Below are 121,896 nucleotides of genomic sequence, written 5' to 3'. Positions count from 1 at the left end.
CTTCATTGTCTTGTCTTCATCCTGCCGAAACACTACAGAGTACTTGAGTCCCACAGTTATGAACCCAGCACTCAAACTCTTATACCTACATCCCCTTGTGCATTATGTTTTGAACTTTGTTACTGTGTCAATTTGAATGACGTTGCCCTCAAAGACTTCTTTTGCTGTGGTTTAAATGAGTCTCTTCCCTGATGACTGGGGCAAAATTCCTTGGACTCTGGAACAATACATCAACTATGCCCTTTGCCTCAGTGGTTTGCTATTTACTGTGGAAGTGGCTAAAAATAAATCAACCCTTCTGCAGTGGCCGAAATCTCAGAGCCAGCACCCACGCCTGTCACAGTCAATGAGCCAATGACAGAAGCTTTCTCCATCCCAGCGCCTGAAGCCTTGTCCGTCCCAGTCCCAGTGCCTGATGCCTCGTCCGTCCCAGAGCCAGCGTCTGAAGCCTCGTCCGTCCCAGAGCCAGCGTCTGAAGCCTCGTCCGTCCCAGAGCCAGCGTCTGAGGCCTCGTCCATCTCAGAGTCAGCGCCTGAGAGTACAAGGTGCCTGGTTTTTAAGAGTCTTTGCAGAGGGGAAGAGGGCTGAAACATATCCTCTTATTACAGTTTTTCTCAATCGCTTTGGGTCAATTGTGAACACTACCAAACCCACTCAAAGCAATATTTATCCCATTTAAAAGCACCAACAATATATGAAACCTTAGAAAATAATTATATTTAAAGAACTGAATTAAATGTAAATCAGTCACTCAAATGATCATTTGGAATGTATATTTTGAAAAATCAAAGGAAACCACTTATGCCCATGCAGTGCATCAAATTTTAGACTTTTTAATGCCAAGACCTTAATTTTTGCTAAATCAATTTAATGTCTATTAAGATATATTAATGGCCTGTTATAATATTTAAAGCATTTTTCAGAAAGATGTTTTTAGTCTCATACCCTGTCGTTGTCCACAACACTTTGGTGCCAGGATTTTGAAATAGCAAACAGAGAAAACAAAATGCATTATTTTCACCGCATCCAGCTAGCCAATTCCGTTTGCCATAACAAGAGCTTGAGAAACCCAGGGTGTAAGCTCGTCCTTGAGAACTTGACTGCTGCTGAATTTGTAAATTGGGTCGATCGAGTCCAAGGTCCTCTATACTTTTTTTTCTTCAGGTGTATGCATTGTGAAAGGGTACGCTACCAAAAAAAGTTGTAGTGTCCGGGGTACAGAGAGCTGCGTCCTGTGGAAACTCTGATCCAACAATAGAGAGTCGCCTGCTTGCCAAAAGTTTTAGGACCTACAAACACACTCATTTGTCCAGTGCCCTTCATACAGGAACTATAGCCTATGTACTCACACAGAAATAAACCAAATAAATTTTTTTTAATACATTTTTTAATAAATGCTAACATGACTACCAGGCGCAAAGTACGACTACATACTGTAATTGTAATTCATAATTATTTTGCTATATACTGTATAATGAACTTTTGCTTAACATGTTTAGTAGCCTTCTTTTCTGGAGAAATTGAAGGGGGCGGCATTCCAGCTCCCCTATTGACCATCTGCCACTTTTCAAATCTCTGAACAATTAGTTTATTGTTTGCACAATAACTAAATGCACATGGCTTGCTGTTTAAAACTGATGAGTTGATTCTCAGTGAAATTGTCATACTCTTCAAATCTTCTAAACATTCTTTCATCGTGTGAGCCATCACAAGCAAAATTATCCATTCAGTTATCAAAATCTGTCAGACATACATGTATATTCCACCAAGAAGATGGGAACTTGTAGTGCTGTGAAGAGGTACAATTTATTGTTTTTTACAGAACTACCGCAGGTTTTTTTTTTGCATGGAAGCCATTTTGTGGCAATTTTCTTTTCACTATATATGACTTTACATGTAAGAAATGTGTAAAAATGCACATGCAAATGTGAATTTTCTGTTTACATGTAACACATTGCAACAAAAATACAAAATGTGCATATCATTTTTCTTTGTACTACAGTATTGTACAGTATTGATTTTTTCCAGTAAACTTTTACCTTCTGTTGAAATCAGTATTTAAAAAGCTCAGTGTGATACACAATAGCATTCAGCAAGACAAACCTGACATTCTTGTATTGTACAGTAAGCCGTCAGTGTAAACTAAAAAGTAGAACAAAAATGTAATTAACAAACATTTCCAGGCATGACTGTCATGGTGAAAAAACATTTAAACATTCTGAACAGTACAGCTCACACAATGACAAAACAAAAATTATTTTTGGTAGCATTGGCCAATTTACTGACACACAAACTTGGTTTTGATGCATGAATTATATGTTTTGGGTGAGTTACCCAACATGTAAGACAATACATGTAATATAACAGTAAAATATTGTTAAATAAAAAGTTATAGTTGTAAATGCACCTTATTATTAATGGTAAAAATTTATATTATGTCTAACAAGATATTACATGTACTTTTACTGTAAACTTTGTTAAAACCATGGTGAAAAACAATAACTGGGCTGTAAAGGGATTAATAAAAAGGAGGCGACAACCGGCTTGACGATATAAATAATATTTTTAATAAAGAACTAAAACCAAAGGACACAAACACACACATATGACGGACAGCTGCCTGCAAACGCTCTCTCTCTGTCGCACCACTGTCAACCTTTATCCCTCTCGGAGGCTTGATTAGCGTTATAAGTGACCGGGTGTGTGGAATCATGACCCGGCCCCGCCCTCCGCCCTTTCACATTCCTCCCTCGTTCTATCAGGCCGGGGAGCCCCCGGCATGACATACACCCACCCCCCCCTTCCCTAAAATTTAAAAGAGGGAAAAGGCCAATGCGGAGCAGCAGTGGGAGAGAGAGAGGTGAGAGAGAGAAAAAAAAAAAAACTTACTCGCCAGTTCTCTGATACGCTCTAGATTGGTCCTTCCATCTTGATGCCGTACACATGTCAAAATGTGTTTTTGTGTGAGCATCTTGATTGGGAGTTTGAGAACTCGAAGGTCCAAGATTGGTCTCAACTTTTTTTGAGTACGATGAAATAAGGGCTGTTGAAACCCTTCTCCATCTCGGCTGGAGGGACAGGCTCTATCGCATACTTTTGCAAAAGGGAAGCGATTTCCGTGTGCAGGGTGCTGGCTTTTTCGCCATGCACCGAAGTGGGGCCGATGCCGCTGAAATGGGGCGGACGCCTTGCGAACTGAATTGCATAGCCGAGTCGGATGGTCCTGGCCAGGCAGCGTGATGGGTGGAAAAGTGTATGCCACGCGTCCAAGCTCTTACTCTGAGAGCGGTGCAAAGTTGTGTCCTGAGGCATATGTGCTGAGAAAAAACTCAAAGCACTTACCTTGCTCTGCGTACCCGGTAGGGGGCGGGTTAGTGACTGAGGAGGAGGTCCTAGTGAGGCATCCTCTAGACTCGTGTGACCGGGGTTGTGAAGGTTGCACAGACGTGGATGTGGAGGTGAAGTTTGATGCCGGGGTGCCGTGAGAAAGACATTTTGCGGGTACCGGTTAGGTGACCTAGGGGATGAGGAAATCACTCTTATTGAAAAGTGGATAGCGCAACCTGAAGGGGTTGTGGCAAATGAAAATAAGGAAACCAAGGATTCTCCTCCCAGCCCTCCACCAGGGGAAGGAGTGGTCTGGCTACCAGCTCCTGCGCGAATGTCTCGTCCCCTGGGTGGTCCATCTCGGGAACGCTTGGGGGCCTTCCAGGTCCTTGAAGAGATTCGTGAAATGGGGGGTGTCTTCTTCCTGCGGGTAGCTTTACGCTGAGGCTGAGAGCTGGCCCCTGGTTGAGGCGGAGCTACTTGCTGGTTTCTTGCGGTCGCAGGGAAACGCCCTTGGCGAGCAGATGGGGCTCGGCTGGGTGTAGTCTGGCGCAGAGGTAAGATGTGTTGGATGGCCTCCATCTGCTTTTTCACCACTGAAAACTGCTGGACAAAGTCTTCAACCCTGTCGCCGAATAGACCGAGAAAGCGGAATGCTTTGATAAAGCGGGCTTTGTCAGTTTCCCACATCTCGACCAAGTTCAGCCATAGATGTCGTTCCTGGACCACAAGGGTGGCCATCGCCTGTCCGAGTGCCCGTGGTGTGATCTTTGTGGCCCGGAGGGTGAGGTCGGTCGCTGAGCGCAGTTCCTGCAGCACATCAGGACTACCTAAGTGCAGTTCTTTAAGTGCCTTTTCCTGGTGGGTTTGCAGGAGGGCCGTGGCATTCCAAGCTTAAGCAGCACTGTTGGCTTTGGACGCCAGGGACAACATTGTCCAACAGACCTTGGAGGGGAGTACTGGGCGATCCCGCCAGGTGGCCGCGTTTTGCGGGCATGCAGAGAAGGGAGAAAGCCACTGGTAATGTGCCGTAGGATCAAACAACAATACTCTTAGAGGTGAGTGGAACAGTAATGAGTGTGTCAGCTTGCTGATCACACAACCGCTTGGCTTCGAAGAAAGAATCTGATTGAACAGATGCACGATCCCCTCCTTTTGTACCCATATGTCCGAGGGCCCGACATGCAAATTCTGTTCGCCAATTTGGCATTGGTCTTTTTTCATATTCAGAGGTATCCGAGGCTCCCGAAAGAAGCCCTTGTGTCACTACAATCGACACAACGTCGAGTGAGTGACAGAAGGGGAACATAAATCACATATTATAAAAGGTGATAGATATCTACTTAAACTCTCCCAAAAAGGATGTATCTGATTACATTGATAAAATAATTGAAGCAAGGTTTCTTCTATCTTACAGAAGACACATAAATTAGAAATATCAGTAAAGATAGAAACCTGGCTGTGGCTCAGGTGGTAGTGTGAATGTGAGTGTGAATGTGAGTGTGAATGGGTGAATGAGACGCAGTGTAAAGCACTTTGAATACTGTTGAGGTTAAAAAAGCGCTATAAAAGTGCAGACCATTTACCATTGATGACAGAATTAAAAGTTCTTGCCGTCAGAGGAAAATTAAACAAAGTAATAAATTGTTCATATTCAAGTATACTGTCATTATTTTTAAATGAATTCAAAACAAAAACAATACCTCTATCAAACCATTTGTTTGTTTCGGATTTGTTTCAGATTACAATATTCAAGTTATTCCATAGAATTTCTTTGTGGGGAGAAAAGTTGTGCATGTAACATAATTTCCAAGCAAGCAGAGCTTTTTGGTGAAATTTAGAGAGAGACACGGGTAATTTAGATGGAGTAAAATTGCATTTTAAAAGAGGGAGAAAATACCACACTGAGTTGTAGTTGCTTAAGCATTTTTTTAACCAGTTAATTCTGAAGGAGCTAACTAGTTCACTGAAATCTAAGACTTCCAGCCCACCTTCAGAACATTTATAATATTTGTGTGTGATTTATTTTTCCAAATAAAATTAAATAATATTTTGTTAATGTCTGTCGCTGACAAATAAAGATATTAAAGGATAGACACAAAGAGATAAGCCTTCGAATTTAGAGTGAAGTAATCTGCCATAAATTGATAGGTCACACCAATAGTTAAGAATAGTTTTGGTTTGAAAAAAAAAGTTGTTGGCACATTAATCTATCTTTGGTGAGAAAGATCCCCAAGTAAGTGACACAATCTTTCACAGGTAAATGTTGTATAAATGATTACTGAGTATCATAAAGCCAAAATAGTTCACATTTTGATCAATTTAAATATAATCCTGAGGCTACCGAGAAGAACTTAATAATATCAATATACAGGGGAATTTGACTTTTGTCTCTAAGGAATAAGGTAGTATCATCGGCTAGTTCAGATAATTTAATTTCTTTACCAAATATAGGGACGCCTCTAATGTTGGGATTTTGTAAATTATCAACTGACAATAATTCCAAGGCTAAAATAAAAAGAAACAGGGAAACGGGGCAACCTTGGCGCGCACAATTGAAGCGTTTAGTAGTTGACAATCCAACCAAAACTGAACTATTAATGTCCTTATAAAGCATTTCCACCATGTTAATAAAAGGCCGCCCAAACCAAAAAAAACAAGAGATTTTATCAGGAACTGTTGCTCTAACGTGTCGAATACTTTAGAAAAAGAAAACATAATAGCGTCTGAATCAAAATATTCAGAATTGTCAATTAAGTCAACAACTTATCTTATATTGCAACTAATGTGTCTCTTTGACATAAATCCATTTAGTGTTTCGCCAATGATATTATCAAGTATTATCAAGTATTGAAGCAAGTAATTTATAATCTGTATTTAACAGTGTTATTGGTCTCCAATTCTCAATTAATTGTGGGTCTTTATCAGGTTTAGGAATCAAAGAGATAAGTCCCTGCTTCATTGTAGACATCATTTCTCCTTTTTTTTATACAATCTCTAAACAGCTAAAATAAACGATCCTTTAAAAGATCCCAAAAATGTAAATAAAATTCAACCGATATGCCATCAGTACCTTGGGATTTTCCTTTCTTCATAGCTGTTATGATTGCAGGATGAGGCAGACAAGGAGTTTGGATCTACGTGCGGGTTTTATTGAAGACAAAGTGAAAACAAGCAAGACTGGAACAAAGGAAATAACCACGATGGGTAAAACGAAACTAAAACATGAAACACTGGAACTGGGAATACACGGCTGGAATGAACACGGGAAGACAGGCATGGGAGCGAACATCAGAACACGGGAACATCAGCGACATCACAACAGTTGAGACAACGAACGACCAGGTAATGGAGGAACAGTCAGGGTTTAAATACACAGACACATGAGGATACAAACGAGAAACAGGTGCAAACAATGACACAATGATGGCAGTGATGAGGGCAGGGAACTATGGGAAATGTAGTGCATGACAGTGACATGCGAAACGCGGGGCAGACAACAGGGAATCGTAACAATAGCTTTTAATCCGTCCTTGAATTCTGTAATGGAGGTGTCAGAATCACATATTAACACATATCTTGTCATGAATGTGTGAGAAAAAAATCATCAAATTTTTCTTGAGAAAATTGAGAAGTATACAGTTTTTTTTTTTAAATAAAATGAGTATACAAAATTAGAGATCGTTTTTGGATCTGTACATAGATCCTCATTAATATTTAAGGCAGATAGAGAGTTTTTTTTTACAATTCCTTTTCTCCAGAGCAAAAAAGTAACTACTGTTTCTTTCACCATTTTCGATCCATTTTGCTCTAGAATGAATTAAAGTACCTTTAACGATCTCTGTATACATGCTTTCAATTTGCAATTGATAAACATTCAATTCTATCTCCTCTTCCATACTGAGAAAAACTTTTTGTTTTAACAAGCTTAAATTATAAATGAGTTCTAATTTTAATTTTTTTATTTGTTTACTTCTACTAATTGCAAGGTCTCTTACTTTAAATTTAAAGAATTCCCTATTATAATTAATATCCTTTTCATTATCACTGAACATTGTTTTAGTTAACTGAGTTACACTATCATTAAAAAGGGCTTCTTCCATCTTCCAATCATTACATTTCCAGTAACCCCTTGTACTATTTTTTTTTTTTTGTGTTGTCGAAGATCCAAAGAAATTAACATGTGATCAGTAAATGGGGCAAATTGATGATTTACAGTATTAATGTCTTTCAAAATAGCATGAGAAACAAGAAATAAATCAATTCTGGCTTTAAGAGAACCAGATTTGTTAGACCACGTGAAATCTCTACAGCCACTATTAAAGAAGCGCCAAGCATCTACAACTGATAGATTATCACATATCCATAGAATAATATTATCATGTAAATTAGAGGTAGTTCTTGTGGGAAATCTATCTTGAGTCTTGTCAGGAGATTCATTAAAGTCTCCAGCTATAATCAAATAAGCATCAGTGAGGCAATTTTGTATGTTAATTAGTGTAGCACATAATTGTTTAAACATGGAATTGTTCATTGGCCATAAGTTATGTCCATAAATATTATGTCCATACCACATTTTTAGTCTTACATACTAAAATTATCCATCTACCTTCGTCCGATGGAAAGGATTCTAACACGTTACCCTTACATTTATTTGAGAGCGATTAGTATTGTGACTCTTAAAAAGTGAAATTCCCCATTGACTTTTTCAAAATGTAACATCTGATTCTCTGACTCTGTTTGCAATACAAAAATTAAGCCATCCATTTTATATGATCTCTTAAACCCCTAACATTGAGAGAGACTAAACTAAAAGAGGAAAACTTAAGATACATAAGATACAACTTTAAATGCAGTGCAACAAAAACCAGCTAAATGGCTGGTGATCAAAAAGAAAATCCGACTTTGGCTTAAAGAAGTTGACTTCTCTACATCCAACAGGGTAGGTGGTGATTAATCAGAGTCTCCAACATAATATTATAAGAACACAAAACAGCTTTGTGTAGTCAAGATATTTTAGCAAAGTAAAGTATATTTACATAGAGTAATCTATCCATCCGAAAACTTCAGATTCGATTTCAATTAGCTTCAATTTTCTGTCCATCAATGAACACAAATGGCCCGGAGAAAGATGCATTCTTGCCTTCATCTCTTGTCTTCTTTACAATAGGTCATAATTTTGATTTCGCAGCGAAATCTGCAGGAATCAGGACTTCTGAAAGCGCATACGATTTTCTTTCAGGTAGGAGTTATCCTTAGCAGCCTTCCAGATAAGATAACGGTATGATCGTACGGATAACCGTATAATGATGTTTCGATTAGGATCAGGATCCGTTTCCCTATTTGGTGCAACATGTCATGTGCATCGTTGATTTTTGTGTTGGAGTTGGGTGACACATGTTCTAAAATGTTTAGAACAATCGAGAGTAGATATTCGTTCTTGAATTCAGGAACCCCATGCTGTTTTAAACACCAACGCCGACTGTAGCTTTCATGCTGCTCAATTCTCGTTCTGACAACCTCAATAATATCGCCTTCCATTTTGTACATCTTTACATCAGAAACTAGCTTCTGCACTATCACGGACAGGTTGTCAACAGCTTTCGAAGTAGCTTCGGTCGAGCTCTCAATAGCGATGGTGTTTTTGGAAGGTAGAGTCCTGCTTTGAGGACAACGCTTGAATAGCAATCAGAATATCAGAAAAAAATTACATTTGTTTCAGCCTGCTTTATAGATTTTTTTTCGAAGGAGGACTCTTTGCAGGAGTTTCTAGAAGTGGAGTTTCAAATCCAAGTTTGTGATCATAGTTTACATTAGATGACACAGACTGTCAGCAAGCACTGCAAATCTGTTGCCCGAGCATGTGTCAGAGGCTAACCCAACTTCGGCGCCAACCTCGACATCCATAATTTTCATCAAAATACGCCTCTTTCTTCCCTTTTACAAGAAACCGATAAAAAGATGTGATTTTTAGCATTGGGAGTCACTACGGTACACAAAAATGAGAGATAAGTTGTTGGCTGATTAATCACATTCCTACCATCATCGCCAGCGCAAAACTACATTAGCCATCTTGGCTCCGATCTGGCTGCTCAATGCGGATTTCAAGCGGTCTTTTGCGTCATTCTTAACGCGACACAACGACGACTTCAAAAAATGGTGACTGCAGCACGGAAAATCACAATAGTTACCAGTCTTCTCCTTTGCTGAGTTTTTCTTGTGCAATGGAGGAGTTCTGCACCGGGACTGGACAGGACGCTATTTTGGAGAGCGAGATGATGCACCTCCATTTTCCCTGCATCTGTTTTGAAAACATTGTCACATGGGTATGCCAACGTCGTTACCAAAGCAACCCATGCAGATAGGTTGGTTATGTCTGAACATATTTGATCACTTGCAATTAATAGTGCGGACAAAATCTGATTTGATCACTTGCAATTAATAGTGCGGACAGTCTGCCATAAACTACTCATACCTCTATAACTGATCGTCTAATGACAGGCCATATCACATCTTTGAGTGTCACGTGGGAGAGGATGGTTTGTCTTAAAACTGAGGCAGGAGTTCATTGGTTGCACCCACAAGTCAACTGTCCAGTGGTATTTTTTAACTTGATTGTCAAATGAAAAAAAAAATGAAAAATTAAAGCCATAGGTAAATAGATGAAGAAAAGCAACTGGAAAATGATTTAAGGAAAGCAATTGCCAAATGCTATTTACATTTTATATTTTTATTATGTATTTAAAATGACTTAGCAATGTGCTATTTTAATGTTATTTTTTATTCCATTTTAAAACAAGAATTAAAGAAATGCTTTATTAATGCACAATTTAATTGTTCAATATAATAACAATTTTAAACGAATTGAATAAACAAATTTAAATGTGTCTATTTATTTGTTAATTTATAAATTGGTTTATTTATTCATATTTCTATTTTCAAATTAGAAGATTGATAATTTATTCATTAATTATTTTTTAGTTGGCACTCAATACCACACTGCTAATGTAGTGCACTGGAAAAAGTCACACACGACTCAAAAATGTTTACAGTAAACCAATGTCTCCCCCTTGTGAATCTCGAGTGTCATTACAAATAAAATAAATAAAACTGTACATTTATCAAGTCAACTAAACTGCTACTACTGCAGCTATTAACACTGACCGGTTGTTATAAAACATGAGATATATGATTCTTGAAGCTATTGGCAGTATGTTTGACACATCTGTTGCAATTAAAAAATGTGAATCATATGCTGTGTGCTGGTAGATAAATATGAATGATAAGCATACTTTTGATGAAACCAGCTTCAGATATTGATGTGGTAAATTGACCCCTTAAGATGAACCAAACCTCATACAAACTATTCTTTATTCAATTTATAGGTAAATTAGCACAGATATGTACATCACAGAATGCTCTACAGTGAGGCTAACAATACAAACACTGGAATGATGCTGTTTTTGTCTCAGAACCAAACGATGAAGACAATGATTACTCTATCAACCAATCACATATATTGCATTTCCCTTTTTTATTTCCCACCCCAAACTCTCCCAATGATCATTGGCATAAAAATATAAGTTGAATAAATACAATTTCTCCAAACATGAAACATCATTCACAAATTATATTTCCATAACCATTCAAGGATAAATTCTGTATTTATGTATTTTTGAATATGACACACATCATATCAGTACTTACAGGGAGCTACATTTTGTGTTTTGTAAAGCTGTATTTGCTCAGTGCAATATTTCAGATTTATTCTCAGAACATTTCTCATGCTGTAAACTCACCAGATATCCATATTCATCAGGATTTAGACTAATTTGGCATAAACACTGAGTCCAGTCTGTAACAACTTCAATATCAAATATGCCAAATACCACCACCATAGCCATAACAATGATAACATTGTAACATTTAAATCTGAAATATCTTAACGAAAACACCTAAGTCCTGTGTAACACTTAGAATGGTTAAATAGATCATATCACTACAAATTCTGATAAAATTCACTGCAGAGCAACAAAGTAATACAATACACTTGGTGCAGAGAGGGTAAGGTATTTTTTGTCTTTAGGGAGGAAACTTTCACTTTAGTTCTTCTTTAAACAGACAGGGATTACATGTGGAGATCACCAGAGTTCCAACAAAGCATACATCAATTTGTTGCTGCTCACAGGGAAACAAACAAAAACAGGGATATCTGGGTTTTGCGATAAATGTTAACCATATTATCACTTCATGCTTGGTTATTTTTTTTTATGCTCTGAGTAAGTATTTGTGTCTCCACTTGCTTCATTTTGTTGATTGTGTTATTTCCTGCCCAGTCTGATTGACAGTTGTCATCAGTACATCAGACTTCATGGTGGGTGGTTGGGTCTGTCTGCAAACGTCCAGATCCACATGACTTCTCACAACACACTGAGGTCATTTACTCCAGACGCTGTGTAAAGTTTTCAGGAAACAGTCCTTTGTGAGCCGAGGCACCCAGCAGTAACCACTCACTCTCTTTGATGCCAGTGAGCCAACCAGCATCCTAAAGACATAATAAAGAGACCATTAAAATGGCTTTGAGTATCATAATACAGTTTTTTGGATGAATCAAGCACAGCATTAGTTCAGACATGTCACATTAGTCAAGCTTGCAATCAGACAACGCTTAGCTGATCATGATATCTAACAACCCAATTCAGACTTCAGTCAAAGCGGTCCATTTTTAGTCCTCCCTTCTTTCATTCTCTCTGCTGCCTCATGCTGTATTTAAAGGAAAAGTTTACCCAAAAATGAAAGATTCTCTCATCATTTACTCAACCATCCATTCAAGATGTATGACTGTCTTTCATCTGCTGAGCTCAAATGAAGATTATCAGAAGAATTTCTCAACCCTTTTTGTCCATACAAATCAAGCGAATGGGTGGCAAAATTTTGAAAAACGATTGGCCTGACTGAAGCTGATTTTTGGTAGTTATCAGCATATGCGTGTGCATATAAACGCTATTGATGTTTTCTTGGTGATAACTTTAAATTAGTACAATTTGCCTACAATGATGAATACACCACAGAAATCCAAATATTTAAGTTTATATGGCATAAAAACATGTAGCCTGCAGCAACAATTCTAAAGACTATAGCACTACAGAATGAATATTGGAATATCAAGACAAATCACACCTGATCTTCAGACAGCTCTGTAGGTACTACCAAAACAATGTCCCCTTTCTTCAGCTCCAGTTCATCCGGGTTTGCAGCATCAAAATCATGCATTGTTTCAACCTACAGGACAGGATTAGAGCAAGAAACTAGAATTAATCTACAAGCACACACAAGCTCTGTTCTTTTTCCATTTATTCTTTCTATTTGTCAATGTTCTGTTGTTGTATAATGACCTTGAAAAGGAAGCGAGGAGGCATTCCAGAGGAGTCTTTGGTTGTCTGGCATTCTGGTATCATGCCATTGTCACTGGTTGCTGATGGAGATATGATATCACAATCACGGTCATCGTCACCCTCGTTACTAGAAGCAGGCTCGATGACAACGGAAGGAATAGGCATCTTCTCCTGAGGGGAGGTAAAGAAATAACATCACTGACCTGTTGCATGGAACGTTGACATCTTGATTTTCCAACAATCTTAAAGAGAACATTTACAAGTATACTTTTGATGAATCACTTGACACAATTAGAAAATACACATAAAAAATACATACAGGTATATAATAATAATAATACACACTCAAGAGTATATGTGATTAACTGAAAACATAACTGATTAAAAGAATAATAATTTAGACATTGGGATATCACTTCAAGTTATAACAAATTCTCAACATAGAAGCTTTCTTTTTAAGCATTCCAATTGCAAATCTGAGTTCTCTGTAATGACCAAATTGGTTACACAATGAAACCTGGTAGGTGTCAATGGTCTGCATACCAAAGTGCAGAATAACAGAATATCTACCTCCTCTTTCACATTGTTTGATGCCCCCTCCTTACTGGTTTCATCCCCTGGTTGGGATTCAACATTATCAGGAACATCTCCTGGTATGGATTCAACATTATCTGGTTCATCTGATGGTTTGGGCTCAACAGCTCCTGGTATGGATTCAAAATTATCTGGTTCATCTCCTGGTTTGGGCTCAACATCTCCTGGTATGGATTCAAAATTTTCTGGTTCATCTCCTGGTTTGGGCTCAACATTATCTGGTTCATCTCCTGGCTTGAGCTCAACATTATCTGGTTCATCGCCTGGTTTGGGCTCAACATTGTTAAGATCTCCTGGTTTGGCTTCTGTTGAACTGGCCTCTTCCTCTGGTTTGGCATCTACAGTCTAGAAGAGGTGCCCAGGAGTGAGAGCCAGTGTTTGAATACTTAACACAGCCAACCATGTGGATGGATCAGTGCATAGCACCAAGGAGGGGAGCACTCCAAATGTCACAATGAGGGGTATAGGGATCAGTTTAACCACCATGGTTAAAACTGATGTGGAGGTGATGAAAAGTCAGTTCTCCAAACAAACTGATATGAGTTTCACCAGCAGTCAAGTGCTTTGACTATGGAAAGGTTCACCAGACAGTATGAAGGACTGGGGAATCATGATTCATAGTGGGTGACCACTGCCTACTGGATGAAGTAGTAATATGGGTGAACATTCCTCAGATCATAGTGATTGTATGATCTAGTTGACAGTACGTACTGTACATGAGACAAAATTACTGGAACTGCTCCCTTACTACTAGGGTAACTAAACAATATAGTTGTCAATCTAAACATCAACAGCTTTAAAAATGATTGCAAAATTAAACCCATTCTTGAAATAAAGTGCAAGCAATACATTTCAAAGCACTCCTTTCTTTCAAATCTATGCTTAATTCAGATTCAGATGTGTGCATAGATTATATTGACAAGCTAACAATGGGAACATATTACAAATTTGCCCAGAGGATGGAGTCTCCATGGAAACTGAAAATGGTCAATGGGAGGGTGAGAGGGGTAATAATAGTTATCAGCTAAAAAAAAAACTATTTGAAGGTTCAGTAAGCATGGGAGTTCTCATCAAATCTGTGCAATTGGGTATAGTGTATGCAACCTTACAGTATGTGTAATGTGGTTTTAAAATATTGTAACAGAAAAGACAACAGTGTCACTGTTAGACTAATTAAGTCTAGATCTAAAAACAAAGCTTTGTGTTTGGAATTAGAACATAGAATTATATGAGAGAAAAAGCTATTGCTGGAAGGTGTTTTTATGTGTTAGTTTACGGTCTGCAACTGCTTATTGTACCTTTAACAACTTAAAATAAAACAAACAAATACAAAAAGATGGGTCAGAGGTTTTGATAATTGTCAGTGCATGTCAGAAGTATCCATCCACCAACACATACTGTTAAACAATACTCTGCAAGACATGAGAATGAAAACAATAACGTGTGTGGCTACCATCCTGTTCTGTTTTTTTTTTTTCAGACATCAACTTAGTAACCACAACAAGTTCTGTTTCATATGAAGCCAAGGGACTCAAAAGACAATATTAAAAATCTGAATATCACTATAATATAAGGTATTCTATATAATTATGGAAATTGAAAACTTGCTAGTCTGGAAATATCAGATAAAATCAGTGCTTTAATTAAAATAAATAAATAAATAAATAAATAAATGTAGATATGGCTTCATGATGAGACAAAACAAATCTGTGTGTGTGTGTTGGGGGAGGGGTGTGGGGGGGGACATAACAGGAGTTTTCTTGTTTTAAGCATGACAATAAAAGTGTAATACATTGTTTGACAATTAGACTTAAATAGTTACCGGAGTCTCTTCAATGGGAGACTCTTTATCTTCTGCAGTAGCCTACACACAAAGAAACGTGGTTATCAGCATGATTACACATATATTTATTCAAATTAATAATGACACATACTGCACTGATGAGTCAACACATCTGTCTCTTGTCATGTCAGTGTTAAGCTTCCCTTCTTTTGAGTGGTATCTTGTTACTACTTACTGGATGCCTGTACAAACCTTTTATCTAACAAGTTACGTGATCATGGAAGAAGTAGTAAGGTGCAATTGTTATATTAAATTACTTTCTTTGGTGTCCCTAATGTATTCAGGTTGATTTAGTCATGTTAAATAATATTTTGCCACATGAAGCACATTTTTAGGCAACCTTACAAAATACTGTGGAATACCGATTTAATCATTGAAAGGAACTGTTTGCAGATATGAAATTACCAGAGTCGCCTCTGTAGGTGACTCCTCTGCTTCTAGAACTGGAGAAGATTCCTACATACAAATAAAAAAACTCACATTATTAATTAAATTTAATAAACATACAAATAAAATTAAACTCACATATTTCCATTTTCTGTCATCCATCCAAATAACACCACTGGTTTTCTATCAAATCTCAAATTACATGAATCATTCATTTGGTTGCTTTACAGCTGCTTAATGTTTCTGTTAATGCACAAAAGCTTTAAGATTCTGACTTGATGTTTTTCATAATAAAAAAAAAAAAAAGAAAAGAAGATTTTGCTAGATACAAAACCACGCTCATTTGCTGTGGCAATGCTGCATGTGGTTTCTCTTACAATATGCCATTTAAGTTATAATTACCGGTGCTTCTTGGTTGGGTTGCTCCTTTTCCATATCCTCAGTTGGGAGCTAAACAATGGTTGAGACCGTTTAATCACAATACAATTCTCAGGTTCAACCAAGTCTTTATGAAAATTGAGGTAATATTTTAAACAATAATGCTATTGTAATTTTAAGATCCACTCCATGATTCTCTTAATAGTCTGACAAAATAGCCTTTAAATATTGTATTCTTTTTTATCCAACACAACACACAAAAAAAGAAATATTTAAATCAGCTAAACAACATTTCTACAGTAAATGCGAGAAAAATAAAATATGTATATTAAAAAAAGTAACAGAAATAATAATATATGGAAAGCAAAACAATTATTGTTTAACAAAATGATTCTGTTACATAATAAAAATCAAAGGGATGATACTGGCACTATGGTATGTTATCAATCGTTTAAAGCACATATATTAGTCTCAGCACACACAGTAGACACCACAGGGCTTTTTATCAACAACACAGTACATAGGATAGTATCAATGGCTCCAGCTTTCATTTGATCATGTTAATATGAGCAAGTACATGTACTGTATATATCCATAACATAAATGAAAATTATACATTAAAACTGGTCACAATGAGCACATAATAAGTTATACTTTAGCACTGATTGAAGAAGATGAAGGTGATGATACTGATGATGTTGTGATGAAAATGATGAAAACAACAGATTTCACAAGCAAAAATGTTGATGATCACAATGACACTGATGATGATGTTGTGATGACAATGATAACAGAAACAAAAATGGTAGAGCATTGATGGAGCATTGATGATGACAACGATGTTGATGATGGTGACGATGGTGATATTTGTGATGATGTTGAAAGTATGACAATTTACAGTCACTCACATAGGCTGTCTCTGCAGGGGGGCTTGAGGTTGTGATCTCCTCTGTTTGGGTGTCTGTAGGGGGAGTAGTGACTGGGCTCTCAACACCCTCAGGTACTGAAGATGGGACTGCTTCACCTACTCCTTCAGTTACATCACCCTCTGGGGCCTGAGCCTCAGACTTCATACATTTACAAGAATAAAATAAGGAAGACCAACCAATGGCACTTTTCTCAGTGGACCAGTATCAAAGCCTATTAGTTTATAACACCACAGTAATCTTCAAACAAACAAGGACAGATGCACTTAGAACATAATGCAGCAGAATCAGGGAAAGCAAGGCAACAAAATTATTTCTTATCAAAAACACATATGAAATCTACGTATGAAAACTTTTTGGGTAACTGAAAACACAAAACAAAATAAAAAATAACAAAGAATGATATTTAACAGACTCATTTATGGAACACTGAATCCTGTTGAGTATGATGAGCAGTTGTTTTATTTAAGGGATGTTAAAAATTGTTAATCTCAAAATCTTTACAATCAAAAAGATTGTCAACTCACCATCTTATCAAATTCGACGGCAAATGTTGGGACTGTTGCATCCTAAAAAGATAAAATAGAGAATATAGGACAGAGGTCAGCAAATCATACTTGTATGAAATCTGAAGCACATAACCTGCTTTGTTAGACTGGATATTTTTGTATATCTAGTAATTCCTAAAATATTTGAATGATTTTTCAGGAATCTGGAATTAGTAGGGATTATCACAGAATTAAATATGAAACAGCATTAGGTGTATTAAAGCATGGCCACTATTCTTTTTTAAAGATCAGATTAATTTTCATAGTAAAATTTATGTCATCATTTGATCAAATTATCTTAATCATGATGCATGATGGAAAACAAATTGATATCCTTAAAAATAATAAAATAAAACTTTCCTTAAAATGGACCAGCTGCTTAAGATTTTGTTTAGAAAATGTTGATGTTTTTTTTTTTTTTATCCTAAATCTTAGGGTCTCTTTTTAAGAGACATTTTAATGCATTTTAAAACATCATTAAAAATTTACATAAAACTTGAAAATCAGATTATGTAAAAATCAAGAAGTTTTAAATCTCTTCTTCTTTTTCAGGACCTCTGAGAACTCAAAGCAAAGCTAAAAAAAAAGCTATTATGCTAACACAATCACAGCAATTCATAATATAATTATGAATTATCCATTAGTCTATTAAAGATCTTAAAGGAATATGCGGGGTTTAATACAAGTCAAGTTTAGTCACAGCATTTGTGGCATAATGTTGATTATTACAGAAATGTATATCTGCTTGTTCCTCCTTCTCTTTTAAAAAAAAAAAATCGCAAACCTGGCTTAGTGAGGCACTTACAATGAAAGTGGATGGGGCCAATCTGTTGACATTGAAATACACACTGTTTAAAAAGTATGGCCACAGGACATAAACAATATGTGTTAACATGATTTTAGTGTGATGCTAAATAACTTTTTCTCTGTAAAGGTATTTACAATTTTATAACTTTGTTGCCATAGCGATGTAGCCCTGTAAACCTTAAAATGACAATTTAAACAACTTTATAGCTCAAATAATACACCTGTTTAAACAGAAGAATTAATGTAAATGGTTTTATAAATTTATAAGCTTCACATTTCTGCCTATAAACCCTCCAGAAAATCTGCCCCATTTACTTCCATTGTGCCTCACTGTAACTTTTTAAAGAGAAGGACAGATGAGTCTAGAATGTTTTTTGTGCCAATCAAAACTATGCCACGAATGCTGTCAATTGAGGTTAACTTGAATTTAACCTGGAAAATTCCTTTAATAAAGCTTTCTAATTTCCTAGTTACCTTAGAAAATCCATTAAAAGTCTTGCTGGACACCTAAACCGAATTGAATAAGTAATTAGCATGTAAACACTCAAAGAACTGTATTTAAATTGTGGAACTCAGGAAGACTGGAAATACTACTTTAAATTAGTACCACTAACGAACAGTCAAAGCAAGCAAAGGAGAGAGAGGAGAAGAGGGCTCGGGGCTGTGGACTGTGGGAGGGGATCCAGGGTCCGAAGGGTTTTTGTAGCAGGAAAACGGTACTTCATCTGTGGGCAGGAAAAGAGGGGAATATTTTCACTGCAGTCTACTCTATAATAAGCCAAGCAGAGAGGCAGGAAGTCAGGTACCTCTTCCAGCTCTTTATTTATTTCTTGGTACAACTTTCCATATCTCCGGTTCGCAACTTCGTCTTCAGACAGGTCTGAGTTCTCAGGCTCTTTATGACAGACTTGGTCCTCTGCGATGGTACCTTTAGGAACAGATGTATTATTTTGCCCAGGGAATGAGGCAGAGTGGTCTTGAGGCTGACCAGCCTCACTAGGCCAGCCAGCTGTGAAGTTTCCCTGGCCATCAGAAGAGAAGAAGCCACTGCTGTCGCTCACCTCTTGCCAGGAGCCCTTACTGGAGTTCTCTCCAGTGGAATCAGCAGCTGGCGCAGGAAAGGCTGCCCACTGGGCAAACCCATTGGGATGTCCATTTTTGTCATCAACGACATTAGTATCCTTTCCTTCTCCACCCAACTCCTTTGACCCTGTGGATTCCCAAGTCCCTGCCCAGCCCTGGTTGTTCTTATTGGTAAATCGATCCCTGCTGCTTTCAATGGCAAAAAGATCAGATGTGTTACCATCAGCAAATGGGTCATGATTGCTCCCAGATGTAAAAGGGTCTGATGTAAATTCACTGGCAAATGGGTCGGCTGCCCATCCTCCTGTGCCTCCTTCATGGGTCTCTGCAAATGGATCTGAATCAAACCCACTTTTCTGACTCTCTGTTGTTACACTTTGTGTACAGAAAAGACCACTGCCTGTTGTTGCAAATGGGTCACTCCCAGAAAAGCCAGTGGAATCTTCCTCAGAAGGCTTAAATGAATCTGCTTCAGATTCTCCAAAAGGGTCTTTCTCTGAGTTGGCGAATGGATCGTTTCCAGTACCACATGGGTCGCTCCCTGTTGTGGCAAAAGGATCATTCCCTGTACCAAATGGGTCATTGCCTTCAGTGTCGAATGGGTCTGAACTCTGAGTAGGTTCAAGGACATCTTGTGATGTATTTTCCCTGCTCTGAGTGTCATCTAGGCTCTGGGCTGGATCAGCTGGGTCCAATAACGGCTTATCTGAGCTCTTTTGCTGAAGCTCTGAGTCACAAGGTGCTGCTGCTTCTTCAGGGTTCACAGGCATCTCTACAGGTTGATCCCAGTTGGTGGCAAATGCATCACCACCAAACCCAGAGTCAGTAGGGGTAGTTTCCTTTGGGACACTGCCAGCCATGCCACAGTCTGCAAAGCTCTCTTGGGCCATGGGCTTGCCTTGTTCTGGTGCTACACCTGGATTCTCATTCTCTGCAGATTCAATCTCATCATCAGCACTGGCCCACACCCCATTCTGTACCAGGACATCCCCCCACTCTTCAGCAGTATCATACTCTGTCCCTGATCCATCTAGCTCGACCTGAATAGACAGACCCCGTATGGAGCCTTCTACCCCATCATTACCATGATGAAGATCCTGCTCATGATGAAGTCCCTCTTTGACCTCCAGAATCTCCTGACCAAACTCATTGATGAATATGATCCCGGGCATGGGTTGCGAACCCTCTGTCTTCTCTGCCACTCTCTCCTCTGCCTTTTCTTCTGCCCACTCCACTTGATTTGTTGCCCCGTCTGTCTGCCCTTCCTCTACACCCTCCTGTCCCTGTCCTGGCTGCTGCTCGGCATCGCCACCCCCCACATTACAAGGATCACAGTCTGGGTTTGGCTCAGGATTGTTTTCCGTATCCCAGGCTCTAACCTCATCTGTGGCTGCCTCTCCCTGAGGCTGTGGTGCTGCCTCTATGGGCCAGCCCTCAGTGGGTGGCCAGCCCTGCCCGTCCACTGCTGGTTGGATATTTCCAGATTCCTCTGCACCCAAAGCCGATGGAGAGCCAAAGTCTGCTGCCCAATTTGCAGTGAAGCCAGCATCAGTAGCCTGATCAGGAAAAACAATTTGAGAGTGGTTACTGTCTCCAACAAGTCCCTCATCATGACCCCAGCTCAGAGTCTGACTGGGGGCCATCAGAGGAGGGGATGCAAAGAGAAGGCATATTTTTCACAGTCAGACACATTTCCATATAAATACAAAACACATTAAAACAAAACTAAAACAGAACAAATGTCATCAAGGTTTTATAATTATTATTATTATTGTCAAGCCATTATCACAGTTTTTCTGATCAAAGCATAGTTGAGCTAAACCCATCTATCACAGGACAGATCATAGTCTAAGAGACCCAATTTTGGTCACAATAAAATTTTGACAAAATGTCTAGTTGCGTATTCCCTTTGCAGGGCAGCAAAGATTAGAGACTAAACAGGAATATTTTAACTGAAAACTAGAGAACATGAATGTTTAAACTGGGAGGCAATGTCACACTGGAGGAATGGCTAACAAGTGTATTCATTTCATTTGTAGCATTTAGGGTTAAATAACCATTTAAAATTAAGATGAATGTGTTTTTTAAAAGGCTGCTTTAATTACATTTAAAAATGGTTTTCTACCCGGACACTCTTGACAGTCATTACTTACAGGCTGTGCAGGCTCTGCATTTCCCTAGAAATGAAAAGAGATATCAGAGATATTTCCTGTCAAATTCATACTTAGCTGGAGTGGAGCATAATTATGTAAGCTGTCATGAAAATATAGCAATACATTAATATTTCATGTCAGTGGAAATATATTGTTTCAACAGTGTACAAATGTAGGACATTGCTTTTGGCACCAGACAGGATTCTGCCAGTATGTTTTTAATACAGTAGCACCAATATTTTTCTCCTTTACATCAGTCCACATAGATGAAAGCACATATTCAAAAGAAGCTGACTCACCGCCCAAAGATCCCAAGGGAGTGTCTGTGAGAAGAAAAATAAAATGCAAAAAGTTGAGCTGCATTTCCTTATGTCAGGGTGGTTAAAAGATGCATAATCAATAACAATAGAAAGATTGTTATCCATAAACATTGGAAAATCCATTCATGTATAATTTGACTGATGACTGTCTATAAATAAAGCCTTTCATTGCATGTGTAAATCTAATGCAATAAAGCATAGTAGAGAGTGAAGAAGGACCTGTGATATGGGTGATTGGGTCTGCCCGATAGGTGTATTGGCATCAGGCTTAAACGGATCAAAATCCAAGTCCAGGAGAGATTCTCCAGGTTTTTCATTTGGCTAGAACAAGAACATAAAAATAAACCAGACTTACTATCAGATCTGTCATAATATTGTGTCAAATATTACGTAAAAACTTTTATTTACTCATATTGTTTATTTTAACTGTATATTTAACTGAAAAAGTAAGACTCCTGTGAATGTACACTAACCTGTGGTGAGGAAACACTGATTTCTGGAAAGCCTCCATCGAACAGGTCTATTATCTGCTCTTGTTGCAGCTCCCTGGTTGGAGTAGCTTTTGGAGGAGGAGGCTTTGGAGGTCCCATCTTGAACTGATGGTGTATGATAACAATTATGCATGTGAAATATTAAAGGACAGCTTGTTGAATAGCTACTACATATAACTACTTATGCAACACTTCATATTTTACTAATACAATTAACTAGGTGTCCTCTTCAGCTCCTTTTCATATAATTGCCTATCCTACTCAGATGTGAGTTCACAAACTAACTACTGACCAAGAAGGGAAATATCTTTTAGTGCTATACATAATCAATGAGCTACAAACTTGCTTACTATTTGTATTTTGATCCAGAATGGTATAGAAAACCAATAACATAATGTGTTGATAAGAAGGCAGCATATGGTCTACTGTCATTAGTGCAGTTCAGTTCACTTAATAAATATAAAAGAAGCATACAGACATTGTGCAATTGTCGTGATTAGGTGTAACACAAGAACAATCCTGACAACATTGTCTTGGATGTGTTTTGAGCCCTACCTGTGTAGGGGATTTGGGTCTAGGAGGGCCTGGTGAGATGGGCCTCAGTGTGTGGTTGGGGCTGGCAGCAGGGCTGCTGTCTGGGCTTTCATCATCAGGAGGGGTGGGGGTCCTGGCTAATCGCAGTGGTCCGGAGTCACTATCAACACATAAAATTACCACAAAGAACACATTTTTGAATATTGATCATGGTTTGATTTATTTTGAATATGTCATGTTTGCAAGATCAAAGCCCTCAGTGGGGATTTCTAAAAGAGTTTTAGAAACCCACAGGCACACCCTGTGCTATGTGACTTGTTTAAGTCATGTCCATCACAAACAGCTCAACACATTCACCAGCTTTCACTTTGAAGCTCATAATTGGCGCTAAATGTGCACTCTAAGGGAAAGCAAATGGGACAGTGTTGAATATTTAAAGTTTCAGAATTACTAAAATGTAAGCGTGTCAATCAATAATTTTTTTAATCAAATTAATTACATGATATGCCAATTTTTTATCAAATCAATTACCAACTGACAGCCCAACTAGGAAATCTGATATAAAGAAATCTGTGAATAACAATCTGTTTTTTTGTTTGTTGTTTTTTTACAAACAAGGGTGAAATACTTTTCAACAATTGCCACTAGATCTACAAACCACATCACAACTATAAACAATCATCATCTGCTTTAAGCACTGTGTTGATAAACTAAGGGCGAGTCCTCTGCACTATAAATCCTGTTTGTCTATGTGCACAGAACTTGTACTTCCCCAAAAGTGTTCTTCCACAGAAGCAATTGTTTTCCTTTTTCCCTAAAAACACTTTAGAGGAAGTAAAACTCCAATGTGCTTCGTCTACTAGTTGTTTATTCTACACTAACTTACCGTTTCACTTTGTAACTGGAAGAAAACAAACAGAGCCAAACCATTTAAATGTTTGATATTGTTCTAACAGCACTAAAATTATTATGATTCACAATAGTGTTGTCTTGTCATCTTTCAAGATGTAAAAAATTTGGAGTTCCACCTGGACTTTGAATACTTTTAAGAACTAGACACTGCTGGCAATTATTCCATCAACGAACAAGAGTGCATTCTGCATGGAGGTTATTGTCTAAGACATACCTGGGTGCTCCTTGAATCGTGAACATTTTGTCGGAGTGCTGCTCAGCGAGTTTATTCATCACTTCATACAGCTTGTGGCAGAGCTGGACCCAAAAAGATAAAACGTTAGAAACAGTGGTGAAAAACAACTTTTTTTTAATAGCTGTGGTGCAACTGAATAGGTTTTTGCTCCTGCTAAGAGTTCCATTATTGTCATATCATTTGACTGACACAAACTATAGTTAAAAGTTAACATTGCCATCAGTGTAGTTAAAGGTGACCTATTATGCCTATTTTTACAAGTTGTAATATAAGTCTCAGGTGTCCCCTGAATATGTCTGTGAAGTTTCAGCTCAAAATACCCCACAGATAATTTATTATACCATGTTGTAAATGCTTCTTTTTGGGTGGAATTAAAATCACGCTGTTTTTGTGTGTCTCTTTAAATGCAAATGAGATGCTGCTCCCCGCCTCGACATAGCTCTGGTCTCTGTGAATACAATCAGAGACAATGGTAACTTTAGCTGCATTAGCCGTGGAATCAGCTAACAAGCACATTCGGAAAGGCGATTTGCAAACATTCACAAAATATAAAGTGCGATACTTACATCTTCTGGATATAAAGCTGGAACACGAACAGTAGGTACTGATCCGTACTTGAGAATAAAATGTTTTGAAAATCCTGCTTTATATTGACACTCATTCACAAAGCAGTTTGGTTTAAAATGATTTGCACAAACATACACAAATGTGTGTATGCTTTGGGGCAAATTTCCCTCAAAAACAAAACTTGTCCATTTGTATGCATCAGTGGCTCTGATGCCGGGAGTACATGAAGATGCTTATGTTCACTTTTACAACCAACAACAGAACACTTATAATACGAAGCTGAGACATTATTCTTCTCACTGTATCTGATCCAGTGCAGAAAAAAATGGCGGACTGTGTGTAGATCACTAAGGGGAGGGTCTATGATAATAGGGTGGAGTCTGTCACCAGTCGTGGGCGAGGCCTGCTCTAACGTGACGTCACATTAGAACAGAAACGAAAACCACTCAATTTGACACACTGTTTTTGATTAATAGAAATATTAGAAAGAGGAGTGGGTGGACGTTTAACATTGTAGGGTGGTTGTGTAAACACACACTCCGACTCACATTTATGTACAAACACCATGTAAATGTGAATATTGCATAATAGGTCCCCTTTAAAATAAATAAAGTAAATCATAATAATTCTTAATCACCATTACAGACAAGTGATTCTCCAATGCTCAGATTTTATAAAGGTTTTCTGGATGTGAAACGATGACCAGGGAAACAAATCGGCCCTTTGCTTTGTCTTCATCTTGTGCTTCCATGGGTTCAAAAATTGTGATGTCCTAACCAAAAATCTCAACAGTTTTTTTTTACTGTTTTATCCCACTATAAGAAACATTCACACATCCCAGTCAACAGCAGAAAAGGAAGAAAGCAAAGAAGAGATCTGAAAAGTTTCTATTTGTTGCAACCTTTATTGTCAAGATGGAATTTTCCAAACAAACAGTCCTTCCTCTGAACATTGCAACATTTATTGCAAGATATATGTGCAATATTTGCAAAATGTTAATAATTATTTTTCTCCTAAAGGCAAACAGGGGAAAAAAAAGATATTTTCTCGACATACTGTAAGAACAATATCTGAAAAGGAAAATTATAACAGATGGTTATTTTAATGCAACAGTAGTCCAGCATAAGGCTTAAAAATATGAATATGGCTTCTTCTGCTTTTAAAAAAATAATTGGACCATATGCCCACAAAAGAGTGACGCATTTGACTGTATGTGCTGATCACACTAACATAAATAAAATAGACTTCTGCAGCGGCCTCTGTGTTGAACTGCACAGAATCATCCTTCTGGCTATAGAAGTCTTTACCATGCACTGATGCTCACTGATGGCCACATTCTGTGCCTAATAATAAACACAATGCACCATGCAGAGTTCCATGCTACAACATTACAACCATCTGTGTGGACAATGGACATAGAAGCTGTATGAGTAACAGATGAATTGTCCAATGATTATGTGGCTCAAACAGATTCAAACATCTTTAATACTACATATACTATAAAACTATAACTATAATACTACATATACTATAAAACTAGTGTACCAAAAGTAACTTGCCCAAAGTACACATTAATTAGGACAAAGTAAGCAATGCACCATGGAAGCTCAATATTCCACCCACACACATCTAAACGTGGGACCATTTAAAATATGTGACTTTAATGAAGGCTAGCCAGAGCTTTCAAAAACGTTGCTCTCCCACATTTGCACATTTTAATGAGATTTCCAGCAGATGCACTGCATTGGGAAGGAATTAAATCACCCCATTATTATCTCTCAATGGTTAATCAGTGTTTCTTCTGCGATTCAGACAGCACATGTCTGTCAAAGATGAACAAAAACAAAGATGTCTGTCTTTCATGAGTAATAGCTGCAGCAGAGCCGAGCAGCTTGACTAGAAAATTAGATTCAGACGAGGCATGAAAGCCAAAGCTTTTCAGACACTGGATCAGAAACAAAGTTTGACAAATGTTACTATGTAAAATGTGAAACTGATAAATCATCCTTGATAACACAGCAGTTTGCAACTGCCTCAAAAAACCTTCATGTTGCAGGCACTGTTCCCAGGATGCCAATCACTGGGTATTTGCTATGTGACAAGAAATAAGCACAACTCACAAGGAACATTTGCTTTGTGTTTGTGTTTCCTGAGCATTATGTGTGACATTTAGGAAAAGTGTCATGTTTAAGAGCTTGAAAAGCTTTAGAAGTTAAACTGACTCACAAAAGAGATCTCTCTGTGGAATCGGGCTTCCAGGCTGGAGACGTTCTTGAAGGTGCTCACATAGAACCCCACCCGCCTGCAGAGAGGAGAGGAGAAGAATTTTGATTAGGTTCTAGCCTCCAACAAGTGCGCAATATGTAAAAAAATCATCTGGGCATCTCCCAAGCAGAAAAGTCACTGATTGTGATGATTAAAAAACTGACCTTTCCTGTACACAAAAAGCATTTCAAACAATGGTGCATTACATTTTTGTTCCCATTCAAACAGAAAGATACCACGAATCTTCACTGTAAAAAGTGGATACGTGCATTTGGAACCTTAAAGCACTATTACTACCTGATCTGACCCCTAAAATACATTTGTTGGTGTAACCTTATTTATCCAGGTTGATTCAGTGATAATAATATTTTTGACTTAAAGACTTAAAGCCAGTAAAATGAAATGTTTCCACACGATGCACATTTTTAGGTTATCTGACAAAAAATTATGTTATGTTTGAAAAAAAAGATTAAGATATGTGATTTATATCATGTCATCTAAATATTTGTCAGAATGACCAAAAAAATACACTGGCAGCTAAAAGTTTGGAATAATGTACATATTTTGCTGTTTCAGAAGGAAATTGGTTCTTTAACAGACAAATGTGGCATTCAACTGATCACAAAGTGTTAAAAAAAAAAACAGCACTATCACTATTTTAAAAAAGTCATTTTAGATCAAATCTAGACAGGCCCCATTTCCAGCAGCCATCACTCCAATACCTTATCCTTGAGTAATCATGCTAAATTAACAATTTGGTACTAAAAAAATCACTTGCCATTATATCAAACACAGTTGAAAGCTCTTTGGTTCATTGAATGAAGCTTAACATTGCCTTTGTGTTTGATTTTGAATTGCCACAGTATGCAATAGACTGGCATGTCTGAAGGTCAATATTAGGTAAAAAATGTCAACAACAAAAAAAACATCATGGCGAATCTTGATGTTTTGAAGAATGAAGGCTATACAATGCTTAAAATTGCCAAAAAACTGAAGATTTCATACAAAGGTGTACACTACAGTCTTTAAAGACAAAGGACAAATGGCTTGACAGAAAGAGACATGGAAGGCCAGATGTGCAACTAAACAAGAGTATAAATACATCAGAGTCTAGTTTGAAAAAATTGACGCCTCACATGTCCTCAGCTGACAAGCTTCACTGAATTCTAAAGGCAAGTGTTCATGGCCTTGAATCTAGTCTCTCCTCCATATTATATGTTTAGTCCACCCATAGTCATGCTAGTATACAGTACCTATGTACCACCCTAACAGACCATATAGTACAAATCTAAACTGTATAACAATCAAATGTATTAGATCGAGCTGAAACAAGCATGGCTGGAGGGCCAGGCAGAGAGAGGAAGCTTCTGGTTGGCTAGATTATGTAACTAGGGTGCTGCTCCAGTGAGCAGACAGACTCAGCTTAATACAACATCCTGCTTACTAGAGCATATTTCCCAAAACATAAAGCTTAAGCTGATGCTATATTACTTGTGTCTACAACAACATTAAGCATACTATTGCACTGTGCAAATTGCTTTGCACCACAAAATTACAAATATTAACAAAAATGCAAATGAACACATATCTAGTTACAATGGAAAACAATTGGTTCTCTAAAAAAACTGATGACTAATTCAAGGCACCATCTAACAACATAGAGATATTTATGTGACACAGCAAATGCAGAGTCTTAACTTTGTTCCATCATACTGCACGTTACTGTAAACTCTAGCGACTTATGTCATCTACCAATCCCATTTATAATTTTAAACCTTTTATTATCATCAACATTTAATGTTGATTCCCACTTTCTACAGAATACATCTCTTTATCCCACATACCAATGGCCGTAGCCAGCTATGAGGTCACCGAGGTCTGGACCTCTGTCATTTTTCATATTCAAAAATACATTTTGATGCTATGTACAACTGAATAAGTGGTTGATAACTCCTTTGTCTGCATGCATGTATAATTTAGTTTAGACAGTTGGTTGGATTCTTTAGTGTCCACAAATACTACAAGAGTGGGATAAAATGGTGCTACCTGAAGCTGCGCTGTGCATTTTTCCGGGCAGATCAGAGTAAAAGCGGGCCAGTCTCACTAATCTGATGAACCTGCTCTGCGCATGTGGTGTGCTGTTCCGAGGTTAACACAGTGCGAGTTGCGTGCGATCCATTTGAATTTGATACAGCATTGTCTGTTATAAACCCATCTGATATGAGACACATAAAAGCTCTAGTTTAAACAAGATTAAACAGCCCGTCATATTAATCTACAGTGACGAGGTAAATAGGAAAACATTGTTCCATTCACAACAGTAATTACAGGCTTTTCACTCCACAAATCAGCACCCTTATGGAAATATACCTGACAGTTACTGTAGTGACATTAACTGTAGTAATAACAATGATATTTTGCTAGTAATAGTATATATATTTGCAAAAAACGTTAATATTATTAGCCTAGAAATATATGAAATATTGTATATTAGGGCAATAAAAGCTACTTTTATGGAGGTTGTTTTTATTATTTCTACAAGTGTTTAGGATATTGTTTTTCAGTGCAAATTACATAGATTATTATTATTATTATTTTTTTTTTATTAATTACATACAAAAATTACATCTAACCATTGTGATCTTTTTTTTTTTTTTTTTACCTGTGATTAACATGATCTTACTAATACCATACTTAAATTCTGGATTCTATGCACAAACAAAGGTAAATTGTCATAAAGGCAAATACAAAGCAGAATTTAATAATAATAAAAAAAGCTTTAAAGCCTGTACACTCATGAATTAAGTATGAAGTTATGACTTTTTCTCCTTTGTAAATATGTTTAGTTGTAATGAACTTTAATTGAAAAATGTGAATTAAAGGTAGCTACACTCAGAAACTCTTCGTTCATGTCATCTTGGACTTAAAGTGACACCTAGTGGTGTGGATGCAGCATCATTAAAAATCAGCAGTTTTCAGTTACATATGCCATTGTAGAAATTCACTATTCACAATCAGCCATAATTAATTTAATCCAGGAGTAAAAGTGTCCAATAACAAAACGGTCACTGAGATTAAGCGAGTAGTATTCAGCTGGCCATGTGATTCTAAAATGGCGGCCCTTGTCCCATGTAGAATAAAAAAGCATTAATAAGGTTACTGATATGACTACAGTCCTCATATCATGTGAGTGGTCATGATTTTATACCTAAGTTTCAAAATTAAAATTAATTTCTTCAGGAGTAAATACTATTTTAAAGGGGAAAAATAAATAAGAGTCTGGCAAAAGGAAAGCAATTGATTATTTGGATAATATTAATATGTAACAGAGTTAACATAGTCCCTGATAAATTAGTTGTTAAATAACTTTTGCTGTTTTTCTGTTGTTAATATGAGTAAATTTTGCTACCCAACTCAAAATAAATGCTTTATTTTAAAATGTGCATTTCTATGTGACAAAACTTCAGAATTAACATTGTTAACTGCATTTGCGATTAAAAAAATATTTCAGTATTATTATTATTGGTTTCTGTACTTAAAATTGTATATTTAATTTGAATGTATAGTATATGTTGCATTTGTAGGTGTAATTTTGGTAAAAGTCTTGACACCTCACCGTGGACCTCACTAATTTTCAAACCCTGGCTGCGGCCCTGCATGCACCACACATTCATATATCTAATTTAATGTCACTTAGTTCACTTTCCTTTCCTTTATACATCCAGATCAGCTCCAGCCAAACATTCTAGCATATTGCTCATCCGTGCATCCATAATAAGCATTACTGCAACAATACAAATAGTTTTTAGTCTACATGCATTCAATTTGACAACTTTACTTAAGTCTCTGGATCAATGCAATTCATTTGAAGGTGTTAACAAAATACCTTACCTTTTCTATGTAACAGCAGCAGTGGCATGAACGTTCACAGCTATCATGCAGTGCAACTAATGGATAAATCTGAAATACTGTGATGTAAATGTACATTCCGGAAAGTCCTTTGGTCAAATGAAATCAATATTATTGGCCAGAACATTGGCATAATACAGCAAGGCTAGTAAGCAACCAAAAGCAATTGACATCTAATTACTAATATAGTCTTGTAATAAATAATGCTGAACTCTAGAAAACATGAACAGAGGTTCAAAACATGACCAACAAAAATGTCTAACTAGACAATTCTCTCTATCTCTCTCTCTCTCTCTCTCTCTCTCTCTCTCTCTCTCTCTCTCTCTCTCTCTCTTCTTTGCTATAGACATCTGAAGGGTTTGATGGCCTCTCGCTGACACTTTGTACTGAGCATAATTCATTCTTGTGATTACTGTCGATTTACTGTCGATAATGAACAACCAAAAAATTTGAAACATCTTAAATGTTAACCGATTCTTTGAATGCTCTTCATTTAGTGAAAATGATCCACCCTTAAACACAGATTTCAGCAGTAGTCAATCATAATGTCTCACCTGTCCCAGAGCATGGGCAGCTCATCCTGTAGGCCAACATTAAGATCATCAAAAACCCTTTGTGCCTTTTTCAAGTCTTCATCTGCCTAGAGGCACAAACATATGCGCATAAGATCAAGCAACAGCTGAGATAACTGCCGTCCACATATACGGAGGTTTCAGCAGTTATAAATTCCTCTCAAAACCAAGGATGTAACCAAAAATTCAAGATTGAGGGACACCATAGGTACAATTTTAGGAATCGTCCACTTAAAAAGTCATATTGATTGACTGCTACTCTGAATATTAAAGGTAAGTGCATCCCCCTCAATCTCTTTGGTGGTTACGACCCTGTTCAGAACATTTCAATGTTAAATAAATGCAGTCACAACACATTCAAGTTGAAGAGACAACAGAAAAGAGCAATATACTTTTGCTATCTTTTTCTCATTCTTCATGGTTGAAGTCTGCAGGGTCTCAAAATGGTGCCTTGCACTGTCATAGTCAATTAACTTCCTGCTTCTCTTTGCTACACGCATCTGGAGGCAGGGAAAAATACTTGTGGTTACTATGGTTACACTTCAGTCAACCATTTTTTGCAGTCATTTACAACCCTTTGCTGACACATACATCAGCTTAAACAATATGGTTGATAAGAGGGGAACTATGAACAATCCATCCGTTCAAAACAATTAAATGGGAGTAAAATGTCACTGGCACCTTGAGATCTGGGAACTGTGTCAAATATGCTTCCAGTGTATCGATTGTGGAGTCAACCAGCTTCTGATGGAAGTCCTCCCACAGAGCATCACAGTTCTGAAGAGGAGACATGGCAGTCGTCTGTTAGATTAACTGAGTGCATTCGACAACCGTTAGAAAATAGTTAAACCAAAAATGTAACTTCTGTCATCATTCACTAACTCTCATATTGTTCCAAACCTGTATGACATTCTACCTTCTACAAGCAGAATGCTAACTTCAGTCACCATTTATTTTCATTGTATCTTTTTTCCATGCAATGAAAGTGAATGGAGTTAATGCATTTCCAAGTGAAACTGGATATTCAACAGGAAGAAAAATGTAGGACGGGACTTGATTTTATCTGTCGGGAATTGATTAGTTTATGAAAAGTGGGCCTTCAACACTAGAATGGAACCAGACCTGAATGCAAGTTTGATCAAAACAAATAACACAACTCAATAACTATTTGTCTGTTGGTTAACACTGTCCAATAGCCCACACAGACTAAATGATGTGAGCGGAAAAGGAAAGTCGCTTCAGAGGAAGAGCAATTTATTAAGTTTTAATTAAAGATTACAAATTTTTTTCTAAATTTAGAATGTGCACAGATGAATTGTTCACAATAATACCGGAAACTTACATTGAAATAGCAAAAAGGGACAAGTTTGATATCATGTTGACATTAACAGAACTGGATCATTATGGGAAGAAAAAGAGACAGTGCTAAAGAGTGAATCAACAACCCCCATTCAATGTTATTCTGTAGCTCTGCAGCTTCTCCTCCTGCAACACAAACAGATTACTTTAGGTGCTGGATTTGTGATCAGCAGCAGTGAAAATAAAATCTATTTAGGCTCATCCTCATTCACAGGGGATGCTTTGCAAATCAGATGGAGGAAGCTGAATTGATTTTGCTCCCCCTCAGAGAGGTGTGAGTAAACAGAGCACTCGTGAAATCATGAGAGTCTTGGTCAAAGCCCCACGTCCTTTTTAAAAATGGCATATGCCATTATCTACCATTAATAACTCCCTCCTTCAAACAATATCATCTTTGCGCAACTGATAGAAGGACAACTCTATTAAACATTAAACCCATTTGCTTTAATTCCATTAATACAGGATGTGATGCAGGCTATTTAATTCCCTGCATGAGAATTTGAACAGCCTGTGGATTAATAAAGCAAGTTGTCTATGACATACATGTGTATAAGCTTCATAAAAGAGTCATAATGGTTAAACGTGATTTAACCCCCTTTTCCCTAAAAGGTACAACATTTTAACCCCTGCCCATGTACTGAGTACAAATACATCAGCTGACTTGTGTGTGTGTGCACTGAAAAGATCACTTGCTTGTTCTTAAACACCAGAGCTCTTAATCTCTAGTTTGGGACAAGACTGTTCTAGTGTTGTCGAAAATGTTCTCAACATTTTTGTCTTCAAATTAACTTTATACTGTACTTAGGTTACCAGTCAAGACTTTTCATTTTTGCCCAGTTCCACAACTGTTCTTAAGCATATAGAACTACACAGGAGAATTCAACACCTTGCCTTGATCTTTTAGCAGCTCTTTAGATGCTGTATTACATATGAAATTACTCACAGGCAATTTGCATGGTGGATCTCTTCTAACTGTGTTACAAAAACAATAGTGTATTTTTAGAAGCTCAGACATAATCTTTTTCTGTAATTTGTCACAGTGCCCGGTTTTAAGCCATTTGTATAATGGACACTACCATTGCAGTGCTTTACTTACAAGCAATACAGAATTTTAAACACAGAACAGCTATAATTCTAGCTACCTTTCCAATGGTCATGACATCATCTTTTCCATGCCAGTCAGACTCATAGACTTCATGTAACGACTCTGTCAAATTCATAGAAGCCTGCTGCATTCCTGCAATTATTATAAAAAGAGAACTCAGTTCAGTTTTCAGAAACCATGTGCATGAACCTGTATGTGTGATTTGAATAGTTTACCTTTCACAGCTGCTATGTAAGCCTTCATCTCTCTCTGTAGCCTAGAGCCCTCAGACTATGGATCAGAACACAAAAGAAGAGATTCACTGCCATTTACCATTCATCACATAAGGTATTAAACCACACACACATGCAACAATGACAACATTATATTGACTTTAATTAATCATCATTCAACAGTGGGTTTTATTTTCAGCACATGTCAGAAATAACAAGATATCTATCACAGGTTAACCAATGAATTTCTGCAGAAAATGGCAGTAGTTTTACACAATTCAAATTAAATTAAAACAGTTTATGTATTTGTGTGCGTTTACAGTAAATTCCTGGCTACTAGTTGCATGACTTTCATAATATATTTGACAGTAGTAGTTCTACAATTAATTACAATTAAAGGCAACCGTATACTGTGACTTCACAATGAACAGGGTCGTGACATTTCTGTAATGTAGCAGTGCTGTATTGTAGAATCACAATTATCAAATTTACATTATATTTTTAACCTGCGATGTTTGTAAATTGTCACCATTATTAAGTTATGTATGCTGTGTGCTAATTTCTGTGCGTACCTGGTTGCCAACTCTACTAAAAGTTTATGTGCATTAACAGATCAATCAAATCACAGTCTGGCATTGCAAGCATCACTACCTCATTTTTTGATTACAACCATTTATCTTTTTCTTACAAATGCATCCTATAGTGTAGACTACACATCTTGATCAGACAAAAAGTCAATCTCTAAATTGAACAAATTTTCTCCATCACACAGTGCAAAGAATAATGTTCTTTATGAACAGTTGCACCAGCTAGAAGAACATTTATTTACTGTAAATAAGTCCAAGTTCCCATTCAAAGGGAACACTAAACACCATATTGGATACTTCAAACGAAACACAATTATCAATGCAGCGAGATTTCTTTTTTACAGTCATTTGTAGTGAAACACTGAAAGCAGTATTTTACTGTAAGAAATTACTGTTCAATCTTGTAAAATCCTGGTAATTTTTTACAGTGTAGACAGAGTGCCAAGAATGCAGAACATAGCAGAAGGCAGGTGTCTTGAGGTATGTTTTAAACAGTTGACATTTTTAACTAAAACAATTGTCCATCCTACACGAGAAGCTAAAAAAACCAGCTAGATGCAGAAAAAATGGTTAAAGACGTCTGTCTAGGTCATGTTTACATAGGAAAAGGAAATAGTGCGGACAGATGCAGAAACATGTTTGGTGCAAAACCGGCACATTAGAGAGCTGATATTTAGCATAGCACTATTTTTATCACTCCGCTTGTCTGTCTTCGCGGCATTCCAGACCACAGTATGTGAGTGGTGCAGAGAGGAAGCAGAATGGTAAGCAGAGAAAGGAAAACCTGGAGTGGTGCTGGAGTGGAGCGATTACATAAAGCTTTAGGGAAGGGAAACTGCTGTTGCTCCAGTCTACTCACAGACTCTGTTCCAGTATGTGTGTTGCTTGTCGACCCATAAAACTGGATTCTTTGCCTTCTTTTGGAACTATTTACATTGGTTTACAAAAAAACATGCAAAATGACTGGCAACATTTTGAATGAAATGGTCCTTACTCAATATTAACTTCTTCAGTTTAATTCAACTGCACTGTTGTATAAAAGCAATCAAGCCTGCAATCGTGCTGTTGTGCTTAATATCAGCAAGGCTGTGGTTTGGCTGTATAATTTAGTCATTAAATAAATAATATTTTTGTTTCTGAGCAGAGTTTTCATAGCTGAAGTGAATCTATAGACTCATTAAAAACCTGTACATAAGGTGTTGTCACTGAAAAACAACATCATAAAGATGTCCATGGTGCTTAAATCACTGCATTGCATTGAAACATACAAGCAGTCAAAAAAATAAATAATCACAATGGGTTCTCCAGTCAGTACTGCAGATGGAAGCCATTTCATTCTCTGCACTCTACATGAAGCCCAGCAATTCTGAGACAGCAAGGGGCTGTAAGGAGGCTTGAAATGAAATGAAAAGCCCACATGGCAACCTCTATCGACAATCTTTCTCTCCAGAATGTGGCTGAACAATGTACCTCTTCATGAAGCTGTCCGAAATATTTATTTTATGCAAATCAATTTATTTTCCATGAGAGATATCATGGAGAGTCTCTCACTTTACATTAGAGACAGTAAGACCATGTTGTTGTTGGAATAGTATGCTGGGGTTGACTTAATTTGTGGTATCTTGTGGCCAGGGGTGGACTGGGAAGAGAAATCAGTCCTGAATTTTACATTGAAACTTGCCCAAAAAGTTGTTGAGTGGTGGGGTCGCGGTCCTTTTCTGCATATCGTGAACCCATTCGGCATATTGCGGTTCCATTTTGCAGCCCTCTTCTGCCAGCCGAGGCCCGTTTAGCATAACACGGCAGCCCGTTTCAACTTATCGCCACCTGTTCAGCCCTGTTTTGTGGCCAGCCCACCGGGAAAAGCCCCGGTTCTCCCTATGTCAAGTCCACCCCTGATTGTAGCCTCTAGTCTTTAAGCTTGACTCGAGGAATGGGATGTGGTTGTTTAACATTCAGTGAGGTGAGCCATGTTGGCACAACCCAGAAGTACATTTTGTGGTCACTGCAATTAGTCAGTATCAGTTTGATGTATAATATTTCACAAACTCTGATGCAGGGAACTGATGTTTATGATATATTATTACTGTTGATGTGGCTCCATGGAGTGTTTTATAAAAGGTGGATGAGCCAGACTGTCTGCATATGGTGTGTGGGTTCAATTTTGGCTGTGTATCCTTCAGTCTAGCAGTGATTAACTCTGACTCAGCAAATGTGATATTGGACCAAATCTGTCTGCATGCACTTTACACCATTGTGCACAAATCAATCATGGCTACAGCCCAAAAGATTACCTAAACCAGTCTCAAGAGAGTAAAATGTATAGTTAACACAAATGTCAATTCTGTCATTTAAACCCATATGACTTCTTTCTTCCTTGTAACATAAAAGGAGATATATAGCAGAATGTCCAAGCTGTTCTTTTCTATGAAATGAAAGTGAAGGGTTACTAGGAACAGCCATAGTAGAAATTAATTTTCATTGTTGGAAAAGAACAGCTTGGACATTCTTCTAGATCACTCCTTTTGTGTTTCATGCATGAGTAAATGATGATAGAATTTTCATTTTAGGTTTAATTATCCCTTTAATAGCATGGGAAAAGTAAAAAAAGGGAGAAGTGAGAGGAGAAGTGGGGAGAGGAGAGTTTTTATGGAAGAACTGGCATGCTGGAGCATAAAGAAGTCTAATCAGGATTAGTGAGGACAGGTGGAAAGGGTGGGATTAGACTGCTGTTTTTTTTTTCAGCAAACACATGCTTCTTCAAGAACTACACATGTCTCTCTATCTACCTTCACAGCCACTTCAGTAAAATTGCAGTTTGATTAATACAATTTAAACTTTTCATATCATTAAACTATTCAAGTTATTTTAGACAAACTGCTCTTAATTATAGAACTTTTGATGGAATGCCAGGTACAACTGTGCAGTAATCAGGCCTGCATAACCATCCATTTGTTTATGCACATGCTACACCTGAAAAGTTAAGTTATTTACTTAAATAACTTTAAGTAAAAAGAGTTTACCACAATAGCCCATTGATTTCTTGAGTAAGAGAGAATGAAGAGCATCTAATCTATGCAGAACACACTGCCAGGGTCATTATAGCATTGTGGATTTGAAGCTTTGTAGTGACATCATTTATGAGAGTCATTAAGTTGATTTACACAGCAAAGAATCTTCAGACAAAAGAGAAAATGTGTGTGCACCTTCAAGGTCTTTATCCAATTTGTACATAGAAATCTTACAAGATAAAGATTGTGTGAATGTACATTTTCTCACTAATATTGACAGACAAAGCAGAATGAAACAAATGGAAACAAATGGAGTTTGGTGCTGGTGGAGCATAATGTGGATCTATTCTGCTGGTGGGAAAATCAATCCAGCATAGCAACCAGCCAAAGGGACATTACCCATTCAAAAACAGCAGAGTTCTGTGGATCAGATTTAACTTACCTCCTGTCTTTTGAAGTTCTGCACACACTGCTCAAACTGTTCATCTTTTGTCTCATCTGCCTTTCCCAACTTCTGCAAAACCTGTAAGAAAAGAGCACAAGTGGTCACAGAAAGAAAAACAATTGGAAGGCAATTGCAGTGTTTTTGTAACAAACTTATTAATTTATTTTATTTTTTATTAAATATAATAAAATGTGGTCATTAAAAAATGTAAAAACTATTGTAAAAATTTTAAAATGCCATTTTCCATGCCTGAAAAAGTAAAGAAAATTAATAATATCTTAATCACTTTTATGTAATATATATGTATATATATATATATATACTGTATATTTAAAAAAATCAATAGTGAATATAAATGTTTGAAGTTATGCTCTGCTCTAAAATATTGAGATGTACAACTATAGACATTGCTTATTGTAGCGTAAAAGTTGCACACAAGCAGGCCCAGATAGAATCTGCAAATGCAGAACTACATACAAAACATCCAGATTTATGCAGAATTCCATGCATTTCCCCTCCCTTGCTTGTTTGTTATTCACCAAATAATTTGGTGAATTTCATGATGCTTTTAACTACCAATAAGAGTGTAGTATACTCAAGTACATCTAATTGATTTTGCTATGTTTAAATCCCTTCCTCAGAATGCTGCAGATTTTGACAAAAGATCAGCACAGAAAATGCCAAAAAAAGTCAGCAGATTCCATATGGGCCTGCTCACAAGCTAAAGTAAAGACTGACCTTTGAGCAAATCACCCTTTAAGTCGGTTCTTTTCAATTAATCGGTCGAAATGTTTAACAAATTGGTTTGAATGTCACATTGGCAAATCCATCTGAATTTAAATGGTTTTGAATAACAAACAACTAAAAATTGGTCAAAAAAGTGTTAAAACCCTGTAAAAGGTTAAATCCCACGAAAGACATACTGTAATAGCCAACTGTAGAAATGTATCTGTGATTTATACAGTATCTGGATATCTTTCTACTTGTATATCCCTCTCAGTTTTTTATTTGCATTTCTCAGAGATAGTAAAGATGAACATTTAGAAGGATCAGCACTCTCATTGATTCAGATGAGCCATGACTGAATCCCAATGAGGAAATCCTCTAACGGTGTCTGATGACTGAGAAGAGAGAACACCCTCTGGATGGTATGACATGCACACAAAGAAGGGCCGAGGCGAGCGGGGGAGGAGGAACAGGCATACATTTTGCTTCCTAGTCTGTCAGGTTTCTCTGCCAAAAAGAGGACTTCTGCCACATGACAAATTCACTGCCTACCCATTATCCACAATGTCATCTGTTACTCAAATAACACATTTGTAGAGAACAAGAGAGGTGCCTGTTCCAATATGACTCACCTAGTATCCATACATTTTATGTAAGATTTTAAATGCTTGACATTAAAAAAAAAAAATAAAAAAAAAATTCTAAATCATTTAAAAAATGCAACTAATGTTTGATCCAATACACCAGGTGTACACACCTGGTAAACAATACTCAAGGTACTGTACATTGGACAAAATACAAGAGAATCCTTTGTAGCCTATTTCAAAGGCAATGGGTGGCAAGCTTTGGCAAACAAACCCATTGTGCTTCATCAACATCCTTCTGGATTTTTCAGTCTCCACACTCAAACAGATGGTAGTATGTAAGCCATAATATAGGCCTACTGTAACAATTATTTTGTGTCCTAAAACATGTTCTTCATATGGAAACATCTCAATTTATTATTATTTAAAATGACTGAACCAACATGTTTACATTAGATTAATTCAACTAAATCATTTTTTAGATCATTAACAGACCAGATAAAAAATCCTGTTTTAGAAATATGTTGTAGCAACTGTCAATTCCAATCATGAGTGAAAGTGGAAGTATGTTGCAATGGCCTCGGAGACGGCGCCCTGGGAATATGAATAAGGTCACATACAAAAGCTTCACAATGCTCCTGGGTGCTAATAACTTGCCATCTGGATGTTTCCTTTGTAACACTCTCACTCACACATGTTTACTGGAAGTGGCTTTGAAATAGATCAAATAGGTAGCATGTTATGACACCTGTCAACATCCAGTCATGCATACAAGGAAATTATACATCACAGTGTTTGATATATATTATCATCCATTTAAAATGATGTAATCCTCTGGTTATTTTATAATGACAAAAATATAGAGAGATGCATCAGAATATTGCTTGTTCTGCTGCGAACATTAAAGCATATCAAAGTTGAATTTAAGATATGTTTTCTCTGTTAAATAAATTATATAGCTATTTAAGAAAAGTGCAGAGTACTACCTGTATCTGAGCTTATCATTTCCTGAATGTTAATTTTGCCATTTTTTATTTTAAATATAGGACTAGGAGTACATTAAGATTGAGATTGCTTTAGCCATGCAGTGAGTGTTCCATTGCAAAGGAAAAAGACTGTTTATATGCATGTTTCGATATTTCTTTTCTCTCTCTCTCTCTCTCTCTCTCTCTCTCTCTCTCTCTCTCTCTCTCTCTCTCTCTCTCTCTCTCTCTCTCTCTCTCTCTCTCTCTCTCTCTCTCTCTCTCTCTCAAAGACACTAACCCTCACATTCAAAGGCAGAGAATCAACACTGGTCTGACATTGCCAAAGGCAAATGGGACTAACTCAAGATGCAATGCCCAGTCTGGAAACACTATACAACAGAAGCAGCCAACCTATGAAATATTTACACAACATTAGAAATCCCACCTTGTCTCATCCGTATACAGTAGGTGAGCGATGTACTCTGCCTTATTCAGATGGATTATCTTTCATTTTATAATGTTACAAAAATCAAGTTAGTTTGCAAAACAATGTGTAGAGGGAAATCTTCTCCATAGTGCATGGAATACTACATCCAGTTGTGATATTCTCTCAATTGCTGTTATAATCCATAATACTGCAATTCCACAATCTTCATAAGGCTAAAAGCAACAGAAGGAATATAAGGTATTTCATCCTCAGATTAAAGGATCTCTTACACCCTTTATCATGTTATCTGCCCCTGCCAAGTATCTCCTGTTCCAGAGGTAGTAAATTATGCACCTGCTCTTAAATGTACTTGTCTTAACCATCAAAACAGAATCAAGTTACATAGATAGAAATAGACTGCATTCTTAAATTGTGTGGCTCCATGATGATATATTGGATTTTTTTTTATGTATATACAGTATATATGTGTTTTTTCACAGGCTTCGTAATTGTATCATACAATTATGACAAGCATAAAATTAGGGACATATTGCACAATATTCGTAGAAGCCCAAAACTCTGGATTTTCATGATTACGATTTTATTCTAAGACCCTCACCAGGTGACAATCTTTGTTAAATGATAACTGAAACATGTTTATCTGGGGAATTTCACTTTCAATGTCTCATTACAGCTAGCCCTCAGTCTGTGAGTGAACTGTGGGTATTAAAAGAAAAACAATCCTCTTATTGCAGATCGGCAAGGGTTTGGGAGAACCACTACATGATCTCTATTTAGCAGGCCTTTTTAGTTCACGAGCTCATATACATTTCATGTTCAATTCGCTACGAATGGCAAAATATTAGGCATGCTGTCGAAACAAAACCCCAATAATGCGATCACCAAAACCCAATCTAAAACTAAAAAACAAGCCGTTGTCAGTCTCATGTCAAATCGTAAGCGACATCCACTTTCTCTGCTTTCTAGCCGACTTGTTTAAAATAGGGAGAGATTATAGCATGCCTCTTTACAAGCACATTAAGCATGCAGGCCTTCGCCGATCGCGTGGCCACTCGGAAATCTCCCACAGATAGTAATAATACCGCATAGACGAGGGCATCCCCCACCTCCCCTTCTTCTGACCTTGCAAAAGAATGACAGTTTTAACCATCTTCGGCAAGATATGGATTGCATCGTCAGAAATGCAAGAAATAATGTCAGAGAGAGAGAGAAAAAAAAACAATGATATGCATGTGATAACAGTAAGACAAACTGTAATACGTGTCAATATATCCGTGACACATTGTAATCTACTAGTTATACAGCGATTTGATCACTTCTATGGGATGTGTATTCAAACTGAGATTAATAATGTATCCCTATAGAAGGCGCATAATAGTTTAGACCAAAATATTATAACTGATCGCGATGTCTTCATATCCTCGCTTTTAAATGGCAGTGCTGGGTAAGATTGCAGTCTGACATTGCAACATGCGCCAATAACTGAACGCTGGTGTTTCCTTTATATGGCATTTACAGTGTGATACATTCTGAGAACGAACAAAATATAGCAAATCTTTCTATGATCTGAAATATTTAAGTTAAGACGCACACCTGAATCTCCTTCTACTGGACAGCTCTGCAAAAGCAAAATCCTGACTTTTGCTCCATAAAAGGTCCCCTATGCATTCAGTCTATTTTATCTGTAACAATTCAGACACTATTGCGATTCCTACCTTTTCTTGCGCCCGACTGAGCCTTTTCTGGACGTTTTTGGCAAATATGCCCGTCTTTATTTCGGCCATGGCTGTTTACTCTGAGACGAGAAAGGCGACGTTTCAGCACCTCCAGAGCACAGGAAAGCAGAGGGGGAGGAGCGGCCTTTAAAGCCACAGTACACACAACAGAGCAGCGTTACTAAGACACGACTGGTCGAATCAACCATTCATCTCAGTCATTCGGATGTTAGATGCCAAACACGTTTGTGAAATGTATAATTAATTACGCGCTACACATTGTAATATGAATCAGCACATGCATACACCGATGGTAATGAGACGTTGCAATTGCGCGCTCTACTGCAACTCTTGAGGTTGCAAGGGGCCGTTCACACCGAAAGCATACTTGCGCTACCAAAGCTATACGCTTTAGGTCAGGACACAGGTGTCTCGAGACGCGTTTGGAAAGTCGATATATATATATATATATATATATATATATCTATCTATATATATATATATATATATATATATATATATATATATATATATATATATATATATATACATATATATAACCATCAAGACAAGGCAACGGTCTGTAGCACAACGCAATAATAGTTTGGGTGTGAACGGCCCCTTACACTGAATTTGCGCTCATTTCACGCTCTAATCCCTCCCTGGCGCCTACTTGTTATGGCCCTCATAGGCAAAAGCAGGCGCAGTGAACTCACCAACACCACGTTTTTTTTATTTTATTTTTTTATTATTAATATCACATTTTATCGCTAATGTTTCAGTGTATCTTGTAAAAGAGCATCAGGAAAATAGTTAGGCTAAATAATACTAGAGAAATATAGCAAATACATTTATGATACGTGGAAGTTACTTTATTTAGGCTACTTACTTTTTATAACCATGTTATTCAAGTTTCAAATATGTCTTAATTTTAAAAATCTGGAACTGTGCAGCATAGGCTACTTAAAATAAGTGTTTTCATCTAGTTGATGGAAAAATTACAGAGGCAGCACAGCCCTGGTCTGCACTGTAGGTTGGACTATTTTAAAGTTTAAAATAATGGTAAACCTGCACTATAGCGCCTTTTTTAACCTTAGCAGTTCCCAAAGCGCTTTACACTGTGTCCCATTCACCCATTCACTCAAACTCAAACACCAATGACGGCAGAGCTGCCATGCAAGGCGCTAGCCTGCCATTGGGAGCAACTTAGGGTTCAGTGTCTTGCCCAAGGACACTTCAGCATGCGGAGTCATGTGGGCTGGGAATCTAACTGCTAACCCTGCGATTAGTGGCTGACCCGCTCTACCACCTGAGCTACAACCGGCAAAAAAAAAGGTGGATATAATGACACCCGGGAGAGAGAGATTTGGCGACCTTGGTGTGCATGTTAAGTTTGTATATAGAGATGATTTCACCTCTAAAGAACTAAATTGTGCCAAAAAAAAAAAAAAAAGAGAGAGACTAAAACAGCAATTGCAGGTGGGGTGGCCAATGGGATGGCCAGGCTTCGGTCCATGGTGGCCACGGCCACCCCCACCCCCTAAGTCCGCCACTGAATTTATTTAGTATAATCATGTTGAAGATTAGCAGAAAGGTGGTCCGTTTATAAAGTGATGAGCTGTTTCCCCACAAAAGCAGTATATCCAGCACACGGAAGCATCTCCTCCATAGAAATCCATAAAAAAAAAAAAAGAAAGAAAAAAAAAACGGCCTCTTGGTCTCCTCGCCAATGTATTACCACAAAAATTACTTTCGACTCGTCCCTCATTTTCCTTATAAAATGCAAAAACAGAGGTTGCAGTGACGTAGGCCAACTTATGGAAGTGAATGGAGCCAATTTTTGGAGGGTGTATAGGCAGAAATATGAAGCATATATTTTTATAAAAGCACTTACATTCAATTTTATATTAAATCTTGTGCATTATTTGACCTGTAAAGTTGTTTAAATCATTGTTTTTAACAGTTGTTTAATGTTTACAGTGTTACGTCGTGGTGGCAACAAAGATGTAAAATTGAACATACTGTATCTTTACACTGAAAAGGTTAGTAAGCGATTTAATCACACTAAAATCATAACACATATATTGCTTATATCTTGTGGCTGTTCTTTCAAAACAGTGAGGTTTTTAACATTTAGGAATTGCCCCCTTCCAAGTGCCTCACTGTAACCTAGATTCTCTCTCTCTATCTCTCTCTCTATATCTCACTCTCTCACTCTCACTCGCTCTCTCTTTTTTTTTTTTTTTTTTTAAAAAGGAAAGGTGAGTCAAAATGTATTTTTGTAGTAATCAACATTATGCCATAATTGCTGTTAAATGAACGTAACTTGTATTGTACCCAGAAGGTCCATTCAAATCTGCCATCAGACGTAGAAGCTGTCTGAAAACTACAATTCCCATAATGCCCCATTCACCGGAAGTATTGGTAAGCTATCTGGATGGAAAACTTCATACTTTGTAGTTCCTGTCTAGAAGGCCAGTAATCAGGTAATTTATATAAAAGCTCCTTCTTCAGTTTTGGCAGCTTAGTCTTGGTGTTGTTAATACATGAATAAATAAGTAGTTACAATTCGCTTCGTTGGCAATTTGAAACGATAAAGTCCTTGGATCTGTCTGACGCGGAAGTGTCTCTGCTTGTTTTCTATGTTCTCCTCGCATCATTTGTTTTCACTGAAGTGTTGTTCGTAAAAGTTAGTTAATTCGATCTTCACCTTTGATATTCAGCCTCTGTATTTTCCCTCCACATCAAGCATGCAGAGATGCAGATTGGATGTCCTCGCACATGTGCCATGAATCAGACTCGGGAACGAAGGATGTGCAAAATATCCAAACTGCTCAATTCAAAACCATGAATAAAAATGTGAACTCGAGTTGTGATTCTGGCCGTCAGAGTCAGCACAAAAAAGCTAAGAAGGATCACGGGTATGCCAGAACATCATCTTTTACTCTTTTAGTAAATATACGTTGAAAAGTTGAAGTTAATATACAAATTCTTTCAGTATGCTCGTAACACTACAGTGTGGGGGCCCTCTGACGGATCTGGGTCTCCAAGCAACTAGCTTAGTTTGCCTAGAGGGAGGACCGGTGTTGTATTGAATTGTGTTCCCTGTCAGAATCTGTTTCCCCATAGCCCCGATAGGGTATGGGTTTAGGGTAGGGTAGTGTAGTGTGGGTTAGGGTACGTAGGGTAGGGAAGGATTAGGCTTTGGTTTGTGCATGGGGGAATGCATTCTGACAACGGAAAATGATACCATCAGATACTGTTCCCCCCATACAGATCTACTGGGGGGACACAGATCCCGACGGGGAAACAGAGTTCATCACAACATCGGCACTGGTGTAGGTATATGTTTTTGTGTGTCAAACATAACTCGTCTCCTCTCTTAGATCGACACCAGCTACTCTTGGTCAAAAAGCAGATGTGAAAGACGGGGCACTTGAAAAAGATGCTTATTCTGTTGGACATGAGAGAAGCATTGAGGTCAACGTCGCTATGAAAAAACAAGCTAAGAAGGAGGCCAAATCCACTCATGTTGACAGTCATTCTTCGCAGCAACATCTGATTAGCACATCAGCTGCTGAAGATGAAAACAGGTATTCTTCCTTTCAATTCAACTGTTTCCAGTATGCAATTCATCTAATCAAATTTTTTACCAGGTGCTATTATTTCCTAGTGAGATGGACCTGTACAGGGGAGAAGAGGAAATAGAACAGGAACTAATAGAGAAGCACCTGTCAAAGTCAGGTAGATGGCTGTTTTGTGGGAAACATGTCATACAATACCATAATGTTAGGTCTGTATTGAAATGTTTACCCACCTTGATGTATCACTGAATTGCTTTGTCCGAGAGGTTATATTTGTCTCAGTAAAAGTTGTCTCTAGTCCCTCCAGTGGCTGTTGGTGAGAGCCAGAGCAGTGTGCTAGCTCCTGAGGATCTTCAGACCTACAGCAAGAGAGAGTGGAAAGGCAACACCACCAAAAGTCGCCTTATCCGAAAGGTTTGCTTTCTAGTGCTACAAAAAACTTCTCTAACATGTTAAGTGATTTGTTTAAAAGAGAATTGCTCAATTGTACTTTTGTTTTTAGGGATATGAAACAATTGCCAATATCTTCGATCTACGTAGAGTAAGAGGTGATAACTATTGTGCCCTGAGGGCGACGCTCTTCCAGGTGCTCAGCCAGTCAGAACAGCTTCCTGCCTGGTCACAAGATCCTGACATCATTAAAGTAATTACTGTGCATAGATATTATTACCTATTAGATCCTTTCTCATTTGGGATTTACAGAGATTGTGAGGTTACATGTCATGACTTGATCGTTCATATTTTGTGTAGTAATAGAGATACATAATGTTGTTATGAGTTACATAAATTTTGTGCATTGTGAATGTTTCCTTTCAACAGATCGAGTCTGATAAGGATTTGATTCAGGACTGGCAGTTTCCATTTGAAAGCAAGAGGAGCAAAGTGGAGCTGATGGAACAATGTCTGGAGCTCCTGAAGAAAAGGGTAACTCTTGTTTTCTCTGCATAGCTTTTTTATTTACATATGTATGTTATGTACAGGATGAAGTTGTTACACTTTTTTTACTCCAGTGTTTTTTTTTTGTGTGCTGCAATTACGTTTCTGTTTTTTCACATACCTTAAAGTTTTGACTACCAAAAATGTTGTCACTATATTGGGTAATTTGTCACAGTCGACTTTGCCAGTGCATCGGTGGTGTATGATTTATGTGATCATTCGGGTAGTTAGGACACCACCACCACCACCAAAGCAAAATCAGACAAATGGTTATCTCATTATTCGGCTCGATATATGATATGAGGTTCTCAATTTGATATGATAACACTTAAATGACAGAGTGTGGCAGAAAAGTTTTATTTTTTGAAAAATGTTTGTGCAAAATGCACATTATAATTTCTCATCAAAATAAAGTTCTTTAATCCAAAATATAAATGCTCAAAGTTGAAAAAATATGAGTTTTTCAGATACCGTTCACTATAAGAAAATATCACAAACAAATAAGCTTTCAAAAATATTGGGCTACATTCAGGCTGATCAGATGCAGAACAAACGATAGAACTGAACAGAACCTGTCATGAAAAGGTATGTGAAAGTGGATATTTATATTTTAAATAGTTTGTTTGTCTTGATTATTATAATCACACAACTTTTTTTTAAATATAAAAATTATACTTTCTATCAGTTAATATTATTTCTAGAATTTGTAGATATAATACTGATATGAGCTGTAAACGTTTAAAATAATGTGTACAATTTACAAGTAAAAACATTAAGCTTGTATTCATTTCAGCGCTATAATGGTGCTGTCACTTTAAGAGTTTAACAAGCATATCACAGACTTGCACAGGTGTTGTGGTTCATTCATTAAAGAGAAAGAAGTCACATTTTTTTTGTATCATGCTATTTGTGATTAAAATTCATATTTCTTTTTACTTTTTATCTTACTGCAAAGAACATAAATGGTATTAAAAGACACATATTTCAATAGTAAAAAATCAAGCAATGGAGAGATTATGAAGTTATATATCGAAATTCGTCCCTTCCTTAAGTTTAGTTGGCCCTTGCCTGAATGTGCAGTTGAATGGTTTTATTGTTTTCACTTGTTAATCCAACAGCTATTGTTTACAAAAATATTATGGTATTAAAATTTCAGTTTGGAGTAATGAATTAACAGAAGTATTAAAATGTTTTGAACTCTATGTTTGAACAAAACATGTTAAACCACTGCTAGAGAAAACACATTTGTATAATTAGACTTTTGACTCAAAACCTTTTAGTTAATGAGACATATATTTAACAGTATAGTCTGGCAGTGTTTTTATTGTTTTTCCCCCTCCAGTTGCAGGAGGCAGTCCAGTGTAAAAGTCCTATGGAGAGGGAGCTTATATGCCAGCAGGTGTTCGTAGGTCTTGATGAGGAGTATGAGCTTTTGGAAGCTCTGAAGTTCCTGATGTTGAGGAATGCCATTCAGCTACACTCAGATATGGTGAAAGGCTCTGATGTACCCGAGTTCTGCTGGCTCCTCTTTGCTCGTGACACCTCTAAATGCCCTCAGACCCTCCTCACCAACCACCTGAGACATGTAGGCTTCAGTGGTGGACTGGAACAGGTTAGCACACTGCTTAAAGCTTATGTTTATTAAAGATACGTTTATTAAAATTGACTTCAATTACTCACCCTCATGTTATTCCAGATGTGTATGACATTCTTCTGCTGAACACACACATTTTTTGAATAATATTTCAGCTCTGTAGGTCCTCACTATGCAAGTGAATGAGTACCAAAAATGTTGAAGCTCCAAAAAGCACATGAAGGCAGCATAAAATAATCCATAAGACTCCAGTGGTTTAATCCATGTCTTCTGAAGCTATATGATAGGTGTAGATGAGAAACAGATGAATTTTTAAGTCCTTTTTACTACAAATTCCCCTCCCCGCCATGAAATGCACTAAGAATGTGAATTGCCAAAAAACACTAGAATGACAATATGGAAGTGGAGATTTATATTAAAAACGGGATGAAAATATGTATCCGTCTCTCACACACACACTCATAATATTGCTTCTTAAAATATAGAGTTAACCACTGGAGTCTTATATATTTATTTTATGCTGCCTTTATGTGCTTTTGTAGCTTAAAATTTCTGGTACCCATTCACTTGCATTGTATTGTATGGACCTACACAGCTGAAATATTTTTCTAAAAATCTGTGTTCGTATTTTTTTTTTTTTTTTTTTCATTTTTGTGTGAATTGTTGCTTTAATGCTTGACCAACCAATTATGAATAATAACTATTGTTATATTTGTTATTTGTTGCATACCTGTACTGCTAATGAATTAGTTATATTGTTTAAAGTGTTGAAGTGATCATTTTCCATGCTCACCGAAGGAACATCTTTTGATAATGTCTTTTAGGTAGAGATGTGCCTCCTGGGTCATTCCCTTCAACAGACGATTCAGGTCTATCGGCTCTACAAGTCTGACACCGAAGAGTTCATCACATACTACCCCAGTCATCATAGGGAGGACTGGCCTTGCCTGTGCTTGCTCACAGAAGATGACAGACACTACAATGCACTTGTACCCAAAAGTCAAACGTCTACCAAATTTAATAAATATGGTAGACCAATGTGGAATCAGCCCTCAGGTGGACAATCATACATAACTACACGTCTTTAAAGAGTATATGACAATCACTCACGATCTGCAAAGCTCAGGAGTTACAATCCCTGTTTTTTTCCCCATGGCAGTTACTGGATTTGCATTTTGGGATGTTTTTGCTTTCAAGTTTTATGTAGTTTTAATGACTAGTTTATCCGTATTCTGCTACCTAAAGGTAGGCAATGTAAAATTTTAAACCAAATGTTACGGTAGGTCTTTTTAAAATTAAGGATGAAACGATACATTTTTATATTAATTGAGTGCAATGGTTTTCTGAGACACCAGCTGATTTTTTCAGTTTATAAGGTTAATTATTGATTTGCATATTGCAATAAAATCAAATTGTAGTTTTATACTTGTGTGGGTTTTTCTTTTCTAGATTGTTAGCTACTCAATTCAGTGAGCTATTAAATTTAGCGAGCTATTCTTGCCAGTGTCTGTTTACACTAAGCGCAAAAAGACAACCTTTTTGGCAAAGGCTATTTTTCACTAACTCTGCCCACCTTTGCTCAGACAATTTACCTTTTTAGTACAAATTGCATCATACTTTTATTTAGAACTTGCATGAATGGAACACATTACTAATTGCACTTTGTAAATAAGTTGTTATTGCTGTTTAATTAGCATCTACCTTTTTTTTTTTTTTTTTTAAACCCTTGTGTAAATAGTCACTTCCTTCTTTTAAAGCTCTTGTAGTCCTTTCACTGGTTTCAGAATCTCATTGTGATATCTTCGAGAGTTGACATCATCTTGGAGAGTCTCCAGAGAATTTGAAAAGTGTAGGCAGGAAAAAAAGAAACCACTACAGTTCAATAATTCATTTAGCATTTGATGACACATCCAGCATTACAACTAGTTGACTCATCTCTGATTAATTGTCCACTGAAACTTTCAACGACATGAATTGTGGTGACAAAGGAGTAATGTCAAAGTGCTACTCATTATAGTTAAAAATGCAATGAAACATGTCTTTATGAGAGGATACAGGCATGCAGGAATGCTGCAGTCATCAAATTGAAATAAGTGTGGTAAAGGTTAGAACTTACCTGATGTCCCATTTCTGGGTAGTGTTATCTAAGCCAGTTCATCACATATTTTTTTTTGTAGAAATTTACGTGCTACATCTCATATTTTAATTACACATTGTTATTCTTTTATTAATTCACTCTTCAGGGTGGTGATGTGAAAATCAAACGACATTTTCCAAAGACCAGAAGGACAGATTGGAAAGTGAATATTTAAATATAGGGATGTTTTAAAATGTATTTAAGCAAGCTAGTTATTTGTGGATATTATTTGACAGGGGGTTCTGAATACTTGGACCTGCCTACTACTTTGCTTCTGCCTTTAATTGACTGACAATCTCTCAAGATATATGCCTCCACATGCTGGATTTTTCCTGAGATGCCTGAATGTCACTAACATATTAGCCAATTGTGTAGTTTGTCTTTTTACATTTTTTATTGAACTATTATTAGAGGTGCCAATATTTTAGGCTATATTAACATATAGGCCTATATGGGTAAGGTGTTTAAACAGAGACAGGCATTCCATTGCTCTTTTCTGGTTTCAGAGCTCATTGGCAAGATCTGATATGAGAATTATCTTCTTTTTTTTTTTTTTTTTTTTTTTTTGTTTAAGGGAGATCTTTTTCTGCACACAGCCGGTGACGTTTAGAAGAGGAGTGGCCTTTATGCGCCGACCGTCCCCCATGTGTTGGTAAGGAGGGATGATGATTTAAGTACTGTTAACCGAGTGGCCATCTCTTCAGCAGAATAGCGGCAAGCCTCCGCGGCCTCCATGTCTGCGTTATATGGCATTACACTTGTGTTGCACTTAATCGCGGCGGGCGATTATATGCATTTATTTTCCTCTCCACAGAAGGCTGAACAATGGAGAAGCCGTCAGCAGAAATTTCTGGCGACCCTCCTATTTTTCCATGCACTCGATCATTGTTTATGATGCTGTTGTTGTGTAGGAGGGCAGGGATGGGCCTGATCTCGGCGAAATTCTGCTAGAAAACACTCAGAACTCAACGTGCTGTGAGCGGCCTCGCATCCTTCTAGATCCGAGCAGCTGATGTTGGCAGTGCTGCCGTCCTCCCGGTGAACATGGTCAAATTCCCAGCGCTCACGCACTACTGGCCCCTCATCCGATTCCTGGTGCCGTTGGCAATAACCAACATTGCCATCGACCTCGGCGAACAGGCAAGTGTGAATTCTTCATTTAATACAGCGCGGTTGATTTGACGTAGTAGCCTATTTGTTTTGCATCCTTCAATAGAGCCGTATGAGATGGACATCTGCAGCTATCCTTCCGACATCTTCCTTTTTTAAGATGTTTAACGGAAATGTCTCTCCGATGAACTTGGCTATTCAGATATTTTACTTGTTTCAAATTATGAATGGTTTATGGTTGCGATGCTGTGCGTTTGTTTAGATATCGGCACAATTGGGATTCCACGGTGGCCTTTGTAAACAGGGCATCACAACAACATGAGGCGATCAGCTGTGTGTTCGTCAACAGCTGGCCATACAGCGCATCCAGTAACGTGTCACACTGAACAATACAAAAGCAATCGGACAGAGATGAATGTGCACTTTTGGATGTGCTGATTGGTAATGGATTGTCACCTCTGCGTGAACTGGTTTTGTTTTTGTCAACCATTAACAAATAGTTTTATCACAGTCGTGACGTTTCTGAAATGCCTTTGACTGTAAAGCCACTATTCCATTACCTGATTAAATGTTTTATTAATGTAAGTAAAATCCTATTCTTCTCGAGATGTTGATGATACTACGTTTTCGTCTCTAAAACAGTTTTGCATAATGAAAATCGATTGGATTGTGCTATCAACTTTTGTTTTGATTTTATGTTCCTATTACAAAACTACTCAAGGTGCCACAGATAAAAAACCTGATACACATTTATTGACAAACAGCTGCACATTTTATTGTTCTATTAAACAAGTGAGGGTAATACTGTCTGTGGGGGAGTTGACCTTCGTGCCCCTCAAAAAAAAGGCATAATCACATTTTTACATCTATTAATATATAAAAAAAAAAAAAAAAAATCATAATAAAATTAATTCAGGTACAAGTAATATACTATGATTTTATGGTGTATGGAATAATAATATAACACTGCACATTTTTTCCCACAAAATTATATTTGCTTGTGTAATCTATTCAGATCTGACTCAGTGATACTAAATAATATTTTTGACTTCAAAACAAAGCAAATTTTAAGTGTTAAATCATGTAAATAAAAAAATAATAAAGCTGCCTACGGTAACGATTGCATTTTTTATATTGCAATTGAGATGAGGTATTTTACTAAAGACAGTGTGCCCACTTCTCACATGATTCCAGCATTATTACGTTTTAATGGTAAATTAAAAATAAATGAATGAATGAAAATAAAGAATGGATTGAACAGGCATTCACTAGATAATAATAATTATTATTGGTGTCTATAGCAGGAACTCTTAATAGCCAGACTGCCCACAGTAACAGACAATCATTATCTCTCTGCACATTGTTGTAAGGCGTTGGTGATGAATTGGCAGACAGAGAGAGTCAGAAGAAGACGGAAGATAAGAAGTAGCGTGCATTTTCACGTCCTTTTCATTTCCTCTAGTGTTCAGGTCTTGCTGCTTCCTATGAATTGTTTGACTTACTATTGTTGTATCATTCAAAATTACATCTCAAGATCTAATCATGTGCAATATTCTCTCTAAATTGCATTAATTTTCCAGCCTTTCTATTTCCTTTCTGTTTCACTATAGTTATTCAGATTTCTCATTGGTCAGGCTTTCCTCTAATGAGAAATGCCGGTTCAAAGTACAGACAAATCAAATAGAAATAACAGAAGCTGTTGTGGCAAGTTAAAAAAAATAATGATACCACCAGTTTAGAGTCAAGGACAGGGTATCAAAATATTTAGTAGTGAAGTAAATCTTTTCTTGTATGCATCTCAGCATTTTCCATCAGCTTTGACTCATAACACAATTTCAATTCACATATTGAAGTGTTTGATGGGGATATTTTCTGGCTTTCTTCAGAGAGGAATTTTACTGGTTTATTGTCACTATACAATTAGTCTCTGAGATACTTTGCAGTATAGGTACCACAGCTTTTTTTTAATTAAATTTTTTATATAGATTTGTGTCACATGGGAGTTTCCAATGATCCGATTGATCATAGTTTTCAAGGGGATCTTTAATAGAAAGTTCCATTAATCGATCTGAACTTATAATCATTCTTCTCCTTTACATGTAGTGCTTAACAATGTCACTTAATAGTGTTTTAACATACTCCAGAGATTTTCTACTGTGAAATTTAGCAGGGCAAGGTACACTGTAAAGCTGTAAAGTTTGTCATGGGCTGTATACTTACACTAATGCATCTTTAAGAGATAGAAACTCAGACTGAATTCCAGGCCAAATACAGATCCTTGGATTTTGATATTTAGATACAGTTGTAGTGTTGTATATCTTGGTAATAAACCCCTCTTTTTATGGGGAATCCCATGAGAAATTGTAGTTCTTCCTTTCGCCCTTTCAAAGCATCCTACTGCATCAGAAAACAGATAATGTGGCTAGATCTAGAACTCTTATCAAGGCAAACATACTTTGAATCACTCTTCTATACAGCCTGTTTTTGTATAATGGTGAATAAAGGAAATTGGTATAAATCTTTATAATTTCTATCTTCCTTTATAGGCTTTGAACAGGGGAATAGCAGCAGTCAAAGAGGATGCAGTAGAAATGCTGGCCAGTTATGGCTTGGCCTACTCCCTCATGAAGTTCTTTACAGGTCCTATGAGCGACTTCAAGAATGTAGGGCTGGTGTTTGTCAACAGCAAACGGGACAGAACCAAGGCAGTCCTCTGCATGGTCGCAGCAGGAATTGTGGCAATCATTTTCCACACACTCATTGGTCAGTATTCCAGTCTTTCCCTTCATTTCACTCGCTTCATCTGTCACACTATCTCTGGTCTTGCCTTTTTATTCCTTATTCTCTTTCCACTGGATAGCATATCTATGTTAATTATTTGAATTGTGCTGCACGTTTAGTTTTTACTAAGCATGGAGAGAACACCATTATATTTTGCACTTTTCCAAAGTATCATGTGTCTTTCTTAGTTAGAGGAGTTGTGACTGGAGAAGCACCTTCTCTCATCTCAAGCGGTCCTGAGTTATAATTGTCCTCTGGAAAAATGACTCCTCAAAGGAACATAATTGTTCCAAGCATGATTCCATCCACTGTGCTGACAGTGACTGATGGTTTTTTTTGTCAAGTTACTGCGTGCCTGTTCTGTAAACTCTCTTTGAATAGGTAGACCTCTTTCAAATAAACTCTGTCCAGACTTTCCCTGAATGAGGTAGACTCTTTATTTTTGGATTTTTGTTCTCCCTCCATAATTATATTGTAATTGAACAAATTGTGCAAAATGCTACACTCCTACATGGCAGGAAATAAGTAACATTCTGCCTCCCACATTTACCAAATTGCAAATAGCTATATTGGTTGGATTGTGGTTAAAAAAGGTCCAGTTATCTTTAGACAATCTACTTTAAACAATCTAATCAAAAACGAGAAGAACAAGAATACTTTGTTGACCAGCTCAGATTATATTCTTCTAGAACACATTTCAGTTTCTCTACAAGGGCCCAAAATACATTTGCATTTACACAAATTCTTTTCTTTTTTTTTCATTTGCCCATTTACATACAGAGCTAGAAATCAAGAACGGAGCTATTTTCACCCACTCCCTAGTGCCCATTACTGCTTTTAATTGTTACTGTTTTTAGTGCTCATCCATTGACACAGCAGTGACAGTTAGAGTGAAAATGTCACCATGGTAAACCTGATGGATATAAGATACAAACTACAAACCTCCTTGATGAGGGAACACATTTTTAACCCCTAAGCCACCACCTGTCCAAAACACTTAATGATGTGCTTTATAAATGAAGAACTCTCCATCATCTTGATTGTGTTCTCTGAGTGGTTCATACTTATTACACCAAGTCCTTTTGCACAGTTATGCAGTTTTAGCTGTGCCTTCCATCTATAAAGCACTTCACTGCACACACACTACAGAGATGGGAAAAGAGATGCAGGATAGGCAGGAGACATGACAACTTCTATGTCTTTGTGACAATTTTTGTAGCAAAGCCAACCTGTTAAAACAAGGAAGCATACTTCAGTAGCGTAAACAAAGCTTTATTGGCATGAATGTGTGCATTTACAGTGTATTTAGTACTTGCAGTACTGAAATAGTCAATGTTGAAAATAAATTAGGTGAAATAAATAAATATAAGCAATGAAAGAGATTCCAGAAAGGAACAAGAATAAAATAAAATTGGGATAAATTTCCATACAAAATATACTTCATGCAAATTATGGTCTATACATTATTTGAGACATGAGAACCTCCGTGTCTTTACATATAATCTGTGTCTATTTTAGCAGCAAGTCAAATATATTGAACATGGGGAAGGAAATATTGAAATACAGGAGATAAAGGAGAAATATTAAGACACAAGAATAAAATGAAATGAATAAATATAAATTATATAATTTATTAATTTATTACAAATTATATTCCATTAATATAAATGATTATAAATATAATACAATTCAATGGATTTAATAAAGAAATGCAGAAAATTGAGAAAATGAAGGGGAAAATTAAAAAAACTAAATATTAAATTAAAATAACATGCAAGTACATTTAAAATAAATATAAATTAACTATTTAAAAATATACATACAAATATAGTACATCCAAAAATATGGTCTATACATAATATAGTCACTTGTATCATTTTTGTTTTTATCATCAGCACTGATGTTAATTGTTGATAATAATACATAATAATCCTGTTGTCACATTTCCTTATTTAGCCTACACCGATCTGGGTTATTACATCATTAACAAACTGCATCATGTGGATGACTCTGTGGGGAGTAAAACTCGGAAGGCATTTCTCTATCTGGCTGCTTTTCCTCTGCTTGATGCCATGGTAAGTGCATCATGACATCATAACCCCCTCTGCAGATATGCAATCGTAAAATGTGTCTGAGTGTGAGATCTGGCTTAACTGCCTGGCACAGATGGACAGGGTGGAGCTGAGTGTTTTTGTGGGTAAGGCCAAGCTTCAGAGCCTGTTTAGATCTGGAAAAGTGTCAAGCTCCTTTGGATGGATAACAGCCCACGCGGATCATCTTGTGCTTCTTAATGCAAGTTCAACTGCAGCAATGTTGTGATTAAGGCTGGTCTTCAGTGTTAAGTCTCTAGAGAGCATGCTATTAATAGATTAGAATATTGTACTGGATAAGTGACAGTTGATTGGAGATCTTGTCTGTGGTTTCAGGCCTGGACTCATGCTGGAATCCTTCTGAAACACAAGCACAGTTTCCTGGTGGGATGTGCCTCTATTTCTGATGTCATTGCACAGGTATGATTGGTTGATGTGCAATCATGTGATTTGAAAATTATCTGGCATCTTTTTACTCTCAATAGCCATGCTAAGGTTTGGGTCCGATTCCAAGGGAACACACATACTGATAAAAAATATATATATGATACATATTTATAACTTTAATGTGCTATAAATAAGTAATCTTGGATAAATGTATCTGGCAAATTCATAAATGTAAATGTTATAAATGACGCTATGTGGATTTAATGATTAGCAATGAGTGTTCATGTTTTCAGTGTTTTAATATGAATGAAAAGTATGACTGACTGAGAATGGAAAACAAGGGTAATTAGATACAGCAAGTATCTGAACGTATACAGTCTTCTAGTTTTTTATTAATGATGCATTTGGGTTTGAATTTATAATGGAAGGGCTAAATTTATCACTGTCACTGTAGTCAGTTACTCATTATTGCATTCTCTCTGTCTTTCTCTCTCTTTGTTTCCCTGTAGGTTGTGTTTGTGTCTATTTTGTTGCACAGTCATCTTGAGTGTGTGGAGCCAATGTTGATCCCAATTCTTTCTCTGTATATGGGGGCCTTGGTACGCTTTACTGTTGTTGGTTTGGGGTATTACAGGAATGTTCATAACAACATCCCCGAGTCCAGTGGACCTGAGGTTGGGGTACGTTCATTTACACTTTTTACACCAACTCGACCAATATGAAACTATTAAACTGTCATTTCATGGCACAAATCAGTCACTATTCACCTGCTTAGGTTTCTGTTAGTATCACAGCTACATTGGTCTGTTTATTGTTTTCAAATGATTGGCAGTCATTTTTCCTTGCTCTAACAAACTGTGAGACTCCTAAAACTCCTCTGCTATATACTGTACTGACACTCATTCTTACTAATAGGGTGATGCTACTATTAAAAAGATGCTGAGCTTTTGGTGGCCATTGGCTCTCATCCTGGCTACGCAGCGGATTAGCAGACCAATTGTCAACCTGTTTGTATCAAGAGATCTGAAAGGAAGCACAGCTGCCACTGAGGTCAGAATGCCCTTCTATAAACAATTCACACATTCCCTTACCATATTTAAATACCAAATTTCATTCATATTTTTTATGACATATTACTGTGGTTTTGATATCACTGTACTTTTCTGTTTGCACATATGCTGTAGTTTGAGAATTGACAGCAAATGTGTGAATATTTAGCTAATACTTCTATTTAGCTGAAACCTACCATTAATAAAGGGATAGTTCACCCAAAAATTTACGTTCTCTCATCATTTACTCACCCTCATGCAAGCCCAGATATGTGTGACTTTCTTTCGTCTGCTGAACACAAATGAAGATTTTTAGAGGGACTTCTCAGCTCTGTAGGTCCATACAATGTAAGTGAATGGGTGCTCTAAAATAAAAGTACTCCATACATTCTGGTGATTAAATCCAAATATTCTGAAATGATATGAAACAGATCAATATTTTAGTCCTTTTTTATTATAAATTCTCCTCCCTGCTCAGTCAATCTCCACTTTACTTTCACATTCTCCTCCTCCTGTTTTTGGTGATTCATTCTTTGTGCATGTCACGCCTACTAGTTAGTGAGGAGAATTTATGATAAACAATGATTTTAATATTGTTCTTAATCTGTTTCTAACCCAACCTATCATATTTTATCTGAACACATGGATTTAACCTCTGGAGTCTTATAGATTACTTTTTTGCTGTGTTTATGTGCATTTTGGAACTATTGGCAACCATTCACTTGCATTCTATGGACCTACAGAGCTTAAATATTCTTTTAAAACCTTAATGTGTGTTCTGCAGAAGAAAGAAAGTCATACACACCAGGGATGCCAGGAGGGTGAGTAAAACATGAGAGAATCTTCATTTCTGGGTTATATGGATTGTTATAAGATGAGCTATTTAAATTACTATTACAAACTATGAGCTATAAACGGGGCTGTCATTTTATAGAATTTGTCACTTTTATGATTTCATTTGCGGTGCATAGATTCTCAGAGTGGTTCGTACTTATTACACCAAGTCCTTTTGCACAGTTATGCAGTTTGAGCTGTGCCTTCCATCTATAAAGCACTTCACTGCACACACACTACAGAGATGGGAAAAGAGATGCAGGATAGGCAGGAGACATGACAACTTCTATGTCTTTGTGACAATTTTAGTAGCAAAGCCAACCTGTTAAAACAAGGAAGCATACTTCAGTAGCGTAAACAAAGCTTTATTGGCATGAATGTGTGCATTTACAGTGTATTTAGTACTTGCAGTACTGAAATAGTCAATGTTGAAAATAAATTAGGTGAAATGAATAAATATAAGCAATGAAAGAGATTCCAGAAAGGAACAAGAATAAAATTGGGATAAATTTGCATACAAAGTATACTTCATGCAAATTATGGTCTATACATTATTTGAGACATGAGAACTTCCGTGTCTTTACATATAATTTGTGTCTATTTTAGCAGCAAGGCAAACATATTGAACAAAGATAACACAGATTTTTGTATATTAAGAGTCAGCAAAGCTTTATTTGCATGATTGTCAGCATTTACAATAATGCCAAAATATATGCAGTGCTTATAGTACCAAAATAGAAAATACAGAAAATAAATATGGGGAAGGAAATATTGAAATACAGGAGATAAAGCAGAAATATAAAAGACACAAGAATAAAATGGAATTAATTGAAATGTCACTTTTATCGTTTCATTTGCGGTGCATAGATGGCAAATGCATATAGGGTGCCTGTATTTAATGCTTCATGCAGTGAATAAAACTCATTTAATCTGCATAGTTGCATTTGAACATATTTACCATTACAGGACTTTTGTAGTGTTTTCCCATGCTGTTTAATTTACACTTATGTAGCCTATAATTTCCACAGTAACTGTATTGTGGATGCATAGAAATGCCAAAGCAACTATATTTTTTCAGGCTTTATTGACGCTTTAGTTATTTGGTACCAAGTGATCAGATAATAGTTATTGTAACAGATTAAATAACTGGGGTATAATGCAACCTTGCTGTTGTTTTATAGGCTGTCGCTGTTCTCACAGCAACATATCCGGTGGGTCATATGCCGTATGGCTGGCTCACTGAACTCAGAGCTGTTTACCCTGCATTTGACAAGGTAAGTGATGTTTTTGCTGTTGTTCTCTCACAAGCGATAGACCATAGAAAGCTCAGAATGCTTATTATTGCTTTGGTTGTATACTTCTGTTAAAATGACACCTTCACATTTCTTTTCCCGATATCTTTATATATTTCGAATATTTTTATTCCTACCACACTGCCTTAGTTGGGGGAAAAAAAAGTTTATATTTTCCACTTTTCCTGTGTGCTGGCAGCTTTGTTAGTTAAAATATGACTATTATCTTGTTCTACTTAATTAAAGAACAATTATGTTTTTGGGTAAACAGAGTGGGCTCATGCAGACAAACCTGCAGCCAGAGTCCCAGAGGCTGTAATTTAATAAGGCTGCCATTTACAGGATGTATTTTTATATTTATAGACTCTTTGGTTCCTAACGTATGCCGGCTTCTAGAGGCGATATAAAAACAATGACTGACTCTGCGTTGTGCCACGTCACTACATCTATTGACTAATGATGATCTACTGTTGATGAATTGCTGCTCATACAGTATTAGCCTATGACAATGTTTACTTTATAGTGTAGATGATTGTAAGAGTGCATGCTTTGTTTGCCTTCATGTGTTTGTGTGAGCTGGGAGCACACACATTTCAAAATAGAAGTCTCAAGTGTTTTGCATGCACCAAATGATCATTTTGGTTTCACAATAAACTGCATCTGGGATTTTATTCATTTTGGACTCGTGTTGCCTCTGTCTGTGCCTGTGCCTTTCATAGTAAGGAAAAACTGTAAAAAACAATCGATGTTAAAAAGCTATTGGACGATTAATTGGACTTTTCCACCATCTTATTTATCGGTATCTGCAAAATCCACTATCGCTCGACCTCTAGAGTGGATGTTCTCTGGCCCCAGATTGATGGACACAAATTGAATAGATTTACAAAAGTTCATGTTTGCTGAACCATCACCTGCGAATCTGGATGACGAGAAGATGTGTGACCAATAGAAGACTGAAACATCACACACTAAATTCATGGCTCAATACATAGAATACATGTTTAACAGCTGTGTGTTTTTATTGTTGCAGGAAAGTTAGTAGATGCTATATTTTAACAGTTTGAAAATATCATATCATCTGTTTTTGTTATTTTATTATTTACTTAAACCAGAAGCATCATATCCTGGCTTGTTGCAGTGTCTGAAATAATTTTGCATAGTGTGACCGCCTCTTTAGATAGCTCAGATCACATTTGTTCTGTATAAAAACATAAACTGCTCTCTTCACATCTGATTTTTCCCTTTTTGCCATTTTCTAGAATAGCCCAAGCAACAAGCTGGCCAAAAGTGGTACAATTGTGAGCAAGTCCCACATCAGGCGCTTCACTTTTGTTTGTTTGGCTCTTTCTATAACAGTAAGTTCCTCCACATAATCAATTAAAATTTTCTGTTTCTATTTGGCTGAAATCATGCTTGGATTATTTTTTGTAACTGTGTTTTGCTGTCTATTTAATGGACACCCATGCTGCATGTAGCCAACTGTATATTCAGTTAAAATTGGTCTTCTTTTTTGTGTTTCAATTTTTATTCTTCTATTATCCCCTGAATTCGAAATAGGGTACAACGGGGCTAAAAGCTCCATGGGGTAAAAGGCTACATTGATTTTATTTTCTCTCACAACACTAAATAAGAACAAAATCTCCTACAGCACTTTCCTAAACACCTGTTTGTCACTATATACTGTAAAATGTTCCTGATCTATGAGATCTTTGCGTTTAATGTCTTAAGGTTGATTTTGTGCCAATTTGATCTAATTTTATATATTTTTTAAAATGTTGTTCATTTATGTAGCTAATGAAAATGCCTGAAATTAACATATTTCTTTTGAGACATGACACTTATTTATAATTTTCAGTTTTGTTTAAGGTCATTAAATCATTTTATTTCTCAATAACTTTCCCATAAGTGAAAGGATAGTATTTGGGGTGAAAAGCCCCCCTGTTGCAGGGGCTAAAGGCCTCTATTAAACACATTGTTTTTCTATAGTGGGAGGAATAGATTTGTTATGAACATTTTTCAAAGTGGGCTCACATTGATTCATCCGATCATAATAGAGATTAGTTTGTTAATAGAGTACTTGAGGTGTAATAAAATGACTTTTTCTGAAGTAGTTATTTTGAGTAAGCATCATCTTAAATTTGTTGCTCAAAAAAAGCATCTTGCTGTCTCAAAATTCTTTGCATTAGTTGACAAATTGTGCCCGATAACTATTGGCACTTTAAACCCCCTAGGGGCCAAGTGTGGGATAAAAGGCTCCCTCACCACCTTTTTTTTTCAACTGAATTTTAATCGAAAGAGCCTACTGTTATTATCTATTTTTATTCAAATTATGTTGCTCCATTAATATTCAAGAAAAATTCATCTTTTTTTAAATTTTTACCTTGATACATTTTGTGACCAGACAAAAGCTTAATTTCCTTAAGTGGTGCCTTTAATCCCATTGTACCCTACAATTTAAAAATCAATTGGGCTCTTATCTTACTACTAAACACATAGTCTAAAGCCAAACTGAATTTAAGGAGTGCATTAGGATAGCCTATCTTCTTGTTACAAGTGCTTTTAGAGTCGGACTTCATGATTAATTAATGCTATCTCTGCCTCTAGTAACAGGGTCAGATCTTCCCTCACTGACCTAGATTAAAGCCTATAGTCTTAAACTACAAGGATAATTTTTATGCCACAATTTCTCTTCTCTATTAATGTGGAGGGATAATCGTGACCATGCGGGTCTGTGTCAGGCCTAGAATCCTGTTTAATCCCCTGTGTAAGGGCTCAGCTTCAGATGCCAGCATGTCTCAACATGAATGTCTGTGCACACACTTCCCATTCCAGTGCTGTTTAAAGATTTCAAAGTCTCTGTTGAAAATGTGCTTTCAGAAATATGTAAACAGTTAGGAGTGCAAATGAGTGTTTTCTGTGAGCCATACCAGAAAAAAGGTTAAAACAGAGAGGATTCATGTGTCCATATGTCCTTTATTTTTAAAGTAAATTGCACTACATTCAACTAAATATGTGGTGCTTGATTTCACCAGGATTTCTTAAGGAATAACCTGATAAAAGGAACCCTTTAACATTCTACCAAGCCGAATGACAAGTAATTTCAGACTTCAATTACCTTAAGTACACACACAGTTGGCTGAATGTATGTTTCTCATGATTATAGAATCCTTTAGGCTTATGTGTAAATGCCTAAGATTCATTTTGTAGACAAATATACTGTATACAGTATGTGCCGACATATGAATCATTTCTATACAAAATGTAGCAAATCATAGTTCTAATTTTTGGGGGGGTCACAGATTAATTCCCATACTTCCAACTGTGTTATTTCATAGCACATAGATGCTTTTACTATTATTCTACAATTTTGAAAATGGTAGTAATAAAATAACAAAACTATCATTTTTACATTTAAAATTTCACAATTATGCTGCTGCTCGCTGCTTTAATACTGTGCTCACTATAGATGCCTGATTTGATGATTTGTGAGAATCTTTCATTTTTGTTATTATTAAATATTATTAAATAAAAATATATCAAATGTTTATAAAATGCCATGACAGTAACATTGCCCTAATAATCCAATTTACCTCCTTGTTTTGTGTGTGGAGTGTAGAATAATTACATTCAGTGAAATCTCTTCCTTCTGTTGTGCAGCTCTGCTTCGTGGTGTTCTGGGCGCCACACATTTCTGAGAGGATCCTGGTGGACATCATAGGTGTAGACCATGCCTTTGCTGAGCTATGTGTCGCCCCATTACGAATTTTCTCCTTCTTTCCCATTCCAGGTATAGCACCTTCAGTCAGTTTCCATAAAAACAAACATAAATATCTCTTTTGAAAGGCTCATGAGAAACAAAAAAAAATTATTTAGGGTATGATGGTGCAGTACATCTTCAAATGGACAGATGGTCGGAGGGGGACTGGTTGCTTTTTAAAAATGTCCAATAGAAAAAGCAAAGGTCAGGAGTGGTCAAACTTCAGTTATGAGGCCTCAAGGCTAAAAGGATAGATCACCCATAAATGAAAAGTATGTCATCACGTTGTTCCAAACCTGTATGACTTTCTTTATTTCATAGAACACAAAAGTTGTTAGCCAGATTGTTTGCCTCAGTCACCATTCACTTTCAATATATGGAAAAAATATGTAATGAAATGAGGCTGTCATTCTTCCTAACATCTCCTTTAGTGTTCCACAGAACAAAAAGTCAAACTGGTTTGGAACAATATGAGGGTGAGTAAATGATGACCAAAATTTTAATTTTTGGGTGAACTATTCCTTTAAAGAAACAGACCAGAATAAGAGATCAAAGTACAAAAGAATGTTACTGTATAACGGTAGTGAAATTATATGCATGTAAAATTTATGTTATCACATGATTGCATGTGACCGATTTTGCATTAACTGATTTTTCTGTTGTTATGCCTACAGTAACAATGCGTGCTCACTTGACTGGTTGGCTCATGACCCTGAAGAAGACCTTTGTCCTGGCACCAAGCTCGGTTCTGCGCATTATTGTCCTCATTACCAGTCTCATAGTACTACCTTACATGGGGTAAGTGTATTACTGTTGATTATGCAAGCAGTTACTTTTTGGATTGAAAGTCAAAACGTACAGTACATTTCACCAGTTTTATTCTGCTGTCAGTGTACAGTATGTACAATATAGTGCTTCAGACTTGGAAATTGCATATCAGAGTATGTTTTAGTATATTGGAAAGCTTTCTTTTTATTCATCGCTCATTTTATGTAGGGTACATGGGGCTACACTTGGTGTTGGATCTCTGCTGGCTGGTTTTCTTGGCGAGTCTACAATGGTTGCAATTGCAGCATGCTATGTCTACCGAAAACAGGTAAATGACACACAGAGGCCTATATGTTCTCTGTCAACTGCTTAGTATTACTATCCTGCTTTTTTTGTTTTATTGGTGAATACTATTAACCAGAGGTGAACTGGCTCCCCTGCTGAACCTGGTTTCTCCCAAGGTTATTTTCTACATATCTACATCTTATGGAGTTTTGTGTTCCTTGTCACAGTCACTTTTGGCTTGCTCAATGGGAGCCTTAAGACAATGTGATAACATTTTAAGATGAGAGATGATTTTCAATTGCATTATTTTTAAACCTTAAATGCATGGGTATTTCACCAAACATGATAAAATATGAATTTTAGAGACCTGGGACATATATCTATCACAAATATATCTACAAAGTGCCAATATAGTGTCATATTTTCAAGACGTAGAAAATAATAGAATAGAATATATTCTGATATATTTTGATGTTTATTTTTCATATATCAGAGAGATGGTGTAACAAATCAGGACAAATCTAGAACTTTTACACACTGAAATTTAATGGGACGCAACTGGCTGTCAAACACATATTGAGCTACACATAACACATATGCCTCACATAAGTTACACATATGTATTTTCTCAGGCAATTTTGAGTCTAACGTACATAATTTCGGTAGCACACCCAAATGACAATAGCCATATCATACTGTTTATGTGTTACACTTGCTATAGTTTACTTCCACACTTTTTCATCAAATAGCCAATCAAGTCAATTTCAAGTCATCACTGAAAAATACTATAATAATTGGAATACTGATTATTTACCATTGTCACACAGAAAATCAACACGATATAGTAGTCATTTGTATGGATGCAGTACTGATTTGTCTTGTAATAAACAAATAAATGTATATCCTGTGATATAAACTGATACAGATATGAAATAATCAGAATAAGAAAGAACACTTATACAATATTTTTTCTTTTGCAGTTTTTTTACACTAATATGAGAAATGTTGAGGAATACTAAAAAGGTTTGGGCACAACTCCAAAAAATGGATGAGGTACAGGAGGTGGAATATGGACTGTTTATAGGTTAAACCACACAATGAGAACTTTAAGATATAATTTTATGATACATCATCATTTTCTGTAAAGCTGCTTTGAAACAATGTGTATTGAGAAAAGTAATATACAAACAAAAAAAGACAATTTAAAAGGCAATTACAACTCCATCTGCAATCAGTACTAAAACAAGCAGCTCTGAACAAGGACATCATAACCATATGCCTGGGGTTTAAGTGATGCTTTCTCATCAATACTATATTTTATCTTTATATGAATCCTCGTTTTCTCTAGAAGAGGTTTTGTACAGTGGTTTCAAACACCGTTCTCCAAACTATATCTATTTCAGTATTATCATGTTTTCGTAATGGCTGTTAGGTAAGCAAGCGAATACAATAAAATCACACTAGCACACATTAAGGCAAGGGTCAACTATATAATGAAGTAAGATTTTAAAGGAAAGATTTAATTTTAAAATGTAAGTTCTTTGGACTTTGTTTATATTTTGTATATTACCCATTATAGAAAAAACTGCATCATAGGCCATTTGTTTTACTGAATAATATACACTTGTTTCACTTGTGACAACATACATGTAGGGTGACACCATACTATTGTCCTTTACTATTGTCCAAAATGTTACATTTACAAACAATGTGTTTAAGGAGAAAAACATTATTTGTTTGCAAAGTTTGCCCAAAAAAGCACATTATGTTGGCTTGTTTTCTTTCTACCCACATAGAAGAAAAAGAAAGACTCTGATGAAGACATGACCATTGACAGGGAGGATTCTGCCCCCATGAACGATCTTAGGGCCGGGGGGCACATGGATGATATTGTGGAGTTAAGAGAGGAGGATGAGGAAGATTGAGCAGTGAATTCTGGGCTGAGCAGGATGCGCTGTGGGAATCAGGACCCTTTTCCTTCGTCGGGCAGTGTTGTAATTGCTTACTGCCCTCTGCTGCTGCCCTGTCCTTTCTGCCAGCTCACCTTTTCAGTGTGCACACAGTTAAAATAAAAGTGCAGAACAGTACTTTCCAGGTGTCCGCTGTGGCATATCATTGTTTAAATTGTGACAGTACACACGCAGACATACTAATGTGCACATGTCTTCCAGATGCCATCAGGAGATTCCAGATGCAGGACAGTGAAGATATTGATTTGTACCAAAGCAATGTTGTGCATTAACTCTTATTTTTCTGTATGCTGATCTTTAATGTGCTGCCGTCCTACACATTTTGAATCTTAAAGGAAAGACAACACTAAATGCAGTTACTTCATCTGCTTGGAATGTATTTCCTGTTTCTTCTTCTTTTTAACCTTTAATATTTAACAGAAACAAAACACGATAAGATTATGAGGTCCAGGGGCCTGTGACCTGTGTTGCTGCACAGCTTTTAAATCATTACAAGAAATATCAACAGAGGATTATTTTTTTTATAGCTTTATCATTACAAGAAATGTCAATAGAGGATATATATATATAGTATATATATATATATATATATATATATATATATACATATACATATACATACACACACACACACACAGAATTTTTTATATTTTTTTTTTTTTGGGAATTGAGGATGAATTTGATGCATATTTTAGAAAAGAACAGTTTCAGAGTGACACATGGTTGGAGTTTATAGGTAATCTACACTAAAGGACCTATTATTTTTTTAAATATACCATATGTTGTAGTTGTATAAAATATGATACATATTGTATGGGTGATGTTGTGAACTCTGGGTATTTTAGGAAGAGAAAGAATTGGACATGTTGTTTTCATAATTGTCTATTGCAGTATTTTTTTGTTTCTATTTCAATTTAATTTGGGCATTTATTTTGTATCTCAGGATGTTTGTGTTGGAAAATACACATAATATGTACTATAAAGTCCAATTAATGATCCCTGCCCCATGAGCTTCATGTTTCTACATGGACAACAATGCACATCTGTGCATCTACAGTGAGGTTCTTCTGTTATCATGTCCATTAAAATAAAGAAAATAATTTTAATTACTGTAGGTGTCACATATTCTTGACATGGGACAAAACATGTCCCACAATTTTACCTGCCATTAGTTGCAATTAATTCAGATAATCACTAGAAAATATTAACGTTATAACATTATTGTATGAATCACTTCCCTTAAAAGCAACCATCCTCAGACCATAATTCAATGTGAATATATCAGATATCCTACTAGCTAATGCAACATATTATTTTCAACCATATCAAAGTCAGTTTTAATCCTGAAGGCTCTCGTTCCATTTTTTATCAGCAGTGAGTTCAACAAAGTCAAACAGGTTCTTGAGAAGTTCATGTGTTGCATACGGTATAAACTCACCAGGGCCTGTGTGACTTTGTTGAACTTGTAGCATGTGAAATGTGGAAAGATGACTTTCAGGATTACCTAAAATTATTTAATTTTATAATAAATGTAATCAATTTCACATAAATTATTTTAAATTGGCTAGTGGTGCTTATACATTTGGTTACAACCATGTTATATCAACTCCATCACAAAATAAATAACTAAATAAATTAAAGATTTTGATTTTCCTTTCTTTATGCATTTATATTAGCTAGGAACTCCTGAAAATATATACTGTGTTTAATACATGTGATATATGCAGAATATTATTATTTTTTTTAAACACTGTGTAAGCTGTCAACCCCGTTGAGGTTGCACCAAAATGTGAAAAAGATAGCTAGCTACATATAAATGTGTTCAACAGTTTATTCCAAACGAGTTCCTTGAAACATTCATTTGATGGCGGTGAAATTAATCCCTCTAGAGTGCAATTTTGGTACTGCAATGACATCTGACCAATGACCCTGGGCATAAATAGCTGCAGAGGAGTGCAAGGATTGAAGCAGGCATGTTCTCTTTGAATAATCAGAGAGCAGCTCCATGAAATACTCCACACTTTTACTATGTTAAAGGCACTTAAAAGTGGACGAATAGACATGATGCATTCCCTGTAGAGAATCTATTTTGTGTAATAGAATAGCAATAGAAATATAATAGAAACTTTGCTTACTCAAATTACACCAATCACCTACTGTATTTTATTCCTCATTACAGCGTGAGCTATATTTTAACATGTTACCTGACAGATGTCGGCAGAATCTGCAGTGTGGATGTGATGAGCTGTGATTTAAAAATCTCTTGGCCTACACCCATGGTGAGACACTGATGTCCAACATTCTATACGGTGCTGTGCATTCCCATGAGGTCAGGATTCAAATAGGGTCAACGTTGCAGCCTTTCCCCAGTGCACACTTGGCATTGAGACAAAAACCTTTAATAGTAACCCCAATGTGAAACTCTCCCCTCTCCACTTCCCTCAGCGCTCTCTCTCACACAAGACCCTTTCTCATGACTAAACATGGCCCTCTGGAATTCTATGAATTAAGGGACGAAGAGCAAAGCTGGGTGTCTGGTAACACAGGCAGGGTAAAGTATACTTGATGGTTCCCAGAAAATTAAAAGAAAATATTTTTTAAAGTTGATTAAACTTACAAAAAAAAAAAAAAAAAAAAAAAAAATTCTTCAGACAAGATATGATAGGTGTTGGTGAGAAACAGAAACATTTTTAAGACTTTTTTTTTATCATAAATTATCCTCCCTGCCGATATGCACAAATGTGAATGTGAAGTGGACATGAACTGAACAGAGAGGTGAATTTCTTGTAAAAAAAAAAAAAATAAATAAATAAATTTATCTGTTTCTCACTCATGTTGCTTCTGCAGATACAGATTTAAACACCAGGGTCATCTGGATTACTTTTCTGTTGCCCTTATGTGGATTTTGGAGCTTCAACATTTTGGCACCCATTCACTTGTACCTAAAGAGCTGACAAGTTCTTCTAAAAATCTTCATTTCCATTCAGCAGAAGAAAAAATGTCATACACATCTGGGCTGGCATGAGGGTCAGTAAATTATAAGAATTTTTATTTTTGGGTTTAATACAAGTTCAGCAAACTCAAAAACATTAATTATTTCCAAAAGTAGATATCAATTAAATAAATAATAAACCATTATGGGTATTGCCTTCAGTCAATGCATCTCCAGTGGGTAGGTCAATACCAATCCAACATCCTGATGTAAATATTACTTATCAATATTTACATATAATAAATACATATTAAATAATACAATATTCCTTGTCAAAATATCAAGCCAAAACTAGCTGATAGCAGAAAAGTAGCAATGAGGGGAGACTTATGCTGCCATAAATAGCTTCTTCATGACTGAGCATTAGTGATCAAACTGAGCATGCTCAAAAACATGTAAGTTCTACCCTCACCTCTAAACCTGACTTTGTATGTTCTCACAGTTTACATTTTTAAGTTTCTCATACTAAATGGCAAAAATGTTGACTGTACTGATTTTTAAATGAATATTTTTTGTACATTTGGTATTTCAATCAACTATCAAAACTGAGATGGTCAGGCCAGATAAATCTTTGGTCAGCCGTATATCACATGCCAATATGCCATGTTGGGCATGTCACATGAAATATATATGTATGAAATATCTCTAAATATATATTTCCCCCACAGTCCAAAGACATGCAGTTTAAGTGAATTAGAGACTCTAAATTGCCCATAGGTGTGTTAGCCCTGTGATGGACTGGCCACCTCTCTGGGTCCCCGCCTTGGGCACGAGACAGCTGGGATAGGCTCCAGCACTGCCTGTGACCCTGCAGAGGATATGCAGCTATGGAAAATGGATGGATAGTAATGATTTACTTATTAAAAAATCCTGAATTATTAAATTATATTAAATCATTATCAAATATATGTATTAAATAATATTAAACAATTATTAATTAATTTATAAATAAATAATATTAAACAATATAAAATATTTTCTCAATGTATTCAATTACAAATTAATAGAAAACATAAAAGATAACAATAATTTCTATAAAAATCCTCTTTACCCAATTTCACTTGAATCCAATTTAATGAAACACCAATTTTAAAAGGCTCACTGATTTCAGATAAAATAAATGTATTTGTCTAATAAATTTATTTTATATGTTTATATTGGATATTTATAAATAAAGTTTTGTCCCATTGCGTCCCTGAGTGTGATATAAATTATACTCAATGAGTTAATACTATTACTGCCATTACTATTTATTATAAATATGGCCACAAGAGGGAACCATCAACCACGTCATGTAGGTCAAGCTGAAAGGCTATATTTCAGTCTTCTGTTAATAATCAATAATTATACCACTGAACATTTATGATAATAATGGTTATGCTTATGTTGACCATATATATGATAGGCTACAAAACTACTATGGGCTAATGCAAATAATGGCGTTATCAGCATTAAACAACAATTAACAAAACAATAACAAATGGAATATTATCATATGTAAAAAAAAACAAACAAAAAAAACATTTAAATTAATTCTGAGCGCTTTATTAGAGACGTTTGTATTTGATGGTCAGAAATAGGCAAATTATTTAGGAGGGTTCAAATGCTTACGATTTATTTATCTTAGTCAATAATAATTTCGATTTTTGTGACTGTAGGCCTACATAAAAAAATCCGAACTTTAACAAAACATAGATAGACCCCATAGAAAGATGTGAGGAGCTTGTAAAATCTGTTAATAACATCCGCTATGTGCTTGTTTACTGTTCTTCGTAGATTCTCGGAATTACCCTCATCCTCATTCAATGTGCTGTTTTTATAAAAGCTCCACCCCACTGAGTTGCCTACTCACAGTCGGTGACTCCGCGATAAAAAAAAAATAGTCCTATATATAATACGTTTTTATCAAACAAAGGCAACTCTTTGAGACCTGTATTCATTACCACGGATCTTAGTGTTAAGTTATGTGTTAAAAGGGTGGCGACAGGGAAACGTTTGCTATCTGTTCATCTTACTACGTCATGAACATTTGGCGGGAACGGCGCATGAATATTTACAGTAGCGGGGGGGGTCCGTAGTATTAAAGCCCGCGGGAGCAGCTGTTCGAAATATTGCAGCAAATGACAAGCAGTCGCGCGGTGTGACCACAGCCGCTCTCGTGCTGTAGTGCGCAGGTTGAGCTTTTCATAACAGACGCCGGTACGACCCACTCCCACTTTGGACTTGCTTTCACTTGATACTTCACTCACTGACATCTGACAATATTGTCAGTTTTCATTCAGTATCACCACAGCTACGGTAAGTCCTTCATTAACTTTTTTTTTTAAGGAAAAACATTTATGAAATACATGTTCATATATGGCTTTTACTGATTTAAAAACACACAAAGTATTACAAAATATGCCGTTTTAAATGCATGTAATAGTTTCCCAAAATCTAGTGGAATTTGAATATGTACATATATTTTATATACATGTTCATATTTGGCCATATATACGATTTCTGTATGTTTTACTTTTCCCTTTAGTGAATTTATTATTTGTACTCATCAATGCATTTTTAAACTTTAAGACAAGCACACACATTTGTATTCATCTGAGCTTCAAAATTAGGTTAACAGGCACTTTTGAAGAATGTGGTCAATTGGTTAGTTAAAGTTGTGGTTTGCATGACTAGTCTCCTCGACATGTAATCATAGCTGATCTTGCTGTGCGTAACACATTCGTGCCGCACCTAAGTTCAACCAATGTTAGACCATTCTCACGTTAACTTCTTGGTTTTTGAGATTGCAAGCCAGCAGTACTGGCTTTGAAATGTGGCTTTTGCGCAAGACTGACCACCAGTTGTGTAGCCATTTAAAGGGCGAGATATAAACCATGCTTTCTTTTTAACAGGCACTCACCATGCCGCAGAATTCAAGTATGGCGAGTAAAAACTATGATTACGACTACGATTCCTACCAGCCCTATTTCTATTTTGACAATGAGCAGGAGGATTTCTATAACCAAGAGCACGGACAGCCACCGGCGCCCAGTGAGGATATATGGAAGAAATTTGAATTGCTCCCCACTCCCCCTCTCTCCCCGAGCCGGCGACCCTCGGTGCCAGACGCGTTCCCCTCCACTGCCGACCAGCTGGAGTTGGTTTCAGAATTTCTTGGGGACGACGTGGTCAACCACAGATTCATTTGTGATGCGGACTACTCCCAGTCTTTTCTCAAGTCTATTATCATTCAGGATTGTATGTGGAGCGGCTTCTCTGCCGCAGCCAAGCTGGAGAAGGTGGTGTCTGAGAGATTAGCGTCACTCCAGGCGGCGAGGAAAGAGTCGTCCAGGAGTGACTCCACCGACGACTGTAGGCCCAGCCCAAACGTCAGCTACCTTCAAGATATGAACACTCCTGCCTCGCAGTGCATTGACCCATCTGTAGTTTTTCCCTTTCCATTGACTGACAGCTCAAAGCCTAGCAATCATTCATCCACACCGACTTCCACAACGCTATCATTGGATACTCCTCCAAATAGTGGGAGTAGCAGCAGCAGCAGTGATAGTGATTCTGGTGAGTAACTGTAATTTAAACCTAAATATATTCATTTTTGTTGGTTCTGTTAGCACTTTTTTTAATAATTTTTTCTCTTTAACAACTGAATAAAAAAAAATTAAAAAAAAGGATTACACACCCATCATTTAGAGATGCGGTTGTTAAAGTGTTAATCCGAATAGCAATTGTGTAAGGAGGATCTCCCTCCTATGTGAGGCTGTCTAGAATTAATAAGTACAGCTCCATATTGCATTGACTCTACTATGAGTATATTACATTGAACTGAATGACAAATATAAATTTTATTTGCTCCCCCCACACCCCCACCCATATAGATGACGAAGAACAGGAGGAAATTGACGTTGTCACTGTGGATAAGAGAAAGTCTGTGAGGAAGTCTGATTCAAACTCAACACACCAAAGCCCTGTCGTCCTCAAGCGGTGTCATGTTAATATCCACCAACATAATTACGCTGCCCACCCATCCACGCGAAACGACCAGCCTGCCGTCAAGAGGATTAAATTTGAGAGCAACAGCAGGGTGCTTAAACAAATTAGCCATATCCGAAAATGTTTGAGTCCCAGGACTTCGGACTCTGAGGATATTGATAAGCGGAGGACTCATAACGTGCTCGAACGACAACGGCGGAACGAACTCAAACTGAGTTTCTTCGCATTGAGGGATGAAATTCCTGACGTAGCCAACAACGAGAAAGCTGCCAAAGTGGTAATACTCAAGAAGGCGACTGAGTGCATCCTCAGCATGCAGGAAAACGAACAAAAACTCCTCTTGTCGAAGGAGAAATTAAGGCGGAAATGTGAACTTTTAAAACAGAGACTTGAGCAGCTAAGCAGTTCTTAAATTGCTTGGAAATTACTTATGGACTGAACTTGTTTTAAGCATTTGAATGATCGTTGTACTTTAGTGATGTTGCCCCAAGTCAATACAAGGGTCTCAAGAGTTGGGCAAGCAATGTTGAATCAACCTGACATTGATTTATACAATATCACTGCCTCATTTGAACCCAATAGAGGTTAGATTATTTGTATTTAATTTTATTTTAATAATAAAATGGTCTGCAGTTCCACTTACTGTTGGCCTTAACTTAATATTTGTTTTTGTAAGTTTTGTACATATTGCACATGTATTCAAGATGCTGTTGATTTCTGTATCATAAATGCGTTTCTCTATAAATCGTGTCTTGACTGATGTCTTTAATGTGAACGCCTTGCTTTTGCCTTTTTAGTTATGACCCACTTTTACAGACTTCAATATTTAATCTATTAAGGAGGTCCAGTTATGCACTGTTGGATTCACCATTTTAGAATTGATTTTACATACACTCAATGTACAAAGGCTCTTTGTTTTGAACTTCACTTTCTTTGGCAATGGCATCATCCATTTGTCATTGATTTTGAGATGACTAATGCTGTGTCTGAAGTACATGCACTTTTTAGAGGCATGAAAGCCAGTGTCTTAGCCAATCACATGCATCTACCATATTGATTTTGTCTCCAATTGTACATTGCTTGTGGCCACATAGACTAAAAAACAAATATTTAGTTTAGAGTGGACTGCGCTTTGGCTAGTTGCACATTATTTCACCACAAATTAAAGATGCAAGTAAAGAGCATATAGAGCAATCCTAATTTTCACCCTCACTATCCCATTTTATAGCAAGATTATTAAGGTTTTCTTTCATTGCAAGGTGAAACATTTATTTTGGCATTTTCACTCTTAAAAGAAAAATTGTTGGGTGGATCTTGTCAAACTTGCTCTTCAAAAAGATGCCATCTTCCATGGAGCAATCATCTCCCTTGAAGACCACAGTGGAGAAGTAGCTTAGTCTTATCCTCACCTTAAACTCACATGCGAGATGTTTGTCTATTGTGGATGTGGAAGGGATTGGTGGATTGCATACATCCCCCTTGTCATACCCAATTTCATGTCCTGCTTTATCTAGTTTCTCATGTTTTAAGCATCAAAATGCCAAAACACTAATTGTCTTGGCCTATTAATTGAACGTCGTAAGGAAACAACCCTGGATGGATGAGGAAGAAATCACAACTGAATATGTGCCGTATGCTTGTTCTCTCCTTCACATACATCAGTTCGCTCAACAAAATACACTTATAGTGTACGTATTAAAAAACAACAACAATAACAACCTACATTTAATTCTAGTTAGTCAGGTACCCTCAAATAAACCTCTTATTCCTTTGGACCATAAAGAGGTATGCAGAGGTAAATTGCCTGTCATTTGTTTGCCTGTCAACTTGCAATGATCCAGTGATTCACTACAAATTTTACTTGTGTTCAAAAATGGGCTATGTCATCCACTCGCACTCCCATGAATACATTTTTCCCCTTCTTCCCCCCCGTGTATCACAATTATTTCAGGCAAAAAGGCTACATGATGAGACATCAACAACCAATCCTGGATCCATGTAGATGAGAAAACCATGAAAGATGCTCAGGAGTTCTGAAAGTGAAGTTTACCATGGACAGTCTCTAGTCTAAGATCAATTGTTAGAGAGAGTAAATAGTTTAAGTGTCCATAACTTTGGAATTTACAATCACTGTTTACATGATAATACAACAAAATATGTAATATAGATTTACCTGCAAAATAAATTCATGATTCTTTATATAGTAAGAGAAGAAATTGTTGCGCACTGACGTCAAGCCTTGATCTGTTGCTTTGCAATGCGTTGCACGAGCGAGTGCTGCTGCGAGCACATGGCGGAGAGAGGACGCAGACTTAGCAACTATGGCTAATACATCTTGGTCGCAAAATATTAGGAAATTAAGAATAATTAGATCCGACAAGTGGACTAACTTGCTCCAGGCATCGAAAATGGTAAGATTCTTCTCCATTGTTGTATTTCTGATGTGTCTAGGAGTTGTGGAAATAAATCTTAGCTTTAGCAAAACAATGTGCTCAGTCTATTGCCTGCCACAGGTGCATTGATATAATTACGCTTCAGATAAATGCATGTTTGCATGGCAAACGTTTAACTGCAAATCGTTATTTTTTATGATGAATTATTAATATACTAAGGTTCGCAGCGAATTCTGCGCGTGAGCAGTGATTTATTGTTTTGATTTATTTATGTCTGGTTGCTTCATGACACATGGCATTGACCATTGGTGTTGTTTATTAGTAATTGTGTTTTATTATTATTTAATTTGATGTGAACATGCCATATTGTTGCTCAAGCAGATTTTTTGTTACCACGGAAAACATTCAGCTGATGATATATCTTAAATATTCAGACTTAAAGGAATAGTTTACTCAAAAATGATAATTGTTTTATCATTTACTCACCCTCATACCATCCAAGATGTGAATGACTTTCTTTCTTCTACAGAACACAAATTAAAATTTTAGAAGAATATCTCAGCTCTGTAGGTCCATACATGCAAGTGAATGATGACCAAAACGTTTAAGCTCTAAAAGCACATAAAGGCAGCATAGAAGTTATCCATACGACTCTAGTGGTTTATTCCAAGTCTTTAGAAGCGATATGATAGGTATGGACGAGAAACAGATAGCGCTCTTCTTGCCAAAGGCCACGTCCACTCCAATACGTTTTGTTTGAAAACACATCTTTTTCTCTACTTTTAGTCCTTCCGTCCACACTGAGACAGCGTTTTTTTTTTTCTTCAGCGAATACTGAGCTTTTTGAAAACTCTGTCCCAAATGGATACATTTGAAAATGGTGTGTTCACGTTTTAGCGTGGATTGGGAAAACGGTGATATCTGAAAACGATTATGTTTGTCATGTTGATAGCGGTTCTGTAGTGCATGATATTCACTTTGAAAGCGTTGTTAAAGATCCTTTTTACTTTGAAGTAATGAAATGTGAATGTTGTACAAAGGCAACAGGATGTTGACTCGGAATTGGTGTCTAACGACAGAACACAAGAACAATTGCATTTCAGACCGTATATGCAACGGAGATTTATCGCATACGCAGTAAGGGGATTTAAGCATTTTCGTATGTTTCAGTGTAGATGAGCATCTTTTGGAAAATGCTTGAAAACCGCAGTGTGGACAGGGAGCGTTTAAAAAAACTAAAATGCAGTTTTCAAATGTGTCCGGATTAATGTAGATGTAGCCTAAGTGCTTTTGGTGATTCACATTCTTGTTCATATCGCAGGCCCGGATCTAGAAATGTAACATTGGGGGGGCAATAACCAATGACGTAGAGGCATATGCTCCAGTGCATTTGATGGGTGAGTGTTTCTCTAGTGCACTTGCGTTAGGGTTAGTGTTGGTGCCATGGCGGCAAGTGCTTCATGTGCACTTGGGGTGGGCATAGCGATAATTATGGGGGGTAAATCCCACCCCAGCACCCCCCTAGATCTGGCTCTGTCATATTCCACCTATTGGGCAGGTAGGAATTTATTTAAAAAATGTATTGTGATCTGTTTCTCATCATATCGCTTCAGAAGACATTGATTTACCGACTGGAGTCATATGGATTACTTTAATGCTTTTATATGCTTTTGGAGCTTCAAATTAAATGGTCACTTGCAGTGTATGGGCAGAGCTGAGATATTCTTCTGTGTTCTGCCATAGAAAGTGAAACGCATCTAGGATGGCATGAGGGTGAGTAAATTATCATTTGAGAAGTTTGATTTTTGGATGAACCATTCCTTTAAGAATTGTCTTCCAAGACTGGTTATGGAAACTACAGTGTACACTTTTTCTTTTCTATGCAACTTAAAATGACTAGCATTCAGCATAATTTGTGTTGTGCTAAAAGGTTGCAACCTATTTCATCCTGCCTCAATGGAAACTTTTCTTCTCTTTGCATGTATCTTGTGCAAACAAAAACAACAACAACAAAAAAACATTATGCAAGTCAGGGAAGCAGGTCCATTGTTTTTATGGTATGCTACCTTCACTGTACCATTAAATGACTTTACTGGTGAAGGGCTATACAAACTTGAGTTGAAATAACCTCGTAATTAGTAGCTCAGTCTTGTCATTGTAACTATGTGAGCAATGCTTATCTTGTCCCTCTCTGTACTGTGTGTTGATGGATCCTAAAATATTTTTAGAGGCAGAATGGACCATGCTTGGCTCGGCGGTCACTCGCTTTGGACCCCTATTCAATTCAATTGCAATGTTCAGAAAACAGCAAAGTGTTGTCTATAGGTTATGGTCTGTGCTGACCTGAGGTCTGGTGAAAGACTTTATTTGCTGAGAAGGTCTAAATGGGACGGCACACTTAAAGACCGTTGACACCTCATTTGTTTCTCATATAAAGCTTCTGCTGACTTCATTATTCACTGGTCATGAAGCATGGATTCATCTGCAGCTGGGGAGATGTAGCAGCTGGTGGAGCAGACAGAAGTGATTGCTGCAGTAACATTGCTGAATTTGTTTTTATTAGATGAGCACATGTGGAGAACTGAATGCTGGATGGCACTTTGCTCAAGTTAATGATCCAGAAACAGAGGTGGCAGGTTCTTGTCCCATATGGGACACAAGTTGGTGTTTACCGTCTGGTTCAGGGCATCACATTCTATCTGATCTCATTATAAAAAGCTCAGTGATGTGTTAACTGTAGAGTTGTATGTATGCTAATGTGATAGAGGTTTCGAGATCACCAAGTTGAAGCCCAAACTTTGTCTGGAATAGGGATGTGCAAATTACCTGTTTTCAAAATTGATTAGTTGGTGGGTTTTCAATAGGGATGCACCGGAACCGCTTTTTCCCCTTCCGATATCGGAAATCTCAGTATCGGCCGATGCCGATACCAGTGTTGGTTTTTTGCATAATCGGTTTAGAATATCTTTACATTATTGTGTGGAACTAATTGGGAGTACTCTTTAATATGATAGAAACACAAACCTCTAACTACACATTATTTCAATATTAATGTATAGCTTATAAAGAAACACTTTATTATTAGCTAGTATACTGGGAAATGTAGCAGCAAAATTAACAGTAATTCCCGTCTTCCAAGTCTTCAGTAGAAAAGAAACCAGTGTTTTATTTTTGCCTTTTAAAAAAATAAACAATTCAACTTGCATCTGGATTTTAAAGCATTCAGATCTCTTTTTTTGTTCAATTTAGTTGTAAGACATCAGTCCACTTTTCGCACAGTTATGTTTTGGAACCCATTCAACTTAAATATTGTTTTACATTGTAAACAAATACTAATGATGATAATATTAATAATAATATTTTTGTTTATTAATATTATTATTATTATTGACTTTTAATTTTAAATTGAACAGTAATATATTTAAATCATGCACTTTTTAAACCCTCATGCTTTTTTGACATTCTGAACTCTCCAGGAAGTCCTGTATGTGTCTGTAGGTAAGATCACAGTAGTTTAATTAGCTTCTTATTCAAATTCTTGTAACATGCACCTCAAGTGACATTCTACATGCATATTATAAGTGAACCGAACTATTGAGCATCTACATCTGAGAAGCTGTTCTTGAGTAGTGCTCAAATATTGCGCACCACTGTTAAGGCTAAAAATATCCATGAGTGCATCACCAGCCTGTGTGTGAGTTTGTGTCAAAGAGCAGCACCATTCACTAACACGCTGGCACTGTGCATACTATAAATTTACTTATTAAACATTGCCTTTTGTGATTCACAGAGCTATCGCATGTCTTCAAGTGGCTTTGAATAAAATGCATGAGTCATATTAACTATTTTAATGGTGTTTTTATGATACTTTTATGTCATTTTTGGAGCTTGACAGTAACAAACATGACTAACTCACAGGATTTGGATCGGGCTTGTCGGCCAGATACACGATCCATCTAAAAGCTTCAGTATCAGAGCCGATACCGATCCAGGTGACGGATCGGTGTATCCCTAGTTTTGAAACGGGGCTTTGAGGAGGTGCCAGGGGGTCCGTGGAAGATTACAGAGTTGGCCTCCCATGATTATTTGAGATAACCACTTAAAATTAGGGCTGAGTATTGATGCAGATTTCCTGATTCGATTTTATTCTGATTTACAAGCTCTCAATTAGATTTTGATTACATTTATTTAATATATTTCAGTTACAATGTCTATCTAAAAGTGTGGCTACATTTCACCAGACTCGATGCCAACAGCGCGCGATGCAATATTTGCTACAAGATAACTGCTGCCAAGACCGACAACACGACAAATCTGATGAAGCACTTGACAGTGCACAGAATAAAGTTAAGAGCAGAAAGTTGATCCGTCTTCGACTGAAAGAAGACCGAGCCAGTGCAGTCATCCACTCAGCGTCCTCCTGCCACAGAGCCTCCTTCAAAACTACTGATGAATGCAGTGGCGCTATTACTGGGATTCCGACAGGTAAGGTTAGCGTTTAGCAAACAAACAAAATTGGCTAACTCTTTTAGTGGTACATGCAGGAACTGATCAAGTTTAATGTACATTAAACTAGTTATCTTGTTAAACCTTACTTATCCTAAGGGTTGGCTGAATTAACAGTTTAGCTTGTTTTTTTTTCCTCTTCACATTAATGTTATAGCGTCTACCCCTGCTGACCCTTGTATGAGGAGACCAGAAGGCTCAGGAGATGAGTCTTTGAGACTGTAAAAAAAAAAAGTCAACAAACTGAAAAAATATAACCAAAGTTGTTTTGAGGTAATGTTTGTAATCTTGTTAAAATTAATTTCATAAAATCAGTATCGGAAAAAGTATCGCTTAGGAACCGGTATCGAGATATATATATATATATATATATATATATATATATATATATATATATATATATATATATATATATATATATATATATATATTTTTTTTTTTTTTTGAAAGATACTCAACCCTAATCTTAAATATAAGTGTATTTTGTATATACGTGTATTTTTTTCACTTGGTTATACTTCTGCGAGTGCAGAAAAGACAAAATATACTTATATTCAAGATCTAGTCTCTAAAAGCAAGTCTAAATATCTTATTTGCTGCTTCTCAGTTAAATGCATCTTTTTTTTTTTTTAAAGGATTTTTAGATATTTTAAAATATGTGTTTTTAATATTATGTTCAACATTCTCAGATAACAATTCTTTCTTCTGCAGTATAGTTCCTAAAGTTAATGTACATAGTTTTAAATGAGTTTTAGATATTTTTATTGGAAAACAAGCTAAAACAAATCATAAATGTATTTTGTTACAGTGTATAATGGGGCGAAGACTACCCTCTCTCACCATTTTGTTCACATCAATCCATCTTTAACTCACAAAAACAAACTCTCTATTATTAATAAAGCTGTGTATTGCCAATTTTCTTCACAAAAAGAAATGCACATTGACATTATATTATGATTCAATAATTCGCCTGTGCGCTCAAGGGATTGATGTCCCCGCGACAGTGTTCATCAGCCGAGTGCAGTTTCAATCTCTCCCCTTTAGACTGGGACATTCGTGCAACTCATTGAAGAGGCAATGACCACACAGAAAAATGCCAGTTTTGGAGTTTGAAGTTAATTACATGACCTTCTTCCGTATTATTTGAACTTTTAATAAAGCTGCATTGAAGATGTAACACCATGACGTTTTCTTTAAAGAGCTCTGACTCCACTTATTCCACATTGAGAGTGCTTCTGTATTTACTTATTTGGTATTTGTGTATAATTCCCTAATTATAATTTATATCAGCTGAAGCTGTTTGGAAAGTTTAGTGTGCATCTGGACTATGAGCTGTGTGATTCTTCCTCTCCTCAGTCAGGCGCTAGCTGCAGTGCTGCTCTTGCGTGACAGAGTTTTGTGTGATATCATGTTACGTTAAATGAGATCAAACGACTATTCGACAATGAAAATTTTTGTTGACAATTCTTTATTGTCGACGTTGTCGATAATGTCGACTAATCGTTTCAGTGTCCTTGTTGGGGCCCTCCATAAAAAGAAGGATGGTTATATATTTTCTTAAACATAAGAAATATGATATAGTGTTTCTTCAAGAAACTCATCTTTCCCTGCAGGAAGCTGAAAAATTTGGGAAGATATTGTGTGGACTTGTTTTCTTCAGTGCTGGCTCAAGTAAAAGCAAGGGAGTCATTATATAGATACATAATCATCTACAATTCAAATTTCTCAAACAGATTAATGATAAATTTGGAAGAGTTATTATTGTTTTAGCTGAAATTCAGGGGCAAAGGCTGATTTTGCTAATATTTACGCACCTAATGCTGATGATCAGGGCTTTTTTAGATCTTGAAGGGATGTTGCAAGTCGCTGGCACCCCTCATGATATAATATTAGGAGGAGACTTTAATGTATTGATTGATTCAGTCCTTGAACATAGCAAAGCAAAAGTGTGTAAGCCCCCTAGAGCAACATTGACGGTTCCCAGGATTTGTAAAAATCTTGATCTTAGAAATATTTGGATATCTGGTAGGGACTATAATTTTTTTTCATTGGTCCATAAGATTTATTCTAGAATAGTTTTTTTTACATATTTAAATCCCTAATTTCATCTGTTGTGGATTGTTCAATTGGAAATACCTTCGTCTCAGATTATGCCATGGTGTGTTTAGAGGTGCTGCCACTTACAGAGAAAAATAAATAATATAGTTGGCACTTAATGTATCCCTTTTGCAAAATATTAGAAACTTTGTGGAACCATTAGAACTCCCTAAATTGACAACTGAGCAAAACAATTCTCTTGATTCTGAGATGACCTTTGAGGAGCTTGGCAAAGTTATTAAGTCCTTGCCTATAGGCAAGTAGCAGATAGCTTTGCCGCTGAATTTTTAAAATCTTATGCTGCATAACTGGCTCCACTTTTCTTATACAGAATCATTAAAGAATGGAAAGCTTCCCCCAACCATGACACAAGCCCGGATTAGTCTGATTCTTAAAAAGGACAAAGATCCAAGTGAGTGTAAAAGTTACAGTGAGGAAAATAAGTATTTGAACACCCTGCTATTTTGCAAGTTCTCCCACTTAGAAATCATGGAGGGGTCTGAAATTGTCATCGTAGGTGCATGTCCAATGTGAGAGACATAATCTAAAAAAAAAATCCAGAAATCACAATGTATGATTTTTTAACTATTTATTTGTATGATACAGCTGCAAATAAGTATTTGAACACCTGAGAAAATCAATGTTAATATTTGGTACAGTAGCCTTTGTTTGCAATTACAGAGGTCAAACGTTTCCTGTAGTTTTTCACCAGGTTTGCACACACTGCAGGAGGGATTTTGGCCCACTCCTCCACACAGATCTTCTCTAGATCAGTCAGGTTTCTGGGCTGTCGCTGAGAAACACGGAGTTTGAGCTCCCTACAAAGATTCTCTATTGGGTATAGGTCTGGAGACTGGCTAGGCCACGCCAGAACCTTGATATGCTTCTTACAGAGCCACTCCTTGGTTATCCTGGTTGTGTGCTTCGGGTCATTGTCATGTTGGAAGACCCAGCCTCGATCCATCTTCAATGCTCTAACTGAGGGAAGGAGGTTGTTCCCCAAAATCTCGCAATACATGGCCCCGGTCATCCTCTCCTTAATACAGTGCAGTCGCCCTGTCCCATGTGCAGAAAAACACCCCCAAAGCATGATGCTACCACCCCCATGCTTCACAGTAGGGATGGTGTTCTTGGGATGGTACTCATCATTCTTCTTCCTCCAAACACGGTTAGTGGAATTATGACCAAAAAGTTCTATTTTGGTCTCATCTGACCACATGACTTTCTCCCATGACTCCTCTGGATCATCCAAATGGTCATTGGCAAACTTAAGACGGGCCTTGACATGTGCTGGTTTAAGCAGGGGAACCTTCCGTGCCATGCATGATTTCAAACCATGACGTCTTAGTGTATTACCAACAGTAACCTTGGAAACGGTGGTCCCAGCTCTTTTCAGGTCATTGACCAGCTCCTCCCGTGTAGTTCTGGGCTGATTTCTCACCTTTCTTAGGATCATTGAGACCACACGAGGTGAGATCTTGCATGGAGCCCCAGTCCGAGGGAGATTGACAGTCATGTTTAGCTTCTTCCATTTTCTAATGATTGCTCCAACAGTGGACCTTTTTTCACCAAGCTGCTTGGCAATTTCCCGTAGGCCTTTCCAGCCTTGTGGAGGTGTACAATTTTGTCTCTAGTGTCTTTGGACAGCTCTTTGGTCTTGGTCATGTTAGTAGTTGGATTCTTACTGATTGTATGGGGTGGACAGGTGTCTTTATGCACCTAATGACCTCAAATAGGTGCATCTAATTTAGGATAATATATGGAGTGGAGGTGGACATTTTAAAGGCAGACTAACAGGTCTTTGAGGGTCAGAATTCTAGCTGATAGACAGGTGTTCAAATACTTATTTGCAGCTGTATCATACAAATAAATAGTTAAAAAATCATACATTGTGATTTCTGGATTTTTTTTTTTAGATTATGTCTCTCACTGTGGACATGCACCTACGATGACAATTTTAGACCCCTCCATGATTTCTAAGTGGGAGAACTTGCAAAATAGCAGGGTGTTCAAATACTTATTTTCCTCACTGTACCGTCCAATTTCTATGATCCAGTTAGATTTAAAAAATTCTGGCTAACCAATTAAGTAAAGTTATGACATCTCTTATATAGATCAGGTGGGGTTTATTCAGGGCTGTGGTTCTTCTGATAACATTAGGCATCTCATCAATATCATGTGGTAAGTGGCGAATGATCATACTCTGGTTGTGGCCATCTCACTTGATGCCAAAAAGACATTTGATATGGTAGAATGGGACTTTTTAATATTTTGGAAATATTTGGGTTTGGAAATACTTTTATTGGATGGATTATGTTACTTTATAGACACCCTGTAGCAGCAGTACAAACAAATAGATTAAGTTTGGATTATTTTACTCTGGATAGAGGCACTCGGCTGGGTTGCCCTCTTTCCCCATTATTGTTCTGTCTTGCCCTGGAACCATTAGCAGCCGCGATAAGAAAGGAGGAGGATTTTCCAGGGGTGACGGTAGGGCTGAAACGATTAGCGACAATGTCGCCAATAAAATTTTTTTGACAAAATTCTGTTGTCGAATAGTCGTCTGCTTTCATTTAACACAACATGAGATCTTTTGAAATGCTAATGATGACATGGGAGAGCAGCACTTCAGCTCATACTTGATTGAGGAGAGAAAGAAAGAACAGCTCACAGTACAGATTTACATTTACATTTTATGCATTTGGCAGACACTTTTATCCAAAGCGACTTAGTGTAATTATTACAGAGACAATCCCCCGGAGCAACCTGGAGTTAAGTGCCTTGCTCAAAGACACAATGGTGGTGGCCGTGGGATTAGAACCAGCAACCATCTGATTAACAGCCCTGTGCTTTAGCCACTATGCCACCATCACTCCAAACTTTCCAAACAGATTAAAGTGATGCAAAATAAGTCAATACAGAAGCAGTGTCATCGTGAAATAAAGCGAAGCCTTACCTGGTGTTCCGCTTGAGCAAAACTTGCCTGTTAGAGCATCTAAAAAGGAAACACTGCACCATTATATACTATATTTAATGCATCCTTAATTAAAGTTCAAATAATAAGGAAGCGGGCTGTATAAGTAAGCACAAACTCCGAAACTGGCATTTGTCTGTGCATTCAGAGCCGCTTATATGAGTCACGTGAAAAACGGTGCAATAGAGTTTCAAACTTCTCCCAGCTGATACACCGTCTTGCGCAAAGATGCTCATCATTGGTGTGCTTGCTGCAGCTAGATTACTTTTATAGTGATTGCTCGTGACATATTGAATTATAATAGGAGTGTCACAGTGTGTATCTTATGGTGAAGAATATTGGTGATGCGCAGCCCTATAAAGAAGAAAGAATTAGTTTTTTGTTGTTTGGGCATCTGGTAAGCATGCCCCCTGGGCACCTTCCTAGGGAGGTGTTTTTGGCACCTCCCTAGGTTTTTGTTTTTTATTTTTTTATTAGTTTAAAACTTAAACTGATATAAACCCAAAGTTGTGAAAAACTGACTCAAGCCCATCCCCAAACCTGACAGTTTGACTGGTAGTGAACCACTATTTTGTTGTCAAAATGGCTAAAATGTACATAAGCATTGATGATCCTTTGTTCTTAGTGTCAATGGCAGGCTGCGGTTAAGTTGGTCATTTAACCACAGCCTGAACTCATCCTCTACATAATTTCTGTAACCAGACAGTATGTGTTTGTCTCAATAATTAAACCCAGTAAAAAGTCTTTATTTAAAATTTGTATGCCCCTGCGGATTTGAGTTGTAATTGTAGTTGCAGTAAGTTCCGCTGTAGAGCCAGCCTTGGGTCTTAACACTGAGCTTTTAAATGATGAGTGTGAGGCTGACATGGTGCTAATGTCACTGAGCCTCACTCTGTCCTTCTCACACTTTGGGTCAGTGGGGGCACTGGCAGCCTACCAAATACTGAGACAAGCAGATCAGCTGTCTCTCTCTACACTTCCACAGTATGCAGTAGCTCTTTAGGGATTGATATGAAACCCAATCTTTTGTAGTAGTCTTCCATAAGAGGCTGCATTATTTAGCCAAGTGCTCAGCTGTTATGTGTTACATGGTTTATAAAAGTTGTAAGAGGACTGAGTTGTACTATCCTGTTGCTTTTGCTCAACCATCACCTAGTTCAGTGTTTCCCAACCACTGTGCCGTGGCACACTAGTGTGCCGTGAAAGATTGTCAGGTGTTTCATGGAAAATTATCAAATTCCACAAAATAAATAAATGCATGAATAAAAAATTATAATTTCATGGATCCAAACTCCTCACCTTTCTGAGAAATTCTCCATTTTGAAACCATAATCGGTCACTTTTGTGATTGTGAAGAGCAATGATTAATGTGCAAATGTGAGTGATATTTATACGTGTTAAGGGTCTTTCACGTGACTTGCGTCAGCGCTGCAGAATACATTGAAGTCTATGAAGTGACGTCAATTTACACCAAAGTGTTTTTCACACACGTTTTTGCTTCACCATTAATGTCTTTGAGAGTACTAAGCAACAAGATATATTAAAAACTGTCCAAATTTGTGAAGATGTATTGAATGAATTTCTTTTAATTAAATAATACCTTATCATTTACAAATATCAGAGACCCCAGTAATTACTAATTTAAATTCACCAAGAAAACACTTAAACCTAAACATAAACGAGGCCTTTTATTACTTTCTGCTATTTTCTCTCTTCCAAATACATGCTTTCAAAGTTTATTGTGCACACCTCCTGCTTTTTATGTGTCAAACTTGTAAAATCGCCCCTCTGTGATGCTCCTCTGTCTCCCTTGATGTGTTTGATTAAAGGGGTCATGTAATGGTACATGCACTTTTTCAAGTTGATTGTACTGAAATGTGTGTTGGCTGTGCCTGTACACAACCATCCTATTATGATAAAAATTCATCCAGTGTTTTTGTTTTAATCTCCTTATATATTTTTCCCTGCCTCAAATCGAGCCGTTCGACCGCGTGACGTCACACGGTCGGACGCCCCTCCCAGGATTGTTGATTGACAGCTGTGTTTCAACACAGACCCGCCCTCGCTCGTGAGCGAGCTGTCAATCATAGTCCGTCATCATTGTTGATACACTGGAGCAGAATGGCGCCTAAGCGATTGTGGTGTTCTGTTCTTCGGTGTAATAACGAACACAGCAGTCATTTTGATGTTCCTAAATCTGAACCGCTGAAGACGCAGTGGCTGAGTTTTGTTTACGATGGGAATATTCCCCACGAGCAACGTCAATGCGTTCATGTTTGCGCTAATCATTTTTCACCAGACTGCTCTATAAACGAGAGTAAGTATTAAACTGGTTTCGCTAAGAAGCTGCTGCTGAAAAAAGATTCGGTACAAACTATTTATATTCCCTCTGCACCTCCAGAAGAGGTAAGTGTAACGTTTTATTAACCTTTATATTAATCTTTGCAAATCGCTTGCACGCTTCACAATGAATGTGGCTAATGTTTACACTCAGGGTACATTACGGCATGTTTTCCATAACATTACGACGTTCTCAATATAATTCATAATCCCACATTTATAATGAACAACGCGTTATGGTTATTGTGTTATTAAAAACTGTGTACGGAGGGGCGGGGTGACCAAAGCTCATTATCATTTAAAGTCATATGCACTGAAACGGCGTGCTGAAAACAGAGCTGTTTTTGAGCAGGTAAAATTTGTGTTTTCTTAAAATACTAATGAGAATTTTTAATAAAAGTATATTACAAAGTTTTCATTTAAACCCTAAAGATTCATATTAACTTGTACAAAAATGGCATTATATGACCCCTTTAAGCAAAGGCGAGCACCTATAGTTTAAGTTGAAGCGTATGTGTTTTGGTCATATTTTAATCATATTTGTTTTTTCTAATATTTTTGGTCATATTTTAGTGGTCTCCGCTGTTACTGCGGGGGAAAAAACATGAATCTGCTTTGTGTGGTGTCTCTGTTTTTTATCTGTTCTCTTCATAAATTAATAAATGTATAATCTGCTCTATGCTCCTTCTGTAAGTTCATGATTAAAAATGAAAATGTGAATGAAAATAAAAGCTATTAAATGTCTTAATATCATTAAAATATGAAAATTAAAATGATGGGTAATAATAGATTGTGATGGAAAGTCTAATGCAAGCACTGTATGTGACTTGTTTTTTTGCATAGCCGAATTTCAAACATTACAAGTAAACACACTACTAAGACGGACAGAAAACATGGACAAGTTCTTGAAAATAATAAATATTGACGATGGTTAGCCTATGTGGGATAGTGGTGTGCCATAGTATATTTTAGTCGTAAAAAGTGTGCCGTGGCAGAAAAAATGTTGGGAAACACTGACCTAGTTATTACAGGCCTTGTTAAACGTGAATTGTTAAAGTTAGAGGTAAATTTCTGCACCATTTGCGGCACCAAATGTAATTGTAGAAATTATTATTTCCAAACACGTTTTCAACAGTCTCTTAAAGGTAGTCCCATCCTAAACTTGATATTTGTCTATTTTACACGTTGTCATCAAGTAAAATATATTTTCGTTGCTCTACTGAACTGTGTGATTGTGACTGACTGAACTGAACAGCGTCCTCAGCGGGTACATGAGACAGCCGATTCTTTTTTTTTTGTGTGTTTACGGACATGAAGTAATGACGTAAGTGAGAATGACATAAGCCAGCAATTTGGCAGTAAATCTAACCTGACAGCTCAAAATACAAATAATTTCTATAGGCTTACTGTAGTAAATCAGGGTAAGGTAAGGACATTTGTTTTAACACTGATTGTTTATATACTTAATCAAAAAACTCTTACATAGTGCAGCTTTAAATAATATATAGTCTGCTAGGGGTGTAACGATCCGTCGATCTGGATGGGTGTGTTGATCTAATAACCAACGATGCAATGTCATAGATTCAATGCGTAAACATTATAAAATATTAATATTATAAAACTGTGGCAGGACCACTGATATCTCTCTCTCTATCTCTATCTCTATCTCTATCAAATTCAAATTGCTTTATTGGCATGACTGTACATATTACAATATTGCCAAAGCTTGGAACACATATAATAATTATAAAGACATCAAAATAATAAAGTATATAACTTAAATTTAAATGTACAATTTAAATTCATTGTACAAATTAACAGTGTAACAGATTACAATATTTGTGAACATTCGATACCACAGTGTTTTAACACATATATATACACATATACATTACTGAGGGTCACTGTGGTGGACAGTAGGGAAACACACTGAGGTCAGACACACACACACACACACACACACACACACACACACACACATACATTCACCTGCTGTCTCTCAGGCTGTGGCATACACACACGTATCTGGCAGCCAGTGCTGCTGTCTGTCCCTCTACTAGTAAGGTCTTTATCTGATCTATTTCAGTCATGACTGTAAAGTCCTGTATTAAGTCAGTGAGTTTGTTGAAGTAGAGTTCTCTGACTGAGCTGTATTTGTGACAGTGAAGGAGGAAGTGTGTCTCTGTCTCGATCTCTCCTGTCCTACACTGAACACACACCCTTTGCTCTCGGGGTAACCAGCTCTTTCGCTGTCTGCCGGTCTCGATGGCTAGGCTGTGTTCACTCAGCCTGGACTTGCTCAGGATCCATCTCTGCTTTGTGTCTCTCACACTCTGGAGATATTCTGCCAATTCATAATTTGATTTCAAAGTTCGATAGAATTGTAATTTACTTTGTGTTTTAGTTTCCTGATCCCAATGTTCCAGATATGTATTTTTAGACTGTTTGATAATTTGGTTTATTCTGATGTGTGTGTGAGAAGCAGTGCTGGTCTGAGACTGGTTAGAGTTAGTAGGGTTAGTGGGGTTAGTGAGTCTCAGGACCAGCTGACTGAGGAGACTCTTTTTGGGGTTCAGTTCTTGGGTTTGTAGTGCTTTAAAATGTAGCGTTTCTGTGGGACTTGATTTTAGATGCATCCAGAATTTGAGGGATCTTTTTTGCATATTAACAATCAATGGGAATCGGCCTAATTCTGCCCTACATGCATTATTGGGTGTTTTACTTTGTAGTTTTAGAATCATTTTGCAGAACTCTGTGTGTAGGGCTTCTGTTGGATGTCTGTCCCATCTAGTGTAGCTCTGATCACTGAGTGGACCCCAAACCTCACTTCCATACAGCGCAATGGGCTGAATTACACTATCAAAGATTTTACACCAGATTGGAATCGGTAATTCAGTGTTTTGGAATTTCTTCTTAATTGCATATAGAGCTCTTCGTGCTTTATCTCTTAGAGCATTCACTGGCACACTGAAACTCCCCGATGCGGTGATGACCAAGCCGAGGTAAGTGTACTGCATCGTGTGCTCTAGGCCGGTGCTCCCTAGACGGAACTGGTATCTGTGTTCCTGACATCTGGGCTTTTTCTGAAAGACCATAATGTTGGTCTCTCTCGCTCTCTCGCTCTCTCATAACATTTGAAACTGCCAGCAGTAGGTGAAGCCACCGGAAGTGCTCTGGTGGCTTTCTTACAATTCCCTACAGACAGAGAGCATCGACCGCTAACAGACGAAACTCTCAATATGACCCGATGTGTGGCGTTTAACCGCGAAACAACATTCACTAAAGGATGTGGCAGAAGTGCCCACAGGTTGTAATTTATACAGAATATGTACCAATTAATCACAAATGAGTCATTCTCCCCATGTAGAGTGAGCATAACGATCATAATCTTTAATAATCAACTGTAAAATACAACATCAAAGTGTATAAATTACCCCTTTTTTAAAGCAAATGTATCCAATAGCAGATTGTTACAGGATGCAACATTTCTTTGCCTTCATAGTTTAAACCTGTTGACGCTCATTGACCCCACCCATGGGTTTAACTTTACTTTGCTTAAATTAGTTCACATTTACTATATATTGTGCTGTTCAAGTTTGTTCATAATGTTAACTACTTATACATCTGTATGATTTGTCAACATTATTAACTTTTTTTGTTGTTGTTGACTAGACTATATTGTAAATATGAAGGCATTTAAGCAAAGTGACATCAGTTCTGGGGGGTACATACACATCAACAGGTTTAATGATATATAGGTCGACCTCTACTCTCCTTGCATAATGTCTCATCATCATCTCTCTCCGTGCAGCGTACACTGTTTAACATGCATGTGCTATCGTGAAGGGACAGAGTGCTAGTTTTATTAAACTTCGTTAAACCCCAGTTATACATGTGCCTGGAAATCACAAGTTGCTCAATATCCAAAATGTAAGTATACATTTAATTGGGTAATGTTTCAAAATGTAAACATTAATTCAACATGATAATGGCGTTTGATATGAAAAGAAGCAAGAAATAAAAAGTTATTATTATCAGAGCTGTTTAGCTGCATGGTGAAGCTAAATATTCAAAACAGTCTACTTCATATCATCCTCATAAGACACAAGTTACATTTCTCATTTCTGGACCATACAGGTATTTTAGTTTTTCTGCTTTGTGCAATCAGGCTGTGTTGGTCTTTAGGTTGTCTGATTTCATGTTACACTTTCTTAATTCACTGATTAGGCCTAATATCTCCCTATGTATATTACACATCACAACCGATTTGGTAGCAAGTCTCTTCTCAGGGATTCATATGTTTATTACATTCAGCCAATAATCACATCTTTAACTCTGTGATTAAATCTTTGATCCTGTTTTTGAATACACTACACATGGCCAAAAGTTGCATGACTGAATGGGTGACAGAAAACCCATCATCTGCACAACTGAACTCTTTGCTTAAAAGCACATGTGTAAATGGCAGGATTGCTGAGGTTAATATGATGTATTTATGAAATTATCTGTAAAGCGCTTATATGGGATTACGTAATGCATAAATCATATATTGCAAATTAAAAATGTGATTCAGTTTGGGGGGGGACATTAAAAACATAATATATGTAAAAAATAATTATCTTTGGACACATTTTTAAACCCATGATGGTCAAAACAGCTATTTATCATTTTTGAGTTGGGGCCAGTGAAACCTTTGGCAGGGCCAGGAAAAATCTGAAGCACTGGCCCAACCGGGTCTGTAGAAAAAATCCTTAGCATTGAGCCCTTTGATTTTATCGGTCGGACACTACTTTTAATCGACTAGATCACAATTCCAGTGGGTCCGAATTTTACATACACTAAGTTAACTTTTTGCCTTTAAGCAGCTTGGAAAATTCCAGAAAATTGTCAAATCTTAAGACAATTAAACAATAAGCTTCTGATAGGAGGTGTACCTGTGGATGTATTTTAAGGTCTACCTTCCATTTAAAATTAATGGAAAAATCAAAAGAAATCAATAGAGATGCACCGTTTTCAATTTTCTTGGCCGATTTCGATTTCCGATTTTTTTTGCAAGTGTGACCTGCTGATGCCGATTTTTTTCAGATTTTCTTTCTAAAACTATTATTGACCACATATACAAACAAAATCTACCTTTCTTCAATGCTACATTTTATTTTCATAATAAAATAAGTTATTAAACATTACAATTTCCCCCCAAACTGCACTAAGTTACAGGATCTTCTCTCACTTAAGCAACTCTCAAAATAAAGTGCTCTGTGACTGGAAAGAGGTAGAAATAACAATTAACTGCAAATGAGTTGCTTTATATAACAGATGTCATTTCACACTATTTTTATAAATGGACCTTTTTCTCTTTACAATTCCGAAGATCTGAAAAACTGAAGGGTCCAATACGCTCAACTTACGTTAGATGTCCAAATATCAGTTGTAAAACTGAGCACTGCTTCGGGAACGGCTTTTAACCATATCTGTCAACACTCCTGTTTTTCCCGGGAGTCTCCCGTTTTGTTATTTCTCCCAAAAAAACTCCCGTAATTTGTATGGCCCAAAACACGTTATATGAATAATCAAATCAATATATTATTCCAAGGTGGTCCAGTTGCCAGATCCTGAATGAAACGCATCCTACTCCCACTTTCGACACATACACGTTACAAATAATTTATGACCACAATCTGGCAACCTACAACCCATTTGCGCTGTTTATATCTGCGCAGGCAGTAGACGCGGGATGTTAAATCAAGCATCACTGGTAGAGGGGAGGAGAAGACTCAGCTGGTGCTCCGGTGGGGTTAAATTTAAATTTAAATGTAAATTTAACCACAGCTGGATGGAAGAATTTAATTTCATATCCCGAAGCCATATCGACAATGTCCACGCCTTTTGCAATGTGTGTCGCACTGATTTTAATATCGGACACGGTGGGAAAAATAACGTAAAATCACAACGGCACAATTTGTATGTATTTAGCCTGCCTCTGCCATCCAGCACCCCCCTTCCCCTCTCCCGGATTTGTGTTCCCAAATGTTGACAGATAACAGGCTGCGTGTGTGACATGACACGAGATTAAACCACTCGGGCAACGCGACATCAGAAAGTACATCATACTCTGTATCAAGGAAATTTATCAGATTTGTAATCCCTCTGTCCTCAACTATGGAGAACAGCTGGTCATCCAGGGCCATGAATTCCATAATTTTCCTCATAATTGCTTTGGTATTTTCGCTGCTCATACCAAGGAAAGATAGGAGAGGCTGCTTACTTGTGGCTGGCTCTGAGCTCTGGCTAGCTTTAGCCGCTTTCACTTTTTAGCTTCTTTTTTAAAATGGGCATTTTCAGCTGGGTGATGGTGTTTTAAATGTCTAATTAGGTTTGTTGATCCAAATGTTATTGTGGTGGTTCCCCCACGGTTTACTTTGGCCTTACAATTATTACACATTTCAAATTGTATGTATTCTTCACTCACACGGTGGAGATCTCCACCGCCAATGACATGTTTACATGCGGCTGTGACGTTATTGCCTGCGCCGCTGGCAACAAAACGGACCGGCTTGGAATCGGTAAGACGTGAGGCTGACCGGCTGGTTACCGGTCCTGTCCGAGCATGCGGAAAATCGGCTAATTCCGGTCCCTGGCCGGTCGATCGGTGCATCTCTAGAAATCAACCAAGACCTCCACAAGACTGGTTCATCCTTGGGTGCAATTTCCAAATGCCTGAATGTACTACATTCATCTGTACAAACATCAGTACGCAAGTATAAACCACACAGCCATCATACCAGCAAAGGACCTTGTGACGATGCTGGAGGAAATATGTAGACAATTATATTTATCCACAGAAACTAGTCCTATATCAACATAACCTGAAAGGCTACTCAGCAAATAAGAATCCACAGCTCCAAAACTGACATAAAAAAAAAGACATACTACAGTTTGCAAGTTCATATGGGGTCAAAGATCTTACTTTTTGGAGAAATGTCCTCAAGTCTAATGAAACAAATATTGAACTGTTTGGCCATAATGACCATTATTGTAGAACTGTTTGGCCATTGTTATGTTTGGAGGAAAAACGGTGAGGCTTACAAGCCGAAGAACACCATCCCAACCATGAAGCAGGGGTTGCGTGGCAGTATCATGTTGTGGGAGTGCTTTGCTGCAGGATGGACTGGAGCACTTCACAAAATAGATGGCATTATGAGGAAGGAAAATAATGTGGATATATTGAAGCAACATCTCAAGACATTAGCCAGGAAGTTAAAGCTCAGTTGCAAATGGGTCTTCCAAATGGACAATACCAAAAGCATACCTCAAGTTGTGGAAAAATGGCTTAAGGACAACAAAGTCAAGGTATTGGAGTGGCCATCACAAAACTCTGACCTCAGTCAGATAGAAAATTAGTTTTACATCTTTTTTGTTCCATGGAAGTCATACAGGCTTAGAACAACATGAGAACTCCCTTCACTCCAAGTAGATAAAGAGTCTTTCGAATTTGTATGCTTTGCCATTGAGCTTTAAGTAATTGTTGATCATTGTTTACATTTACAGTAGGGATGTGCCCAAAGCAGAATACCTTATTTGGAAAGGTACGAATAATGACTTCAAAATGAATTATGGATTCATCCGAATAATAGAAAAAATATTTGTTTGACTTGATTATCCAAGATGCACAAGGATAAAGCGACATTTTAAATAAACGCATCCAAAATTACAACGAATTTATGAATCTGTGTAGCCAATATTTCTAAAGTGTAAACCTTTTGAATGAAAACGGTCTCTACTCCGCTTGTGGTCACTGTTAATTGTGCGTGTCTGGAGCTTATTAAGTGTAACATTAAGAACATGTAAAAGAAATAAACTGAAGCATACCTTTTTTTCTTTAAATAGTGCTAAATTTGAGAATGTTAAGTGTTCTTGAGCTCTGGAAAGGCATGGTATAAATTTACTAATAATGTCATTTATTATTATTATTATTATTATTATTATTATTATTATTATTATTATTATTATTTAACTAAATAATGGTGTCCTGTCATAAAAAAATCCTGATAGACTTACAGGACTTTCACCTGTTTGAAGGCTACATCAGTTGTTAATAATGTTTAAATTTGTATTTAATATTCACTGCAAAAGTGAATGAAAAATATTCTTGACATTTCACATTTTGCTTGACACCTCCTGCATTCAGAGTAATATTATACATGCACAGACATAAACGAAAATACTGTTTCAGCAGAGATTAATATCAGAAATACCAGGAGAAACCACAGTTTACATATTCCACAGTCAATGTAGCCAACAAATTCAGCTTCATGTGTTAAGTAAAAAATTATAAAATAATAATTTAACTAAACAATATTTGTAGCCTACAATAATAATAATAGTAATAATTAGGGCTAGTATCGTTAATTTTTTTTTGATATCGATATCTTGACTTCGATACCGGTTCCTAAATTATATATTTTTTTCGATACCAATTTTATGAAATCCGTTACAAATATTACCTAAAAAAAAATGTGGGTTTTATTTTTACAGTTTATTGACTTTTTTTTTTTTTCAGACTCATCTCCTGAGCCATTTGGTCTCCTCATGCCAGGGTCAGCAGGGGCAGAGTCTATAACATTAATGTGAAGAGGAAAAAAAACACAAGAAAGCTAAACTGTTAATTCAGCCAACCCTAAGGATAAGTATGGGTTAACAAGATAACTATAGTTTAATGTGAGTTAACTTGTCACAAATTTCACGCGCTGTTGGCATCGAGCCTGGTGAAATGTAGCCAAACTTTTTATCATTTCCACATCTTTTACATCTATGGGGGTTGGGACGCATACACACTACAGTCTCATGTGTGAGCCTCATCTCTGGGTGTAACTGGCGTAAACTAGTGTTTTTCCTTGATGCCTAAACACAGCCAATCACCGGCACTTTTATATTTGGGCACATCTAGCATGCTGCATGCTTATCACTGACTTTGACAAGATTAACCACTTAGGTATCGAAATTTGGTACCGAACGACAAGACATTTTTTGAGACTCTATTTTTTAGGGGCAATTCGGTCAGTGCCTAAAACTCAATACCTAGTAATAATAATAATAATAATAATTATTATTATTAGGCTATTATTATGAAATATTATTTACAAGGCATGTTTTAAATGTAAACGTACCATTTAAAAATAAGTGTTTCATTTAGTGTTGACACATTTCCAGTTTAAGTCCCGCCTATATCCGGTTCTATCCGAATACAGAGACTGATGCAGATAATTTTGTCATATGAAAAGATACAGTAAATGGCTTCACTGCACATCCCTAATATAGAGGTGTTAGTTTACCTGGCAGGGGTTCTCTGGCACAGACGGGACAGTAGTTGGAGATGACAAGTTTTGCTATGGCTGTATTGATGTCCTCTCAAGTCATTATGATGTAATGGTGCTGAGCAGATGCCTGAAACAGGTCTTGATGTAGGACAAGAGCCGAGATGAATTGTTCTCACCAGAAAAGGGTCAAGAGCTCTCAGTGAGAGAGGCAGGACATAAGTGGATGCTTGACTGAGTCATACATTTGCCCAAGAGCGGATGTTTTCATCTTGAGCATTTGTGTTGTGAGCATACGTTGGGTGTCTGTTGTAATTTAATCATGAATATTAGTTCTTGCATTGTTTTAATCATAGTATTTGGCAATTAGATTAGGCTTTTCCTCCTAGTGATGCTATGGGGGTGTTAAACAATAAACTGTTGTTGAACGTGGTTGTAGGATAATAATAAGAATAAAAAAACAGTTTAGGCTGTAAGGGGACAGCTGACCAAATAGTTTCCTCCAATTCCCAAAAAAGGTTACATTTGGCAAGCATTTGTACTTATATGTAAGCTTTAAGTGTAATATATATGTTTACCACAGCAAACCAACTACCGATACCCAATGTTCTGAATAAGAGAATAAAACAAAAGAGAACAAAATAATTTGCTTATTAATCTGTTAAATTAGGTCATATTTGGAATATGGAATATTTTATGGCCGTATGAAATCGGTTTTATTTTGTTCTTAAATTATAATTTTTTTCTTCCCAAATTCTGTTTTTTTTTTCTTCCGGAGAATGTTGAGCATTTATAGCCGCTCAGCACTGCATAATGAGCATAATGTTTGCTTTTTGTGTTTGTGTAGTATAGGGTTGCAACGGTATGAGATTTTCACGGTATGATAACAGTCTCAGAAAATATCACGGTTTCACGGTATACGGTATTACACAATTTCTATTCTCAGTGAAAACGGAAGGGTTATTTATTTATTTATTTTGAGCAAACACTTTATTATAATTGAAACTTGAAACCATTTAATTTATTGAAGTATGTGTAAAAAGTCTCCCTTTTGAAAATAAAATAAATAGAAAAAATAACAGAATTATAATAATAAATCGAATTATAAACATGATAAAAATGATATAACATGTTATATAACTAAAGCATGTTAGTTTACATGTTAAATGAACTACTAAATGAAAAATAACATCAGCTGTGTGAGCTTTTAAAGGAATGTCCTATGATTATTAATAATTAACATACACTGTAGACGGCTCCTGTGTGTACGTTTAACTCAGTGCTTCTCAACTGGTTTTGCTTCAGGACAGATTTTACATTAGAAATCAAGTGGCGACCCACCATAGTAATAACATAACCTGTATTTAATGTATCCTGGGTTGCATTTCCTTTTATGTTGCATAGTTGTATTCATGGTTTTCCAGTACAAGGACATTCATCAAGTGACATTATTTTTGTTGTTGATGTCAACGTTTGACTTCCAGCACACAACTGAATAACACAGGCTACACGACTATGATAATTGAATACTGCAAGAGTTAGATTAACATACAGGTGCGAAGGGACTTCAACATTTCTGAATTGCACAAATAATAAATACATATTTGTCTCTGGCGTGCTTTTGCTTGCATGTCAATGATGCCGAGATCTACTTTTTATTTTATTTAATCACTGAGAAGGTTTACCTGCAAAATTGGTAGCACCAAACATCACAAGCAGCCTCAAGAATAGACACAGAGTAGCTGTATAACACTTTTCCTTGAGCAGAATATTGCACTACAGATCGCTAAGTTTGTTCAAAGGAGAAGGCGAGACGTGGTTGCAAGATTGCACAAAATAAGTATAACGTTAGGCGGAATATTTCCAATTTGCTTAAGTATAAATCTCAAACTGAGGGTGTTGCGTCTCTTATCTGGCAATCCTGATCATGTTAAACACTTGTGGAGATGCGTTAGGTCCCAATGCAAGTTAACTGAAATATAAAAAAAATAAACGCTTTTACGATAAATAAGCCGCGGGCCACATTAAACCATGTGGAGGGCCTGATCCGGACCGCGGGCCATATGTTGCCCATGTCTGCTTTAGCTGTTTGCGAGATTATCATTAAACCTGCCTCAGCAGTCCTAAATAGTCTATCAATTGGGCGGCTGCCGAAATATCTTCAGTGGGAGAACCATGGAATTGTTCTTTACCTGCTGTCTCCAGTCCAAATAGACCAGTTTAGAAACACTGCTTTAACTCACGCAATACACACACTCGTGTCAGAACCCCTCGCCTCGCTTCTCTCTGACATTTTCTCCACTGTGTGTGTGTGTGTGTGTGTGTGTGTGTGTGTGTGTGTGTGTGTGCAACGCATGCAGACATATTTAATTAAATTTTATCCTTTTGTGGTTTAATAATCACAGTTGGCCATATCGCAATTTGAATATGATTAATTGTCATATTGCCATTCATTTCTTTCCAAATATATTCTGTGAAATTCCACGCTTTACTATAATTTTCTGCATCTCAGAAATGATAGGGCCCTAAATATAGCAATATGAAATATAGAATGTCAGGCAAAATTGAGGTGGTGTATTTCAATCGAATTACCACATAACTTGCGTCAGTGCTTCAATGCACTGCTCAACGCTAGATAGGTGTCTCTTTGACCTCCACATGATAAGCGCTGGGTGTAATTGTTCAAATTTCTTACAGTTCGGATTGTATCAGGGTTTTAGTGTCACAGTTTCAGTATGGTTCAGTATTTGTTATGTTCAGAAAAACAAATTACTGCCAAATCCAAAGTAAATATATTCTATTTGTAACAAACACTTCAAGAGATTCACCATGATTTTACTACAGTAACCATGGCTTCACTAAATAACCATGGTATTTTTAGTAAAATCATAGTAAGCACATAATGAACATGGTTACTGTTATGGTTACAAAACTATAGTAAAATCCTTGTTACTATATGGAAACTACAGTATTGCTGCATAAAACCATGGTTAATTGTATCATAACCATGATTTCTGCTAAGAAAACCATGCTGACAAAAGTCATTACAGTCAAGGTTAACACAATATTACTATAGTAAAACCATGGTTTTCGTTAGTGTCCTTAAAATAAAAACTGTCTAATTACTAACTCGTTTGAATGTTAAGAAGCTGTACATCAATATAGAATAAATAAACTTGCTATTAAAATGAATAAAAGAATGGATATTGTAACACGACTCAAAGATTATAATCATACGTGGAAATCCCACATCTTCATCAATGGAGCAGGGCAACATAACTTTGTCTATAAACACCCCAGGTGCTTTAGTTCTTGTTTAATGTCTGTCCGAACTAGTGCCGAATGCCTGCTTAAAAAAGGTATAAATCGTGCACAGTTTCTGGCTCAACTGCGGCTCTTTGCGCGTCGCGCTGTCTATACCCGGGTAATGTCAAAGTAAATGGCTAATCATAGATCAATGTATTATTAGTATACAGTACTCCATCAAGCAGTGTTTGCAAACATGCCTGTTTTGTAATCGTTTTTTGACCATCGCTGTTGTGATTGACTGCAAAAAGAGGAGTTGTCATCATCTGATTTAACATACTAGTTACAGTTAAAAGGACAGCTTCTCTCTATAGAAAGTTGACCCATTTGAAACACAGTGGATCCATGACGTGTCCATCATACAGGTGCATTAGCAGAGGTTATAACTATATTTGGCACTTTATTGTCTTTGCCAGACTGTATGATCCAGATGCGTCACTGAAACGTGGGTGGCGAACTGAACGGTTTGTGTGGGTTTTTTTAAACGAGAACCGTTACACCCCTAGTGGCAATGGGTTGAAAGTTGAAATTGCTTAAACTTTGAGCACCACATTACAATGGTTGACGGAAGCGCAATATTGTGCCGGGGTGACACTGATGCTTCACTAAATAGAGCTCAGTGTATTCGGCAATGCTGACGCAAATCATGTGGAAGCCCTTTTAATGCCCCATTAATAAAACAATAACTCATTCAGATATTTTGTTGTAGTTTGCAACACAAAAGACAACATTTGCTGTGTCTGTTTTTTCTTTGTTAATTGGATTTAATCTGTAGTATGTAAAAAAAAAAGAAAAAGATTATGAATATCACAGTTATGCAAGTAATCCAGCAATGTAATCAAACTATTGTAGGCCACTAATTAGAATAAGGCATTTTAGATGTATTTGAAAAGCTTTTTATGATTTTTATTTATTTTTTTTGTTTGGAATTACATTCATGAGACCCTTAATTAAATATGAATATTGTTTGATTGTTTTCGGTAAATGTGGGTATTAGGCAGATTATTCAGGTCACCATAATTACTTTATTTAATTTTGAGGCTTAAACAAGAGAACCAGCTTTCTGTTCATTACCAATGCCCTGAAGACTGATTCAGCCTGACTGTTTCTGGAGTTCTGCCTCATCCAAACCCTTTCTCTCTCTATTAGTCTGTACTGCAGAGTAACTTGGATCAAAGAGTCAAAGATAATTATTTGTCAGACTGGTTATGGTAAAGTGCTTCATGAATGGATTTAAGTGTTGCTAGGTGGTTTCTAGGGTTTTCTTGGTGGATACTAACATGCTTTTACATTTAATCCTGAAAGTTTGTTCTTGTGGATCCCAAGAATGAGTTCTTGGATTTTTATCCAAAATATGTAATTATCAAACAGCTGATCTGACATCTTTTTTTGGACAAGTCAATATATGTTATCACTTCAGGTGTGGCATCGCTTTCATGTGTTGGGAATTATTTGTGGAGCTGCTTACGGGTGCTGGTGCATCATGTGAAGATCCCAGCCCATGTACAGTTTCACAGGCCAAACTGCTTCAGCTGTCCCACACAGACTTTTCCTGAAAGCAGGACTTGAAGATTTCTTCCATGCAGTGTCTTCTTGGAATATATATATTTTGTAGGGCTGGACGATATGACCTAAAATCCAAATCTCGAATAATTGAAAATTTTACCTCGATTACGATTAATGAACGATTAATTTGTTTTGTTCTTTTGCTTTGTTTTTTTTTTTTTTGCACTCATAATTCACTGACAAGTGTTTGTACTGTAAATATGCTCAACTATTAAAGGTGGGATATTTTTTCTAATGAAAGAGTGCATTTCTTATCTTTGTGATTTTAAAAATAATTTAAACTATTTATGGTTATTTATTGAATATTTCGAACAATTGAAATCAAAGCACACGTTGCTTGAAATGAAAACGTCTTATGAAAAAAGTCAGATTTCAGTTTGTGTAAAAAGCAAGATTCCTAAAAAACTTGCTTTTTTGCAAAGAAAATAATTTTTTTTAAATATTATCAATATAAAATAACTTGCATCTCTTGTAACTAAATATTATTTTAAATATTGCAATGTGAAAAGTAGAAAATAACTTGCATCTCCTGTAAACAAACATTTTAATAGAACACTGCTGATTTAGAGCAAGAGCCGGGCTTGGACAGGGCACCTCTAATGGATCAGCAGGCTGTGTGCTCATAGCGTTATAGATTTGAATCTGACTCCTGTTCGCTGTTGCATGTGATCTTGCTCTCAGTGATCTTGCACTGTAACTCTATATGCACGTATTTACTCTAGGTTCTTACTAAGAAACTCTAGCATGTTTACCTTTTCAGGTTTCAGGCAGCAGTGCAGTATGGGAAAAATATGGTCGTGATTAATCGCAGTGTATCTTCTGTCGAGAGTTTTAACAAGGTGTTTAAACCCACTGCACTCCACTGTAGCTATGGGAGAAATATCCTTCACGATTTAGTAACAAATGCCGTTAAATTATTTTTCTTTTTTCTTTGATACATCCTGCTCCTGTTGCTCAGTTGACTTGGTGTTTGAGTTCGCCCCCATGTTGCCTCCATGCTGCTGACTGGACGGGACAGAGTCCCGTGACCACACACACATTAGTATGTTTTTAAGGGGAAAGTTAGAGGTTCTGAATTTCGGTTTCGATTACTTTTTGATTAATCGTCCAGCCCTAATATTATGTATTTATATTTATTTTTAGAGACACCCAGTCTTGTTTCAGCCAAGTATCACAGAACTTCTTTACACTTGAGAATTCAGCTTACCCTTACAGCCCCTATAGCTGTGTTGGCCAGCTTTCTGCGCTTAGTCAGAGTTGATCAAGATGTTTGTACCAAGGGCCTCTTCTCTCCTTGTTAGAGCTCTAGGAAGTAGATATTTTGAAAACAGATTTTGAAATCAGTCTATGTAATCTCTTACCTTCTAACTAATTAATCTCTTGATGTAATTCCTGTTCAAGCCTCACTAAAAGCATATTCCTAGGAAAAATAGAAGTCATCAAGGACAGGCAGTGGAAGTTCATGTAGTTGTACTGATTTGCTGAAAGAACAGAAACCAAAAGTCTACAGATTGTGCACATTGTTCTGTATAACTTCTGTTACTTCTGGTTAATATTTTGGTGTCGGCTAGAGCAAAACATGTCATGACATTGAAATTCATTCTTACATACTGAGTTAAGGCTGAAATAATTTGCTTCTCTCAACCCCATTCCATGTTTTTCCTTTACGTTCATTGTTTTTGTGTATTGAAAAGCCTGATCATAGGCCCTTTAACAATGGTCCAATATAGTATGGAATGAGAAGGATCGTAATGTTTTGCCCGACTCCATTGTGTTTCCAGTAAACACTACATTTTCAGAGGGTCTATGTACTTGTGACAGCTGGCCACCCAAAACATAACTGAGTAATGTCTTTAGAATGTATTTGCTAAATAACAGGAAAGAAATTCTGGAGGCATAATAATAGGGCCTTATGAAATCCAGTTTTTTTTTTTTTTTTTCAAATTCAGTTTACATTTTTTCCCAAATTCCGTTTTTTCCATTTGATTTTCTCTGAATTTAAAGGTTTTAAAGTTTAATTACACGTTATCATTAAAAATTGTCTAATCAAATTAAATCGTAGTTTGTATAATACATTTTCTTTTGTATAATTCCCTCATACTTTGGGATCTACATCACCTGAAGCTGTTTGGAACATTTAGTTCCAAATTTAATTAACGATATGCAATAATAAAAATTGAATTTTTTTTTTTTTTTTTTTTTTTTTTTAATAACAGTAAAAACATTTGTACTCACCCATTGCTTACATTTGAACCCAATACTTATTAGGTAGGGGTGAGTAAAAATATTGTTGAGATGTTGTGTGTTCTGCTCAAATAGCAATGAGCACATCATCAGCCTGCGCTTTGGAACGGTTAGTTCCAAATGTAATTAACGATATGCAATAATAAAAATGGAAAATTATAATTATTTAAAATAACAGTAAAAACATTTGTACTCGCCCATTGCTTACATTTGAACCCAGTACTGATGGTATTAGGTAGGGTGAGTAAAAATGTTGTTGAGATGTTGTGTGGTCTGCTCAAATAGCAACGAGCACATCATCAGCCTGCGCTGCGTATGTGTGTCAACAGAGACGTGCCATTCACTTAACTGTGCTGTGCATGCGTATTATGTATTTACTGTAACACTATTTTAAGGGTCTGCAATAATGCGCTATTTAAGCATAATTAAGGCTAGGCCTGTCGCGATTAATAATTAATCATCTAATACTGGTTATTTGATCTAACCGTGGTCATTTGAGATAACTGTGATTTATTTTGCACTTCAAATTCAAATCACATTTGATAAAAATGAAATGCTTTGTGAATGATTAAATAATTGCAGAATTCATTTTAGCAATATTTCTTTGGTTACAGTGATATAATATTTTGAAAAGAATTGACTATGGCAGCAGAAATGGCACAGAACTTAATGAAATCCTTGTAATGTCATATTAGGTAAATGCATCAACTATTTAAATGTGATGGCATTTAACGTTTTACTGATGTCATAGATTATAAATGCAATCAAATTAACTAGGGCTGCACCTAACAGATATTATTTTTATCGATTAATCTAACGATTATTTTTTTCGATTAGTCATATAATCTAATGACTAATTTGCTGATTTTTCTAAATATTTTTTATTATTATTTCTTGATTAATATAACAATTAACCCCAAATAAATATAAAAACTTGTCTCATTAATATTTCAATATTTTAATAAATCATCTTCTCTTAAACACAAACAAATGTACAGGAAACAAAGTGTGCACTGCAGGGCATTATTCTGCAACAAAAATAGCCCTGTCTTAACTGCTAAACTTGAGGTTGCACAATGTTTTGATATTCCTCCTGAAAGTGATTTGAATTTTACATTTGTTTCATTTATTTTGTTGTTGGATTGCTAAATGTAGATTGCGCTTTCCTTTTACTCGAATTGAACAAGTTCTTACTTAAAATCACTCCAAAATAATATTAAAGTATTCTACATTTAGCAATCCAACAGCAAAATAAATTAAACAAAATGTAAAATTCAAGTCACTTTAAGGAGGAATATCAAAACATTGTGCAACCTCGAGCTTGGCAGTCCAACATAAAATCATTTTACAGTAAAATTACTGCAATTTGAGTAACACTTAAATGTTTTTCTAACAGGAATAACTAAAACTTGTGCATTCTTAATCAACTCTCAGTAATACACACAGACAATTTACCACATACACACAATCTCTCTCCCCCTCCTTCTTTCCCTCCCCTTCCTCCACATTCCACCTCTCCTCCTCTCTCCCTCCCCCTCATCTTCCAGTGACATTAGTGCAATTCGAGCAACAGTTAACTTTTTCTAACAGGAATAAATAAAACTATTGCACTCTGAATTAAATCTCAATGGGGCAAGGAATATAATGGAAACGATTTACAGACTGTAACACACAGTTTACGCCATTTTCTCATTCATACATGGCCGTTAAAATAACCAGAAAATTTAAAACGGCCAAATAACAAAATTAGATGACTCATGGTGTAAAGTTACGTTAGCAGCGGTGCAGAAATTACTTTTAACATGGGGGCGATGAGGAAACATTTAGAAAATCTATTTTAAGTGACTACCAGTAACAGATACATGTGTTATAATACTATGTCATGTTTGGGTGGGGACAAAAAGGAAATGGGACTTACGGTGCTGCCGTCTTAACGAGTGCTCCGAGATGCTTTCGCTTCAAGTGTTCGTTCATGGCGGTTGTACGGCTGCGATAAGCCAATTCTAATTTGCATATCTTATATCTTATAAAGCACCACATCATTGGTTCTCTGGCTAAAATACTCCCATGCTTTAGATCACCATGGGCAAGTTTTTTTAGCTTCAGTTTGTTCTTCGGGGAATCCATGCTTAATCCGGGTGCTGCCATTTTAATTATTCCAATGCGACGCACTGACGCATGTTATTCAAATCGACGTATTTCTGTAATTGTTGACATCGATTATGCCGATGAATCATCCCAGCCCTAAAATTAACAGATTAAATGTAACAATTTGTACATTTCTTAAGATGTTAATATGTAATTGATGCTTTTTGTACATCTTTTTCACTACTAAGACATATAATACATTGTAAATGATGGCTTAGAAAGCCTTACTAAGCATTAAATTCCTTATTTATTACTGCCATTTATGCCTTATTGTGGACCCTTAAAATAAAGCATTACCATTTACTTATTAAACACAGCCTTTTGTGATTTACAAAGCTATTGCATGTTTTTAATAGACTTTAAATAAAATGCATGAGTCATATGGACTATTTTAATGGTGCTTTTATGATTCTATTATGGAGTTTGACAGAAACAAAAATGATCAGGATTTGGAACAGGCTCTTCGGACCAATACCCGATCCTTCTAAAAATGTCAGTATTGGAGATGATACTGTCCAGGTTTAGGATAAAAAAGTCCAGTTGTTTGTCCTGTGCCGCCAGTCATATATGGTGTTATATAATCTAACTGAAAGCCATAGACCAAAATTGCAGAAACAACCTACAACCAGTGAAAAGCATGCGCTTGGACTGCAATCTCACCCTCAATCCATCATTCTCTCTTTCTCTGTCAGTTTGCCTTTCCCTCCATGACACAGTGATTAACAAATCTCCCTCTGCCTCCATCCATCTGTCCACCACTTCCATCTTCTCACGTTCCCTCTTTTGCTGAGTCACTACAAGTATTTTAAGAGCTGCAGTTTAAGATTTAAGTGGTATAACAGGATTCACTTACAACCCATGGAGATTCTTGTTGCAGTCATGTTACAAGTGGAAGATCTAAAGGTGGACAAACAAGTGGTTGACCGTGTACTCTTATTGGCATGTAGCAAAAGCCCCAAAGCCCAAACTAGGACAGAGTTGAGAGGCCTGTGGTCCCAATTTTAGATCTGGAGTATGTAATATACACACTTAAGCTGCCAAATGTCTTAAAATATTACTCCTGTTTTCAATCCAATCCATGGATGGGCTATTCATTGACCAGACCATCTCCAGCAGACAGCAGTTTCTGGTCAGTGCAATGCCATTTTAATGACTTGGATGAAGAACAAACTTTGTTTCTCCCCTCCATTTTCCTATCAGTCTTTTTTTAAAATTTTTTATTTCTGTCTCTTTAAACAGTTACTTTTTCCATTCTTGGCCGGCTTCTTGTAACACATTGTAGATGCCAAGGAGAGCAAGTGAGAGCAAGTGAGAGAGAGAGAGAGAGAGAGAGAGAGAGAGAGAGAGAGAGAGAGAGAGAGAGAGATAAAAATCTATGTGGAGAGAATTGTGAAAACCTTCAAAGTTTATAAATGGATATCTTGTGTCTCTACTAAACAAGATCCTGTAAACCAGTGGTTCTCAACCCTGTTACTGGAGCCCTCACAACACTGCACATTTTTCATATCTCCCTTTTCTGACACACCCAGTTCAGGTCTCGGAGTCTTTACAAACAAGCTGATGAGTTGAATCAGGTGTGTTTGATTGGGGAGATTTCCAAAATGTGTAGCACTGGAGGGCCTCCAGGAACAGGGTTGAGAACCACTGCTTTAAACAATCAAGGACTTACAGATTTACATTTACATTTATGCATTTGGCAGACGCTTTTATCCAAAGCGACTTACAGAGGCCAATTACAGGGACAATCCCCCTGGAGCAACCTGGAGTTAAGTGCCTTGCTCAAGGACACAATGGTGGTGGCTGTGGGGCTCGAACCAACATCCTTCTGATTACCAGATTACCAGTTATGTGCTTAGACCACTACACCACCACTCCGATAAGATTTCTTGTCTCAGTGAAAAAACTCCCAGCTATGCCAGGTCTCAACCCAAAAGGCCTTGTGCCAGCGTGACTTAACACACGTTTACGGTAAACAGGCTGGAATCCTGGCGGCTGTGTGAACAATGCGCCAACTTGGCTGCCAAAACCGTAACCCTGTGTTTATGGCCAAACCCACAGAAGTGAGGCAAAGTATTGTTTAATAGTAGGGGTGGGCGATATGATCAAAATCTTATATCACAATATCACTAATTTTATGTCACGGTAGCGATACATATCACAATATTTTTTACATAATAATGTTTTTTTTAAATGAAAATTTATAAATGAAAACAACTACCTCTTAGATCATTTTCTCTTTATTTGGATCTTGACAAAGTCAAAGTAAAAAAAAAAAAGAAAACAATTGGTGGTAATCAAAAAGTGGTAATCATCCTTACCATTGGGCTCCAGACTAAAAAAAAATTAATAAGGAGCCACTGGCTCCTAAATTGAAACCACACCACAGATTTGCTCAATTTAGATTGTTGTTCAAAAACAAGATATTCAGCCAAAGAAAAGACTGGTGGCTCATCAATACTGTATAGTTGAGTGAACAAATTTGCATTCTCCTTTTCTCTCATACATTTACACACCCCTTTCAGAATGTAAAACATTTGAAGGAGCACAAATACAAACTAGGGGATCTCAAGATGTCTTTAAAGATTGAGTATTAAACTATATTTAACTTGACACATTGACCTAAACATTTAATGTTTATGACGCAACGCACCCGAGACACTACACAAGCATGTCTGACGCAGGTGTATATTGACGGGTCCTTAAACAAGCCCTCATATTAAATCTCCAACTGATTGACAAATTCACTTGTGAAATGGATTGCTGTGTATATAATGTGCCAATGATCGACGTATGATCAATTATATTGTTGTAAACAATACATTGTATTCTAAAGCCGCTTTTTGTATTGTCTTATCAATGATTAACTCTTCTGCTACAAGATTGAAATGCATTTTAATTATCTGAATATTTTTTATTTTATATATAATATACAGTATGTGTGTATATATATATATATATATATATGTGTATGTGTGTGTGTGTGTATATATATATATATATATATATATATATATATATATATATATATATATATATATATATATGTATGTATATATGTGTATATATGTATATATGTATATATATATATATATATATATATATATATGTGTGTGTATATATATATATGTGTATGTGTATGTATGCATGTATATTATTTTGTGTATGTATTCATGTATATATATATATATATATATATATATATATATATATATATATATATATATATATATATATATATATATATATATATATATATATATATATAAACAAGCCTGAAATACACATGGGACAACTATTTTGAAATGTCTGCACTCCTAGTTGTGAACCGAAGGCTGATTCGCTGAGAAAGTGAATAGACTTCAAATTGCTGAAAAGGGGCGATTTCCAAAAGGCATTTATGTGCCCTTGAAGGGCACTGCGGGAAGGGGATACCACAAGAAGGGGTCTTCCAAACAAAAGTGAGCAACTCCAGCCTTCCATGAAGGGCCCTTCCACAAGGCCGTTAGCGGAGGGTACATACGATGGTCACTTCAAGAAAGTAATTTTACCATTTATGATCACATGACCCTGGGTGGCATGCCCCCGGGATATATTTTAAAGCAAAGTTGTCGATCAGAACATATTTCATGTTCAAACGCTCTAGCCAAGCCCTTTTATAACAGATACTTCTCCGCCGCAGTTTACATTCTTAATTGTACATAAGATTGTAGACAGCCATAAGCAGAGAGATACTCAAAACCGGTACCGGTTTGTGTGCGTTCATTTGCGGTTTCTTCAGATATCATCTTGTGAGTTATTGAATATATCTTTAGAGCGCCAGTGTGTCTCGCGCCACTTTTCACACATTCTGTTTCAGCTTAGGTTAGCAGTTTGAATTTGAAATACTCCTCCTAGGGGATTTATGTGACCGGCACCAAACATGGGCAACATCATACCAAGACATTGAAGATGCTAAATTGAGATCAGATTTTTGACATTTCATACAGTGTTGCCATGGATAGGTGATAAATTAATGGCAAGGAATGAAAAAGAGGTAGTGCTCATATCTTCAGTGTGCATTGTGCAATAATTGAAATCATTGAGATTTATGTTTGGTATTGGGGCTGATCACATGGATATGACTATTGTGGGTCACAATCATAGCACCACCAACTGTGTAAGATATACACACACACGCACTACCGTTCAAAGGTTTAGGGTCACTTACTCATTCTTTATTTTATTTTTTCACATCACCAAAATAAATCAAAACTATGTTATATTTTAGCATCTTCGAAGTGGCCACACTTTGCCTAGATTTTGCAGAAATGTACTCTTGGTATTTTCTCCAAGTTCTTGAGGTATCACCCTGGGATGCTTTTTAAAGTCAAGTCAAGTCCAAGTGGTTTTTATTGTCGTTTCAACCATATACAGTTAGTACAGTACACAGCAAAACGAGACAACGTTCCTCCAGGACCATGGTGCTACATAAAAACAACAAAGGACCAACATAGGACCACATGAGACTACACAACGAAATAAAATACCTATATAAACTACCTATATATACCTATATAAAGTGCACGTGCAAATGCTATATAAAATGCCCGAATGCTTCGGTACCTCTTGCCAGACGGGAGGAGGGTAAAGAGTTTGTGTGAGGGGTGTGTGGGGTCGTCCACAATGCTGGGGATACAGTGTTTTTTGTAAATGTTTTTGATGGAGGGAAGAGAGACCCCAATGATCTTCTCAGCTGTCCTCACTATCCTCTGCAGGGCTTTGCGGTCCGAAACGGTGCAAGTCCCAAACCAGGCAGTGATGCAGCTGCTCAGGATGCTCTCAATAGTCCCTCTATAGAATGTAGTGAGGATGGGGGTTGGGAGATGTGCTTTCCTCAGCCTTCAAAAAAAGTAGAGACGCTGCTGGGCTTTCTTGGTGATAGAGCTGGTGTTGAGGGACCAGGTGAGGTTCTCCGCCAGGTGAACACCAAGAAATTTGGTGCTCTTGACGATCTCCACAGAGGAGCCGTCGATGTTCAGCGGAGTGTGTTCACCTTGTGCTCTCCTAAAGTCAACAACCATCTCTTTTGTTTTGTCGACATTCAGGGACAGGTTGTTGGCTCTACACCAGTTCGTCAGCCGCTGCACCTCCTCTCTGTATGCTGACTCGTTGTTCTTGCTGATGAGACCCACCACGGTCGTGTCATCGGCGAACTTGATGATGTGATTCGAGCTGTGCATTGCTGCACAGTCGTGAGTCAGCAGAGTGAACAGCAGTGGACTGAGCACACAGCCCTGGGGGCCCCAGTGCTCAGTGTGGTGGTGGTGGAGATGCTGTTCCCGATCCGGACTGACTGAGGTCTCCCAGTCAGGAAGTCCAGGATCCAGTTGCAGAGGGAGGTGTCCAGGCCCAGCAGGTTCAGCTTTCCAATCAGGTGCTGGGAATGATTGTGTTGAATGCTGAGCTGAAATCTATGAACAGCATTCGAACGTATGAGTCCTTATTGTCTAGGTGGGTGAGGGCCAGATGGAGGGTTGTGGTGATGGCATCGTCCGCTGAACGGTTTGAACGATACGCAAACTGCAGTGGGTCTAGTGAGGGGGCAGCTGGGTCTTAATCTGCCTCATGACGAGCCTCTCGAAGCACTTCATGATGATGGGTGTAAGTGCGACGGGACGGTAGTCGCTGAGGCAGGACACTGAAGACTTGTTTGGCATGGGGATGATGGTGGTGGCCTTGAAGCACGTTGGAACAACGGCGCTGCTCAGAGAGATGTTGAAGATGTCGGTAAGAACATCTGCTAGCTGGTCTGCACATCCTCTGAGCACTCTGCCAGGAATGTTGTCTGGTCCAGCAGCCTTCCGTGGGTTGACTCTACGTAGAGTTTTCCTCACATCTGCCGTGGTAAGACAGAGCACCTGGTCGCTGGGAGGAGGGGTGGACTTCCTCGCCATCACGCCGTTCTGCACTTCAAACCGAGCGTAGAAGTCGCTCAGCGCATCTGGAAGGGAGGCATCTTTGTCACAGGCAACTGATGTTGTCCTGTAGTTGGTGATGGCCTGGATGCCCTGCCACATGCGCCGCGTGTCACCGCTGTCCTGGAAGTGACTGTGGATTCTCTGGGCGCAGCGCGCTTTGCCTCTCTGATTGCCCGTGACAGTTTGGCCCTAGCTGTTCTTAGGGCTGCCTTATCGCCTCGCTCTGAAGGCGGAGTCTCGGACCTCAGCAGCATGCGCACCTCCGCAGTCATCCACGGCTTCTGGTTGGAGCGTGTGGTGATGGTCTTGAGAAAGTGACATCATCAATGCACTTGCTGATGTAGCTGGTCACTGATGCTGTGTATTCCTCCAAGTTGGTAGAATCGCCATATGTTGCAGCCTCCCTGAACATGTGCCAGTCAGTACACTCAAAACAGTCCTGAAGAGCAGAGATGGCTCCTGCTGGCCAGGTTTTCACCTGCTTCTGAAGCGGTTTTGTGCGCCTGATCGAGCGGTCTGTATGCTGGAATTAACATAACAGAGATGTGGTCTGAGTAGCCGAGGTGGGGCGGGCTCCGCCGTGCAGCGCCTGGGATGTTCGTGTAAACAATATCAAGCTGCTCAGCCCTCTCGTTGCAAAGTCCACATACTGATGGAATTTAGGGAGCACTGTCTTGAGATTTGCATGGTTGAAATCTCCGGCGACAATAAACAGTCCGTCGGGGTGAGCGCTCTGCAGTTCGCTCATAGCCCCATACAGTTCACAGAGCGCTTCCTTAGCGTTAGCTGGGGGAATGTAAACTCTGGTTATGCAAACAGTGGTGAATTCCGTGGTAGATAAAAAGGTCTGCATCTAACAGTCACAAGCTCCAACAGCGATGAACAGTAACTAGAGACTAGCATAGAGTTCTTGCACCATTCCGTGTTGATGTAAACACACTAGCCACCACCGCGAGTCTTACCGCAGAGAGCTGTATTTCTGTCGGCACGAAACGCAGGCGAGCCCGCCTAGCTGAATGGCGGCATCCGGAACTCTGTCGCTGAGCCACGCCTCCGTGAAAACAAAGACGCAGCAGTCTCTTAACTCACGCTGCGTAGCCTGCTGGAGTCGGATATAGTCCAGTTTATTGTCCAGGGAGCAAACATTTGAGAGCAGGATAGACGGAGAGCCGGCCGGCTAGGGTTTGTTTTTAGCCTAGCATGGACCCCGCCCTCTTTCGCGCTTCGCTTTCGCGACACCGCTTACGACGTCCTCTCCCGGCCACCGGCATCAGGCGACGCCGAGGGCTGGAGGCCTGGTCTCCGCAGCAAGCAGAGTACGCGTAGCGCCTCCTGCAGGTCATCATGCAGCTTGGTTTTTGCATGAGTCTTATATTTGAGTAGTGTCTGGCGATGGTAGACACGAACACTGGTTGCTCCGATGTCCATGTGTTGCAAAAGTCTGGCTTTTTTAACAAAAATAGCACCATTGTGGATCCGGAGTGGCCGCTGCGTGCTACCGCGCCGCCATCTTGGATTTGCGGCGCGGTAGCACTTCAAATGGTATTGAAGGAGTTCCCATCTATATGCTGGGCACTTAGTGGCTGCTTTTTTTATTATTTGCTCCCTTTTTAAAAACTTTTTTTAAATAAAATTAATTTTTTTCATTAAATGAATATGGTGGCACAATTATATTTTTGTCTACAAAACTAATTTTAAACATTTAAGCCTTCAGATCAAAAGATTTTTAAGATCATGAGAAACATTTCAGGCAAGTGACCCCAAACCTTTGAAAGGTAGTGTGTTGTGTGTTATATATAAACAAGGTTTAAACAATGTTTTCTATTAAACAATTAATGAACATGCACCTGTGGAATGGTTTTAAGACACTAACAGCAGATGTAGGCAATTAAGGTCACAGTTATAAAAACTTAGGACACTAAAGGGACCTTTCTGCTAACTCTAAAAACACCAAAAGAAAGATGCCCAGGGTCCCGGCTCATCTGCTTGAACGTGTCTTAAGTATACTTTATGGAGGCATGAGGACTGCAGATGTGGCCAGGGCAATAGATTGCAATGTCCGTTCTGTGAGACGCCTAAGATAGTGCTACAGGGAGACAGGAAGGACAGTTGATCATCCTCGCAGACCACGTGTAACAAAACCTGCACACGATCGGTACATACAAATATCACACCTGTGGGACAGTTACAGGATGGCATCAACAGCTGCCCGAGTTACACCAGAAATGCACAATCTCTCCATCAGTGCTCAGACTGTCTGCAATAGGTTGAGAGAGACTGTACTGAGAGCTTGTATGCCTGTTGTAAGGCAGGTCCTTACCAGACATCACCGGCAACAACATTGCCTATGGGCACAAACCCACCTTCACTGGACCAGACAGGACTGGCAAAAAGTGCTCTTCACTGACGAGTCGTGGTTTTGTCTCACGAGGGGTGATGGTCTGAATCGCCTGTACTCTGGAGTGGGATCGATTTGGAGGTGGAGTGTCTGTCATGGTCTGGGGCGGTGTGTCACAGCATCATCAGACTGAGCTTGTTGTCATTACAGGCAATCTCAATGCTGTGAGTTACAGGGAAGACATCCTCCTCCCTCATGTGGTACCCTTCCTGCAGGCTAATCCTGATATGACCCTCCGACATGACAATGTAACCAGCCATACTGCTCGTTCTGTGCTTGATTTCCTGCAAGACAGGCATGTCAGTGTTCTGTCATGGTCAGAGAAGAGCCCAGCTCTCAATCCCATTGAGCACATCTGGAACCTGTTGGATCGGAGGGTGATGGCTAAGGCCTTTCACCCCAGAAATGTCTTGGAACTTGGAATTTGGTGGAAGAGTGGGGTAATTTCTCACAGCAAGAACGGGCAAATCTGGTGCAGTCCATGAGGTGGAGATGCACTGCAGTACTTAATGCAGCTGGTGGCCACACCAGATACTGACTGTTACTTTTGATTTTGACCCCCCTTTGTTCAGGGACATATTATTCCATTTCTGTTAGTCACATGTCGGTGAAACTTGTTCTGTTTATGTCTTAATTGTTTTTGTGTTTTTATGTTCATATAAATATTTACACATTAAGTTTGCTGAAAACATAAAGCAGTTGAAAGTGAGAGGACGTTTCTTTTTTTATGAGTATATATACATAGTACTGTGGAAAAGTCTTAGGCGCATTATATTTCACAAAAACACGTGTCTTAAAACAGTTATTTTATATAGTATGCTTTTAGTTAATCAGTAGGATTTCAATATTGAAATCTTTTACATCTATGGGGGTTGGGAGAAAGGTCTCATGTGTGAGCCACATCTCTGGGTGTAACCGGCGTAAACTAGTGTTTTTCGTTGTTGCCTAAACACAGCCAAACACCGGCACTTTTATATTTGGGCACATCTAGCATGCTACATGCTCATCACTGACATTGACGAGATTAACCACTTAGGTATCGAAATTTGGTAATGAACGACAAGAAATTTGAAGATTGTTTAGAGGCAATTCGATCGGTACCTAAACTGTATAGAACTCCATACCCAGCCCTAGTTTTGACATTTCCTAATTCAGTCCCCAATTAATTTTGATGCTTTGAATAAAAGTTAATGCCATTCACATCAATTTGTTCTTCACAGGCACATTTAACTTTTCAGTTGCTTGTTCCGAATCAAAGTTTGATTCTACCTCAGGTCTCGACAATAAGGACTGCCTGATGGCCTTTGGCCACTGTGAGAGCGATTCGGGCTAGTTGCTAAAACTTTCACTTGTCTAATTGGGCCAGTGTTGCACTTATAACAGAAGTGCAAGCAGACAACAAATGAGAGATAAAAAAAATTGCACAGAGTGAACACAGTCTTCCAACCAAACACTTGGAGAGGAGCGTGCAATTTATATTGAGTGCGCAGAGATGAACGCGTGCATAATTTACTGGACAAGCAGAGGCACATGAGCATGCAGACACCGGGCATGCTATCCTTGCTCTAGTGATGTGACATATTAAATGATCATATTTACATCACGATAAATGCTGAGGCATTTATCACTGTATACGGTATTATCATGGTATTATATTGAATTACAAAACCGGTTTAAAGATAAATAAACTTTGTTCTTAATTACAAGATCTTTTTAGAGTTTCCCAGTAATTTGGTATGTCTTCCTATTACTGCAAGAGTTATTGTTGGGAATGTTGATTTACTGATAGAAATTGATAGAAATGCTAGAAACAATTTAGTAAATAGGTTATCTAGAAAATGTTCATGGGAATGCCCAATTACCAATGCACACTAAGTCCTCGTGTTGATGTAGTATCTCACCTCAATCCGGGTGGCGGATGATGAATCTCAGTTGCCCTCATGTCTGAGACCGTCAACCCGCTCATCTTATCACTTGGCTTGAGCGCGTTACCGCAGAGACATAGTGCGTGTGGAGGCTTCACGCCATCCACCGCTGCATCCACGCACAACTCATCACGCACCCACACGATCAAACCACATTATAGTGACCACGAAGAGGTTTACCCCATGTGACTCTATCCACCCTAGCAACCGGGCCAATTTGGTTGCTTAGGAGACCTGGCAGCAGTCACTCAGCATTCCCTGGGATTCTAAATCGCGAACTCCAGGGGTAGTAGTCGGCGTCTTTTCTCACTGAGCTACCCAGTTCCCCGCTTCACTGTATTTTTAAGTGCTCACGATAACAATATTGTGCATGTTAATTATCACGTAAAACGTATTATTGAATATCAGCAATTGTCTACCTTCCTCTATTCTGATATTCTCTATTCATAACATATTGATGAAAATTAGTAATCCACACATAGGAACACAAGAATTTAATAGTTAATTTCGTTTGGACTGAGAATCCATGTCGCTCCGTGCATCTCTCTCATCATCATCTCTCTCCATGCAGCGTTTAATGTGCATGAGCACTCGTAAAGAGGTAGAGTGCTGCTAGTATTGTTTGCACAGTAAAAAGCGACTTTAACGCATATATTTTTTCAGCTTCAGAGATGAAACATAAATTTGTTAAACCCTGGTTATACACTGGAAATCTGAGAAGCCCAGTATCCCAAATGTAAGTACATTTTCAACTAGGTAACGTTTTAAAGCGTAACCATTAATTCAAAATGCTAATGGCGTTTGATTTGAAAAGAAGCAAAATCACTATGGCTATTATAATCAGAGCTGTTCAGCTCGAAGATTAAATTTAAAACGGTTTTCTTCATATCATACTTATAACACACCTGTTACATTTCTCATTTCCAGACTGTACTGGTATTTTCTTCTTGTGCTTTGTGTATCAGTCAGTCAGTTTTGGTCTTGTTTGGGTTGTCTAATTTCATGTTTATATTCATTTTCTTAATTCATATATTGTATTAGCACTAATGCTCTTCATAACATCACAACTAATTTAGGAGCAAGTTCTCCTCTCTTGGGAATTCATGTTTTATTACATTCAGCCAACAATCAGATCTTTAACTGAGTGACTAAATCTTTGATCCTGGTTGTGAAAACAATACATATTTCCCAAAAGTTGACAGCATGACTAAACGGGTGACCAAAAACCCATCATCTGCTCCACTGAACTCTTTGCTGAAAAATCTGTGTTAATTGCAGGACTGCTGAAGGTATATCATTTAAGAATTAATATCTGCAAAGCGCTTATATGGGGTTACAAAAGGCATAAAGCTGTAAATATGATAACATTTTGGGGGAAATTGTCTTAAAAACACACATTTTTTAATACCATTAAGGTTAAAACAGCTATTTTTAACTTTTGTGTTTGGGGCAAGTGAAAATTTTGGCAGGGCAAGTAAAAATCTGAACCACTTGCCCGACCAGGCCAATAGAAAAAATCCTTGGCATTGAGCCCTGGTCCTGTGGGATAAATATAGTATAAAATTATTCACAAATGCATAAAAACTTATCTATAATTTTTATAAATGTCATACATGCATCTTACTATCCACACAAATGCCGTTCAACTTGTATCTGTGAAATTCCTAATTAAATGAATGTGCACCTATTTTTACAAATAGAGACATTAGGGTTGCAGCGGTACACCGGTTTCACTGTTCCTCCTTCAGTCAGACTCGTCAACTTGCCACACACACACACACACACATGCAGCAGAGAAAATGTCAAAGAGAAGTGAAGTGAAGTGAGGTGGTCTGACAATAAGTGAGTGTGTGTGTTTGTGAGATAAAGCAGTGTTTCTCAACTGGTGGGGCGTGACCCAAAACTGGGTCGCAGGTCTATTCACAATGCCATTGTTCTCCCATTTAGGATATTTCGGCAGCCGCCCAAGTGATAGCCTATTTAGGACTGCCAAGGCACATTTAATGATAATCTCGCAATCAGCAAAAGGCTTCTCATCTGCACTTTCGCACAAGCTTGCAATCTGCTGTCTCTCTGTCTCTGTCTCTCTCTCTCTCTTTCTCGCGCACGCAACAACCGAGCTTCCCTCGATATTGAGGAGCACAGACCCCAAAACTGGATGTGTCCAATTTCAATTATAATGAGACTTTTCTAGTTTAAAGCATTGCGGAGGTAGTCAAGTCGAACCTTTCAAACAGTAGGCAGTCCTGGCATGCCAAAGAGCACTGAGGAGGAAAAGCAACACTGTTATATTTTGAATTTTTTTTTATAGTTTCATATGAAATAATCTAAAGACCTCATAGCATATCTATTAGGCCTAATTTTATATCAACAGTGGCAGTTGTAGTTAAAGTTTCAGGTAGTACTTATTTTTTCATAAATACTATAATTTTTTTATTATTAGTATTATTATTTAAGACTAGCTACACTGACCTAACCATGGTAATGAGGAGCCTTTCCACCTGTGTAATATGTATGTTCTGTTTGAAATTAGGAAACAAACATTTCATGTTTCAATTATAAAAAAGTGTTTGTTACGCTCCTTTTAAGGGTCATTGTAACTGATAATAATAATAATCATAATTGTTTAATACCATATAACGTGATACCGTGAAACAGTGATATTTTCTGAGACCGTTATCGTACCATGAAAATCTCATACTGTTGCAACTTTACGAGACATATTTGTGAATTCAAATGTTCCCATTTGAATAAATGTAACACAATTTGCATGTCTAACCAAAGGAAGATGTTCCAAATTAAACACAAAATGTGCTTGGATGTGCATTTGTGGATCAAGTGACACGCATGCATTTATTGACATGTTTTTGTGTCTTCTGTTTTATTTCTTTGAACTTTGAGACCTTTGTTTTACTTGTTTTTTTGCTGACCCACACACAAACATCTACCAATGAATAAGTTCCAAATTCATCCATAAGTGTGGTTACATCTACCTATATATTTGGGAAAACTTCACAAATGCATGCAATTAGCCTTAAACAAATATCTTTTTACTTGTGTCTGTGTAATTTATTATTAAATGATTGTGCTGCTATTTGTACAAATAGAGACATATTTGAGAATATTTATGTTCCCTTTTGTACAAATAAATTACAGTTTGTGTATGCAACCAAATGATGATGTTCCAAATGAAACACAAAATGGTCTTGTGATATATCGAATGTGGATCAAGTGACACGATTAATTTATGTTTTTTTGTTTCATTCATTTGAATTTTGAGACTTCCTTTCCACTGGTTTTGCCTTGCACGATCCACACGTAACTGTGTAATTAAAGCTGCTACAAATAGATGGCGGTTTCATTTTTCAGATGTACAATCAGGAGGGGCGTGGTTTATTCATTAGGCCACTCGGCATGCACAGTTTACAAGCGCCACTTTAAACAAACAGCGTATGAGATGAGCAGAAAGAAAGAAACAAAGTTTTGTCTAAATTTTTCTCATATACAATGAGAAAGGATAATGTCCGGTCACAGGACCTGAAATTCGTCCGGGATTGCGGGTAGTGCGCACAATTTGAATCATACCTGGAAGCTCCACATTTTATTCACTTTATAGTGTAGCTGCGAATTATTAAGCCAAATAGATACAGATGAACAAATCAAATCAATAAACTTGTTTTTGCATCAAAATGTAATTACAGAAGATGCATGGGTAAATCCGCTCCATCTTTCTCTCACGTGCAGCTGGCAGCAGCGCGGTTGAGCACCTTGGGTTTAGTTTAGTGTAAGCTGGCGAAGTATGAAGTGTTTTGTCGCATTATTTAATTTGAGAAGTTACAGAAGTATAAACCTTTCTAAACTTGTTAATTCGACATGCAAATGGCGTTATACTGCATCTCCATTAGTGAGGGACGTGATAAAACAATTGCTCTTGTTCATAATCAACAAAGAGGTTTACATTGCTAGCACGTGACGTTGGAGCAATCTATAGTTTTTACGGCTTTCATATTTAACAAGAAAGGCAGAAATGGCAAAAATGCTTTGTTTCAGCTGCATGGTGAAGAGAGGCACTTAATTACCTGTTACATCTCTCATCTCTTTAGAGTTCCATCCAGGGTCGGAAATTAACAGGGGCTCTGAGCAAACATTCCCCCAAAATTCAAAATATGGTGGCAAAAAAATGCTCCTGCAAAGAGTTGCTGTTCCAGTTGTTTTATTAATAACATCTGATATAGGGCCTAGTCCAAATACACACATCGTGATCTTCATTGGAATTTTCCCTGAACAATATTTGTTTCATGCCGTCCATTGTGCAGATGTTACCAAATCAGTGGCGGATCTTGCACCATAAATGCACACAGACGGGCACTCTACTTCTCCCGGTCCAGATCAGTTCGGTGTCATGCTCACGCGCTAAATTACCAGACCGTTCGAACCATTTATTCAAAATGTACTGTCCTAGTTAGTAACACTATCACTCCCTCTGCTACTTCCCTGCCATTGGTTCATGCCACGTGTCTGTCTGGTTTGAAAAGCCTCTTCACCAGCTAGAAGCAAATTGTGCTGGAAGGATGGATGTTATATTGTATATTTATTAAATTAATCAGGTCTGAGAGAACACAAAATCTAATGTAAGCAAATGATATAATGTAGTTAATAATATTAACAAAAATAATAATTAATGTAAAAATGGATAAATGGCCTTGATGTGAAATAAAACATTAATGATACAATAATAATTTTACATTAACCACTTTTAGTGTATGGAT

At 37.3% G+C, this 121,896-nt stretch overlaps 4 protein-coding genes across 8 annotated transcripts; 3 read left to right on the top strand and 1 right to left on the bottom strand.

Moving 5' to 3' along the window:
* Positions 1–10,685: 10,685 nt before the first annotated feature.
* On the bottom strand, positions 10,686–42,594 carry amph (amphiphysin). Of its 4 annotated transcripts, XM_052128956.1 has the most exons (25): positions 42,404–42,594; positions 37,963–38,043; positions 33,926–33,980; positions 33,748–33,842; positions 31,928–32,023; positions 31,639–31,746; positions 31,229–31,314; positions 26,727–26,802; positions 23,913–23,995; positions 23,673–23,687; positions 22,808–22,946; positions 22,235–22,357; positions 21,981–22,082; positions 21,741–21,764; positions 21,442–21,465; positions 20,668–20,844; positions 17,378–17,419; positions 16,833–16,991; positions 15,949–15,996; positions 15,565–15,615; positions 15,139–15,180; positions 13,293–13,661; positions 12,723–12,893; positions 12,508–12,609; positions 10,686–11,872 (listed from the first exon to the last, which is right to left on the bottom strand). In XM_052128956.1, the coding sequence occupies exons 1-25, from the start codon at positions 42,470–42,472 to the stop codon at positions 11,768–11,770; spliced, it is 2,442 nt and encodes an 813-aa protein (XP_051984916.1). In that variant the 5' UTR covers positions 42,473–42,594; the 3' UTR covers positions 10,686–11,767. The 4 variants fall into 4 exon arrangements, with proteins under 4 accessions (XP_051984916.1, XP_051984915.1, XP_051984917.1 ...); XM_052128955.1 differs by lacking the exon at positions 23,673–23,687 and having other exon boundaries at positions 21,394–21,465; positions 42,404–42,593; XM_052128957.1 differs by lacking the exon at positions 23,673–23,687 and having other exon boundaries at positions 42,404–42,592.
* A 2,222-nt stretch (positions 42,595–44,816) lies between these two features.
* Positions 44,817–49,927, top strand: otulinb (OTU deubiquitinase with linear linkage specificity b). 2 transcript variants are annotated; one of them, XM_052128959.1, is made up of 9 exons: positions 44,823–44,889; positions 45,153–45,324; positions 45,790–45,996; positions 46,077–46,147; positions 46,286–46,401; positions 46,490–46,630; positions 46,807–46,911; positions 48,266–48,535; positions 49,342–49,927. In XM_052128959.1, the coding sequence occupies exons 2-9, from the start codon at positions 45,173–45,175 to the stop codon at positions 49,603–49,605; spliced, it is 1,326 nt and encodes a 441-aa protein (XP_051984919.1). In that variant the 5' UTR covers positions 44,823–44,889; positions 45,153–45,172; the 3' UTR covers positions 49,606–49,927. The 2 variants fall into 2 exon arrangements, with proteins under 2 accessions (XP_051984920.1, XP_051984919.1); XM_052128960.1 differs by lacking the exon at positions 45,153–45,324 and having other exon boundaries at positions 44,817–44,889.
* Positions 49,928–51,320: 1,393 nt separating this feature from the next.
* On the top strand, positions 51,321–67,455 carry LOC127645268 (progressive ankylosis protein homolog B). The gene is made up of 12 exons (XM_052128829.1): positions 51,321–51,794; positions 54,311–54,527; positions 56,502–56,620; positions 56,972–57,055; positions 57,532–57,702; positions 57,938–58,072; positions 60,087–60,179; positions 61,457–61,552; positions 63,855–63,984; positions 64,629–64,752; positions 64,951–65,050; positions 66,804–67,455. Exons 1-12 carry the CDS (start codon positions 51,699–51,701, stop codon positions 66,930–66,932), a joined length of 1,494 nt encoding a protein of 497 aa, XP_051984789.1. The 5' UTR covers positions 51,321–51,698; the 3' UTR covers positions 66,933–67,455.
* Positions 67,456–72,090: 4,635 nt separating this feature from the next.
* On the top strand, positions 72,091–74,693 carry LOC127645375 (transcriptional regulator Myc-B-like). Its single transcript, XM_052128974.1, has 3 exons — positions 72,091–72,267; positions 72,864–73,527; positions 73,845–74,693. Exons 2-3 carry the CDS (start codon positions 72,873–72,875, stop codon positions 74,369–74,371), a joined length of 1,182 nt encoding a protein of 393 aa, XP_051984934.1. The 5' UTR covers positions 72,091–72,267; positions 72,864–72,872; the 3' UTR covers positions 74,372–74,693.
* The last annotated feature ends 47,203 nt before the right edge of the window (positions 74,694–121,896 follow it).

The sequence above is a fragment of the Xyrauchen texanus genome, chromosome 6, assembly GCF_025860055.1.
Source record: "Xyrauchen texanus isolate HMW12.3.18 chromosome 6, RBS_HiC_50CHRs, whole genome shotgun sequence".
NCBI classification, from domain to species: Eukaryota; Metazoa; Chordata; class Actinopteri; order Cypriniformes; family Catostomidae; genus Xyrauchen; species Xyrauchen texanus.
This window is presented reverse-complemented; position numbering and strand designations above follow the sequence as displayed.

Excerpts from the sequence above, each read along its gene's own strand:
- amph (XM_052128955.1), bottom strand. The coding sequence starts at position 42,472 with ATGGCCGAAATAAAGACGGGCATATTTGCCAAAAACGTCCAGAAAAGG. Across the intron at positions 33,843-33,925 it reads TTACATAGCAGCTGTGAAAG|GAATGCAGCAGGCTTCTATG; the intron begins GTAAACTATTCA and ends TAATAATTGCAG. Across the intron at positions 31,747-31,927 it reads CACAGTTCCCAGATCTCAAG|ATGCGTGTAGCAAAGAGAAG; the intron begins GTGCCAGTGACA and ends CCCTGCCTCCAG.
- otulinb (XM_052128959.1), top strand. The coding sequence starts at position 45,173 with ATGTCCTCGCACATGTGCCATGAATCAGACTCGGGAACGAAGGATGTG. Across the intron at positions 46,912-48,265 it reads TGGAGCTCCTGAAGAAAAGG|TTGCAGGAGGCAGTCCAGTG; the intron begins GTAACTCTTGTT and ends TTCCCCCTCCAG. Across the intron at positions 48,536-49,341 it reads TCAGTGGTGGACTGGAACAG|GTAGAGATGTGCCTCCTGGG; the intron begins GTTAGCACACTG and ends AATGTCTTTTAG.
- LOC127645268 (XM_052128829.1), top strand. The coding sequence starts at position 51,699 with ATGGTCAAATTCCCAGCGCTCACGCACTACTGGCCCCTCATCCGATTC. Across the intron at positions 51,795-54,310 it reads CCATCGACCTCGGCGAACAG|GCTTTGAACAGGGGAATAGC; the intron begins GCAAGTGTGAAT and ends CTTCCTTTATAG. Across the intron at positions 61,553-63,854 it reads GTTTGGCTCTTTCTATAACA|CTCTGCTTCGTGGTGTTCTG; the intron begins GTAAGTTCCTCC and ends TCTGTTGTGCAG.
- LOC127645375 (XM_052128974.1), top strand. The coding sequence starts at position 72,873 with ATGCCGCAGAATTCAAGTATGGCGAGTAAAAACTATGATTACGACTAC. Across the intron at positions 73,528-73,844 it reads CAGCAGTGATAGTGATTCTG|ATGACGAAGAACAGGAGGAA; the intron begins GTGAGTAACTGT and ends CCACCCATATAG.